The sequence below is a fragment of the Aptenodytes patagonicus genome, chromosome 14 (genome assembly GCF_965638725.1).
Source record: "Aptenodytes patagonicus chromosome 14, bAptPat1.pri.cur, whole genome shotgun sequence".
In the NCBI taxonomy this organism is placed as follows: Eukaryota; Metazoa; Chordata; class Aves; order Sphenisciformes; family Spheniscidae; genus Aptenodytes; species Aptenodytes patagonicus.
Genome location: NC_134962.1, coordinates 17,278,771 through 17,393,895, shown reverse-complemented (window position 1 = coordinate 17,393,895; position 115,125 = coordinate 17,278,771). Strand labels below are relative to the sequence as shown.

At 47.7% G+C, this 115,125-nt stretch overlaps 3 protein-coding genes across 5 annotated transcripts; 2 read left to right on the top strand and 1 right to left on the bottom strand.

The window, feature by feature from the left end:
- Positions 1-41,356: 41,356 nt before the first annotated feature.
- On the top strand, positions 41,357-69,206 carry LOC143167057 (uncharacterized). The gene is made up of 26 exons (XM_076352090.1): positions 41,357-41,488; positions 42,350-42,406; positions 43,260-43,342; positions 43,920-44,085; positions 44,809-44,915; positions 46,201-46,428; positions 47,011-47,107; positions 47,601-47,699; positions 48,683-48,844; positions 49,151-49,329; positions 49,770-49,952; positions 50,901-51,045; positions 51,329-51,475; positions 51,662-51,892; positions 54,143-54,336; positions 56,627-56,754; positions 56,961-57,130; positions 57,939-58,118; positions 59,279-59,413; positions 59,754-59,897; positions 60,349-60,480; positions 61,963-64,482; positions 66,017-66,172; positions 66,599-66,712; positions 66,882-66,929; positions 68,828-69,206. Exons 1-26 carry the CDS (start codon positions 41,390-41,392, stop codon positions 69,032-69,034), a joined length of 6,111 nt encoding a protein of 2,036 aa, XP_076208205.1. The 5' UTR covers positions 41,357-41,389; the 3' UTR covers positions 69,035-69,206.
- A 633-nt stretch (positions 69,207-69,839) lies between these two features.
- LOC143167053 (endoplasmic reticulum-Golgi intermediate compartment protein 3-like) lies at positions 69,840-82,706 on the top strand. 3 transcript variants are annotated; one of them, XM_076352083.1, is made up of 7 exons: positions 69,840-69,982; positions 70,890-70,977; positions 72,289-72,408; positions 73,708-73,804; positions 74,994-75,159; positions 78,906-78,993; positions 82,627-82,706. In XM_076352083.1, exons 1-6 carry the CDS (start codon positions 69,920-69,922, stop codon positions 78,930-78,932), a joined length of 561 nt encoding a protein of 186 aa, XP_076208198.1. In that variant the 5' UTR covers positions 69,840-69,919; the 3' UTR covers positions 78,933-78,993; positions 82,627-82,706. The 3 variants fall into 3 exon arrangements, with proteins under 3 accessions (XP_076208198.1, XP_076208199.1, XP_076208201.1); XM_076352084.1 differs by having other exon boundaries at positions 69,912-70,007; XM_076352086.1 differs by lacking the exon at positions 69,840-69,982 and adding an exon at positions 70,183-70,290.
- Positions 80,042-111,336, bottom strand: LOC143167055 (uncharacterized). The gene is made up of 27 exons (XM_076352088.1): positions 111,205-111,336; positions 110,287-110,343; positions 109,351-109,433; positions 108,608-108,773; positions 107,778-107,884; positions 106,265-106,492; positions 105,586-105,682; positions 104,994-105,092; positions 103,844-104,005; positions 103,359-103,537; positions 102,736-102,918; positions 101,643-101,787; positions 101,213-101,359; positions 100,796-101,026; positions 98,353-98,546; positions 95,935-96,062; positions 95,559-95,728; positions 94,571-94,750; positions 93,276-93,410; positions 92,792-92,935; positions 92,209-92,340; positions 88,207-90,726; positions 86,517-86,672; positions 85,977-86,090; positions 85,760-85,807; positions 82,051-83,861; positions 80,042-81,215 (listed from the first exon to the last, which is right to left on the bottom strand). Exons 1-26 carry the CDS (start codon positions 111,301-111,303, stop codon positions 83,574-83,576), a joined length of 6,192 nt encoding a protein of 2,063 aa, XP_076208203.1. The 5' UTR covers positions 111,304-111,336; the 3' UTR covers positions 80,042-81,215; positions 82,051-83,573.
- Positions 111,337-115,125: the final 3,789 nt, after the last annotated feature.

Genomic DNA, 115,125 nt, shown 5'->3' with positions numbered 1-115,125 from the left:
GTATCACTCTGGGAAGCACGAAAGCGTCAGCAGTCCAGCTGCTGTTGGATCCGCTTCAAAGGCTTTTTGGGTAAGCTGATGTTTTAAACCCTCCAGCTAGGAAGCTTGGTCTCTCCCATTTCCAAACGGCAGCAGATTCTGACAGAATGTCATACCAGTGATGTCCAACAGTTTGTTCAATTTCGGTTGTGATTCTGACAATCCAGTCAGTATCGTGTTTGATAACAATAGTCACTTGGTTTCGGTATGTAATAGCTGTTTCACAGCTGGTGATTGAGGATTCCAGTTCTTCAATTTGAGAGTATACGGTGTCCCGTATTGGTCCTAAGGGTACGGACCACGTTGTAGGCAAGAATTCCACCAGCGTTGATACGAGGTTTGCTTTATGGTTTCTATAAAGTTGTCCACAAGTTTTAGTGCTGTGACGTTTCAGAGAGGGACAAGGACCGGTTTCGTCTTCAGATAGGCACGATGATTGATCATCAGTCAACTAAAATTTCTATAAAGGATTCTAATGATGTTTCCCATAAAGATACGCAAATATATATATTCCCATAAATATATGTATGACCTGTTTGGCCAAAGAAACCATGATTGCGGCTGCCATAAGGAGCAAGTGGTGGGTTCTCGGCAGATTAATTCACTTGGTATTCTGTAGGAAGCCATAATCAAAGTAAAGGTAGTTATAGAATTTTGGTTTCCTAGGGGATCCTGATTGGTTTGAGTCATCTAACTTGGGTCCAAGCCTTCCTGGTTTACCTAAACAACCAGATCCAGCACATACCAACCCTTTTACAGGAAATAATTACATGATTAAGATTTATTTGTAGATTATACTGCCCTATTGACACAACTACCTGGGTAATACTGGATATGCGGAGAAAGGGCATTCAAGTATTTACCCGCAACCTGAGCTGAAAAGTGTATGCTAGGTGCATTAATACCATCCGCACAGGTTAGAACCAGTATCTATTCTGCCTCTGTAGCTCTTAGCTACCGGTATATATGAGAAAAAGCGTTACAACCCTCTGATAGAGTGTGGCACTGAGTTCCACCTGCCTGTAAGAGCTTTTATCCCATGGTTAGGAGTTGTTGAACTACAAAGAGCTATTGCAAATGTGTCAATAGAATTAGAAAAAAGCCACTAATGAAACTGCGGATAGTATTATAATGCTAAAGGAAAAAATCAAATTATTATCACAAATGGTTAATACAGAATCGATTAGCCATAGACTACCTATTAGCAGCACAGGACGGAGTATGTGCATTATTGAATAACGGCTGCTGGGTTTATGTAAATCCAGACCAGAAAAATGAAACTGATAAAAACAAGATAAAGACACATTTAAAAGTATTACATGAATTAAGACAGGCATCTCCCCTAAATCTATTTGGGTGGTTAACCTCTTGGCCCCCAGACTTGGGTATAGGACTATGAGCTAAAAGGTTTTTGGTTATTGTATTTGCTTTGTGATTATGTATGTGTCTTTGCAGTGTTGTATCTACCTTATGCGCTCAACTTAGTACTAAAATAATGGATAATATAATGTGACACTGACGGTTAGAAGACAAGGAGGGACTGTTAAGAAAATCCCCTTTCCTACCTATTATAACAATCAGTCTTTATAGTATGAAAGTGTTCATATGTATTAGTTGTCAATATGCATTATGTTGTATTATATACATATTAATATGTATTACGTTGTTAATATATATTCACCTTACACACTGTAATGCAATGAGGTAGTGGAGTTTTACTGGAGACTTTGGTCATGCTTAAGTAAAACAAACTAAAGGGCAGCCCGGCCCTGGAAGGAAGGACTTTGCTTCTTGGAAGCTTAGAGCTGTCCGTGAAGGATAAAGGATACCCCTGGACAACCAAGGTAGCACCCCAACCCCTGTGAAACATCTTTGAAACCCTCCAAGCATCATCTGGCATCATAGATCAGTAACTCCAGAAAGACTGACTCCATGGATGTCTGGATCAATAGACAAGCAGCAAGAATGCTGCAAAACTGGAGTTGCTTTGCCAAGTTTTACGATGATTACTAATCGGTAGCGCGGGTGTTAGTGATTAGTCAAGTTGTCTTGTACCTGAACATTTGAAGGGTGTAAGAACCCTGTATAAAACCACATTCAGGGTCCCCCAGTTTGGCTGGGACACAGGAATAAATATTTACCCTTGTAATTCTATACTTTGTGTCCTCGCCTCTCTCCTCAGTCAGCATGGGCCAGTTGTGAATTTTCATGACAGTAGGCACTGCTCAGCAATAACTAAAACATAGGTGTGTTATCAATACTGTTGTCATTACCAATCCAAAACATAGCACCATACAAGCTACCATGAAGAAAATTAATTCTATGCCAGCCAAAACCAGCACACACAGGCACCGTTATAATTAAAGGCACGTACACACGTTCAATTGCAGATACAGGCATAAAATATATATAATTACAGATACAATTAGAGTCACAGACACCATAACATGCACAATTATAGATGCAAGAAAAGTCACACAAATGATTACACATACAATTGCAGATACAATTACAGATAAAGATACAATTACACGTACAATTGCAGATACAAGCATACATTCCATTACACCTACAACTACAGCTACTGCTCGTGATACCGTTACCAACAGAGGTGCCATTAAACAAGTGCTGATCCAAATGCAATTGAAGATACACATACAGGTACCAGTACAGACGCAGATACAGGTACAATTAGACATGCAGGTACCCATGTAGATACCACTACAGATACTGATACCAACATAGGCAGGGACACTGATACTGGAACCATTAGAGATGCTATTGCAGATGCAGATGCCGTTGTAGATGCCACAGCAGACGCAGATACCACCGCAGATACCCCTGCAGAAACACATACAATTTCAGATGCAATTGCAGATGGAGGTGCCATTGGAGATCCAGGTGCCACTCCAGATCATAGAATCATAAAATCATAGAATGGTTTGGGTTGGAAGGGACCTTTAAAGGTCACCTAGTCCAACCCCCACCCTGCAATGAGCAGGGACATCTTCAACTAGATCAGGTTGCTCAGAGCCCCGTCCAACCTGACCTTGAATGTTTCCAGGGATGGGGCATCTACCACTTCTCCGAGCAACCCGTTCCGGTGTTTCACCACCCTCATCATAAAAAGATTTCTTCCTTATACCTAGTCTAAATCTACCCTCTTTTAGTTTAAAACCATTACCCCTTGTCCTATCACTGCAGGCCCTACCAAAAAGTCTGTCCCCATCTTTCTTATGAGTCCCCTTTAAGTACTGAAAGGCCGCAATAAGGTCTCCCCGGAGCCTTCTCTTCTCGAGGCTGAACAACCCCAACTCTCTCAGCCTTTCCTCATAGGAGAGGTGTTCCATTCTTCTGACCATGTTTGTGGCCTTCCTCTGGACCTGCTCCAACAGGTCCATGTCTTTCCTGTACTGAGATACCCTGCATGTGCCATTGCAGATGTAGACAAAATTGGAGATGCAGATACCCTTGCAGGTAGAGACAGAATTGTTGATGCAGATACCATTTCAGAGGAAGGTTATCTTTGTAGACGCCGTTGCAGCTGCAGATAAAATTCAAGATGCAAATGCAGATGGAGATACCTTTGCAGATGCAGATAGCATGGCAGATGAAGACACCGGTGCAGCTATGCTTGCAGATGCACAGAAAATTGCAGATGCCCGTACAGGTGCAGATACCATTGCAGATGGAGATATCATTGCAGATACTGATACAGGTACACTTACAGAAACCATTACAAGTACATGTGCAGATACAGATACCATTACTGATATACAGTTACAGGTACAGTTATGGATACATACAGAATACGAGACATAGATGCTGGTACCGTCAGAAATACAGGTACTTGGTACCATCACAGACACCATCACAGATACTGATATAATTACAGACACAGATATCAATTAAGTATGCAGATACAACTGCAGTTACAGGAAAGAAGTATAAAGAATTGACGATACCATTACAGACTCCATTGCTGATGCTGTAGCAGATACACACACCATTGCGGATGTCGATGCCACAGCAGGTGCAGATACCATTGCAAAGACCATTCCGGATCACATTGCAGATGCAGATGAAATTTCAGGTGGAACTATAGATGGAGATGCCATTGAAGATGCTGGTGCCACTGCAGATGCGATTGCCAATGAAGATACCTTTGAAGATGCTGATGCCATTGCAGACACCATTGCAGAAGCAGATGCCACTGCAGATGCCACTGCAGATACAGAGGGCCTTGCAGGTGCAGATACCCGTGCAAATGCAGAAGTAGTTGCTAATGACATTGCGCATGCAGACAGCATTGCAGACGTAGGTATCATGCAAATGCCATTGCAGTTGTAGGACATGCTCAATACCGTTGAAGGTGCCCTTGAAGATACCGCAGCAAATGCCATTGAAGATACCACGCCAGATGCAGATACCGCTGCAGATGCCACTGCAGATGGAGATACCATTGCAGATACTATTGTAGATGCGGAGGCCATTCCAGATGGAGGTACTGCTGCAGATGCAGATACCATTGGAGGTGGTGTTGCAGATGCAGAGACAGTAGAAGAAGAACATTCGATTGGAGATAGATACCACTAAAGATACCTTTGCAGATGCCATTCCAGCTGCAGATGCCATTCCAGATGCCATTCAAGATGCAAATACTATTCCAGATGGCATTACAGAATGAGTTCACATTGCGGAAACCATTGCAGATACATTATCAATGCAGATACAGTTGCAGGTACCATTAGAGACACAGATACTGGCACCATCAGAAATACAGGTACTGGTACCATCAGAGAGACCACTATAATTACAGACATGGACTCACATGGAATTGCAGATACAATTGCAGATGCAGGCACAAAATAAATACAACTCCAGATACAGACACAATTGCACATACAATTCATGATACAAGTACAGTCACAGATAGAAGGACGCATTCAATTGCACAAACGGCAGCAGATACAGCAAGTGATACCATTACTGACTGAGGTACCATGACAGACAGAGGAACCATACACATAAAGGCATTGATACAAACACAGCTACCATTACACAGAGGTGTGCTGTTACAGGTAGAGGTACAGATAAATTTACAGATAACTACACAGCCAGTCACAGATAGGGATATGGATGAGGATACAGAGATGAATACCATCACAGATACCTTTGCAGATGCACAATCCATTTCTCATAGCACTGCAGATGCAGAAACCAATGCTAGTAGCATTGCAGATGCAGATGCCGCTGCAGATTGAGATACCATTACAGATGCCAAAACAACCGCAGATACCTTTGAAGAAGCCAATTCAAGTGCAGGTGCAGATACCGGTGCAGATGCCATTGCAGATGCCATTCCAGGTGCAAGTACCAACAGAGATAGCGTTGCAGGTGAACATACTATTGCAGATGGAGATACCATTGGAGGTGCAGATACCATTGCTGATACCACTACAGATGCCACTGCAGATGCAGGCACCCTTGCAGACGCAGACACCGTTGCAGATGTCATTGCAGATGCAGATATCATGGCAGATACCACTGCGGATGAAGATACCATTGCGGATACCACTTTACACTCAAAGACCGTTGCATGCACCACTGCAGATAGCATTACTGGCACCATTTCAGATGCAGACACCGTCGCAGATGGAGGTACCGTTACCGATGCAGATGCCGTGGCAGATAGCATTACAGATGCAGGGACCATAGCAGATGCAGAGGATATTGCAGATGCTATTGCATTTCACGTACCTGTGCAGATACTTTTGAAGATGCGTCTACTGTTGCAGATGCCATTCCAGGTGGAAATGCAATTGCAGGCAACATTGCAGGTGAACATATGATTGCAGATGGAGGTGCCGTTGGAGAGCCCCGTCCAACCTGACCTTGAATGTTTCCAGGGATGGGGCATCCACCACCTCTCTGGGCAACCTGTTCCAGTGTTTCACCACCCTCAGCGTAAAAAATGTCTTCCTTATCTCTAGTCTAAATCTACCCCCCTTTAGTTTAAAGCCATTCCCCCTTGTCCTGTCGCAACAGGCCCTGCTAAAAAGTTTGCCCCCATCTTTTTTATAAGCCCCCTTTAAGTACTGACAGGCTGCAATAAGGTCTCCCCAGAGCCTTCTCTTCTCGAGGCTGAACAACCCCAACTCTCTCAGCCTTTCTTCATAGGAGAGGTGTTCCGTCCCCCTGATCATTTTCGTGGCCCTCTTCTGGACCCGCTCCAACAGGTCTTTCTTATGCTGAGGGCTCCAGAGCTGGACACAGTACTCCAGGTGGGGTCTCACCAGAGCACAGCAGAGGGGCAGAACCACCTCCCTAGACCTCCTGGCCACGCTGCTTTTGATGCAGCCCAGGATACGATCGGCCTTCTGGGCTGCGAGCGCACATTGCTGGCTCACGTCCAGCTTTTCATCCACCAGTACCCGCAAGTCCTTCTCGGCAGGGCTGCTCTCAATCCCTTCATCCCCCAGCCTGTATTGATACCGGGGGTTGCCCCGACCCAGGTGCAGGACCTTGCACTTGGCCTTGTTAAACCTCATGGGGTTCACATGGGCCCACTTCTTGAGCTTGTCCAGGTCCCGCTGGATGGCATCCCGCCCCTCAGGCGTGTCGACCGCACCACTCAGCTTGGTGTCATCTGCAAACTTGCTGAGGGTACACTCGATCCCACTGTCTATGTCCCTGACGAAGCTATTAAATAGTACTGGTCCCAGGATGGACCCCTGTGGGACACCACTCGTCACCAATCTCCATCTGGACATTGAGCCGTTGACCACTACCCTCTGGACGCGACCATCTAACCAATTCCTCACCCACCGGCCAGTCCACCCATCAAATCCATACCTCTCCAGTTTAGAGAGAAGGATGTTGTGGGGGACCGTGTCAAAGGCCTTACAGAGGTCCAGATGGACGACATCTGTAGCCCTTCCCGTGTCCACTGATGTGGTCGCTCCATCATAGAAGGCCACTAGGTTAGTCAGGCAGGCCTTGCCCTTGGTGAAGCCATGCTGGCTGTCTCAAATCACCTCCCTGTCCTCCATGTGCCTTAGCATAGCTTCCAGGAGGATCTGTTCCATGATCTTCCCAGGCACAGACGTGAGACTGACAGGCCTGTAGTTCCCCGGGTCTTCCTTTTTTCCCTTTTTAAAAGTGGGGGTTACTTTTCCAGTCAGTTGGAACTTCACCGGACTGCCATGACTTCTCAACTGTGATGGACAGTGGCTTAGCAACTTCATCCGCCGGTTCCTTCAGGACCCGTGGATGGATCTCATCGGGTCCCATGGACTTGTGCACCTTCAGGTGCCTTAGATGGTCTCGAACCTGATGTTCTCCCACAGTTGGCGGCTCTTCATTCTCCCAGTCCCCGCCTTTGTCTTCTGCTTTGTCTCTCTTGGCTTGGGCGGTGAGGCTCAAGCACTTGCCGGTAAAGACCGAGGCAAAAAAGTCATTGAGCACCTCTACCTTCTCCATGTCCCGGGTAACCAGGTCTCCCATTTCATTCCGGAGAGGGTCCACATTTTCCCTTGTCTTCCTTTTATCCCCGACGTACCTATAGAATCTTTTCTTGTTGCCCTTGATGTCCCTGGCCAGATTTAATTCCATCAGGGCTTTAGCTTTCCTAACCTGATCCCTGGCTGCTCAGACAATTTCTCTGTATTCCTCCCAGGCTACCTGTCCTTGCTCCCACCCTCTGTAGGCTTCCTTTTTGTGTTTGAGTTTGTCCAGGAGCTCCTTGTTCATCCACGCAGGCCTCCTGGCGTTTTTGCCTGACTTCCTCTTTGTTGGGATGCATCGCTCCTGAGCTTGAAGGAGGTGATCCTTGAACATTAACAAGCTTTCTTGGGCCCCTCTTCCCTCCAAGGCTTTGTCCCATGGCACTCTACCAAGCAGACCCCTGAAGAGGCCAAAGTCTGCTCTCCTGAAGTCCAGGGTAGTGAGCTTGCTGTGCACCCTCCTCGGTGCCCTCAGTATCTTGAACTCCACCATTTCATGGTCACTGCAGCCCAGGCTGCCCTTGAGCTTCCCCACCAGCCCCTCCTTGTTGGTGAGAACAAGGTCCAGCATAGCACCTCTCCTCGTTGGCTCCTCTACCACTTGGAGAAGGAAGTTATCATCGACGCATTCCAGGAGCCTCCCGGATTGCTTATGCCCTGCCGTGTTGTCCCTCCAACAGATATCGGGGTGGTTGAAGTCCCCCATGCGGAGCAGGGCTTGTGAGCGTGAGGCTGCTCCTATCTGTCTATAGAGGGCCTCATCCGCTCGGTCTGCCTGGTCAGGTGGCCTGTAGCAGGCCCCCGCTGTAACGTCACTTGTCCCTCCCTTCCCTTTAATTCTGACCCATAAATATACCCTTGGATGATGATACCCTTGAGATGCCACTGCAGATGTAGACCAAATTGGAGATGCAGACACCATTGCAGATACAATTGCAGACGCAGGCAGCAATGCTGCTGCAGATACAATTGCAGCAGAATTTCTCATTGCAGAGGCTATTGATGATGCAGATAATGTTGCTGATGCCATAGCGGATGCAGATACCATTGTGGATGCTAGACACCATTTCAGATGCAGATACCACTGCAAATGGCACTGCAGATTCAAATACCGTTGCAAAAACCATTGCATAGACCTTTGCAGATGCATATACCTTTCCTTATAATGTCACACATGCCATATGACACATAATGTCACCAAAGCCAATACCATTGCAGGTGCAGATGCCATTTCAGATGCAGATACCATTGTAGAACCCACTGTAGACGCCACTGCTGATGCAAAGTCAGATGCACGTAACAACAGGAGATGCAGAGGCCACTGCAGGTGCTCATAGCATTACAAACGCCTTGCCGATGCAGAGGTCACTGCAGATATCAATAATGTTACACATACCAATGCTGATACAATTATCGTTACAGATGTAATTACCAGTACTCTTACAGATCCTGATACAGTACAGATAGCGACAGCAATAGTGTTACGCACATTCCAAGACCAATAATGCTACAGATACCATTAGAGATACCGTTGCAGGTAGAGCTAGAATTACTCGTACGCATCCAGAAACCAAACACACGTACACATACAAAAAACATTGCGAGTACCTGTGCAGATACAGATACCATTACTGATACAGTGACAGGTACAATTACAGATACAGATACCGTTAGATACCATTAGAGACACAGACAGCGGTACCATCACAGCTACAGGTACAAGTACCGTCACCCATACCATCACAGAAACCCTTAGAATTACATTCTCCCACTGACTTGTAGATACAGTTGCAGGTACAGGCACAAAATCTGCAAAGTTCCAGATACAATGACAGATGAAGATACAATTAACCGTACTTTCACAGGTACGAGTACGATCGCAGACACCATTACACCTACAATTGCAGATACAGTTGCGAGTACAGATTTAATTACACATGCAGCTACAGATACAAGTAGAGTCCATTGGAGGTACCATTAGAGATCGAGGTACCATCACACATAAAGCTATTGATACAAATACAGTTGTGGCTGCAGGTACCGGTACCAGGACAGATGCAGATATAAATACTGGTACAGATGCAGGCACTCATATAGATAGGGTTACAGACACCAACACCAAAACAGACAGAGACACCAATACTGAGACCTGCAGCTGCATCTGAAATTGTATCTGCATCTGCCATTGTATCTTCAATGGTAGCTGCATCTCCTATGGCATCTGTAATGGCATCTGCACTTGTCCCTGCATCTGCAATGATTCCTGCAATGGTACCAGCCTCTGCATCTGCAGTGGCATCTGCAAGGTCATCTGCATCTGCAATGGTGTCTGACATGGCACCTGCAGCTCCAGTGGTGTCTGTAACGGTATCTACATCGGCAATGGTATCCTCATCTGTAATAGCATCTGCTATGCATCCTGGTAGGTGGCAGGAGGAGGAGACACCACGGGCCACAGGGGAGAGGAGAGACCTGGCAATGCCCCTCCAGCCTGCTGCTGGCCTAGCAGCAGCTCCAGCTGAAGGGACCTCACCAGCCCCCGCCCCAGCCATGACCTCACTGCTGGCCCCCAGCCTGCCCTCCAACCTACCTCTCCTCTCCCCCACCCCAGCCCCAGCTCTCTGCTCTCTACACTGTCACTGGCAGTGAGGGGCTCAGTGCCACACGTCTTAATGTGCACCTCCTGTCTTAATCCACAACAACTCTGTCAATGTTTGCTTTGTTCCGATGGGGTGGAATAAAAAAAGAAAAATAAAATAAAAAGAAGGCAAGAATATTATGCAGAACACCTTATATTCCAAGTTTTTGTAAGCAAGTTGTAGACAGGTGCAGATGCCACTGCAGATGCAGATACCATTGCAGCTGCCATTGCAGATACAATTTCAGATGCAGATACCATTACAGATTAAGATACCGTGGCAGAGGCAAATGCCACTGCAGATGAAGAATACCATTGCAGAGGCAGATGCCACTATAGATTAAGATACCATTGGAGGTATTGTAGCACTTACCATTATGACAAACGTTTTCTATTCCAAGATTTTTTTAACTTGCATCCAAGCTCTGTCCTCCCCTGAAGCTTTTTCTCCATCTTCTACACCATCTCCTTCTGCCATCAGCCACAGAAGGAAGTCTGTCTCAGTAGGTTGAGTAACTGGACCAGAAGAAAGCAAGACAATGTGTTCTTGTATTAAGGATGAAGGGATTCATTTTCATTTTGTTACAATTATTAGGGATGACCATCCTTGCTAATAGAAATTCCCTTTGCAACAACCAAATGACATCTCTCAGGAGAAGTTAGCTGTTTTAACTCTTGACTGTTTTCTGACTTCCCCCACCTTTATGGAGCTGGACTAGAGCCCCCTCAGCCTCAGCAATTGTTCTGGAGTTAAGCAACAGTAACATCGAGTTTATAATGTTGTCTCGTTTCTGCCTTGCTCTGTTATAGCTTAAGAAAGATGCAGAAAGACTCAAAACCGTGACCTCTTTGGCCAGCCAAAATACATTTGTTACAATACAGATTTCTCCTCCATGGCCTACTTGTGCTGACCAGCAACTTAGTTCACAGGAATATGAAAGCAGCTCTTCTCAGGAAAAAAAACAACCACCACACAACAACCCCCCCCCTCCCCCCATGGAATCATAAAATCATTAAGGTTGGAAAAGACCTCTAAGATCATCGAGTCCAACCGTCGGCCCAACACCACCCTGCCCACTAAACCATGTCCCTAAGCGTCGCATCTACACGTCTTCTAAATACCTCCAGGGATGGGGACTCAACCACTTCCCTGGGCAGCCTGTTCCAATGTTTCACCACTCTTTCAGTAAAGAAATTTTTCCTCACGTCCAGTCTAAACCTCCCCTGGCGCAACTTGAGGCCATTGCCTCTCGTCCTGTCGCTTGTTACTTGGGAGAAGAGACCGACCCCCACCTCGCTACAACCTCCTTTGTAGAGAGCGATGAGGTCTCCCCTGAGCCTCCTTTTCTCCAGGCTGAACAACCCCAGTGCCCTCAGCCGCTCCTCAGAAGACTTGTTCTCCAGACCCTTCACCAGCTTCGTCGCCCTTCTCTGGACACGCTCCAGCACCTCGACGTCCTTCTTGTAGTGAGGGGCCCAAAACTGAACACAGTATTCGAGGGGCGAAAAAACCCAATAAGAAAAAACCCCAAAACCCAATAAGAAAACTACAGATTACCAGAAATGTTAGTTTTCAAACTGGCATTGTTTGAAAACAAAAACACTCTGTCTAGCAACAAATGTAAAGGAATAAGTAAATTAAGTTTCCTTTTAGTACATAAAATTAAAAAAAACCAAGCCCGTCAACTGCGTTTTATGGCTATTGTGCATGTTACATTGCTATGTTCACATATAAAAAGAGGGGTAGAAACCTCTATTAACTGGGTCAGAGGGATAGTCATTCTCACAAAGATGGTTCCAGATTGACTTAACAATATCAGCCACGAGATGCTGAGCAAATGCCCCAGCTGCAGTTTTCTTGGGGGGGGGCCTCCTGTTTCTGCAGCGCTTGCATCTACACATTCAGCCTCTTGCTGGTACATCTTTGACCTGGATTTGGAAGAGTGATCCACATAAAATCAAGACCCCTCCAGCCTCTGTTTATGTAAAAAACCAAAACGTTCCTATGAGGAAGGGTTTGAAAGCAGGCTCATATTCCACCTATAGAGTAGCAAAATCCCAGTGGGCTAGAGGGAAACTTCTTCCTTGGCGTACCGGTTTTCTTTTTGGTAAGTAAGTCTGTAAGGCAAGTCTTATGATGGGCCAAACTAACCCTCTCTTGCTGCCTCAGCATGCACTAATCTAATGACACATTGCTTTACTGGGCTTGCAGATAAAGCTGACGGTTAGCCTTGGGCCAAGCTGACAGTTTTCCTGGATTTTCTGCACTTTTCAGCATTCATGTTTTATATCCTGTTTGTTTTAAGTGAAGACTGAAAAAAGAAATGGGTAAGATTGATGAATGGTGAATAATTATTGTTCTAAAAGTGGATACTTATTATTATAATGGTGACATTTTTTTATTATGAATAAGATTATATTATTATAAAGAAATACCATTTTAAAGAAAAAGGCTTGCCTTTTCTGTTGACTACTGATTGGGTGGAATTCCCAGTCTTGAGGGATGTGGTCCAGGTGAAGAGTCGAGTCAGGGACCCTGAATTTTAGGAGAGCAAGCTTTCAGTTGTTTGAGGACTTAGTGGCTGGGATCCCCAGGACACCGCCCTCAGAGGAATGGAGCTGAACAGAGCTGGCAGCTCTTTAAGGACATCTTTCTTAGAGCACAAAAGCTCTTGATTCCCATTTGTAAAAAATCAGGCAAGAAAGGCAGGAGACCGGCGTGGCTCAGTGTCGTGGTTTAACCCCAGCCAGCAACTAAGCACCACACAGCCGCTCACTCACCCCCCCGCCCCAGTGGAATGAGGGAGAGAATCGGAAGAGCAAAAGTGAGAAAACTCGTGGGTTGAGATAAAGACAGTTGAATAGGTAAAGCAAAAGCCACACGTGCAAGCAAAGCAAAATAATGAACTCATTCACTACTTCCCATCAGCAGGCAGGTGTTCAGCCATCTCCAGGAAAGCAAGGCTCCATCACGCATAGCAGTTACTTGGGAAGACCTCCCAGTCAAACTAAAGTGTACGAAGGAAAAACACAGGCAGTGGAACCAGGGATGCTGCCCACATGTGTAGGGATGGGATCAGGGAAGCTAGGGCACAGTTGGAGCTGAATTTGACAAGGGATGTGAAGAATTATAAGGGCTTCTACAGATGCGTTGGCCAGAAAAGGAAGATTAAAGAAAATGTATCCCCTGCCACCACCCCAATAAATAAGACTAGTGACAACCAACAAGGTGAGGGCTGCGGTAGAATTTCTTTTGCCTCAGTTTTCACTGGCAGTCACTACTCCCACCTCTGTCAACTCCCCAAACCTCAAGGCAGGGACTGGGGGAACAAAGTCCCTCCCATTGTAAGAGAAGATCAGAAAACCACCTGAGGAACCTGAACCTACTTAACTCCATGGGATCCAATGAGATGCATCCCAGGGTCCTGAAGGAATTGGCTGATATAGTTGCCAAGTCACTCTCCCTCGTATTTGAAAAGTTGTGGCAGTCAGGCAAAGTCCCCAGTCACTGGAGAAAAGGGACGCCCATTTTTAAAAGTGGTAATAAGGAGGACCCTGGGAACTACCGACCAGTCAGCCTCACCTCCGTGCCCAGTGGGATCATGGAACAGATCCTCCTGGAAGATATGTCAGAACATATGGAGGGGAGGGAGGTGATTAGAGAAAGCCAGCATGGCTTCGCCAAGGGCAAATTGTGCCCGACTAATCTAGTGGCCTTCTACAATGGTGTGACTGCGTCAGTGTACGAGGGAAGAGGTACGGATGTCATCTACCTAGACTTCATTAAGGCCTTTGATACAGCGCCCCCCCCTCCCCGCCCCCAACTGTATTGCCGCTAAATTGGAGAGATATGGGATTGATGCATGGACTGCTGGATGGATCAGGAATTGGCTGGATGGCTGAATCCAAAGAGTTACAGTCAGCGGCTCAATGTTGTCATGCCCCTCCTGCGGGAAGGGGAGAGTGACTAAGATCCGCAAATCCCCTCGGTGTGGATTAAGGTGAAATAACACCCAAGGTCCAAAAACAAACTCCAACTTTAATGGCACAAACACTTCTATAAGCATCAACCCTCTATGTCTTAATATACAACACAAGCTAAGCGGCTTTGTGGTGAGTTGAGGTAGGCCTTGTATTACTTAACAACATCAAGAACAGAGAGCAAGAAGGAGAAGGAGGAGAGAGAAAGAGAAAGAGAGAGCTGAGCAGCAGGAGAGAGGTAGAGGGAGAGAGACAAAGAACTCACCAGTCCTGGATCCAGCGTCAGACCTGCCAACGGGGGGCGGGGGGCGGTGCGGAGAGTGCCCCAAGGGGGCCCACGTGCGCCCCTATTTGTTGGCTCCAGCCCAAGGTTTCTAGAGTCTTCTCTCACCCCAGCTCCAGGAGTGGTTGAGACATTAGTCAGTCAAGGAGAGTGACACCGGGCCCCTCCCCGTGGCTGGCTTCTGGAGCTTTCTCTTGGGGCATTGTCTGTGCTTACAGCACAGTCATGTGAGCCTCGTCCCTTACACCACCCCGTGGCTCAACCACTCCGAGGTCCTCTTTGATGGTGGTGATCTGAACATAGCGCAGAGAGGAAGAGATAGAAGAGAAGGAGCGGCGAATCAGGCACCTCATTACAGCAAAGCCGATAGCTAGACCGATTAATATTGACAAAAACATTACTAAGGCTTCTACTATCCAATCCCACCATCCCGTAAGTCCGAGGCTTTTGAGCAAAGTTGAAATCCATGAGGCTGGGTTCCAATTCCCCGTCCAATCACTCGGCAACATTGATTGGAACAAGTCTCCTGTCTTGGCTGTGATTTCCTGCATCCTCTGACGGGCTTCCTCGATCGTGGTCGTAGCATTGTGTATGGTAACGCAGCATTCTCCAGCCGTATGGTTTAGTACTCCACACACACCTTGTTCTTTAACTAGCAGCATGTCCAAGGCTAAGCGGTTTTGCAAGGCCATCTTCGACACCTGCTGAACCTGTAAGTTCAATTCTCCAAAAGCGTGTGAGGTCCAATTACTTAAAACATGCATTTGCCAGGTTAAATTTGCTAACACAAACTGGTGTCTTTTAGGAGTTACATATGGGGTAAATATATTTTCTAACATCAGAGATGTTGTCATGCCCCAAGTATAATAGTCAGGTATTGGGACCCCATGCACTGCCCACTCAGGTGCAGATTGGGGTTTTTGAGTATCTCGTTTCTTTCGGTTGTACCCAGAATTAATAAAATCAAATGTTTTGGAAGGGCACATTGATGGAATCCCGATGGCACAGCGTAAACCTGCCATTTCATGTACATGTAGGTGTGAGTACGTCTTCCCATTTGAACATGCCCAAAAGGTACCTTGAGGGGCTGGATATTTAGCAGTGGAGCATGTTGATGGGTCGTGAGGTTCGGCTAGTTTGGCTTCCCCTTCCCATGCAAGATTCCACTTCGTTTCGTGGGTGAGTGTAACTCCACATTTTAACGCAGTTTCTTGATTGATAATGTTTCCATAACACGTGGGATCTCCAGGCTTAAATCCTGGTACTGAGAAACCCCAACAAATGCACATATCTCGGATAAAGGTTCGTAGTTCTGGTACATACCAGGTTTCTATTGGATCTCATGATAACGAATCACAGCTAATTGTTCGTGAGCAGTTCATTAGAGGAGTATCCTCATAGGGTAGGGGATCTACTTCTCGCGTATCAACTATACTATCTGGGCTGGATAGGAAATGCTTAAAGGACCAAGCATATTCATAACGAGAACGATCATGGTGGGCGTAGCCACCCCATTTGGTAGGAATTTGAATACACCAACCAGGGGAAAACCGGACATTATATTCGTGGTCTAGGGGTTCACTGTGAGGCGGGGAGTCCCACCACCGTACCAAATTACAGGGGATCTCCACCTCTCGGGGACACCATGTCCATTCCAGTACACGATTGCAAGGGATCTTCACTTCCTGGGGACATAATGTCCAGTTCTTTCGGGCTGCGAAGGCAGCGCTTGTAGTTCCCTTACAAAGTTGTTGCTTCCAACAGGTAGCATTCCACATGTCTCTCCAGGTCCTGTTAATTGGAAATAGGTAGGCCACTGGAGAGGGTGTATACCACGTTGTCCCGCTATATTCTTGGAATGGGAATGGATCTGCTCCCCACAAACATTTTCCTTTCCCATGTGGATTTTGGATGCACTTTTGGTTTAGTATCTCTAGCTTTGAATTTAGAATTCGTGAAAAATTTAACCAGATAATGGCAAATTTAAATCCCGCTGACGCGGATGTGGGGAGGTCCACACAAAGACCTTGGTCTGTTCGATTCCAGATTCGGGTAAAGCCAGTAATCAACTCCCATGCCAAGTTAGGTTGGTTATTCAAACTCCCAGCTGGTTGAAACAAGATTGTACATTCACAAAGTAAGAATATAAACTTCTCCCACACCATCTCTCTCTAGTAAAGAAACAGAGCAAGCTTAGTAAAATCAGACAAACAATGCAAAGAATGACCCACTCAACAACCGAAAGCTTAAGTCCCACGGTGGGCTTCTGACAACCTGCAAAATATATTCATAAAGATGAACAATGATTAATAGGATGGAACAATCCATCGGGTATGGATTCGGTGACCCTTCCCATGTGCGTCGGTGGCCACCCAGGTATAGAGATTTAGCGGCTTTTTTAAAGTTAAAGGCACCGCTCCCACCGTCGGTAGGTCCACCAGGACGGGTTGTCCTGGATAATGGAGCAGATTCACCGGGTCTTTAGCCTCCCTTTTTCCAGGGAGTATGGACGGAGGCTTGGGGCAGAATGCGGTGAGTCGTGGGCACCCGTTAATTCCCCAGCGGCTATTAACTTTATATACTGCATCTGATAGTCGCTGTGCCCACCCAGGTTCATGCGGTTTCAGAGCTCGCTTTAAGAGTCCGTTGGTGCGCTCGACAATGCCGTTTGCCTGGGGGTAGTATGGGGTGTGGAAGATCCACTGTATTCCTTCGCTTCGTGCCCACTCTTGAACCACCCCGGCAGTAAAGTGGCTTCCATTATCCGATTGGATCGATTGGGGTTTAGGTAGATAACTGAACCATAACTTTAAACCTTTTACAGTATTATCTCCCGTCGCTCATCGTACTGCTTCTGCTTGGGTCAATCCCGACACCACTTCAACTCCTACTAGTACATACGGTTTTCCTTCAGAGATCCGAAATGGACCAATGTAGTCCACCTGCCAAGTGTCCCACAACCCTTTATTATCTCTTATGTGCAGAGGTGGGTCCTTAAGGGGGTTGTGCTCCCCTAATCGGGTGCGACATAAGCTGCACACGGAAATAATAGTGTTACACAGCTCTCTGGTTACAGACCACCCTCTGCTAATTGCTTCCCTAAATAGGTCTTTACTTCCCGAATGGCCTCGTTTTACATGTAACCATTCCAACAGGTGTTCCCATTTTTCCCCCTCACCTTCTATGGCCATTCCTGCTAAACGGGTTAATGAGTCCACCTGATTATTCAGAAGGTGAGCTGGGTGATTCCCAGCTTGGTGTGCGGCAACCCACCCTACTAGAAAGGGTTTCTGCTTGGCGATATTTAGGATTTCTTCCCATTTTTCTCGTTGCCACACTGGTACCCGATTGACCTCCCACTGATTCTGTTCCCAAAACGGGAGCCATTTGGTGCATCCCTTGAATACAGCATATGAGTCTCTGTAAATAAACACCGGGCCCCTCCCCGTGGCTGGCTTCTGGAGCTTTCTCTTGGGGCATTGTCTGTGCTTACAGCACAGTCATGTGAGCCTCGTCCCTTACAAATGTCCAAATGGAAACCCGTAACTTCTGGTGTCCCTCAGGGGTCTGTACTGCGACCAACATTATTTAGTATCTTCATCAGTGACATAGACTTCAGTGCACCCTCAGCAAGTTTGCAGCTGACACCAAGCTGAGTAGTGCAGTTGATATGCTTGAGGGAAGGGATACCATCCAGAGGGACCTTGACAGGCTGGAGGAGTGGGTTCATGCAAAGCTCATGAAGTTCAACGAGGCCAAAAGTGCAAGGTCCTGCGCCTTGGTCGGAGCAATCCCCACTGTCAGTAGAGACGGGGGGATAAATGGATTGAGAGCAGCCCTGTGGAGAAGGGCTTGAGGATACTGGTGGACAAAATTTGAACATGAGACTGCACTGCGCGCTTGCAGCCCAGAAAGCCAGTCATATCCTGGGCTGCATCAAAAGAAGCGTGACCAGCAGGTCGAGGGAGGTGATTGTCTCCCTCTGCTCCACCCTCGTGAGACCCCACCTGGAGTACTGCATCCAGCTCTGGGGTCTCCAGCACAAGACAGACATGGACCTGTTAGAGTGGGTCCAGAGAAGGGCCACAAAAATGACGGAGGGCTGGAACACATCTACTATGAAGAAAGGCTGAGAGAGTGTTGTTTTTTATCCGAGAGAAGAGAAGGCTGCAGGGACACTGTACTGTGGCCTTTCAGTATATAAGGGGGCTTATAAAGAAACATGCAGAGAGACTTTTTACCAGGGCCTGTAGTGACAGAGCAAGGGCCAATGGTTTTAAACTGAAAGAGGTTAGGGTTAGATTGGACATAAGGAAGAAATGTTTTACAATGATGGTGGTGAGGCACCGGAACAGGTTGCCCAGAGAAGCTGTGGACGCCCCATCACTGGAAGTGTTCAAAGTCAGGTTGGAAAGGTCTTTGAGCAACCTGATCTAGTGAAAGATATCCCTGCCCAGGATTCGGGGGGAGGGGACGACACACAGACGGAGTAGACTAGAAGACCTTTCCAGCCCAAACCGTTCTATGTTTGTATCATTTTTGCTCCCTACTGAGGGAGGACAAAACACTCCGGGAGATGCCTGGGAGGAGTTCCAGGGAGCTACCGGGTATGGACCTGCCTCAAATGTACACAGAACTGCTCAGGTAGCTTCCTTGGAGAAGTCTGGGGCTGCTAGGTTTTCTCCCTTCTGAAGCAAACACAAGGCAATAGTTTTATGTTCCCGAGTTCGTCCACGAATGTGGACTGCTGTCAGGACATGCTGTGCGGAACAGCCAACAGCTCTGGACTCATGACAGTACTGCAGCTGCGAGAGCTGGTTGTGTTAAGACTGCTGTAAGCAGGAGTCTGGACCTAGCCGTGTGGTGCCTGGTGATGGGTGCTGAATTGGGATGTCCCTTTGGCAGTGACAGGCTGGAAAGCTCTTGGAAAGGGAACATATTTTAAGGAGCAGAAATCAAGGGCCAAACTCCCCCAAAACCCTGCCAAAACCCTGCCAAAACCCAAAACCAGGGCAGGAGGGCAGGGACCAGTCGCCTCGGAAAGCTCATACACAGACATGGGAGCAGGGTTGGACCATTGGTGCAAGGGCAGCACAGGGTTATCGACTGCCAATTCGTCCAGGATGCTGATATTTCACTGCTTCTTCCTTAACTACACAAGGTCCCTTGATTTGAATCCCCCTTCATAACCTTGCTGAAGAGGGGACAGTTAAATGGTCCTGACCACACGGCTTCCTTGGTGAGGCCTTGTAATTTCCCTTGGACCCCAGGGCCAGAGCTTTTTTTAAGCTTAGCGGCTGAGAGGATATAACCTCTGCAAAAGCCCCTCCTGGTGCTCAGAGGGGAGGCCGTCCTGCATCCTCGGCTCTCCCCACATTTCCTGGGGCATGTGCTGGGTCAGCTGATCTGCGATGGAGCAAAAGTTCCTGGGGAAATCTCTGCTATCTCTAAAGTCATTAGACTGTGATTTTTTTGCATGCTCTCCACTTTGGCTGAAAACTGGAACTAAGTCTAGGTCTTAATTTGCCCTCCCCAAGTGACACAGGCAGGTGGTCTGGAAAAACACAACCCCTTTCCGGCTGGCACAGCAACTCCCCGATAACGAGACACATGCAGACACGGAGCTGAAACCTCCCCTTTGTCTGGGAGCTCTGGAAGCACGAGGATTTTCCTGCTTCAAGTAAATTTGCAGGCAGCAAGTCCTGGGCACGGTCAGCAATGCTCTGAGAGCTGCATCTTCCAGGCAGGTGCTAGTGGATCTCCACTCCTCACACGGGAGGATTTGTTATTGGGGGAATGAGCTCCCGCGATGGCCAGGAGGGCCGTGCTGTCCCTGGGCAGAGAAGCAGCTGCACAAAGTGCTGGAATGTAACCATCCCAGCTTACATTGGGAGCACAAGCGAAATTATTTCCAAGAGTCTCTAATTCCAGCTTTATATTCAACTGCATGAGGCAGAAATGCCTACGCTGAAAGTGCTTGTGCAGTCACCTGCCTGCCCTCACCACTCTCCATGCTCTGTGACTGAGCGCAACCGCAGCAGACAAGGTCATCCTCATCCTATTTGACTGCCGCAGCTGAGACAGGTGAAGCACTAAGACTCATACTGTGGGAGGTTTCAGATCTTCCTTGCCATAGTTTAGCATCAATGATGAGCTCCATTGGGTGTGATGGGAATGTCATCCCTAGGCTTGAAGTACTTTCTACAGCAGGAGAAATTATGTCAGGCTGCTCTTTATTAAGAGCCAGAACCTATGTGGTGGCATTCCTCCTCCCATTTCACTCACTTACAGGAAAAGCAGCATGCCGGGTGCATAGAGCAAATGACCCAACCAGATCTGAGGCAAGCACAAGCCAGTTAGCTTTTAGATGCTCTTCCCGATGCATTGGCAAGAAAAAAAGAGGACAGAAATACTGTAGCTTATGAAAAACGAGACACCTTTCCTTTCTGACCCTCTTCACTCAAATGAATTGGGGCTAGGAAGCAAAGGTTCAAGGCATCAGACTTTTTCCCGCACAAATAATGCTTCGTACATGAACAGTCGTCTTCATTTGAAAGTATTTACAGGACCATGCTTTTTTTTTTAATTTCGTATTCAAATTTCTGTAACTTGGTGAAAGAAGAAACAGTAGTTTTATTTCCTGTGATTGCTTAATAGCAAGGCCTAGAGGTGACAGCTTTTGAAGTGCTGCGCTTTAGTCCTGCTCATGCTAACTTGCACAACTCCAAGGCACGTGCATGTGCTCAGCAGTCGGCCAAGAGCAGAAAAATTGGTTTGAGAATCAGGACAAGCAGTATGACAGTTAGGACAAAAGCCTAGAGTTAGCCTGGAGCTGTAGGCTCGGCAGGGGAAAGACAGGGGTTTCCTGGCTGTGCGAGGATGCTGACTCACAGCTGATGCTTCAGAAAAAAGGTTCTGAGGAGGAGGAGGAGGAAAAAGAGGAGGAGTACGAAGCAGGAAGAGGAGGAGGAAAAGGAACTGGAGGAGGAGGACAATGAAAAGGAGTAACAGGAGGAGAAGAAGGAGGTACCAGGAGGAGAAGAAGAATGAGAAAAAAGAAGGAACAGGAGAAGGAGGAACAGGGAACGGAAGGACAGGAACAGAAAGAGGATAAAGAGGACAAACAGGAGGAATATGAAAAGAAAGAGGAGGAGGAGGAGGAGGAGAAAGAGGAGGAGGACAAGTAGGAGGTAGAACAGGAGGAAAACATGGAATAGGAGTAGGAAGAGCAAGAGAAGGAAGAGGAGGAGGAGGCAGTTGAATAGGAGGAGGTGGAAGAGGAGAAGGAAGAGAATGGAGGAACAGGAATGTTAGGAGGGAAGAGGAGGAAAAGTAGAAAGAAGACAAGAAAAAGGAGAAGGAGGTGGTAGAGGAGAAGAATGAACAGGAGAAGAAGAAGAAGAAGGAGGAGGAAAACAAGAAATGGAGTATGAAGAGGAGGAGAAACAGGAAGAGGAGAAACAGGAGGAATAGGAACAGGAGAAGGAGTAACAAGAGGAGGAGGAACGAGAGCAGGAAAAGGAGAAGCAAGGAAGAAGGTGAGGATGTACAAGGAAAAGGAACAAGAGGGGAAGTAGGACGTGGAGGAGGAGGAGGAAAAGAATTAAAAGGAGAAAGAAGAAAAGGAGGAACAGGAAGATGAATAGGAGAAGCAGGAGGAAAATGAAGAGGAGAAGGACAAGGAAGACAAGGAGTAGGAGGGCAACCATGAACAAGAGGAGGAACAAGAGGACTAGGAGAAACAAGAGGAGGAGGAGCAAGAGGAAAAGGAGGAACAGGAGGAGGAACAGAGGAACAAGAGGAGAAGGAGGATGAAGACAAGGAGGAGGAACAGGAAGAGGAGCAGCAGAGGGAGGAGGAGGAACAGGAGGAGAACAAGGAAAACAGGAGGACGGGGAACATGAGCAGAAACAGGAACTGGAACAGAAAAAGGAGGACTAGCAGGGCAAGAGAAGGATGGAAAGGAGGATGAAGAAGAGGATGGGGTGGAAGAGGAAGAAGAGCAAGTGGAGGAGGAGAACAACAAAAAGAACTTGACTACTGGGGGTCGGTAGTCAAGGGCATAAGGGCCCAGGTGGTGTTCTCAGCCCTTCTGGTGAGGGGAAAGGTTGTGAGGAGCAGGGCAGTAATAGGACAAGCCAGTAATTGGCTGCAGAACTGTTGTCAGTGACAGGGGTTTGGGTTCTGTGACCATGGGACCCATTTGCAGGTCAGCATCTGCTGGGGCGAGATGGGATCCACCTCACTAAGCAGAGCAAAGCTGTTTTTGCCAACATGATGACTGACCTCATCAGGAGGGCTTTAAACTGAGAACGAGGGGAGGCAGAGAGCAACCAGCAGTCCTGTGAAGGAGTGACAGAGAGGATCACTGAGCAAAGGGCAGGGGGTGATGTGATTGGATCATGAAATCTACAAATGGGGCTTAAGTGGGTCACTCCAGCACTTGCTCGTAAGCAAGAAAGTGCCTACAAGGCACCACAATGGAGCAATCCCCCATACCTTCTCCAGGAACTCAACATGCTGGGGTGCCTTTCTAAAGCACCTGTACATTAATGCACACAGTATGGGGAATGAACATGAGGAATTAGAGATCTGTGTGCACTTGCAGGATAGTGGAGACACGGTTGGATGGCTCCCATGACTGGAGTGTTGCAATGGAGGCATATAAGGCTCTTTAGGAAGGACATACTCGAAAGACGAGGAGAGGGAGTTTCCCTTCATGTGAGAGAGCAGCTGGAGTGCATGGAGCTCTCCCTGGGGATGCATGAGGAGCCAGCTGAGAGCTTATGGGTTAGGATTAAAGAGAGGACAGGTAAAGCTGACATTATAGTGTGTGTCTGACCTGACTGGGAAGAACAAGTGGATCACGTCCTCCGTAAACACATAGGAGCAGCTTGAAATTTGCAGGCCCTGGTCCTCATGGGGGACTTCAACCACCCCAGTACTTGCTGGAGGGAAAACAATGCAGGATATAAGCAATCCAGGAGGTTCCTGGAGTGCACTGATGATAAAGTCCTCCTCCAAGTGACAGAGGAGCCAAAAAGGAGAGGTGCTTTGCTGGATCTCATCTTCACCAACAAGGAGAGGCTAGCTGGGGATGTGAAGGTCAATGGAAGCCTTGGTTGCAGTGACCATGAGATGGTGGAGTTGAGGATCCTGAGGGCAGGGAGGAGAGTGAAAAGCAAGCTCACAACCCTGGACTTCAGGAGAGCAGACTTTGGACTCTTCAAAGATCTGCTTGGAAGAGTCCCATAGGATAAGGCCCTGGAGGGAAGGGGAGGTCCAGGAAAGCTGGCCAATATTCAAGGATCACCTAGTCCAAGCTCAAGAGAGCTGCATCCCAACAACTATGAAGTCAGGCAAAAATGCCAGGAGGCCTGCATGGGTGAACAAGGACCTGCTGGGAAAACTGAAACACAAAAAAGGAAGTGTTAAGAGGGTTGAAGCAAGGACAGGTAACCTGGGAGGAATACAGAAACATTGTCTGAGCATCCAGAGACAAAAGTAGGAAAGCTAAAGCCCAAATGGAATTGAATCTGGCCAGGGATGACAAAGGCAGCAAGAAGCACATGGGAGACAAAAGGCAGACAAGGGAGAATGTGGGCCCCTTGCTCAACAAGCCAGGGGGCCTGCTTACACAGGACATGGAAAAAGCTGAGGTACTGAATGCCTTCTTTGCCTCAGGCTTTACTAGCAAGGTTGGCCTTCAGGAATCCCAGGTCCCAGAGACAAGGGGAGAAGTCAGGAGAAAGGAAGGCGTAGCCTTGGTGCAATAATGGGAATACTTGGGAATACTTAAGCAAACTAGACATACATAAGTCCATGGGCCATGGTGGGACATACCCATGTACCCATGAGCTGATGTCATTGCAAGGCCACACTCTCTACAACCTAACCCTTACCTACCCCTCTCCTCGTCGGAATCCAGCTCCAAAATGGTCACCCACCACCTAGGGCTCCCACACAGAAGTTCCCAAAATGGAAAGATATCGTTGGCCCTAGACTTCCCTTTTCAGCCCCTTCATAGTCCCACCAACACCAGGGCTCTGCACTTGCACTGGCACATAACCCTAACCCTCACCTACCTGCCCACTGCAGCTGGAGCCCAGCTCCAAACTGAAAGCCAGCACCAAGGCTCCCAAAGAAAAGTTGCCAGGATGGCAAGCTGTGGGTGGCCCTCACCTTTCTTGCCATACAGTTTCTAGGCCATAAAGCTTCAGACACTACCTCAGTAGATGTCTGAATCGTTTCCTTTTTTTGGGACACAGCTGCATGCCTGGTAGCTTCTTGGGAATCCTCCCAGGCATCTCGAACTGTTTTAGGTATATTTGGAGACAGCCCTGGTTCGCAGACCCTGACTACTCCTTTGCTGGCATTTCAAGACGTTTATTTCTGATGGAAGCAGAGGCATACTCTGCAGCTTTCTGGCACTCGTCCCATGCACCGCTGGAGTACATGTCCTTCCCTGGAGACAGCTAAAGTTCTTTGGAAGAAGCCGTATACGATGCCTAAACAGTTAACTGAAGAGTTTTCTTCATGTTAGAGGCAGGTCCATGCCTGGTAACAACCTAGGACTCCTCCCAGGCATCTCCAGGTTCATTTGGGTTTCTTCTGGAGAGAGGTGAATTCCCAGGGAGCAGTCCCCGACTCTTTTAAGGCAGCTAGCTACCTGAAGACCGTCTTGTATGTTGGGGGAGGTCCATGCCATCCGTTACTCTGGAAATTCTCACAGGCAGCTCCACGAGTGTTACTTTCCTCTGCAGACAGCTGAATTTCGTAGATAGCAGCACCAGACTCCTACAGAGAAAACACCTGAGGAGTTTTGTCGATGTTACAGGAAGGTTGATGACGGGTAGACCTTCTGGTCCTCTTGCAGGCAGCTTGGGAATGTTTTAGCCTCCCCTGGACACAGCTGAATTCTACAGGGAGCAGCCCCAGACTCCTCCAGGGAAGACACCTGAGGAGTTTTATGTATCTTCAGACAAGTGAATTCCCAGGTAGCAGCCCCCCACATCTTCCAAGGTACCTTCACAAAGAGCATTGAGTATGTTGGGGAAAGGTCTCTTCCTGGTACGACAATGAACTTACACAGGAATCTACAGGAGTGCATTGGCATTCTATTGTGACAGAAGAATTCCCAGAGACTAGATTCTGAATCTTCTAATGGGCTATAAAAGCGCTGCCAAGGGAAAGTGAGGGCCAGCAACAGCTTTCAATCCCAGCACCATTCATGTGGGAGCACTAGCTACACATTTTCAATTTCGCAGCAGGGCTCTGGCAAACGTGACAGGGAACGTCCGCACAGCGACATGGCTACAAACCGCAGAGCGCCAGCGCTTGTGGGGCTGTGGAAGGCTGCCAAGGGAAGGTGATGGCCAGCAAGAGCTTTCCGTGCTGGCCCCTTTCGTGTGGGAGCAGTCCCTGGACGACTGCATTCTTTTGATGCAGCCCAGGATATGACTGGCTTTCTGGGCTGCAAGCGCACAGTGCAGTCTCATGTTCAAATTTTGTCCACCAGTATCCTCAAGCCCTTCTCCACAGGGCTGCTCTCAATCCATTTATCCCCCCGTCTCTACTGACAGTGGGGATTGCTCCGACCAAGGCGCAGGACCTTGCACTTTTGGCCTCGTTGAACTTCATGAGCTTTGCATGAACCCACTCCTCCAGCCTGTCAAGGTCCCTCTGGATATCAAGCATATCAACTGCACTACTCAGCTTGGTGTCAGCTGCAAACTTGCTGAGGGTGCACTGAAGTCTATGTCACTGATGAAGATACTAAATAAAGTTGGTCGCAGTACAGACCCCTGAGGGACACCAGAAGTTACGAGTTTCCATTTGGACATTGAGCCGCTGACTGTAACTCTTTGGATTCAGCCATCCAGCCAATTCCTGATCCATCTAGCAGTCCATGCATCAATCCCGTATCTCTCCAATTTAGCGGCAATACAGTTGGGGGCGGGGGGGGGGCGCTGTATCAAAGGCCTTAATGAAGTCTAGGTAGATGACATCCGTAGCTCTTCCCTCGTACACTGACGCAGTCACACCATTGTAGAAGGCCACTAGATTAGTCGGGCACAATTTGCCCTTGGCGAAGCCATGCTGGCTTTCTCTAATCACCTCCCTCCCCTCCATATGTTCTGACATATCTTCCAGGAGGATCTGTTCCATGATCCCACTGGGCACGGAGGTGAGGCTGACTGGTCGGTAGTTCCCAGGGTCCTCCTTATTACCACTTTTAAAAATGGGCGTCCCTTTTCTCCAGTGACTGGGGACTTTGCCTGACTGCCACAACTTTTCAAATACGAGGGAGAGTGACTTGGCAACTATATCAGCCAATTCCTTCAGGACCCTGGGATGCATCTCATTGGATCCCATGGAGTTAAGTAGGTTCAGGTTCCTCAGGTGGTTTTCTGATCTTCTCTTACAATGGGAGGGACTTTGTTCCCCCAGTCCCTGCCTTGAGGTTTGGGGAGTTGACAGAGGTGGGAGTAGTGACTGCCAGTGAAAACTGAGGCAAAAGAAATTCTACCGCAGCCCTCACCTTGTTGGTTGTCACTAGTCTTATTTATTGGGGTGGTGGCAGGGGATACATTTTCTTTAATCTTCCTTTTCTGGCCAACGCATCTGTAGAAGCCCTTATAATTCTTCACATCCCTTGTCAAATTCAGCTCCAACTGTGCCCTAGCTTCCCTGATCCCATCCCTACACATGTGGGCAGCATCCCTGGTTCCACTGCCTGTGTTTTTCCTTCGTACACTTTAGTTTGACTGGGAGGTCTTCCCAAGTAACTGCTATGCGTGATGGAGCCTTGCTTTCCTGGAGATGGCTGAACACCTGCCTGCTGATGGGAAGTAGTGAATGAGTTCATTATTTTGCTTTGCTTGCACGTGTGGCTTTTGCTTTACCTATTCAACTGTCTTTATCTCAACCCACGAGTTTTCTCACTTTTGCTCTTCCGATTCTCTCCCTCATTCCACTGGGGCGGGGGGGTGAGTGAGCGGCTGTGTGGTGCTTAGTTGCTGGCTGGGGTTAAACCACGACACTGAGCCACGCCGGTCTCCTGCCTTTCTTGCCTGATTTTTTACAAATGGGAATCAAGAGCTTTTGTGCTCTAAGAAAGATGTCCTTAAAGAGCTGCCAGCTCTGTTCAGCTCCATTCCTCTGAGGGCGGTGTCCTGGGGATCCCAGCCACTAAGTCCTCAAACAACTGAAAGCTTGCTCTCCTAAAATTCAGGGTCCCTGACTCGACTCTTCACCTGGACCACATCCCTCAAGACTGGGAATTCCACCCAATCAGTAGTCAACAGAAAAGGCAAGCCTTTTTCTTTAAAATGGTATTTCTTTATAATAATATAATCTTATTCATAATAAAAAAATGTCACCATTATAATAATAAGTATCCACTTTTAGAACAATAATTATTCACCATTCATCAATCTTACCCATTTCTTTTTTCAGTCTTCACTTAAAACAAACAGGATATAAAACATGAATGCTGAAAAGTGCAGAAAATCCAGGAAAACTGTCAGCTTGGCCCAAGGCTAACCGTCAGCTTTATCTGCAAGCCCAGTAAAGCAATGTGTCATTAGATTAGTGCATGCTGAGGCAGCAAGAGAGGGTTAGTTTGGCCCATCATAAGACTTGCCTTACAGACTTACTTACCAAAAAGAAAACCGGTACGCCAAGGAAGAAGTTTCCCTCTAGCCCACTGGGATTTTGCTACTCTATAGGTGGAATATGAGCCTGCTTTCAAACCCTTCCTCATAGGAACGTTTTGGTTTTTTACATAAACAGAGACTGGAGGGGTCTTGATTTTATGTGGATCACTCTTCCAAATCCAGGTCAAAGATGTACCAGCAAGAGGCTGAATGTGTAGATGCAAGCGCTGCAGAAACAGGAGGGCCCCCCCCAAGAAAACTGCAGCTGGGGCATTTGCTCAGCATCTCGTGGCTGATATTGTTAAGTCAATCTGGAACCATCTTTGTGAGAATGACTATCCCTCTGACCCAGTTAATAGAGGTTTCTACCCCTCTTTTTATATGTGAACATAGCAATGTAACATGCACAATAGCCATAAAACGCAGTTGACGGGCTTGGTTTTTTTTAATTTTATGTACTAAAAGGAAACTTAATTTACTTATTCCTTTACATTTGTTGCTAGACAGAGTGTTTTTGTTTTCAAACAATGCCAGTTTGAAAACTAACATTTCTGGTAATCTGTAGTTTTCTTATTGGGTTTTGGGGTTTTTTCTTATTGGGTTTTTTCGCCCCTCGAATACTGTGTTCAGTTTTGGGCCCCTCACTACAAGAAGGACGTCGAGGTGCTGGAGCGTGTCCAGAGAAGGGCGACGAAGCTGGTGAAGGGTCTGGAGAACAAGTCTTCTGAGGAGCGGCTGAGGGCACTGGGGTTGTTCAGCCTGGAGAAAAGGAGGCTCAGGGGAGACCTCATCGCTCTCTACAAAGGAGGTTGTAGCGAGGTGGGGGTCGGTCTCTTCTCCCAAGTAACAAGCGACAGGACGAGAGGCAATGGCCTCAAGTTGCGCCAGGGGAGGTTTAGACTGGACGTGAGGAAAAATTTCTTTACTGAAAGAGTGGTGAAACATTGGAACAGGCTGCCCAGGGAAGTGGTTGAGTCCCCATCCCTGGAGGTATTTAGAAGACGTGTAGATGCGACGCTTAGGGACATGGTTTAGTGGGCAGGGTGGTGTTGGGCCGACGGTTGGACTCGATGATCTTAGAGGTCTTTTCCAACCTTAATGATTTTATGATTCCATGGGGGGAGGGGGGGGGTTGTTGTGTGGTGGTTGTTTTTTTTCCTGAGAAGAGCTGCTTTCATATTCCTGTGAACTAAGTTGCTGGTCAGCACAAGTAGGCCATGGAGGAGAAATCTGTATTGTAACAAATGTATTTTGGCTGGCCAAAGAGGTCACGGTTTTGAGTCTTTCTGCATCTTTCTTAAGCTATAACAGAGCAAGGCAGAAACGAGACAACATTATAAACTCGATGTTACTGTTGCTTAACTCCAGAACAATTGCTGAGGCTGAGGGGGCTCTAGTCCAGCTCCATAAAGGTGGGGGAAGTCAGAAAACAGTCAAGAGTTAAAACAGCTAACTTCTCCTGAGAGATGTCATTTGGTTGTTGCAAAGGGAATTTCTATTAGCAAGGATGGTCATCCCTAATAATTGTAACAAAATGAAAATGAATCCCTTCATCCTTAATACAAGAACACATTGTCTTGCTTTCTTCTGGTCCAGTTACTCAACCTACTGAGACAGACTTCCTTCTGTGGCTGATGGCAGAAGGAGATGGTGTAGAAGATGGAGAAAAAGCTTCAGGGGAGGACAGAGCTTGGATGCAAGTTAAAAAAATCTTGGAATAGAAAACGTTTGTCATAATGGTAAGTGCTACAATACCTCCAATGGTATCTTAATCTATAGTGGCATCTGCCTCTGCAATGGTATTCTTCATCTGCAGTGGCATTTGCCTCTGCCACGGTATCTTAATCTGTAATGGTATCTGCATCTGAAATTGTATCTGCAACGGCAGCTGCAATGGTATCTGCATCTGCAGTGGCATCTGCACCTGTCTACAACTTGCTTACAAAAACTTGGAATATAAGGTGTTCTGCATAATATTCTTGCCTTCTTTTTATTTTATTTTTCTTTTTTTATTCCACCCCATCGGAACAAAGCAAACATTGACAGAGTCGTTGTGGATTAAGACAGGAGGTGCACATTAAGACGTGTGGCACTGAGCCCCTCACTGCCAGTGACAGTGTAGAGAGCAGAGAGCTGGGGCTGGGGTGGGGGAGAGGAGAGGTAGGTTGGAGGGCAGGCTGGGGGCCAGCAGTGAGGTCATGGCTGGGGCGGGGGCTGGTGAGGTCCCTTCAGCTGGAGCTGCTGCTAGGCCAGCAGCAGGCTGGAGGGGCATTGCCAGGTCTCTCCTCTCCCCTGTGGCCCGTGGTGTCTCCTCCTCCTGCCACCTACCAGGATGAATAGCAGATGCTATTACAGATGAGGATACCATTGCCGATGTAGATACCGTTACAGACACCACTGGAGCTGCAGGTGCCATGTCAGACACCATTGCAGATGCAGATGACCTTGCAGATGCAGATGACCTTGCAGATGCCACTGCAGATGCAGAGGCTGGTACCATTGCAGGAATCATTGCAGATGCAGGGACAAGTGCAGATGCCATTACAGATGCCATAGGAGATGCAGCTACCATTGAAGATACAATGGCAGATGCAGATACAATTTCAGATGCAGCTGCAGGTCTCAGTATTGGTGTCTCTGTCTGTTTTGGTGTTGGTGTCTGTAACCCTATCTATATGAGTGCCTGCATCTGTACCAGTATTTATATCCGCATCTGTCCTGGTACCGGTACCTGCAGCCACAACTGTATTTGTATCAATAGCTTTATGTGTGATGGTACCTCGATCTCTAATGGTACCTCCAATGGACTCTACTTGTATCTGTAGCTGCATGTGTAATTAAATCTGTACTCGCAACTGTATCTGCAATTGTAGGTGTAATGGTGTCTGCGATCGTACTCGTACCTGTGAAAGTACGGTTAATTGTATCTTCATCTGTCATTGTATCTGGAACTTTGCAGATTTTGTGCCTGTACCTGCAACTGTATCTACAAGTCAGTGGGAGAATGTAATTCTAAGGGTTTCTGTGATGGTATGGGTGACGGTACTTGTACCTGTAGCTGTGATGGTACCGCTGTCTGTGTCTCTAATGGTATCTAACGGTATCTGTATCTGTAATTGTACCTGTCACTGTATCAGTAATGGTATCTGTATCTGCACAGGTACTCGCAATGTTTTTTGTATGTGTACGTGTGTTTGGTTTCTGGATGCGTACGAGTAATTCTAGCTCTACCTGCAACGGTATCTCTAATGGTATCTGTAGCATTATTGGTCTTGGAATGTGCGTAACACTATTGCTGTCGCTATCTGTACTGTATCAGGATCTGTAAGAGTACTGGTAATTACATCTGTAACGATAATTGTATCAGCATTGGTATGTGTAACATTATTGATATCTGCAGTGACCTCTGCATCGGCAAGGCGTTTGTAATGCTATGAGCACCTGCAGTGGCCTCTGCATCTCCTGTTGTTACGTGCATCTGACTTTGCATCAGCAGTGGCGTCTACAGTGGGTTCTACAATGGTATCTGCATCTGAAATGGCATCTGCACCTGCAATGGTATTGGCTTTGGTGACATTATGTGTCATATGGCATGTGTGACATTATAAGGAAAGGTATATGCATCTGCAAAGGTCTATGCAATGGTTTTTGCAACGGTATTTGAATCTGCAGTGCCATTTGCAGTGGTATCTGCATCTGAAATGGTGTCTAGCATCCACAATGGTATCTGCATCCGCTATGGCATCAGCAACATTATCTGCATCATCAATAGCCTCTGCAATGAGAAATTCTGCTGCAATTGTATCTGCAGCAGCATTGCTGCCTGCGTCTGCAATTGTATCTGCAATGGTGTCTGCATCTCCAATTTGGTCTACATCTGCAGTGGCATCTCAAGGGTATCATCATCCAAGGGTATATTTATGGGTCAGAATTAAAGGGAAGGGAGGGACAAGTGACGTTACAGCGGGGGCCTGCTACAGGCCACCTGACCAGGCAGACCGAGCGGATGAGGCCCTCTATAGACAGATAGGAGCAGCCTCACGCTCACAAGCCCTGCTCCGCATGGGGGACTTCAACCACCCCGATATCTGTTGGAGGGACAACACGGCAGGGCATAAGCAATCCGGGAGGCTCCTGGAATGCGTCGATGATAACTTCCTTCTCCAAGTGGTAGAGGAGCCAACGAGGAGAGGTGCTATGCTGGACCTTGTTCTCACCAACAAGGAGGGGCTGGTGGGGAAGCTCAAGGGCAGCCTGGGCTGCAGTGACCATGAAATGGTGGAGTTCAAGATACTGAGGGCACCGAGGAGGGTGCACAGCAAGCTCACTACCCTGGACTTCAGGAGAGCAGACTTTGGCCTCTTCAGGGGTCTGCTTGGTAGAGTGCCATGGGACAAAGCCTTGGAGGGAAGAGGGGCCCAAGAAAGCTTGTTAATGTTCAAGGATCACCTCCTTCAAGCTCAGGAGCGATGCATCCCAACAAAGAGGAAGTCAGGCAAAAACGCCAGGAGGCCTGCGTGGATGAACAAGGAGCTCCTGGACAAACTCAAACACAAAAAGGAAGCCTACAGAGGGTGGAAGCAAGGACAGGTAGCCTGGGAGGAATACAGAGAAATTGTCTGAGCAGCCAGGGATCAGGTTAGGAAAGCTAAAGCCCTGATGGAATTAAATCTGGCCAGGGACATCAAGGGCAACAAGAAAAGATTCTATAGGTACGTCGGGGATAAAAGGAAGACAAGGGAAAATGTGGACCCTCTCCGGAATGAAATGGGAGACCTGGTTACCCGGGACATGGAGAAGGTAGAGGTGCTCAATGACTTTTTTGCCTCGGTCTTTACCGGCAAGTGCTTGAGCCTCACCGCCCAAGCCAAGAGAGACAAAGCAGAAGACAAAGGCGGGGACTGGGAGAATGAAGAGCCGCCAACTGTGGGAGAACATCAGGTTCGAGACCATCTAAGGCACCTGAAGGTGCACAAGTCCATGGGACCCGATGAGATCCATCCACGGGTCCTGAAGGAACCGGCGGATGAAGTTGCTAAGCCACTGTCCATCACAGTTGAGAAGTCATGGCAGTCCGGTGAAGTTCCAACTGACTGGAAAAGTAACCCCCACTTTTAAAAAGGGAAAAAAGGAAGACCCGGGGAACTACAGGCCTGTCAGTCTCACGTCTGTGCCTGGGAAGATCATGGAACAGATCCTCCTGGAAGCTATGCTAAGGCACATGGAGGACAGGGAGGTGATTTGAGACAGCCAGCATGGCTTCACCAAGGGCAAGGCCTGCCTGACTAACCTAGTGGCCTTCTATGATGGAGCGACCACATCAGTGGACACGGGAAGGGCTACAGATGTCGTCCATCTGGACCTCTGTAAGGCCTTTGACACGGTCCCCCACAACATCCTTCTCTCTAAACTGGAGAGGTATGGATTTGATGGGTGGACTGGCCGGTGGGTGAGGAATTGGTTAGATGGTCGCGTCCAGAGGGTAGTGGTCAACGGCTCAATGTCCAGATGGAGATTGGTGACGAGTGGTGTCCCACAGGGGTCCATCCTGGGACCAGTACTATTTAATAGCTTCGTCAGGGACATAGACAGTGGGATCGAGTGTACCCTCAGCAAGTTTGCAGATGACACCAAGCTGAGTGGTGCGGTCGACACGCCTGAGGGGCGGGATGCCATCCAGCGGGACCTGGACAAGCTCAAGAAGTGGGCCCATGTGAACCCCATGAGGTTTAACAAGGCCAAGTGCAAGGTCCTGCACCTGGGTCGGGGCAACCCCCGGTATCAACACAGGCTGGGGGATGAAGGGATTGAGAGCAGCCCTGCCGAGAAGGACTTGCGGGTACTGGTGGATGAAAAGCTGGACATGAGCCAGCAATGTGCGCTCGCAGCCCAGAAGGCCAATCGTATCCTGGGCTGCATCAAAAGCAGCGTGGCCAGGAGGTCTAGGGAGGTGGTTCTGCCCCTCTGCTGTGCTCTGGTGAGACCCCACCTGGAGTACTGTGTCCAGCTCTGGAGCCCTCAGCATAAGAAAGACCTGTTGGAGCGGGTCCAGAAGAGGGCCACGAAAATGATCAGGGGGACGGAACACCTCTCCTATGAAGAAAGGCTGAGAGAGTTGGGGTTGTTCAGCCTCGAGAAGAGAAGGCTCTGGGGAGACCTTATTGCAGCCTGTCAGTACTTAAAGGGGGCTTATAAAAAAGATGGGGGCAAACTTTTTAGCAGGGCCTGTTGCGACAGGACAAGGGGGAATGGCTTTAAACTAAAGGGGGGTAGATTTAGACTAGAGATAAGGAAGACATTTTTTACGCTGAGGGTGGTGAAACACTGGAACAGGTTGCCCAGAGAGGTGGTGGATGCCCCATCCCTGGAAACATTCAAGGTCAGGTTGGACGGGGCTCTCCAACGGCACCTCCATCTGCAATCATATGTTCACCTGCAATGTTGCCTGCAATTGCATTTCCACCTGGAATGGCATCTGCAACAGTAGACGCATCTTCAAAAGTATCTGCACAGGTACGTGAAATGCAATAGCATCTGCAATATCCTCTGCATCTGCTATGGTCCCTGCATCTGTAATGCTATCTGCCACGGCATCTGCATCGGTAACGGTACCTCCATCTGCGACGGTGTCTGCATCTGAAATGGTGCCAGTAATGCTATCTGCAGTGGTGCATGCAACGGTCTTTGAGTGTAAAGTGGTATCCGCAATGGTATCTTCATCCGCAGTGGTATCTGCCATGATATCTGCATCTGCAATGACATCTGCAACGGTGTCTGCGTCTGCAAGGGTGCCTGCATCTGCAGTGGCATCTGTAGTGGTATCAGCAATGGTATCTGCACCTCCAATGGTATCTCCATCTGCAATAGTATGTTCACCTGCAACGCTATCTCTGTTGGTACTTGCACCTGGAATGGCATCTGCAATGGCATCTGCACCGGTATCTGCACCTGCACTTGAATTGGCTTCTTCAAAGGTATCTGCGGTTGTTTTGGCATCTGTAATGGTATCTCAATCTGCAGCGGCATCTGCATCTGCAATGCTACTAGCATTGGTTTCTGCATCTGCAGTGCTATGAGAAATGGATTGTGCATCTGCAAAGGTATCTGTGATGGTATTCACCTCTGTATCCTCATCCATATCCCTATCTGTGACTGGCTGTGTAGTTATCTGTAAATTTATCTGTACCTCTACCTGTAACAGCACACCTCTGTGTAATGGTAGCTGTGTTTGTATCAATGCCTTTATGTGTATGGTTCCTCTGTCTGTCATGGTACCTCAGTCAGTAATGGTATCACTTGCTGTATCTGCTGCCGTTTGTGCAATTGAATGCGTCCTTCTATCTGTGACTGTACTTGTATCATGAATTGTATGTGCAATTGTGTCTGTATCTGGAGTTGTATTTATTTTGTGCCTGCATCTGCAATTGTATCTGCAATTCCATGTGAGTCCATGTCTGTAATTATAGCGGTCTCTCTGATGGTACCAGTACCTGTATTTCTGATGGTGCCAGTATCTGTGTCTCTAATGGTACCTGCAACTGTATCTGCATTGATAATGTATCTGCAATGGTTTCCGCAATGTGAACTCATTCTGTAATGCCATCTGGAATAGTATTTGCATCTTGAATGGCATCTGGAATGGCATCTGCAGCTGGAATGGCATCTGCAAAGGTATCTTTAGTGGTATCTATCTCCAATCGAATGTTCTTCTTCTACTGTCTCTGCATCTGCAACACCACCTCCAATGGTATCTGCATCTGCAGCAGTACCTCCATCTGGAATGGCCTCCGCATCTACAATAGTATCTGCAATGGTATCTCCATCTGCAGTGGCATCTGCAGCGGTATCTGCATCTGGCGTGGTATCTTCAATGGCATTTGCTGCGGTATCTTCAAGGGCACCTTCAACGGTATTGAGCATGTCCTACAACTGCAATGGCATTTGCATGATACCTACGTCTGCAATGCTGTCTGCATGCGCAATGTCATTAGCAACTACTTCTGCATTTGCACGGGTATCTGCACCTGCAAGGCCCTCTGTATCTGCAGTGGCATCTGCAGTGGCATCTGCTTCTGCAACGGTGTCTGCAATGGCATCAGCATCTTCAAAGGTATCTTCATTGGCAATCGCATCTGCAGTGGCACCAGCATCTTCAATGGCATCTCCATCTATAGTTCCACCTGAAATTTCATCTGCATCTGCAATGTGATCCGGAATGGTCTTTGCAATGGTATCTGCACCTGCTGTGGCATCGACATCCGCAATGGTGTGTGTATCTGCTACAGCATCAGCAATGGAGTCTGTAATGGTATCGTCAATTCTTTATACTTCTTTCCTGTAACTGCAGTTGTATCTGCATACTTAATTGATATCTGTGTCTGTAATTATATCAGTATCTGTGATGGTGTCTGTGATGGTACCAAGTACCTGTATTTCTGACGGTACCAGCATCTATGTCTCGTATTCTGTATGTATCCATAACTGTACCTGTAACTGTATATCAGTAATGGTATCTGTATCTGCACATGTACTTGTAATGGTTTCTGTAAGTGTACCTGTATCAGTATCTGCAATGATATCTCCATCTGCAATGGTATCTGCACCTGTACGGGCATCTGCAATTTTCTGTGCATCTGCAAGCATAGCTGCACCGGTGTCTTCATCTGCCATGCTATCTGCATCTGCAAAGGTATCTCCATCTGCATTTGCATCTTGAATTTTATCTGCAGCTGCAACGGCGTCTACAAAGATAACCTTCCTCTGAAATGGTATCTGCATCAACAATTCTGTCTCTACCTGCAAGGGTATCTGCATCTCCAATTTTGTCTACATCTGCAATGGCACATGCAGGGTATCTCAGTACAGGAAAGACATGGACCTGTTGGAGCAGGTCCAGAGGAAGGCCACAAACATGGTCAGAAGAATGGAACACCTCTCCTATGAGGAAAGGCTGAGAGAGTTGGGGTTGTTCAGCCTCGAGAAGAGAAGGCTCCGGGGAGACCTTATTGCGGCCTTTCAGTACTTAAAGGGGACTCATAAGAAAGATGGGGACAGACTTTTTGGTAGGGCCTGCAGTGATAGGACAAGGGGTAATGGTTTTAAACTAAAAGAGGGTAGATTTAGACTAGGTATAAGGAAGAAATCTTTTTATGATGAGGGTGGTGAAACACCGGAACGGGTTGCTCGGAGAAGTGGTAGATGCCCCATCCCTGGAAACATTCAAGGTCAGGTTGGACGGGGCTCTGAGCAACCTGATCTAGTTGAAGATGTCCCTGCTCATTGCAGGGTGGGGGTTGGACTAGGTGACCTTTAAAGGTCCCTTCCAACCCAAACCATTCTATGATTTTATGATTCTATGATCTGGAGTGGCACCTGGATCTCCAATGGCACCTCCATCTGCAATTGCATCTGAAATTGTATGTGTTTCTGCAGGGGTATCTGCGGTGGTATCTGCGTCTGCTGTGGCATCTACAACGGCATCTGCATCTGCAATAGCATCTCTAATGGTTCCAGTATCAGTGTCCCTGCCTATGTTGGTATCAGTATCTGTAGTGGTATCTACATGGGTACCTGCATGTCTAATTGTACCTGTATCTGCGTCTGTACTGGTACCTGTATGTGTATCTTCAATTGCATTTGGATCAGCACCTGTTTAATGGCACCTCTGTTGGTAACGGTATCACGAGCAGTAGCTGTAGTTGTAGGTGTAATGGAATGTATGCTTGTATCTGCAATTGTACGTGTAATTGTATCTTTATCTGTAATTGTATCTGCAATTGTATGTGTAATCATTTGTGTGACTTTTCTTGCATCTATAATTGTGCGTGTTATGGTGTCTGTGACTCTAATTGTATCTGTAATTATATATATTTTATGCCTGTATCTGCAATTGAACGTGTGTACGTGCCTTTAATTATAACGGTGCCTGTGTGTGCTGGTTTTGGCTGGCATAGAATTAATTTTCTTCATGGTAGCTTGTATGGTGCTATGTTTTGGATTGGTAATGACAACAGTATTGATAACACACCTATGTTTTAGTTATTGCTGAGCAGTGCCTACTGTCATGAAAATTCACAACTGGCCCATGCTGACTGAGGAGAGAGGCGAGGACACAAAGTATAGAATTACAAGGGTAAATATTTATTCCTGTGTCCCAGCCAAACTGGGGGACCCTGAAGGTGGTTTTATACAGGGTTCTTACACCCTTCAAATGTTCAGGTACAAGACAACTTGACTAATCACTAACACCCGCGCTACCGATTAGTAATCATCGTAAAACTTGGCAAAGCAACTCCAGTTTTGCAGCATTCTTGCTGCTTGTCTATTGATCCAGACATCCATGGAGTCAGTCTTTCTGGAGTTACTGATCTATGATGCCAGATGATGCTTGGAGGGTTTCAAAGATGTTTCACAGGGGTTGGGGTGCTACCTTGGTTGTCCAGGGGTATCCTTTATCCTTCACGGACAGCTCTAAGCTTCCAAGAAGCAAAGTCCTTCCTTCCAGGGCCGGGCTGCCCTTTAGTTTGTTTTACTTAAGCATGACCAAAGTCTCCAGTAAAACTCCACTACCTCATTGCATTACAGTGTGTAAGGTGAATATATATTAACAACGTAATACATATTAATATGTATATAATACAACATAATGCATACTGACAACTAATACATATGAACACTTTCATACTATAAAGACTGATTGTTATAATAGGTAGGAAAGGGGATTTTCTTAACAGTCCCTCCTTGTCTTCTAACCGTCAGTGTCACATTATATTATCCATTATTTTAGTACTAAGTTGAGCGCATAAGGTAGATACAACACTGCAAAGACACATACATAATCACAAAGCAAATACAATAACCAAAAACCTTTTAGCTCATAGTCCTATACCCAAGTCTGGGGGCCAAGAGGTTAACCACCCAAATAGATTTAGGGGAGATGCCTGTCTTAATTCATGTAATACTTTTAAATGTGTCTTTATCTTGTTTTTATCAGTTTCATTTTTCTGGTCTGGATTTACATAAACCCAGCAGCCGTTATTCAATAATGCACATACTCCGTCCTGTGCTGCTAATAGGTAGTCTATGGCTAATCGATTCTGTATTAACCATTTGTGATAATAATTTGATTTTTTCCTTTAGCATTATAATACTATCCGCAGTTTCATTAGTGGCTTTTTTCTAATTCTATTGACACATTTGCAATAGCTCTTTGTAGTTCAACAACTCCTAACCATGGGATAAAAGCTCTTACAGGCAGGTGGAACTCAGTGCCACACTCTATCAGAGGGTTGTAACGCTTTTTCTCATATATACCGGTAGCTAAGAGCTACAGAGGCAGAATAGATACTGCTTCTAACCTGTGCGGATGGTATTAATGCACCTAGCATACACTTTTCAGCTCAGGTTGCGGGTAAATACTTGAATGCCCTTTCTCCGCATATCCAGTATTACCCAGGTAGTTGTGTCAATAGGGCAGTATAATCTACAAATAAATCTTAATCATGTAATTATTTCCTGTAAAAGGGTTGGTATGTGCTGGATCTGGTTGTTTAGGTAAACCAGGAAGGCTTGGACCCAAGTTAGATGACTCAAACCAATCAGGATCCCCTAGGAAACCAAAATTCTATAACTACCTTTACTTTGATTATGGCTTCCTACAGAATACCAAGTGAATTAATCTGCCGAGAACCCACCACTTGCTCCTTATGGCAGCCGCAATCATGGTTTCTTTGGCCAAACAGGTCATACATATATTTATGGGAATATATATATTTGCGTATCTTTATGGGAAACATCATTAGAATCCTTTATAGAAATTTTAGTTGACTGATGATCAATCATCGTGCCTATCTGAAGACGAAACCGGTCCTTGTCCCTCTCTGAAACGTCACAGCACTAAAACTTGTGGACAACTTTATAGAAACCATAAAGCAAACCTCGTATCAACGCTGGTGGAATTCTTGCCTACAACGTGGTCCGTACCCTTAGGACCAATACGGGACACTGTATACTCTCAAATTGAAGAACTGGAATCCTCAATCACCAGCTGTGAAACAGCTATTACATACCGAAACCAAGTGACTATTGTTATCAAACACGATACTGACTGGATTGTCAGAATCACAACCGAAATTGAACAAACTGTTGGACATCACTGGTATGACATTCTGTCAGAATCTGCTGCCGTTTGGAAATGGGAGAGACCAAGCTTCCTAGCTGGAGGGTTTAAAACATCAGCTTACCCAAAAAGCCTTTGAAGCGGATCCAACAGCAGCTGGACTGCTGACGCTTTCGTGCTTCCCAGAGTGATACGGGGGATGCCCGCACCGTGACGGAGGAGGAAGGATGAGCAGTCTCACCGTCGGCTAGGGAATGAATTCTTTTTTGTTTGCTTGTAAGTGCACGAATTAAGAGTCGCGGGTTGTAAGTTATGAAACCTCAAGGCTTGAGTGGTGAATAAGTGAATTCACGTAATAGACTAGTCCGGGCAAAGGGGACTGAGCCCTGTTTGTCGTGTGTGTTTGTTGTGTTTCTTCATGAGCTCATGAAATAAAGTTCCATTCACAGAGTATGCCGTCCTGTAAACGGGACGTTTTCTCTCCCATGCCAGTTTTTCTTCAACTGCTTGCAAGTCTGTCCCGTTCATGCTGCAAAACAGGGAGAAAAAGAGCCCACAATTCCATCTCTGTATGCTTGGTTTTCGTACTAGCTTTGAACTCCTGCTCCAGTGGCAGTCAAGGGCTGACGTTTGAGCTTTTAGCAGGAAGTTCTAGCTGTTCAGTTGGTTTCCCCGTGCGACGGACCTTTCCTACTGTCGCTGCCGTCCCACCCTTCTTGCCCCAGCGTCCCCATACCCCCCCCACGCGAGGCTCCGTTTCCTCCCGCGCCTTCTCTCCCAGACGCTACAGGGAGCGCTTTTTGCCCCCAACGTTCTCCCGGGCCGTTAACAGTCCCTGAGCAGAACTCGCTGGAGCAAAGCGCTGCCGGGGCGGCCTCTCCCCCGCGGCAGCACCGCAGCCCGGCGCGGCACCGTCAGCGAGGAGCGAGAAGGGAACCGCTGCCCCAGAGCGGCCCGAGCGAGCCCGGCTCTCCCGCCCCGCGGCCCGGCTCCCGGCCGCGCCCGGCGGGCAGGGTGAGCCGCTGCGCCCGCCCCGGCAGGCGCCAGGCCGCGGCCCGGGGCCGCCTGAGCGCGGTCCGCCGGGGCAGGCCGCGGAGCAGCCCCCGACGCGGGGCCCGTCAGGCGGCGGAGCCCCGCGGGCGGCGGGCCCGGCTGGAGAGCGGGGGCATGGCGGCGCGGAGCCAGGCCTCCCTGCGGCGCCGGCTGCAGAGCTCGCAGGAGGCGCAGCACCGCCAAGCGGTGCTGGTGCGGAAGCTGCAGGCGAAGGTGAGGAGCGGGGGCGCCTGCCCGGGGGGAGCTGCCCGGGGCCGGGCCGCGGTGGCGGGGCCGGGCCGCCCGCGCCGCGCGGAGAGGGGACTCGGCGGCGGAGATCTCGGGGGGCGAACGCGCGGCCCCAACGGGGCCCTCCCCGGAGCTGCTGCGGGCGGGACGGCGCCGAGCCCGGAGCTCGGGGGAGGCGCCGGGGGCCGCCCGGCTCCGCCCGGCGCGGCCCGGCCCGGCCCGGCCCGGCGTGCTGGGCGCCTCGCCCTGCCGCTGTCACCCCCCCGAGCCTCTCGTTGGGTCTTTTTCGCACTTGGGTAAAGATGCCTGGCTTGCAAACGCCTTTGTTTGGCCCCGTTAGCAGGGGGCTGTCCCAGAGGTAGGGCTCGAGCCGGCGGGGGTGGTTTTGGGCGGCCCCGGGCAGAGGCAGGCAGCTCTGAGCAGTGGCTGAGCAGGACTGTGGTCAGAACTAACTTCACCTGCTCAATATTGAAAAGCGATTTTGAAAAGTCATTTCTCTAGCTGCAGGGACCCACTGGGCTTTTAGCCCGTTGGAAATACTCATTTGGGGTACGTGGTGGCCATAGGCCGGGCATGGCTGGCTAAGTCTGTCTCATCATTCTGCTTGCCATCGCTGTCTTAGGATGAGCAGATAGTACTATGTGTGAAAGAAACCCTGTCTCACTTTCTTTAATACTAGGGAAAGTGAAGCTTCCCTATACCGTAAGGACTTCTTGTGGACTGTATCAGCAGCACTGTGAAATGTACTGTGCTTGGGCTGTAAAGACTTAGAGAAAAGCTAATGCAGGAGGAGCCGAGCCTCTTACAAGCTGCATTGGCTCCTCTTCATTCTGTCTGTCCATCTAGGTGCTGCAGTACCGGACTTGGTGTCGAGAGTTGGAGCAGCAAGTGGAAGCAGGAGGGGTGAGTGTGTGCGGGTTGCTACCTAAAGACAGTGTATGTAGCATTCGTTAACGCAGACAAAGAAAAGCTCCCCAAAGCAATGACAGAGGAAGACAAGATTTTGCTACCTGAGGGTAGCATATATCTTTATGGGAAAGGTGGTACGACACTGCAAAGACACCACTGCAAGGACACATATATATAATCACAAAGCAAATACAATAACCAACAACCTTTCAGCTCACAGTCCTATACTCAGTCCTACATACCACCTTTAAAGAAGCGCTGTAAGTTTGCCCGTCCGTGGTTTGTCCGGTTGCCATTCTTAGAGCAGCCAGGAGTCCCAGAAATGCCAGTCCAGACAACGCTATCAAGAAGGATTTCAGTTTTGTGAAAGAGTGCTTTATTGCTGGAGTAACATTTTGTCCTAGGTCTCAGGAGAGGGCTGTACTGCCTGTTACATTATATGGCTGTCTCCGAAAAAGAATCGGTTGAAACGTAGCATTTTGGAAGGCAAGAATGCTGGCGTTCAACATACAGAGCTGGCTCTGTGCTTTTCTTTCTGCTTCGCGGCTAAAGTAGACCTAGGAAACGAAGGGTAGGAGAGCATTCCCAGGCTCCAAGTCGAAGTGAGCGCTTGCGGTCATGAGCCTAGGATACCTAGGTGTGAGAGTGCAACAGTGGGAGACTGAGGAGAGCTGCTCACATTGAGTAACACCCTTCCCCTCCCTTCCTCTCCCTAGTCACGACACTGTTGTGCCTGGAAGAAGCCACGAGCTCCTGAGATACCCAACAAATGGAGGGGAAAGCGATGGATGCTAACAGTAGTGAAGGGAACACAAGAATTTGACTAAACATTTCCTTTCTTCTTAAGGGATCCCTTCCAGGCAGGTGGGAAGCCACAGAAGACCACAGCCTGGAGAAAGCACTGCTTCAGGTGGAAGAGGAGCAGCAAAGGTACCCGGAAGAAGCGTTCCCTCGTACTTGGTATCCTGGATGCTCATGGAAGTGAGGGAGAACCTGTCAGTGCTACCTAGCCTCCCCGAGGGAAGCGGCTGGCCAAGCTGCTTTGAAAGGAGAGAGGTCCACAATCTGTTTTCTGTGGTGCAGTAATAGTGTTGTGTGCTGAATGGCTCTGTTTTGAGCGGGGGGTTATTCCGGGTGACCTCCAACGGTCCCTTTCCAGCCTAAATTATTCCGTGGCTCAGTAGGTGAGCGACTCAGGACAATGCTAGAGAAAGGTGACGCATCCGGAGATCAGCAGCAGGAAGGGGAGGCAAGACGTTCACTGTGGGCATCATCAGCGTTGACGAGGAAGGGGAAACCAAAATTGTAGATGGAAGTTGAAGGCTTAAAGCAAAGAGAAGCAAATGAGTTTGCCATGACAGAGAGATCTTAGTTAATCCTAGAAAGCACTTCTACTGCCTCTCAGTTTGACAACAAAGTCAGTGTTGAGGGAGCTGGAAAATCACGGGGATGCTGCTTGTGGATAGCAGTTGTTCAGTGACCTGATTGCTGTTTCTCCCTTTCCAAGGTGTGAGAATCTGGCAGAAGTGAACGCTCTCCTGCGGGAGCACCTCGATAGAGCGAATGAGGTTAATTCAGCTCTTAAAGAAGATGTTGGAAAGCTGACGGCGGACTGGATGAGGGCCCGTCAGGAGCTGGAATTGAAGGAGAGTGAATGGCGCAACGAACGTGAGGTAGGGATAGGCTACAGGAACGTCAGATGTGCTGCCAGGGTGGAGTGAGAATGCATTTTATTTCTGGCACAGAGAACTTGCTGTGTGAAGTTGTGGCTCTGTTGAGGATGTATTGGTGTTGACGGGCAGAAGGCAGGGGTGTGAGATGGAGGAGTGTCAGCAAATTGTGGTGATGGAAGATGCCCACCTGCTGTGACCATACTGCTCGGTCTTAAAGGCAAACGCTTGCTGTTGCTGGGCACTGCAGGGCAGTCACACAGGACCGCTCATCTTTTTAATAGTTCTTAAATCTCCGTCTAGAGCAGTGGAGACCGGAGAGGTCTGTGTGTTTTCGGATTCAGAGTAGCCAACCGAAGAACAAGACAGGCCTCCCTTACCAGCGGCCTGCTGTAAGCAAATCTGACACTGGTCTTGGAGGGGCTTGTTTTTGTCTTCCTCCACCAAGACTGTTAGACACCTCTGCAAGGCGAGGTGATGAATCATGATCAGTTTGCTCTGCTGATATCCACTCCTGCAGGAGAAGCGTGGATGTTCCCTTCTTCGAAGTCAGGTGGCGGGTCTACTGAGGATGCTTCTGTGGTGCCTCTTCAGCCCTTGATGCCCCTGTTGCAATAGTTATTAAAGGAGACCTGGTGACGGTGGTTGTACTCTCTCCTATCTGAAAGACTTGTACAGTGACAGTGAAGGCTCAGTTGGCATTTCTTTCTGTCTTTGCATGTTTAGCTTTATGACAACTGCTTGAGGGGTGAACATAACCGTCTACTCAGCCTGTGGCGTCAGGTGGTAACCTTCCGCCATCATTTCCTGGGAATGAAGACTGCCACTGACCGGTGAGTAGAAGTTAAGGCTAGATGTCTTGCAGACAAAAGTGTAGCTTCCCTTCACACCCGCTTTTTGAGCCTCGATGTTACGTTAGTTGCGGCTAACGGTATGATTTCTCCTTTGACAGTCTGAAGCAATGCCGTTAAGCATGCTTTAGGCTATTTTCAGAATCATTTTGTTTGATGCTGGTTTTCAGATAAAACTGTGGGGCTTGGGCTATAATCAATGCAGGGGCCCTAAACAGATGAACTTGACTATGGTGATGTTTGGGCGTATTGACACAGACACGGGCATATATGGAGACATTGGAAGCGACTCACCAAAGCTATGCGTGCAGCGTGTAGAGCAGTCCATTTAAAAGAATGACTAAAATCTGCCTTAAGTCTCACGGAGTTTCTTTTCCCACTGCTCCTGATGGGAAGATCACTCCTGAATATATCTATTATTTTTCTTCTCATTTCCAGCTTACATTTATTCTGGTCAGTTTGTATCCGCTTATTCCTGTACCAGCATCGTTGAGAGAAAGAATAGCTCCTCCACCCTGTTACTGCGTTTATCCAATTTATTTTGCTTCGTTTGATACCTCTTTTTGTGATTGTTTTCTTGTTCTTGGGCTCTCTGAGGTTCCTTTCTCACAGTTGCCTTCTACACAAGCAAAAATAGTGTAGCCTTAATAGTACCTTCTTCTGGTGCCAGCTTGCAATTTCAAACTCTGGGTTACTGTCAGCCGTTTACCTTATTTGATTATAAGCTTTCCTTAATGTGAGAGTGTGCCTGACCTACTATTTAATTCTTGTATTGTTTGTGGGTTTTGTTACAACATTCTAGGCTTATTCTTACACCACCTTCCTGAAACGTTTATTATGTAGCTATTGTCACGAGCCTCTTAGCAGTGCAAGTGCTGATAATAATGGGTCGCTTAGGGCTGATCCCTTAGGTGTAAAAGCCGGGGACCTTGGTAAAATTCCTTACATCTGTTAATGATAATTAGAGTATGTTGATAAGAGAGAGCAGGAGCAACAATTAGTAAGAGTAATTAGAGGACCTTGAAGCCTTCTGGCTGTGCCATACATGTCTTCTTATCTCTGAGGAGAAAACAGGCTCATTCCTCAGCTACCCAGTAGACTCATTGCTCAACTGTCAAGATGAGTCCTGATCCCAAAGTGTCAGATGAATGACAAAGATGTCATCTTTCCTGCCAGCTTTTACTGTTGCGCAATTACGTGCTTCAGAAGTGAGTCAGCTGATAAAGATGGTGGTGTGAAGATTAGCTCTCTCTTTATTCTTCTTCAGAGATTTGTCAGAGCTGAAGGCAGAGCAAATGAGGCTTTCTGGAGCTATACTTGTAAACTGCTCCCGTCTAAACTCTGGCATACACCTCTGGGAGTCCATCGCTCTGGGCAGACCTGTCCTGAAGGATCAGGCACAGCAGCAAGCGGAACAGGAAATAAGCCAGAAGACTCAGGAAGTGATGTGCTTACAAGTCAGGGGGGACCTGGAGAAGAAGGAGCTTCAGGACAGGTAAAGGTGTTTTAAACTTTGCTGTTACCAACAACGTCTTTTGTGGCTGCTTCCTGGATTCTTAGATGGGCTGTGTTCACATTTAAAGCACACCCATTCTGCACAGCCCTGTTTCTGTCCCCAGTCAAACCACTGCCTTCAACAGAAAGGGTAGAAAAAACCGTCTGACTGACTGAGTAAGACAAGACTGGAAAAGAGATTGCATATTACAATGTTTTTGCTGTTAACTGGTTCTCGGTGAGAAATTAAGACCAGTATAAAGGGAGCTCTGTCTCTTGTACAGCCCTTTTGCTATCCAGAACTGTGCATAAGGGAGTTGGGAGGAATTTGCCCAGGGCCATCATAAGCAATGTAGCACCTCTGTACTGACAAGTCCTCCTTGCAAGACTGAGTGCGGAAGGCCTTTGGGGCAAGAAGTGCCATTTTGCAGCATCAGGCTTTTTAACCTGTAGAGATGAACGCTGCCTTTGCTGTATTTTCTGGGTTGAACTTTCTCTGCTATGCTTCTGGGAGCTGCGTAGCTCTTTAACAGGTGATGGTGTGCAATGCTTTTGGAATGGCACGTGGACCTTCTCTTCTCAGGGTGATGGAGCTCTCGGCCTTGCTTGTACAGCCTCAGAAGCAGAACGAGGAGAAGGAGAAGACCGTGAAAACGCTTAACGACACTGTCGAGATTCTAGTATGTTTTACCTTTACCTGGGAGATAGCCCAGTGTTTGCTCTCCAGCCTTAGCACAAAGAGGTGTGGCTTGCTCAAGAGAAGGAGCGGTAAAGATGCTAGCTGTATGGGAACATCGGGCGCACTGCCAAAATATTCCCTGTGTGTTTGGCACACGTGGAGTCAGTCCAGGTGCAGGCAGTGGCAGGGGAGCTGCAGACAATTCAGGTGTCTTCCTCAGGGGGGTTGCACCAATGCAACCAATTCTGCCTGTGACTTTAAGTCTCTCGGGATCAAGGTTCCTTGGAATGGACGGCTTCATAGCAGCCTATAAAAACTAGCTGTTGGTCTTTCTCTTCTTAGTTTTAGCAAAGAAGAAATTGAATAGATATGGGAAGGAATACACTGGAATCACCAGGGCTGAGGCTTATCGGCGTGACAATGCTACTGAGGATGGGAATGCTACAGAGGGGAGCAGCTCTTCCCTGCCCACCCTTTCCTTATTCTGTTCTCAGGAAGCAAGTTGGTTAGAGAAAGAATATGAAGCTGCATTGACTACGAGAGCCAAAGAAGAGAATCTTTCCCTCCAGAAGCTGATAAAAGACATAACTGAGGTGAGTACAGAGTTGGGACCACATCCCCGTAAATTTGACTTAAAAGTACTTGAGGAAGGCAACAGACTAACCCAGGGAACAGATAGAGATGTTGATTACTGTCTATGTTAACTGCTACTGGCTGTCTAATTTTTATACCACTTTTCTGACATAAAACCTGTTATAACTTCCGAGTTGGCTGTCCTGTGACACTTCAGCTGAGTCGCTAGAACTTTCAGTGCCTTTGCCTTCGGCGTCCCGCTAAGGTCTCTCTTGGACTGTGCTTTCTGAGTTGGCTACGTGACATTTGTATTCCAGTGTTGCTTGGAGGCTTCCCGCACCCTCCTTGAGCAATGACGCTGTTGTTCTTCAGATTTTTATAAAAGGTCACTGACTCAATCGATGCACTTGCCAGCTCTGCTCCTTCACTCTACATTCACTGACCCCAGAATCGCAACTGGTCTAAGTGTTTAGGGGTAGCTTTAACTTAGTCCTAAACTTCGCTCTGTGGAGGGGGGCTTAGTCGTCAGATCTTTTACGCAGCCTCTCACAAAGTCAGTTCTTTCCCCTTAGTTAGTCATTTTTATCCTCTTGTGCTACTGCTCAGAGTAATTATAAACATTAGCTTTTTCACTGCTGTTTTCCAGTAGTCATCAGCTTCCTTCTTCCCTGGGCAGCGTTACTGTTTCCTTTCATTGCTGTTTCCCGTGTTGATCTGGTGCTTGTGTATGTGGCTCTAAGAAGCTGACGGAGACCAAAATCATTCCTGAGAGCTTCAAGAAACTGAGCGTTCAGGCAGCCTCCAGCCACTTCACACTTGTTTCTTCGTGTTTATAGTAGCTGTATTCAGAAACCCCTGGAGTACTTGTGGCCACGGGGACAAAACTTCTTTGTTGACTGAAGAAATGAGAGAATTGAGTTTTTAACGACTCCAGGGTGAAGTGGGGGGAAAAGGAGAAATAGATAAAGAAAACCAAGAGTAACAGCTTGATGTGGGCTTTCAGGTGGTGTTAGATGACAGTGACAGCACGGTCAGCATTATCTGCACTGACAGTTCCCAGCATGCAGAGTCCAGCAACGTCCTCCCTTGTCTGAGCTCCGTTGATGCAGAGCATGCCTTTGTATTGGTTCAGGAAGCACTGGCAAGGAGGCGAGGAGCAAGGCAGGTGAGAATTTCTGCTTGTCTTCACCACTGGCCACAGGCTCAGCTGCTAATGCCTCACTTAGCTTGAAACCTTTCCGTTTCCTTAGCCAGTTTCTTTCTAGCCTTCCCACTCTTGGTACCGTATTGCCTTGCCAGTCTCGCCAGCTCTGTGTCCTAGTGCTTTTCTCTCCTTGATCCCCACCCCCTCATCACAGCTTTTGCCTTCAGGTGAGCTGTCTCTCTGCTTGCTTCTTCTCCCAGCTACCTGGAGCCATCTGCCCTGCTTCTTATTGCTTGTTTGTGCTCTTTCCCTGCCCATTCCTTGCAGGCCCTAAAAGAAGAGCTTTCGGCCAGGCAGGACTCTATCAATTTCCTGCAGCACCAGCACAGGCAGCAGGAAGAGCAGTGCAGGAAGCTGCAGCAAAGGCTTGAGCAACTGGAGGAGGAATGCAAGACGTCCAGCAGCCACCGGCAGCACCTCCACTCTCTGGTAGAAGCACTCAGAAGGTGAGTGTTTCCTCCTTCTCCTGCGTTCTAGAGGCAATCTGCTTCCAGTTCTGGGAGTTCAGCGGCGTTATGGGCAAAGAACTCGCCTGCCCTACCACGTGTATGCCTCTGTTGGGCACTTTAGCATCCTCCTGTCGCTGCTTTTCATGCTCTGTTGTGAATCCTAAGGCTGTCTTGGCGATACAGAGCGGTGTTGGAATACAGGACGCCTCCCTCTCAACATGCTGCATCTGTGAATTCCGTTCTTTCCTAGCCGCCGCTTCTCACTGAACGAAGGCAAAAGCCTGCTTTCCTTTCTCTTTCCCTCTTCAGTTGCCTTGTGAGGGGAAGAGCAAGTTCTTCTTTACCGTGCTCCCCACAACTCCATCCTGGAATGACGAAAATGGGGCCCGTGACTCTTCAGGCCTCTTCATTCTTCTAACTGAGCCTTGTCTCTGCAGTGACTGTGCAAACCTCGAGAAAACCAGGGAAGAGCTACAGCACCAGCTTGAAGTAACGGAGCAAGAAGCCTCGCGTCTGCGTCAAAGTAACACTGAACTGCAGCTGAAGGAAGATTCGGCGCAGGGGGAGAAGGTGGAGCAGCAACGGACGATGGAGAGAGCGCGTCGTGACCAGGAGCTCCTGTGAGCGTTAAAGCTTTCTCTGGGCAGGGGTGGGCGTTGCTGGACTTTAGGAGGCCCACTGTAAAAGAATGAATTCTGCATGCTCATCATTTGTAGCATAGAAAGGTGAAGGGAGCACGTGGGCAGGTCTGGCTACCTACTGACCTACAGCATAGCTGCCTCCTTGTACTTTCTTTATGACCCTTTAAAAAAAGCATTCCAAACCCGACCAGAGTAGTTGATGACAGGCATAAGCGGAAACAAGAGAGGTTTGGACTGGATTTCAGGAGAACAAAAAATTGAACCATGAAGGCAATCATGCAGCAGAACAGGTTGCTCAGAGAGGTTGTGCAGATTCCATCCCTGGAAATTTGGAAGACCCAACTGGATAGAGCCTTGAGCAACCTGGACTGATCCCACAGCCGACCCCAGCTGCTTTGAGCTGAAGACTGGGCTAGAGGCGTCCTGGGGTCCCTGCCAGCCTGAATCATCCTGTGATCCTATGGTTATTGCATTGGAAATTCACGCACATCTCCTCCCCCAGTAGATTGCAGGCTCTGTCATTGTTTCGCTGCTGAAGGCAAGAGCAATTGTGGGAATATTAATCTGGACTTAAAAAGTCTGTCTTACCCAAAGAACAACTTTGGAAAGTCTTGTATCCGATGTACCAAAAAGGAGAGAGAGAACCATCAGGCAGGAAGCCGTTCAGTTGAGAGTACCTGAACTTTTTGGAAACGTTCTGTGATTTCTGGAAGCTTGTTTCACTTTCTCAATGACGAATGTTTCACCTGCATCAATGACAGAGAGTGATGCAGCTCTAGTCAGGAAATTGCAGCATTCTTTAGGTGTAAATAGAAAGCTGTTGGAAATCATTCTAACTGTCATATCTGGGACATAGTATGTGCTCTTGGTTTTGGAAATGAGAATGTTTTTACATTAAAAGCTTGTTTGTCTTTCCCCTTCTCATAGACTGAAGGACTTGGCTGCACTTGAAGGAAAACATTCACTATTACAGAGTGAGTTGGTAGCCGCGAGAGAGACACTGGAGGAATCGCACCTTCAGAGGGATCTGCTGAAGCAAGAGAAACATGAGCTTGCCATGGCACTGGAGAAGGTGTGGTCACCTTATTCCTAGGTAGCACCTGTGGGAGAGGGAGTTGTGATAGCAGGACCACCACAGATGCTGTTTCTGGCAGTAGAAGACAGGGAAAATGTTGTCCTCCTTCTTGGAAAATGGTGATCAGACCACACAGGCTCTTTGGGGTAGTTAGTCCCCACGTGCTTACTGGGAGCGCGGAACTGGGAGTATGTCAGAGACACACAGGGGATGTGGAGTTGCTGCTTGAAGTCAGGGGTTTTCCTGCCTTTGTTGTCATGCTGTTCTTTTGTCTCTCCAGGCAGAGCGGTCGGTAGCAGAGTTGACAGGGGCTCAGAATAAGCTGAGTGCTGAAATAGCTGAACTACGTGTTGCAACAGCGAACACGAGCGGTATCAATGAAGCTCTTGCACTGGATAAAGCGCAACTGAACAAACTTGTGCTGCAGGTGAGCAGAGTTGCCAAAGATCTTGCCAGGTGTTCGTCTCCAGCTGCTGCTTCTGCTCAGGCTTCTTGCCTTCCGACAGTATGACTGACTGAGTATGGAAATGTTGGTCTTTTTCCTGTCCGAGCCAAACCTTCTTCATAGTAACTCTTACTGTATTTTATTTCCTCTGTGCCTCTGTGATTGTAGCTGGAGCAAGAGAATGAAGTTCTGTCAGGAAAAGTGGACGGGATGGAGAGAGCAAAGATCTCTGACCAGGAGAAGCTGAACTTGTGTAGAAGAACAAATGAAGAGCTCTGTGCCGAGAAAGCCCACCTGGAGCAGCTGCTGAAGAAAGCAGAGGAGCAACAGGAGGGGCTGCGGGTACAGCTGACGGTACTGGCAGAGGAGAAGGAAGAAACCCAAGAGAAACTCAGTCAGGTGAGACCAAAACCGTGGTGCTTCTGGGTGGGCATTTGGCTGCTTGGCTCAGTGAAGCTGTTATCTGTTGGATTCTGCAGTGTTTTTGTCAAGGAGACGCTTGGTAGTGCTGGAGGTCAGAAGGCTTTGTTTGCTTCTTTTTGGAAACGTGTTGATGGCCTTCAGAGCTGTTCTGCAATTCTCCGAGCTGTCCTCTGCTTCTACAGATTCTTTTGATCCACCTGTCTGTGTTGGTCTCTTTTTTGGCTTTTGATAAGCTGCAGAGAGATGATTGTGTTGCCCGTGAATCTGAGCGGGGCTACTGCTCTCACATGTGGCAAAAGAAACAAACTGTGTAGCTCTGAATCCTTTTTCTGAGGCAAGAACAGGGCTGCATGTTTCTATTTATGCTTTTTGTTGTGAAGTCTGCAACTTTCAAAACTCCCATTTGTTTGAGCCTAGAGAGCGGGACAAAGCTGCAAGTCAGTGTCTGCTGTCTTGTATTGCTAAGAATGGGAATGACATCTTGAAATTGTTGAAATTGTATTTTAAGACATACATGCAACTTTGTGGCTGGAAAGCTGCCTGGGGGAAAAGACCTGGGGGTGTTGGTCAACAGCCGGCTGACTATGAGCCGGTAGTGTGCCCAGGTGGCCAAGAAGGCCAATGGCATCCTGGCTTGTATCAGAAATAGCGTGGCCAGCAGGACTAGGGAAGTGATCGTCCCCGTGTACGCGGGGCGCTGGTGAGGCCGCACCTCGAATACTGTGTTCAGTTTTGGGTCCCTCACTGCAAGAAAGACATTGAGGTCTGGAGCGTGTCCAGAGAAGGGCAACGAAGCTGGTGAAGGGTCTAGAGCACAAGTCTTCTGAGGAGCGGCTGAGGGCACTGGGGTTGTTTAGCCTGCAGAAAAGGAGGCTCAGGGGAGACCTTATCGCTCTCTACAACTACCTGAAAGGAGGTTGTAGCGAGGTGGGGGTCGGTCCCTTTTCCCAAGTAACAAGCGATAGGACGAGAGACAATGGCCTCAAGTTGCGCCAGGGGAGGTTTAGACTGGATATTCGGAAATATTTCTTCACCGAAAGGCTTATCAAGCGTTGGAACAGGCTGCCCAGGGAAGTGGTTGAGTCCCCATCCCTGGAGGTATTTAAAAGACATGTAGATGTGGCGCTTAGGGACATGGTTTAGTGGTGGACTTGGCAGTGTTAGGTTTACGGTTGGACTCGATGATCTTAAAGGTCTTTTCCAACCTAGACGATTCTATGATTCTGTGAATTGTTAGAGCCTCTTTAGGCTTTGAGGAAGAAGATGAGAAATAGGTGATCGCGCAAGACTCTTCACGCTGGACTAACTGATTTCGGTACCCTGGCAAAAGAGCTGGGGAGGATCATGTCACTGTAGGAGACTAGGGAGTTTGTCATCATTTAAATGTCAGTTTCATAATGTACAATCTTGGGTATTATGGGATAACTTTGAGAGAATTGTTTGTTTCTGATGGTCTGTTCTCTGTTAGATAGTCTTAGTTTTGGAGTACGTGGTATGTTTGGCAAATGCACAGCAGAGGTGTTATACTGAAGAAAGGAGCTAAAAAATCATGGTTAATCTTCAAGCTTGAATACCAGCAAGGTATATTAGACACCTTCTTTGTGTTAAGACAAGTAAACAGTATTGTTGACATGAACTACTGTACAAACAGAGTCTACCATCTCTCTGGCCACGTCAGCCAGACTTTCATAAATCACTAAATGACACTGCTGACCGCAAGGGCTGTTTCCCTGCCAAGCGTCACCTCATTGCATCCAACTGCTTTACACGCTGCAGTAGGTGACACTTTGATCTTTTTTTTTCTAGAAGGAGAAACCATGTGTGTTTTCACTTTCTTCAGCGAGCAAAGTTGCTTTTGCTCAGCCTTTCCTGAAAATTTCCAGCACTGGAATAGATTCTAATAGAGTTTTAGTTTGCAAGGTTCTGGAGTTCTGGAAAAGGCAGTATTTTTGCATGAAAACACGTAGTTCGGGGTATGTACGTTTGTCGTGAAGGAGCTGTCTGGTCCCAGGCAACCCAGTATGGCCTTACTCATCACTGTCAAGTTAACAGTGCCAGTGCCTTTTGGCAGCCCAGGGTATTAGTGCGGTATACAGCAGGTGCTCTTAAGCTTTCAGCCCACAGTACAGGAGCTCTTTCTCCTCGAGCTGATTCAGAAGTGGCACTGGCTGGCTCTGCAGAGAACTCCAGAGAAAGGCCTCTAACTGTATTTTGTCCCGCTTTCAGGTTTACCGCCAGCAAGAGTTGGCTAGCAGTGGTCTGGAGCAGTTGCGCCAGGAGTCCTCTCACCAAGGGCATGCACTGGCCAAGGTGTCCAAAGAGAAGGAATTGCTGGTGCGCGAGAAGGCTGCCCTAGAGGTGCGACTGGCAGCCATGGAGCAGGACAGACGAGGCCTTTCAGAGCAGCTGGCAGAGGCCAGGTAAAGGCAGGGAGGACACCCTAGGCAGGACCTTATTCAATGTCTGTAGTTATAAAGGTGGTAATCGTTGCATGAGGATTTATTGCATCCTGTGTGCTTTTCAGATGTTTTCACCTTCCATGGACAGAAAATGGAAGAATCTCGAGGGGGAAAAAAAAAAGTATACCTTGATTTGAATGTTATTTTTCTGACAGGTAAAGCTAGCAAAGCTCTCCTGAGCCTTGCGCTCATGTTTATGCCCCGTTGCACATTCCTGTGTGAAGTCCAAAGCCAGCCAACTTGGCTCTGAATTGAGTAATCGTTAAACCATGCAGATGTTTCCTGAAACCTGAAGTTTCTCCCTGGTTTTGGTTTCTTGTTCTGCATTTGAACATAGATCTTTCCTTGTCAAGAGGTTTGACATGGGATCGTCAGAATTCAAGGCTATTACATACGGACGTTGTGAGGAGGACACTGCCATTTAGGGTGAAGCTCGAGGCTCACGCTGAAAATCTCGAGGGCCTTCTGTTTCTAAGCTAACTCTTGTTAAGTGTGGTGCAGGACCTCGAGTTGGTTACACCAGCAGCAGGGAAACCTCTTGTGAATTCTCGACAGTCTTCGGGGATTCTTGCCCATCACTGATGTCTGGGTCCTGTACTCCTCACCACGTGTCGTTTAGAGACAGATGCCATGGCGAAGTTATACAGGGAAGGAACAAGATTCTCTGCTTCTGCTGTATCAGGTTTCTAAGACCAAATGTGACAAGTTCTGCTTTTCCAAAAAGAAGAAAAAAAGCATCGAGACGTTTGTCCTCCTCTTAGGTGTTTTTTAGAAGACTCCTGAACTTGCAGAGCTGTACAAATGATGTTTCACAGATTGTTTGGCATGCTTCTTGACTTTTACACTTTACCACTCCAGAGTATGTTGTTAGCGAGGCTGATAAACACCATTTTGACTCAGTGTGTTTCCTGAGAGCTGCTGCTTCTTCTGAGCTCCAGCTTCTCTTATTTGATCCAGCTGAATTATGTTTGGTCAATTACTGGGCTGTTATTAAGTGATTAGATGTTCAGTTCCTTTTTTTTTTAGAAAAAAGAGGGATCAATTATTTTGTTAGAAAGAGATAAACTAGTTATGAAGAACCTTTGGCAATAGATAACGAAAAAATCAGCAACTATTCTTGCCAGATGTTGTTCTCAAGAGCCTTTTGTTGTCACGGTTTTGGACTCTACCTTTTCTGTTCTGTTTTAGAGACTGACTTCTATTTGTCCTTAAAACGGGGCACATTTACCTTGGACTGCCAGAGATGGGCGTAATCAGAAATAGTGCTTGTTCTCCTTCTTGCAGATAGAGCCTCCATTGTCCATCAAAGCAGGGAAATCCTTCTGTTGTGGGTTTTATTGTTGTACCACTCAGGTGCCCCTTTACCTTGAAGGATGTTATCCTGGTCGCATGCCTGTACTCGGGAGGCAGCGCTGTGTATTGTAGGAACGTGGCACACAGGACGCTGTGTTAGGTCAGGGAGGTAACTGCAGCTCCTGGTTCCAGAATCCTGTGTGTCATACGCACCAGTTGGTTGAAGTCTATGGATGTAACAATTTGCATCTGCAGTACTACAACTTCCCTTTTAAAGAGCGACAAGTCATTTGGGCTACTGCTTACTTAGTTAGCAACGCTTAAACAAAGGGAGCAAGTGTTTCTCTTGAACTTCCAGCAGTTTAAACTAAAGGATACCTGTCTCTCCCTTCATATAGTTCCTGTTCAGATAAAATCTCGTTCTGATTTCTTCCAAATGCTGCTACAAGCATGAGACTTTACCCTCTCATCTGATGTATTTCTGGAGTCCCTTTTAAATATAGGGAGTCTGGAAAATTACCTACCTATACCTACAGTATGAACAGCACTAAAAAGTCACGAGTCAGCCGGGGAAATACTCTTGTTCTGTCCCCCTGCAGAGCAACTTGGAAGGGCTGAGGAGATAAGGGCTGTGAGCAGAGGCTGGGCTTTTCCTTGCTGGCACAGACTTTGTGGGCACAGCTACCTGCGTGTCACAGCAATTTAAGATTTGGCTGTTGAGATCAAATTCGGCTGGGCTTTCTGTGTTATGCTAGGTCATGAAGAAAGCCTGGACATTCCCTCGGAGGGGCCCGCGTTGCTATTTTAAACGGTAGAAATATGTTTTCTGTATACAAGTTTCCGTGCAACCCATTTTCCGTACTCAGGTGTAGGGATCTTGAACGACTTCTTACTGGAATAACTCCCTGTGGGCGTCAGGAGCAAGCAACTCATTTCCCTCCGTATTCACAACTTGCAGGTCAGTGAAGGAGACCCTGGAATCCAGCCTGTTTGAGGCTCAGCAGCACTTATCGCAGCTGGAGATCGCCAGGAGTCAGCTTGAGATCCAACTTCACACAGTCACGCAGGCCAAGGAGGTGATACAAGGTGAGAGCCTCCTGCGCTTTGTTTCTGGTGATCCCCCTACCTAGGGAAGGTGGTATAAAAAATAGCTCTCTGTCCGCAGTGCTTCTGAGGAGTGAAGGAGATGGAGGCAGATCCCTCCTGCACTGAAATTCAAACGGCTTAAGGTCAGTAAAGTCAGAACCATTGTTTGTGTAGACTCTGAATCTTGCCATTTGTCGTGTTTGCAGGGGAAGTGAAGTGCCTTCAATGTGAGCTGGAAGCAGAGAGATCTCTCGTGAAGCAGGAACGGGAAAACATGGCGCAACAGCTCTTGCGGACAGAACAGCAGTATAACAGTACCCTCAAACTTTGCGAAACTGATCATGAAGTGGAAATAAACAAGCTCCTGCAAGACCTGGTAGGAAACAATATGCTTCTGAATTCTTCAAGCAAGCTTTGTGGGCTGACTTTAGAAGACGACTAGCCCGAGCGTGTGAAATGGCAGCAATCCTCTGTCATAGGCCACACGTTGGTAGGCCAGGCAGCAGAGCCAATGGCTCGTACTTGAAGGCACGTGAAGACCCACAGGACTATGCTGGGACAGTAAATGCAGCCACAGATGCAGTGTGGGCCTAAGACGAGTTCAACAGAAGGTTGGACGGTCCCCACCCAAAGCGTGGCAGCCAAGGGGTAGGATCTTACCAGACTCCCGTCTACCATGAAGTAGACTCCTAACATTGCTGCCAACTGCAGTCACGGAAACTTTGTTCCTTTCTTTCTGTCCTTTCACGGTTGACAGAGGTATTATCTTTGGGCTTGAAGCTTATGGAACAGGCCCCTTGTTCCTGGTACTTCAGTTCGTGGCCTGTCTTGTGACTAGGGCATCAGGGTACTGGTCTCTTCCTCACCCTGCAGTCCATCTGCACCTTTTCACTGATGAAAAGGGAGGTGAGCTTTGAAAATAGAGACTCTGAGAATAGATAGAAATCCTGAGGAGAGAGGTGCTAGGAAACAGGCAGCCATCAGAGAGGGGAAGGTAACATCTCCTTCTCTTCCACCTGCTGACCCTCCTTTTAAGTTCCTTGACAGGACACGATATATGGAGGGCACAAAGCCGCCACTGTGCACTGTTCAGGTCGGGGGTTGTGGGGGAGGGATGAAGCTTCACATTTTTTTGAGGAGCTTGGCTGGGACTTCATCTTGAAGTCTTTTCCTCCACTCATCAGGCAAGCGAGCGGGAAGGGCACCATTCAGAGCTGCAGGAGATGCTGGAGCAATGGGAAAAGGAGAAGGCAGAGACAGGAAGGGAGCACGAGAAGAAGCTGTTTGATATGAAGCAGAAAGTTGCTATCGTGCACGCTCAACAAGAAGAGGAACGAACCAGAGTCGAAAACGCCAAGCAAGAGGTAAAGGCTGTGAAAGGAGAATTTGTGTGGTTCTTTGCAAAGCTAGAGCTGTGGGAGATGACTGGATATCGGGCTGTGTGGAGCATGCCCTACATGTTTTCTACATTGAATTTGGTGAGGTGAAAGGCGTGCAGGGCTACCTTTGGGACTAGGAATGAGACCTCTCATAGGAAGCCAGGCAGAAATGTCACCTTTCATTTTAGATTTTTGTGCTGCTATTGTATTCTGGTTTTTCTAAGAGTTACCTCAGAGTATCTTCACTGTTCTCTTAACGGTCTTCTTTTGACGTTTACTGATACGTGTTTATAGCCTTAACTCCATTAAAGACCAAACTGAGTTTGTAGGACTGAATCCCCATGAGGATGGGCTTTTTGTTTGGGGAGGACGGGGAGGGGCGCAGCAGGATTGTTGACAAAAGAAAAATCTTTTTAAAGACTCCTCTGAAATATTTCTGAGCTGTAAAACAGAGGTGTCTTCCGGGCTGTGTTTTAAGTCACTTGCTGGTAAGCTATTTTGTGCCCAGGTCTCCTGTGCCAGAGCAACCCTGCGATACGCTGAGAGTCCTCCTTGTGTCCTACCCAAAGTCCTCTTTATGGAGGCTGCCTAGGGACAGCAGTACCCCCAGCTGTGTCTACAGGTATTGAAATGACAGGGCGGCGCTCAGAGATGACAGTGTGTCCCTGTACTGTCAGTACTTCTTTGGTAAAGTCTACTGAATACCTTAAAACCGAAGTAATTTTCACCAAACCTCACTCAGAGTACATGAGTTTTCTGAAAGAGCTGCTAGCTTCAGCCCTCTGGCAGCCTTGTGTTTTCTCTACCGCTAAGTAGGTGCAGAAGTCGCTACTGAAAGACAAACAGGACACAGCGCAAGACGAGGGATACCCTCACCAGCAAGGCGAGACACTTGAGAACTGCCACACATTCTCCTGTTAGATGACTAAGAGTTTGTTGGAGATTCAGTCGCAGATGGACCGTGGATGGACCATGTTTATACTGCCAATCTCACTTAGGAAGCTGTGTCTCCAAGTGGGCAGATAACGACCTAGGAGACCAGCAGCACAGTGCTTTGAGACCGTGTGAGCCCATGGGTCTTTGAGTCTTGCCACACAAATTTTGTATGGGAAGTTTAAACCCGTCTTCTCTTTGTTTCTGTGCAGGTCCTGCTAGAAAAGGAGCGTGAGAAGAATGCTTTATTAGAGACGCTACTCCAAACGCAGGGAGAGCTAACAGAAGCCTGCCAGCAGCTAGAGCAGCTCAGGCAGGACCTGAAAAAGCAGCAAGAGAATGGGCAGGTAAGTCGTTGACTAGTAGGGTAGGTTGAAAGAACAGGCAGTTGGCAATTGGACGTAAGCTGAGAGAGAGGCTGAGGGCCAGGTAACAGAGTGAGGGCAGTAACAAGGAAATAAAACCTAAGTCCTGGGACTGAGGAGGCAAGGACTACTGCAGGCACTGAAAGCACAGAGCCTGGTAAGCTCCAGAGATCAGCAACAGGAAGGGTGGGTTACAGTGGAACCAGAGCTGGGTAGAAAAGCAGAAAGAAGTGGCTGAATGAATGTGATTTTGAGACAGAAAGAGGAAAAAGCTGAACCCGATGGCAGGTCCCAGTAACTTGCTCTCCATTTGTGTTTACAGAACATCACAGAAAAGCTGCAAGCAGAGCTGCAGCAAACTCGGAGTAAGATCAAGGCAGTGGAGAAGAGGCACAAGGAAGAAATCAAAACCATCAAAGAGGAAAAGAATGTTCTTCTTCAGCAGAGGGATGCTCTGCAAAAACAGGTGACTGAGACAGCAGTAGATACTCTGGTCATCAAACAGGTGGTCTCTCCCCTTCTTGCCTTTCCATTGCAGAGCAGGCTGATGGGGTAGTCCCTCTGACTGCCATCATACTGTGGTCTCCAGCTCAGCTGGTCTGAAGGAGGCTTACTGGTCAGCTGAATCTCAGCTGCTGCCCTGGCCAGATGGGCTGCTCCTTTTGCCTGTTTGCCAGCAATCATCAGAGTGGATTTCTGCTGGCCTGTTACTGCTAGCCTTGTTTTTTAAGGTGGTTTTTCAGATGAACATGGTGACGCACTTAGATTGTTAAACAAGCTGGCTGTATCCATTGTGAATCTGGTACTCTCACGATAGGGTGAAATTTAAAGTTGTCCTTTCCCTTTCCTCACAGTATATGATATGGCTGACGGCGACAAGCTGTAGTCTTTGACTGCTTTGTTATGTTTTACTTGAGGTGGAAGAGTTGACGTCTCAGCTAGCAGCCTCCGAAGGGTCTCTAAAGGAGGAGGCTATGACTCTACATCAAGAGGTGGCGTCTTTGGAAAGGAAACTCGAGAGCACCGAGAAGCAAAGAAAGGATGTCCTGGTGAGGCTGGCAGATGCTGTGAAGGGCCATTTCTTACATATTTTTTGGCCTTCTGTTAGTCATTCTAAGGAGCAACTTTTTTTTGTGCTTTAACTTTTCCAATTGCATTCTCCTGAATAAGTAGGAAAAGATGCCGTAGTCATATACGACTCAGTTACGAATCAGGGTGCTTATTTTCCTCAATTCTGAAGGTTTCTGCCCTTGAAGCTTTAGTCAAAGTAATTTTCAAACTTGTCTCTATTTACATTGCATGGTTTGGGCAATTATTTGTGTCCAAAATTTCTAAACATCTGGATCTGGAAAAAGGGGTGAGAAGACAAAGTTTGCTAATAATAGAAAGCTGTTCAACATTGCCCGTCTGAGAGCAGACAGCGGGGGGAAAAATGAGACATTTGAGAAACAAAAGTGCTGATCCAGCTAAATATGTATGTCTGCAAGGGGAAAACTAGTCCTGATTTGAAACACGGAATGACAGACTGTGACCTGACCATTACTCCTTCGAGAGGGGGACAGTGGCCTTCTAGAGGATGGCACCACGAAAATTCTACGCAGTAGAGGTCCAGGGGGGGAAGTAAATGAAACGTTGGGGTTGTTCTCAAAGAAAAAAAAGGGAAATCACATGTTGGGGTTGTTCTCTCTTCCCTTCCTAATAGAGAGAACATCATCGTGCCACTGCCTAAATCATGCTTAGTCTGGACTTGAAATCCTGGCTGCAGTTCTGGCAGCTCCTCCCCAAAAGAACACCCTAGAGCCAGCAGAGGTTCAGCGAAGGGCAAAAGGGAAGATGGGACCGGCTGAGTAAGCTGGGAAAGACGCAGCCTAAAGAGTGGCGCAGGAAAGGTCTACAACATCCTGAGAGGCAGGGAGAGAGGGGGCAGCGGTCGTTCACTCTCTTGTCCAAGAGATGAACGAGAGCCATCTGATGAAGGTAGTGAGAGCCACGCTGCAAGCAAATGACAGGAGGTGGTATATTTACAGCAGAGCAGACCTGTTGAACTCCTTGACGAAGGGTGTTGTAAATACAGCAGGTCTATATGGGGTCAGGAGGAGACTGAGAAAGTTCTCACAAGCTGGAACAGTGCTGGGGTTGGGGAGGGGAGGTATCATGTAAGTCCACCCGACTCTTAGGCTTTCTTCCCTGGGTGTGCACTTACAGGCACCGTTACATACGGGAGACTAGCCTAGACAGTTGAGCCAGTGCAGCTGTTCCTACATGGTCGGTATTTTCCCACTCCTCCATTTACAATGACTCCAAAAATCAGTTATGGACAGAGTTTGATAGATACAGTACAGTTCTCAAATCTTTTTTGAGTGACAGTAGAAAATTTACATCGAACAGGGAAACCAACTGAAGAGCTCGAATTTTCTACTAAAAGCTCCAACTTCAGCCCTTGACTGCCACTGGAGCAGGAGTTCCAATCTAGTATGACAACCAAACATATATAGATGGAATTATTGAACCTCTTCCTCCCTGTTCTGCAGCATGACCGGGACAGACTGCAAGCACTTAAAGAAAAACTGGTATGGGAGAGAAGACTCCTTCAGGAATCAGTCACAGCCTCCGAGACCCGAGCAAATACAGCAACAGATATGAATCACTGCCTTGAACAAGAACTCCAAACTACACTGTCTATCTTAAAAATTAAAAATGAGGAAGTGGAAACGCAGTGGGAGAAAATCCAGACGCTACAGAAAGAGGCAGCAGAGGTAAAAGCTTTGCAGGAGAATCTCACTCGTATGACTGCCATCCTGTCAGAGAGGGAGGGAGAAATGAAGTTATACCAGGAACAGATGAGAATGCTGGAAAAGCAGAAAGAAATGCATAAAACTACTCTCGATCAGGTTATTAAGGACATAACAGAGAAAGAACAGAAGACAGGATCCCAGCAAGAACAGATACAGGAGCTGGAGAAGCAGCAAGAAAAACAAAGGATTGCTGTAAGCAAAATGAACAAAGACCTGGAAGAGAGAGACCGGGAGATCAGATCCCAGCGAGAACAGATACGGGAGCTGGAGAAGCAGCGAGAAATGCAGAGGACTGCTGTCAGCAAGATGAGCAAGGCGCTGGAGGAGAGGGACCAGGAGATCAAATTCCAGGAGGGGAAGATAACGATTCTGGAACAACACGGTACCTCACAAGTGAGAAATCTGCTCGTGGATCTTGATCATATGAAAGGGAACTTGAAGGAGAAAAACATAGAGCTTATGTCTCTGACCCAGCAGATCCAAGAACTGGAAAAGGAGAGAGAACAGGTGAAATCTCTGCACGCAAGCCTTGAACACCTGAGGGCAGTTCTTAAGGACAGAGAGAGTGAGTGTGCTTCTCAAAGGGAGCAGTTCAGGCTCTTCCAGCAGTACAAGGATCAGCGAGAGGGGCACCTGCAAGAGCTTCATGGTAAAGTAGAAAAGATGACACTTGCTTTATCTAAAAAAGATCAAGAGCTTGAGTCACAACAAAAGCAAATCCAGGAAGCTGAAGAAGTCATGGAAGTGCAGTTAAGAACTGTCCGTGACCAACTGGAGCAGACCTTAGAAACCTTGAAAGAAAAGGACAGGCTCATAGACATCCAAAAGCAACAAACACGGAACTATGAGGAAAAAACAGAAGAACGGATGAATGTCTTACAGAGAGACTTAGAACACGCTAAGGCAATACTGAAAGAAAAGGATTTCATGATTGAATCTCAGAAGGAAGTGATTGAGACCTTCCAAAACCAAGAACAGGACTCTGCACAGCAGAAGGAAATTCTGCATCATCTTCAAGTGGCACTAAAGGAACAAGAGCAAGAAATTTTATCCCTTAGAAAACAATGTGAGGCATGCAAGGAAAAGGAGGAGAAGCGTGAAGCTGAGCAAACAAATCTTCAAGCAACAAAACTGACTCTGAAAGAAAGAGAAGAAAAGATAGAGGCTCTGGAGGAGGCTATCTCTAAGCTTCAAGAGCAAAAGGAGGAGGCAGCGATGCAGACTAAAGCCATACTGCAAAAACTAGAATATGCTGAACCTTCTCGAGAAGCTAGAGATCAAGAGAGGGTGTCTTTGCAAGAGCATGCCCAGGACCTTCGAGAGCAGAAGGAGTTAGAAGGCAAGCAGGCCAAGAGCCTACAGCAGGATCTAGACGAAATGAGCCACGCAGTGAAGAACCACCGCTTGGAGTGCCTCAGGCAGACAGAGCAAATGAACACGTTCCAGCCTGGTGAAGAAAGCATGAAAGTAGCACTAACATCATGCCAGAAGCAAGTGAATCTGCTTGAGGAAGCGGTGAGGAAGAGAGATGAAGACAATGAAACTCTTCTGCAAAAACTCCAGCGCCAAGAAGAAGAACTGAAGACCTTGCAGAATCTCCAGCTTAGGCTAACCAAGAAGAATGAAGAGGTTAGACACCACAGAGAGCAAGAGAAGCTCCTGGAAGCAGCCTTGCCTGAGAGGGAACGAGAGACCAAGGCTCAAGGTGGGCAAGAAGAGTTAGAAGAGGAAATAAGAGGTCTTCGGGAAGATCTCCAGCACGTTCGGCAGACTCTGACAAAGAAGGATGCAGAGATCAAGTACCAGAGAGGCAGAGTCAGGTATTTAGAGGAGACTCTGACAGGCAGAGAACAGGAGCTTAGGAGGCAGAGTGAACTCCTGAAACAACTAACATCAGCTTTGCGATGGGAAGATGAAGGCGAGACCCTAAAGAAACAAATCCAGAAACTCCAGAACTGGGAGGCAGAGGAAGCAGAGAAGAGGAAAGTTCTCCAGGAGAGAGACCGTCTCTTGAAAAGGCAGGAGGAGCTAACCCAGCAGCTGGAAGATGAGAGGAAAGCAAAGGGGGAAGAATTGGAGCGTGTGGTGGCTATTTTGAAGCGGAATGAAAGTGGAGAAATCGAATGGAAAGAGAAGGCACAAGCACTGACTCTTGCCCTTACCAGGAGTGAAATGGCCAATGGGACTCCGAGGGAAGAAATAGCCATCCTGCAGAGTATGGTTTCAGAGAGGGACAAGGACCGGTTTCATCTTCAGGTAGGCACTGTGGCTGATCATCAGTCAACTAAAATGTCTGTGAAGGATTCTAAAGACGTTTTCCATAAAGATATGGGAATATATATTCCCATACATATATGACCTGCTTGGCCAAAGAAACCACGATTGCGGCCAGCAGGCTTGCCTGTCTTTCTAGCTCCGTCCAGAGCCCATTCACCTGCCAGAATGATTTCTGTCAAGCCCAGAACTACTGGAAGAGCTACAGAGCTTGCCGTTAAAATTAAAGCAAGTCCAAAGGTTGGGGGTGGGTAATTGGTTCTCTCCTATCTAGGCAAGCTTAGCCAACGTCTCGCGGTTAGGATTTGGCATGGAAAGGAAAGGGCACAGTTGACCAGACTAATGCACTAAACTTAGTAGAATTTTGTAACGATGGCTGAACAGCAGCTGCACTGATGGCGCTTAGAGGATGCTTTCAGAGACGTCGATTTCTGAGGTACAGCTTTTCCGGTGTATTGAAAAGAATGGAATTCGTACCGTTGCCTGATGAGGTTAAAGGCTTCACTGCACATGCAGGATGTACTTGTGCCGCAGTCCAAAAAGCACGAAGGCAAAGTTGTGTGGATTTCTCCAAGGTGATCTGACTCGGGTACTGCTAGTGGAACAGCTGCAACAGCCTGTGCTGCAAACTTGCCTGGGACTCTGCCAATACTTTTAGCATTACGTTAGTCCACAGGCATGTAGAAACTGCTACTAATAAAATACTGTATTTATGCACTATACAGTTGTACATGACTTGAGAAATATTACTGCCAGCCTGATCAGGATGATGACGGGTATTGTGATCTGTTGATGGGAAGCAGACAAGGGCAGGGAGCATGAAAACAATGGGAGGTTGCAGTTGCATCCGTATAGATCAGGTATGCAACAGCATTAGATCAGGTAATGCGCTTGCATCCGTATAGATCGGTATAGTGCTGATATCAAGACTACATTTATAGATGCTGTCAGAGAGCGCTTCAAGGAGCACTTGATGAACTCATCAAGAAACCCACGAGGGGGGAGGTGGCTCTTGACTAGGTTCAGAGCAGTGCACAGGGCTTGGTTGATAATGGGATTTTTTCGAAGAGCAGTTCTGTAATGATGATGTAACAGGTAAAGGGAATAGAGAACAAAACCTTGGCATTTTATCACTGCAGAAACGCATGCTTCACCCACATGTTGTTTGGTTGTCCGAGGACAGAGCGTAGAACTACAGATAGGAGGATATACAGTGAAGGTCAAAGAGGATGACCAAAGATGTTAGATAGCTTCCCTAAGAGCAACATGTCGATGTGGAAGTCTTCATGACGGACAAGAAATGGCTGAGAGAGAGGGAGCTGGAAATACTACAGACCTTTGTGAAAGCATGAAGTGGCTGAATAGGAAACGAATGTTTCCAGTCTCTCTCGGGAGGAGAAGAAGGGACTTGGCACTGTCCATTCCTGAGTCCGGTCACTCTCCCCGACGTGTTGGTTCTGGCCCTCCTAACCTTTATGTGGCACCAGCTCACGTAATCTCCTCTCTGAACACCCAGCAGGCTATCGCAGAAGGGGAGCAGCTATCGTGGCTCTCGGAGAAGAGACTCCTGTCGCAGCGGCTGGAATGTCTGCAGCGAGCAGTTGCAAGGCTGGAACATGAGAAGACGGAGCTGAAGCAACTCAACGCTGAGCTCAGGAGGACTCTTGAGCAGGTAAAACAGGCTCTCATTGCCTCTGCAAAGCCTCACGGTCCTCTGGAACACAACACATTTCCACAGGCAGCACTTTGGGGTCCTCTGTTTGTCTCCTTCCCTCTCCCACTTTCCCCTGTGGACACACACTTTTGTATTCTCTCTCTCTTCTGGCACCCCGCTGCCTTCACAAAGGCACATTCACTCCGGAACCACCCTTCTTGCCCCAGCGTCCCCATACACACCCATTTGACTCTCTTGTGTCAGGAACTGTTTCCTCTTGCGCTTTCTCTTCCATAGTCTACATCGAGTGCTTTTTGCCGCCAACGTTCTCTGGTGCAATTAACGGTCTCTGAGCAGACATCTCCTTGCCATGACGTCCAGAGGTCCTTTTGCTCCTTGTTTGGTGGCAGGTTTCTGTGACCCTTTCTCCTGTCCAACGTGCAGGTGGAACGCGAACGGAGGAGACTGAAGAGAGATCACGGTGGTCGGTCACTGCCAGATGCATGCGGCTTTTCTCTCTCTGAGTCTGACCAGCACAAGATGCCTGCTTCTAGACAGGTGAGAACAGAATCTTACTTGGTGGGAGGAGGCTCTGGCCATACGGAGCAACGATGGCAAATCCCAGTGGCAGCAGCCCCCCAGTATAGACCTAATAGAAGTCAAATATAGACCATGGCCCTGACCAAACTGGAGGCAAAAAAAAGAAATCCTTGCATTTTCTTCACAGGAGGAGTCTCACGCTCGCTGCAGTCGATTAGCTGAGTTACAGAACCAGGTGAGGAGTAGGAAAGCTCTCATCAAAAGCCACTGTGGCTGTACTGATGGGCACAACTTTGCATGATGCCACAGCCCAAGTTTTGTTTGGCTGTCAGGAAGTGAGTACACCAGGCAGTGTCTACACCAGGTAGTACCAGTTAGACACACCTCTTGGCCACGGCCAAACAACATCATTCACCTAGGTCTAGTCTCTGACTTGCCTAAAGGGCAAGTGGGAGAAGGATTGGAGGAAATTCAGAAAACTGGCACTCGCCTGAAAGTAGAGACTATTCTAAGGATGTTCCCCTTGAGCTTACTCATCTTGTTGACTGTTTCCATTTTCCCTTGACTCCGTTAACAGTGGAGCTTGCATCATATCAGAGCTCCGGGGATCTGAGGCAGTGCCAGAGCTTATAGCCTTCAGGCAATCGTTAGTGTCATACTGCTATGCTGTGCTAATCGTGATCCCAGTATCGGACCGAGTCAGAGACCTAAGCACTGTATGGACATGGGTTTTGTCAGTGCAAGAACGTACATTCCAGCTACTGAAGCCTATTGCATCCTTTGACAGTGGTCTTGGCAGTAGCAGCAGTCGCCAGACGTCTCTTCCGTGTACTTTTATGGGTCTGGTACACCCTGGTCTCCCTGAGGAGGCGAATCTTCACAGGCGCTCAGGGCGAAATGCATATAATATTTGTATCGGTAGACTACATGATGCTTAGCTCCGGCAAGTGAGCTGAGAATACTGCTGAAGCCATCAAGGTATATCTTAAGGATGTTTTCACCAGGAAGCCTCAGTGTCCGAAGTTCTGTTGCTACAGATAACTAACTGAACCCCCTTCCCCTTGTGACTGACTGTTGCGTCTGCCTGCACCGTGGACCCACTTCAGCAGTTCAGCAGGAAAACGGAGGTGCTCTGCTCAAAGAATAGTCCTCACCTGGCTGGTTAGGGCACTCCTCTGGGCCTGGGAAACAGCAGAACTGGAACTTGATCTCCCACTTCCTGGGAGATGCTCGTAGCAGCAGCTGGCCACTTCTCCCACTCATACCTCTGGGTTACCTACCAGAGCGTGGGAGGGTTTTTCAGGCTTGCAAGCCCAGTTTCACAAAGGTGCCCTTATTATTTCAGACAGAAGGTCAGATCTGTCCCTCTCTTCAGTGGTGGTGGTCCCCAGCCTATGCACAGAGTTTGTTGTGAAGTCCCTTTGATGTCTTACTTTCCATGTGCATCTCCTCCACTCCAGAGCAGGCAGAGGGCAACATGCCAGAGCTGCTGTGGCTGCACTGCACTGCAAACCTAACAGGAGGTGAGAGCAGCTGGGTCTCTCCCACCAAAAAGCCCAGCAGGCAGAGCTCCGTGTTGTCAGGAAAGAATAGAATCTGAGGCGTTTCAAGGCCTCAGCAGTCCTGTAAGGCTCATTTCCCCCCTGGGCTTTGTTCATCAGGTTATGCTCTGCTCCTCTGTGAAATGCTCTGAAGTTAGGAAAAATGAGAGTTTGCTCCCTTTTCATGTGCTAGCTGTCACGTTTTTAAGCTGGATCGCAACAGAACAGTTCTTCAGTACCTTGTGTAACCAGTAGCCCTCCTGCTGAGGAAAAAGCACGTGGAACTAAGGTGTCGGTAGCCCGAATCTCTCTTTTGAGAAAAAGAGTTGGGTTACTAAACCCTGTAGGAACCTCTCTCCTTAATATACATGTAATGTCTCGGTGTTGTACACGTGAATGGTATGCCAGAAAGAAACTCGGAACTGTTGATAATCTGAGTTTGGTTCAGGGTGACTCTGGGAACCTGTTACTTCCCATTCCACAATGACAAAGTGTTTGTCAGGGCTGGAGTTAGCGGGTGCGTCTTCCCCGACGTCCGCAGATGGTCCTAACAGCGTGGGCTTGCCTGAGCTCGGCCTTTTGCCTCTTTCAGGTGTCCCTTCTGCAGACGCAGCTGGCACAGGAGCGAAAATACAAGCAGGACTATATTGAGTGCTGCGCCAAGACCAGCCAGGAGCTGTCAGACCTTCACCAAGAGCTGTCTTACTCCTTAGCAGCTGTGGTCAGGGAGCCCAGAGCTGCTGTTCTGGAAGCAGAGACTCGGAAGATGGATCGGTCTCTGAACCTTCATTTCCTGTAGAGGAACAGCTGCAGCATCACGGGGCTCCTGTCTTGTGCCCTTCCCGGAAATGTATTTTGTTTTGCTGTGGGAAATGGGGGCGCATTTGTTCTGTTTGCATTTGGAAGCATTTCCTAGCGGCAGTGATTTTTAAGATTTTTTTAAATAAAAGCAGTTTTGCAGGATCGCACTATTTCAGTAAGAAAAAGCAAGTGGTAGGTATGTGGCTTAGGAAAAGATTATACTAGTTGTTTACGTGCGCAAGTAAGCTATTACGAGCTGTTGTCTGATTTAACCTCTCGAGTTCATAGCCGGTCCCTGTGATGACAGAGGGAAAAGGAGGTGTTAACAAAATGAAGGGGTGAAGAGTACACGCCAGGGATCGAAGGTGGGGCAAGAGAGTGGGTTTTCCTTCCTTCCTTCCTTCCCTCCTTCCTTCTTTCCTTCTTTCCTTCCTTCCCTTCTTCCCTCCTTCCTTCCTCACAGAAAGCGCCGGTACTCTCCCGAGATGATTTGCTTTCCGCTTTGTTGCTGCAACAGCCAGCCTGAGGGAGAGCTCGGTGGTTCTCAAAAGGACATTAGTAACAAACTCCAGACCTTCCAAAGACGGAGGCAATGGATGGGGCGGGGAGGATGTCAAACCGAGTGAAAAGTGCTCTCTGCCCGCAGCTTCGCCTGGGTGTCAAGCCCTTTCCAGCTAACCGATGTCGGCACAGTCAGCGTCTCTCGGGTGTCCTTCAGAGGCCTGGGGGCCGTTGCCAGGGAGGGTCAGAAGAGGGCGGGGCGGCAGCGAGGACCTTCCCGCCCCGGAGGAGACCGGGAGCCCCAGCCCCTTGGCCGGCTTCGGGCGGGGGCGGTGCCGGCCCGGCGCCTGAAGGCGGGTTTGGTTCCGGGCCGCACGGCACCATGGACTCGCTGTGGCGGTTGAAGCGGTTCGATGCCTTCCCCAAGGCCCTGGAAGACTTTTGGGTCAGGACGTGCGGGGGCGCGCTGGGTGAGCGGGCGCGCTGAGGGCGGCCGGGGGCCGGCGGGCGGGCCCGGGCCTTGCTGTGGGGCGGTGGCCGGCCAGGGGACCTTGTGGGCCGGCGCTCGGCGGCGGGGGGCAGCGGCTCGGGGTGGCGGCGGGCGGGCTGAGGCGGGGCTGAGGCGAGACGGGCGGGCGGCCGCGACCGGCGGGGCTGACGGCGGTTCTCGCCTCCCCGGCAGTGAGGGTTGTCAGCGGGCTCATCATGGTGGTGCCTTTGTTCTCGGACCTGCAGTACTACCTCACCAAAGAGGCGAGTAGCGGCGGCGGGGTGGGCCCGGTCCACTGGTGCTGCCTCCTGCCCGCGGTGCCCCAGTGGAGAGGCGGCCCTGCGGCCCGGGGCGGCCTGCCGTGCCTCCGCACCCCCGCCGAGCTCCCGCCTCCTCCTCCGGGCTGGCCACGCAGCAGCTTCACCGGCTGCGGATCTGTTGGGGTTTTTTTGTTTGCCCCGGCTGGTCGCCTTGACGATGGGAGCGGGCTGCCCTCCCCCGAAAGCCGCTTGGCGCAAAGGTTGGCTTGCGGCCTCCTGTAGCGCTGTCGCAGGAGAGCGTCTCAAGATCTCTTCTTGCTGTCTCCGCCGTCTACAAGCAGGCAATACGAAGAAAAGAAAGCAACCGCAGGAACCCCCGTCCCCACCCCAAATTTTAAGATTCCCAAATTACTCTCTTTTTTTGAAGTCTTACAAATGGCAAGTGCTTAGCTACCATGGAAGGTGTGGGAGGCAGCAGCAGCTCAGGTGTCTCGCAAATCCCACCTCTTAAAAGTCAGCTCGTGAGGCAGAGCAGTCGAGGGAAAGAGGCCCTTTGATTTCCTTCCAAGTGAAACAGGAGACTGTTTTTTCTTTGTTCCTAGGTTCATCCGGAATTGTACGTTGGCAAATCAAGGGGAGAGAAACTGAAGGTCGACCTAGATGTTATTTTTCCACGTACGCCTTGTGCTTGTGAGTCAGACTTCTGAATATTTGGGATAATTTTCATCCTTGCCGAGGGCCCGAGAGGCTCAGCGTGCCTGGTGCTTCCGAGTGCTGCACTGCTGCTTGGGCCACGGACAGGGAGGCATTGGTGATCCCTTGAGGTTAGGCAGTGATTCCAGCCAGGCCCGCTGGGCACTTAAACCAGCGCTTCCAGTCAGGCAGTAGTATTTTTCTAGATTATAAATGAGGATAAGCTATAAACCCACTTACACTTCTGTATGGTGTTGTACTTTGTCAGAGGGCGCAGTAATACTGAAAAAGCTGACACGGAGTTCACTTGGGACTCAAGATTTGACTGTATTGTTGTTGGAAAGCTTTAGTCTCCTTTGGAAGTTACTGGACAAGGGATAGCTCTTCTGTGATTTTTGTGCTTAAATTCTGACTGTAATGCCAATGGCACGTGGTAACCTTTCTCCAAAATTTTTAAAATCAGAATGAGCGTTAATAATCTGATTAGCTTTTAACTAAATTCAAAATAAAGTTGCAGGATGAAGCGATTGAAAATTGTGCAAATCTTACTGTGTATTACTGCTGTGCACGTTGTCCGACTGTCCACCAATCTGCCCTCCCTCTTGTTCTGTTGTAGTAATTCCTTTGGGTAATGCATTGGGCTCTAAATGTAGTGAGTCTGACTTCCTTCTGACCACCCAAGAGATTGCTGGTCTTTGCCTTCTTCGCATTTAAAAGGGCGTGGGAAGGCCGGAGAGACTGGAAGCCTCTGCTGTTTTGTGCAGAGAAGCTGTGAGTCTTACAAGAGAGCGTGTAGCCAGCAAGTGCATCGTGGCGCTTCGACGCCAGGCCGAGACCACAGACCTTCTCAATCTTCTTTGTGAAAAGGGATCACGAGGAAATGTGCTGATGTTGAAGGGGGAAGGGTGAGGGGGTAGAGGTGGGAGGCAGCTTTCAACCAATTTTAAGCTTAACTCCTGAAGCGGTGTTTGTGAAAATGGTTATGGGCTTTGAGGGGTTGGGTTTTGGTTTTTTGCCTTACGTGTATTTACCTTTCAGGGTAATGATTTCTGTGGCAGCTGGAAACAGTCCTTCCTGTACACCAAACCAAACCCCGTATTTGGAGGGATCATTTAGGGTGCTGCAATGTGCATCTTACTCCCCATACGTCACTTGGCCCCAGCCATACACACTCTTCCAGTTTGGCACGTTCTTATCTCCCCTGGCTGAAAAGATTCTGTATTTTCACTGGTTGAAGGCTTCCTCAGCCTGCCTCGGGCCATAACAAATGTGCGTTTATAGACCACTTCCCTTGCTCGTGGGTTTCAGATTTGAGCATCGATGCCACGGACGTAGCAGGGGAGCAGCAGCTGGATGTGGAGCACAATCTGTTTAAGCAACGTTTGGATAAAGCTGGCAATCGTGCGACTCCAGAGGCCGAGAGACACAGTAAGACGCTATTCTGCCTTTCTTGGATGGATGCTCTGGTAGTCTTCCCATCACTGTATGCCCGTTCTGACTTTCACGGGAACGAGTGACAGCTGAAAAGCATTTAAACACCATAAACTCTTGAAGAGTTTATAGCACCCAGATCTTTTAAGCTGGCGGATCAGACAAACTCCTATTAACGCTTGCTACTTTTGCGAGGCAAATCTTTGCCTAGTCCCTCTGAAATTATGACAGGGACTCATGGGTGCGTTTCAGGAGTAAAGCTGCTGAGTTATTAGCGGTCTTTTATGACTAGAAATCAAGCAGCTGTTCTGGCAAAACTTGGCTTTGGTTGTATCTTTAAATCACAGTGGGCTGACAAACGGGACGACGTGGTTAGAGGAAAGAGCCTCTCTCCAGGGAAGGCTCCAGTGACTCGACCCTTAAGCCTAAACTTGCACCTTACTGCATTTACTTTGTGTGTGGTAATGCATACCTGATAAATACATTTTAGTGGATTTATCGGTTGCGAGTTGTAGTAAGTGGTCCTTGGCTACATAAACCTCTCCTCTACATTATTTGCGTATTATGACTCATTGTTGTACTTCGATACAAACGATTCTGGCAAAGTGTTGCAGTCTAACAGTAATACTGTCCTGACTTTTCCTTTCCAAAACATGAGCTCCTTATTACCTTTTCTGGGAGAGAGTGTAGTTCTGTGTATCAGCATAAACTAAATGTTTTGATTTGTATCACTCGGATTTAACTTTTCTGTTGTTGAAGTTGAAAGGCTAAACTAAGCCAAGAGCTGAACAATACCCGTAGGTACGCGGGTTTCTCCAGTTGTCATGGGAATGTGGTGATAGTGTTCTTACTGCTGTGTCACTTGGCAGCCTTTCTGTATTCACAGGTTGTGGCATTACAGATTTAATGTCTGGGCACAAAAACTATCTAAAATTTTGTGTAACAGGTCCTGTATCAGTCGCGATGTGCTGATTGGGTCTACTTTAGACAATGTTTTAACAAAGCCTTTATGCAAGTAACATCTGGTCGATGCTCCAGGAAGGCTTACAGATAGCCAGTTCTTTCTGTGGAGGGTGTTCTTGAGATGACAAACGCTACTCTGTTAATTGGTCTTATTTGACACCTCAGCAGGCTCTATGCCTACCATTTCAGGTGGGCTTTGGGTGCGGGATGCACAGCTTCAACACAAAATCGTTGCATTCATGTGTAGAACAGTTATTGTGCGTAGAACAAAACAAGAGTACAAGACAGCATTTCTAGACATGCCTCATCACTTTGAATCCTCTTTTGTCTTAGAGCTGGGGAAAGAAGAAGGAGAAGAAGTGTTTGATCCAAATTCTTGGGATGCTGATTGTTGCGAGGGCTGTTATGGGGCAGAGTCAGAGGACATTCGGTAACCTTTACACCTTTTCATATCTTCTTAGCACTTGAATTTGCACTGTTATGTTGCATGCACCTTTTTCTTTTTTTTTTCAAATGTCTGCGAAGGTCTGTGCAACGAAATCCTCCCGGGCACGTGTTCAGAGAATGATGAGAACTGTTGTGGTTTCGGTATGTCTTTGGAAGCTGCACTCGTGATTGTTAAGAACGTGCAGTGCAGAGTTAGGTTGTCTACATTGTCTACGTGCCTGTTTAATAAGGGCAGTGCAAATTGCACTGCCTTTGCAGTAGCACAAAGATTGTATCTCAGGACACTGTATCTTTTCTGGGATTATATGGTGTCCAGAGGGGAGCTGTGTAAATTATTTCACTGTTACGTGAGCTGTCTTGGAATAAAACCCGGTTATGGCCTTGCCTTCTCACTCCTGCTGCAGGCTCTGCATCCTTACAGGAGCAAAGACCAGACATTCATCGCTCACACAAACAACGGGTGTCGCTTGGTGTTTCTCATTTGTCCTACCTGCAAATTCCTCTAAGAATGGATCTGTGATAGTCCATAGGTTCTGGACTATCCTTCGCTGCTATTGTCTCTTTAGTAACTTGGTCTATCCTGTCTGTCCAGTTGGGTCCTTCCCCAGAGGTGTTTCCATCTTGAGGGATTCATGATTCCAGCCTCCAACTTCTTGTTTGGCCCAGCAAAACACGGAACCAAGAAAGAAAACTGGTTTTTCCAGTGACCAAGGTGTTATCCAGAGGTAGAAAAGTAAGGAAGAAAGTTTGCCATTAGCCCTCCCTCCCATTTTGACGGTCTTGGCCTAAAAACAGAGAAAAGGAGGAACAGAAACAGGCAGATGCTTTGTTCACACGGGGAGTTCCAAACTACTCGGAACTGTGGGACACTGATGTCGTTTTTGGAGCAAATTTCTTTGCCAAGGAGTGATGTGACTGTCTAAATGGACAGGCAGAGCCCTTTTCAGACTCAAGAACTGCATTCAAACAGCTTGCATCCTCATGCCAAACTCTCGAAAAGTACATCAAGAAGCTTGAGCTCCTTCAGGAGCATTAGACCAGCTTTCAAGGTCCAGTCCCTGATGTTTGCTTTATTGCTTTGTTGAAGAAGAATCCGCCAAGGATTCAAGTCCTGAGCTGGAGCATCTCTTTCTAGCGATAGAGATGGTAAGATGGTGCTTGTGCTTTTGCAGGTGTTGTAATACTTGTGACGACGTCAGAGAAGCATACAGGCGGCGAGGCTGGGCCTTCAAGAAGCCGGATACCATAGAGCAGTGCAAGAGGGAAGGGTTTAGCCAGCAAATGCAAGAGCAGAAGAACGAGGGCTGCCAGGTGTATGGTTTCCTAGAGGTCAACAAGGTGAGAGATGGGTTTTGCTGTAAACGTGCTGCATGATGGTGAGGACTGTGAAAAGGCAGAGTTCCTCTCCTTTTCCAGCTTTAGGTGTTCACGGCACTGTAATATGATAACCCCTGGCCTCAGCAGGGTACTTGTGCCTGTAAGGGGGTTCAATAGGAGAGTCAGGAAAAGCAGCGGGAAGGGGATAATCCTGTGTTTCGTTGTGCGGGCTGGTAGGAAGCACGCTGGCTGGAGAAGCTTAGTTTTTCCTGCCGTCCAGCTAGCGAGTCTTTTTGCCAAGGTTTCTGGAGGAGGAGAGGCAGCTTCTTTGAGGTTAGATTGTCCCACCTGCCCGTCTAGTCTTAAAACAGAGGCCACCAGTGGATGCTGGAGATAACAGTAGTCAACAGCTTGCCAGCAGAGGTGCTGGAGGGAGTGAAATGTTATCTTCTTTAGAAAAACAGTGGAAGCAAGACTATTTGAGTTGGTTGTCAAAGCTGGAAATGCTCAGAGGAGTGTTTTTTTTGCAACTGGTGTATGGAACAGTAGTAGGAGGTATACCAAATAACTATGTAACTACCCTGTCATTTGAAGGGTTACCAAACCCAGAACACTTGGACGTGCAAATTACGTACCCAGGTACCTTCTAGAAGTCAGGCCCAGGCTAATTTTTTTTTTTTAATTCAAGCTCTGGTTTTTTTACATATTTGTGTACTCTTCCTGGAGACTACAGTCTTTATTTCTGGAAAGTCAACCTTTTACTCACGAAGCCAGACACTGTGATTTGAGCATTATCATGGGTACCAAACCGTTATGGGACCCTCTGTCACAAAGCGTGATGAGCACGAAAGATTCCAAGGGGAATGCTGGAGGTAGCAAGGGTCCAAGGGTGGGTGTCACTGGGGAAATTTTTGGGGACCATGGTTATGCACTCGGAATTCTGCACATCTCCATTCTCATCAGGTCTGCAGTTAACACAAGCAATAGGTTTGCACGGACATTGAATGCCTCACGTAGCACGTGAGTTTGGGCCATTCAGATCTTCCAGGGGAGAGCGTGTATGATTGCTAGTAGGCGTCAGTGAGGATTGGCACCTAATATCCGTATCCCTTTCAAATTCCAGGATGAAGTTTGAACAACCTTTTTCTTTTTGGGTTTGGTTTGGTTTTGTTGGCTTAGTGCTTTATTTTTGCATGCAGCTTATTTTCACGGATGTATACACTGGATCACGGTTGTGTATTGTATTAAGGGTTTTTTTTTACCCTGCTCACTCTCCCCCTCAATTACTTTCTCCACTCCTTTTCCGTGATACTGTTTTGTATTTCCTGCAGCAACAGTCAGTTCCCTCCCAGTAGAGTTAATTCCTCCTTCTTCCCATTTTTATGTCCACTAAAATAATTTGCATAAAACAGTTATTATCAACATCAGTATGTAGTTATGGCTTTCCACATGACTGCCTGTGAGGAACAGGGGAAATTCATACCTCTTTTAGGACAACATCTGCTGATATTGTCACCTATGAAAATGAGTTGCTTGGTGTCTGTCTTGTTTAAACAAAAATCTAAAAATCCAAGCACCAGCACGACTGCTTTAGTTATATAGATTGAGACCTTTTAATGAAGGACTACTATCTCCTGCAGGTAGCTGGAAATTTCCACTTTGCACCGGGAAAAAGTTTCCAACGGTCTCATGTACATGGTATTTTCTTTTCCTTTTTATTGTGGCCTTTAGCTTCCAAGCGTATCTGACCGTTTTCTTTGAATATCTTTGCATTGCTATCCATAACAGTAGCAGGACTGCTTCAGTGGGGAGGACGTTGTTGAAGTTTTGTTACAGAGGTTTAGAACCATCGTGAACAAATAGGAAACCGGTTTCTGGAGGTGCCGCCGCGCGGGTGTGGGAGAACTTGGAGGAGAATGAGAGACTGCCCAGAAACGGTCTCACTTGTTCCATAAAACTTTGCTGCTCTGTTGTAAAACGACCTCGAGTAAGGTGTTCAGTCCAGGACCTGAATATCAGTATCTCTGGAAGGGATATTTTGGAGAGTATCTCAGGAGAATTTTAAAGCAGTTCAGAACTTCTCAGAGTAACGTGTAAGTTGTAAGGGACTTCCGCAAGCATCTATATAAATGCACAGTGGCCAGAGTAATAGTGGTAGTTTATGCCTTGTATCTTTAACGGGAACTTGATTAAAAAGACTTGTGGTTTAATGGAATGTTTGCAGTTCCCTTGATCAAGTCTTTGAAGCGTGAAGTTTGTAGTAAAGGCTTCAGAAAGAGCTTTAGTTTCAGCCTGATTTTTTTCCCCTTCCTCTCACTCACTCCAGTTTAACGTGTACCACTGAGGCAAAGGTCGGGAGGAGAACGTGAATGTGCTTTGTGAGAGTAGCTGGTGTATTTGGAGAAAAACTAGCAAGCTTTTGAGCAGTTTCTAAAGATGAAATGAAGAAGCACTGTTGTGCAAAAACCTTGCCTGCTTTTCCCCACAGTATTAGTTGTCCTAATGAAATATTTCACTCCTTCCCGCAGAACTTGCTTTATGTGCTTAAACTAGCATGACAACAGCAACCTTACTACAGCCAGGATTTACAACTTCACAGCATGTATCTACGTTAACGAGAAGCATCTCTGCATTGCACCTGTTCTCTGCAATAGGCGTGAATGCAAGCTGGCCGTCCTGAGAGCAAGTACTTTGTGTACATGGAGGAGGGGGTGAGGTCAGGATAGCTCTCTAATTGCGTGTGCCCCGGAAGTCTTGCACAACTGAATTGAAAAATGAAGGGCTTACACTGGGGAAAATACAGGTAAAAACCAGAAGGGACTATATAGTAACTGCAGACCTTTTGGAGGCAGAGTTAGGAATATTAGTGTTTTGAGGACAGTGAAAAGGAGCAGGAGGAGGGATGATGGGCAGACAAACTTTCCGCTTTCTGGGAATTCTGTCACGTTAAATAGTGAGGAATAAAGGCTCCTAATACTTTTCTCCATGTGCAACTGTTTTCGGCTCTCGGGATCTCCGGCATCTGTTACGGTCTATTGAGAGTCCTCAGTGGCTCTCTTTTCAGGTACTTTTCCCATCTCGCCATGAACCCATGTAAACAGTTTGCATTTACAACACCCTGTTGCAAGGCGTTCAGCAGGCCTGCTCTGCTGTAAGAAAAAACACCTCCCCTCCCTTGCTTGCTCCCACTAGCTGTATCTGATGGCCCTTGTTCCTCTGTTGGAAAAGAGTGAATGGTCGCTGCCCGGGCTCTCTCCCTGCCTCTCAGGATGTCGTAGACGTTTCCTGGGCCAGCCTACAGGCCATGCCTTTCCCCCGCTGAAGAGTCCCAGCTTACGCAGATGGTCCTTTGTGGAAGCCATTTGACCCCTGAGCTTCCTTGCTAGATTTCTCTGAACCTCTTTCAGTTCAGCTCTGTCTGGAGGTACAAGACTGCACCCAGGATTAAGATCCAGGCTAAGCATGACGTAGGCAGTGGCATAATGATTTTCTTCCTTTTGTTCTCTCTTGCTTTCCTAGTTATTTGTAACATTTGATCCCCCTCCCCCCTCCCCCCCCCCCCCCCCCCCCCGCTTTTTTTGTTTTGTCCAACCTTTTCCTGGGCAATGTTTTCATGGCACCAACCAACAACCGAGGAGTCTTCCCTGACCCCCGAGGGAAATGGACAGCTCAGAGCCTGGTCTTTTTTTTGTACGTGAAGCTGAGACTGTTTTCTGCCTCAGTATAACCTTTCCTCGTAATCTTTTTTTTTTTTTTTTAATTTACAGAAAGAAGGCCTGAGAAAGGGAAGGTGAAGGAGCAGGGGAAAGTGTCCGCCCCCATCTCCCCCATAGATTGGTTCCCCGAGGAGAAAAGGTAAAAGGTGTAATTATTAATAGTTTCCGAAAAGTGGCTCCTGAGGTACGGAGATGACGGCAATGCCGAGTCCAAGTGTATGAAAGTACAAATACAAAAATCAGTCTCACGACCAAAAATCTTATCACATCATAAACCAGTAGTGTTACGCAGTGCAGCAAAATGATATCCTTGACCCAGCTCCCAGAGGTGATAAACAGCCCAACAGGGAACATATACAGCAAGTAAGGTGTTACATAACACAACTTGGAGAGCAAGCACGACAACTTTGAGAGTAAATCAATCAACATTGTGACCAATGGCGACCGTTAAACCAAGGTAATGAATGCTTATAACAAGTTTGCCTTAACACGCTCTGGTCTGTCATTATTTCAGTCCTTCGTGCCCCACGTTGGGCGCCAAAAGGACTGTTGTGGTTTAACCCGGCAGGCAGCTAAACACCACACAGCCGTTCGCTCACTGCCCCCCACCCAGTGGCATCAGGGAGAGAATCGGGAATAAGAAGTAAAATTCACGGGTTGAGATAAAGACGTTTGACAGGACAGAAAAGGAAGGGAAAATAATGATAATGATAATAATGATAAAAGAGTATACAAAATAAGTGATGCATAATGCAGTTGCTCACCACCCGCCGACCGATGCCCAGCCAGTTCCCGAGCAGCAGTCGCCGCCCCCCGGCTAACTCCCCCCAGTTTATATACATCACATGGTATGGAATATCCCTTTGGCCAGTTTGGGTCAGCTGTCCTGGCTGTGCCCCCTCCCAGCTTCTCACTGGCAGGGCATGAGAAGCTGAAAAGTCCTTGACTAGTGTAAGCACTACTTAGCAACAACTAAAACATCGGCGTGTTATCAACATTATTCTCATCCTAAATCCAAAACGCAGCACTGTACCAGCCACTAGGAAGAAAATTAACTCTATCGCAGCTGAAACCAGGACACCCCTTTAGTTACAGATAAAGATCTTGACCAGTATTGGTCAAAGCTCTGTGAGCTCCCCTGGAAGTATCCCGTTTGGATGATAATTCCACATAAGAACGTCTGTGCATGTGATTTTTGATCCCTTTAATAAGGTCTACGTTAATGCTCAGTCCTATTAATACGCTTAACAGAATGTCACGCAGGATAAAGTTGAAAGTCTAAGAGAAGACTGAATATTCCAAACTGTTATCATCATAAACCACATTAACGTTCCAATAAAAATAATAATTTCACTAGACCTATTTGGCACAAAGCTGTGATGACTCACAGTATTTTTGCTCCTGCCTTCTATTCCCTACTGACTTGAATCGGTAGAGAATGGGGGGGTGAGCAAGAATGTCAGTACTACGGAAAGTTCCCTTGCACCCCTCTCCTTGCCTCATGTTGGAGTAGCTGTACCACGTTTGTACAACTGATGGTTAGTCGCGAGTCCGTACTTATGGTGCTATTCAAATACTGAAGCTAGCACACCAGCCTTTCAGTTTCTTGCGCTGTTACTCTCTCCTTATCCTGAGGGTTACTGTTGTTTAATAGATCTCCAGCTAGGGAATCTGCACAGGCGTCTTTGTGACAGTGCGAAGGGTCCTATTCAGAAGCACTTTGTAAATGTGACCGTAAATGTAACTCTGATCTGAGCTTCTGAACTTTTGCCGTGTGCTTGGTGTTAACATCTTCAAAACTGTAACTTCTCTCCTGGGTAGAAGCAAGTTGAAATTGCTTTTTTCAGAAAGTAGAATAAGAAGTAAGAGGAGACACGGGGCTAACACACATGCAAACCAGAACCAGCACTGCATAAGGTGCAATTATATTTCTGTTTAGTTATGTTAGCTTTAGTTGCGTGTAGCTCAGTCTTCGTGTCCTTTTTATTTTGTTTGAGTAGCTGCCCTAGGATAGATGTGTCCCGGAGGAAGTCTTATTTTTCAGGGATTATTCATTTCTTGTTGGGGCTTCCTTTTCCATACACAGTTCTCTCTCCTTGCCTATGCTTGTGTTCTTGCATACTCATATTTTGTCCCCAGAAATCATTTGCCTGAAATAATGCTTTATAGATTCTAATACTCATCATAAGGTGAGGTTTGACAGCACCAGCTGAATGTGAGAGGAATACAGGTAAAAGGCAGGGAGCAGCCTCGCCCAGAGGAGTTCATCCCATTTCTCACATCCATGAGCCTTGATTCTTTGTCTTTGGCTTGGCAGAAGTCCTTCCATTAAGACAGAGAAGACCAGAGGTCCTGTTTAGACTAGGAAAAAAAAGATGGAAGTTACATACAAGTTTGCTAACATTAACTAAATTCAGTTACCTTCCTAATCAGGAGAATGCTAATGGGTAGCCACCGAAATCAGATTATCAGCAATTGCTCTCCAATTTTTTTCACTTTTAAATACTGTGCGAGTGGGTAAGCCTCGTGAAGGTCCTTCTTAAGAGTTACTGAACGTCAGGTTTTCTTAGTTACCAACCACGTTTGGATATTCTGAGTTATTTATTGGCAATATGGTACGTATATGTGTTTTAAGGCAGACCCGTATATTGACTAATGGGAATCAAAGTTTTGAAACAGGTAGCCTATGAATCTCATGCTCGTAAGAGATGCAAGTGTGTTATCTCATTGTAGGGTAACATCTGCTGAAGTAAGATTCAAACCGCATTTCATTTGTGTTTGGCATTCTAAATGTCCTCAGGGTTTTTCATAGAAAATCAAGCCCCTAAGATCTCAGGCTTTCTCAGAAAAAAATGCATTACCCAAATCTTATGTGACCCCAGAATTATTTCTTAAATATCCTTATACCATGGTAATCTTTACGCCCAAAGGACCTCTGATGGTCTCCTGATAATCTTTTTTTTGCAAAGTGTCGGACATTTCACTTGTTTTAACACACGTTCTCCTCCCTGTCTTTATGCAATATTCATGTGTCTGAAGGAACAAGAAACACTGGAAATGCTGAAAAACTGAAACTGTGTTTAAAAAAAAAAAAAGTTTGTCCACTTGTAAGAAAAAAGTTATTTTGTCCTTTCTACTTTTTGTTTCTGCCTGCATGAATGTTAAATCCCCGTGAGATTTATTTCGCTTCACTTACTGTTGTTTGCGTGGATGTTTTTCTATGCTTTTATGTAACCTTTGGTCTCATGTTCTTTTGATGTTGGTTCTGTATTTATACATATGTACCCATCCTAGATGAAAGTTGTTGTGCACAGTCATTAAATACGAATTTGCTTTCCTTTTGGTTTGTCATAATCCCCAGGCCCGGAAGGAAACGTAATTTGGAAACTGAGGGAGGGTGTTTTTCTGTCTTTAGATAACTGAAGAGAAAGGTCAGGCTCTGCTGGGTTAATTCAATTTTTATCCATCCATATTGACAGTTCCAGTATACCTAACTGGAAGACTCAAGAATTGATAATGTTTGACTCCTGTTGTGTCTATAAAAGACAGACTTCTACTGTGCTTTCCCTCTTGGCTGGTTCCTGAGTAAGGAGATGCTGTGTTCTTCTCAGCTGACCATTGGAGGCTGAGCACTTTATTACTAGAGGTATTTCTGCAGCACAGACTTTGCTCATATTTTATCTCAGTTCTCGTCATTATTAGATGTTTTAGAATGTGTTGCTATTCATTCCTCATCTCAGGTCACAGAAATTGTTCTCTTTTGTCTCTCCAGGCAGAGCGGTCGGTAGCAGAGTTGACAGGGGCTCAGCTTATTAGCTGAGTGCTGAAATAGCTGAACTACGTGTTGCAACAGCGAACACGAGCGGTATCAGTGAAGCTCTTGCACTGGATAAAGCGCAACTGAACAAACTTGTGCTGCAGGTGAGCAGAGTTGCCAAAGATCTTGCCAGGTGTTCGTCTCCAGCTGCTGCTTCTGCTCAGGCTTCTTGCCTTCCGACAGTATGACTGACTGAGTATGGAAATGTTGGTCTTTTTCCTGTCCAAGCCAAACCTTCTTCATAGTAACTCTTACTGTATTTTATTTCCTCTGTGCCTCTGTGATTGTAGCTGGAGCAAGAGAATGAAGTTCTGTCAGGAAAAGTGGACGGGATGGAGAGAGCAAAGATCTCTGACCAGGAGAAGCTGAACTTGTGTAGAAGAACAAATGAAGAGCTCTGTGCCGAGAAAGCCCACCTGGAGCAGCTGCTGAAGAAAGCAGAGGAGCAACAGGACATCATTGCAAGGAGATTTCTGCTCAGAGCCTGAGCAGTGTTTTGGAGAAATAAGTGTATTGAAGAAATAAAACCAGACAACAAGTCTTTGTATACAGTACAGAAACTGACAGGAACAACCTAATGTGGAGGGCTGTGTGGAGACTGACGAGGCATGCTGTGATGGAGTGCTTTGGAAAAGGAAGACATTTTACCTGCTCCTCAGGTTCACCTCAGGTTCACCGTAGGCTTTTCCAGGCCTACGACTCACCCCATCCACACAAGCCAGCACCGGTTTTGTCCCACCTTCTGCTGCTTCTGCTGGGGAACCTGCTGGTGAACGCTGTCCTCTGCACTTTTATCTTACTTCAGGACTCGTGCTTGAAGCAAGCCCCCTGCCACAGTTCACCTGGTACAGCAGGTCCCCGACTTGGCTCCTGCTGAGGCCTTTTGTTGTACGCTGGTCCTGTTACCTCAGGTCATCGCTTCTGGGGGATCTGGCAGTTGAATGCAACGGCTGTCTCTCAGGAGACTGATGGTCCAGAGATATTAGTGCCAAGTTAACGTTCAGAGACCGATCCAGCTTCCGAGTCTCTGCTTCCAGAACAGCAGCTCTGGGCTCCCTGACCACAGCTGCTAAGGAGTAAGACAGCTCTTGGTGAAGGTCTGACAGCTCCTGGCTGGTCTTGGCGCAGCACTCAATATAGTCCTGCTTGTATTTTCGCTCCTGTGCCAGCTGCGTCTGCAGAAGGGACACCTGAAAGAGGCGAAAGGCCGAGCTCAGGCAAGCCCACGCTGTTAGGACCATCTGCGGACGTCGGGGAAGACGCACCCGCTAACTCCAGCCCTGACAAACACTTTGTCGTTGTGGAATGGGAAGTAACAGGTTCCCAGAGTCACCCTGAACCAAACTCAGATTATCAACAGCTCCGAGTTTCTTTCTGGCATACCATTCACGTGTACAACACCGAGACATTACATGTATATTAAGGAGAGAGGTTCCTACAGGGTTTAGTAACCCAACTCTTTTTCTCAAAAGAGAGATTCGGGCTACCGACACCTTAGTTCCACGTGCTTTTTCCTCAGCAGGAGGGCTACTGGTTACACAAGGTACTGAAGAACTGTTCTGTTGCGATCCAGCTTAAAAACGTGACAGCTAGCACATGAAAAGGGAGCAAACTCTCATTTTTCCTAACTTCAGAGCATTTCACAGAGGAGCAGAGCATAACCTGATGAACAAAGCCCAGGGGGGAAAAGAGCCTTACAGGACTGCTGAGGCCTTGAAACGCCTCAGATTCTATTCTTTCCTGACAACACGGAGCTCTGCCTGCTGGGCTTTTTGGTGGGAGAGACCCAGCTGCTCTCACCTCCTGTTAGGTTTGCAGTGCAGTGCAGCCACAGCAGCTCTGGCATGTTGCCCTCTGCCTGCTCTGGAGTGGAGGAGATGCACATGGAAAGTAAGACATCAAAGGGACTTCACAACAAACTCTGTGCATAGGCTGGGGACCACCACCACTGAAGAGAGGGACAGATCTGACCTTCTGTCTGAAATAATAAGGGCACCTTTGTGAAACTGGGCTTGCAAGCCTGAAAAACCCTCCCACGCTCTGGTAGGTAACCCAGAGGTATGAGTGGGAGAAGTGGCCAGCTGCTGCTACGAGCATCTCCCAGGAAGTGGGAGATCAAGTTCCAGTTCTGCTGTTTCCCAGGCCCAGAGGAGTGCCCTAACCAGCCAGGTGAGGACTATTCTTTGAGCAGAGCACCTCCGTTTTCCTGCTGAACTGCTGAAGTGGGTCCACGGTGCAGGCAGACGCAACAGTCAGTCACAAGGGGAAGGGGGTTCAGTTAGTTATCTGTAGCAACAGAACTTCGGACACTGAGGCTTCCTGGTGAAAACATCCTTAAGATATACCTTGATGGCTTCAGCAGTATTCTCAGCTCACTTGCCGGAGCTAAGCATCATGTAGTCTACCGATACAAATATTATATGCATTTCGCCCTGAGCGCCTGTGAAGATTCGCCTCCTCAGGGAGACCAGGGTGTACCAGACCCATAAAAGTACACGGAAGAGACGTCTGGCGACTGCTGCTACTGCCAAGACCACTGTCAAAGGATGCAATAGGCTTCAGTAGCTGGAATGTACGTTCTTGCACTGACAAAACCCATGTCCATACAGTGCTTAGGTCTCTGACTCGGTCCGATACTGGGATCACGATTAGCACAGCATAGCAGTATGACACTAACGATTGCCTGAAGGCTATAAGCTCTGGCACTGCCTCAGATCCCCGGAGCTCTGATATGATGCAAGCTCCACTGTTAACAGAGTCAAGGGAAAATGGAAACAGTCAACAAGATGAGTAAGCTCAAGGGGAACATCCTTAGAATAGTCTCTACTTTCAGGCGAGTGCCAGTTTTCTGAATTTCCTCCAATCCTTCTCCCACTTGCCCTTTAGGCAAGTCAGAGACTAGACCTAGGTGAATGATGTTGTTTGGCCGTGGCCAAGAGGTGTGTCTAACTGGTACTACCTGGTGTAGACACTGCCTGATGTACTCACTTCCTGACAGCCAAACAAAACTTGGGCTGTGGCATCATGCAAAGTTGTGCCCATCAGTACAGCCACAGTGGCTTTTGATGAGAGCTTTCCTACTCCTCACCTGGTTCTGTAACTCAGCTAATCGACTGCAGCGAGCGTGAGACTCCTCCTGTGAAGAAAATGCAAGGATTTCTTTTTTTTGCCTCCAGTTTGGTCAGGGCCATGGTCTATATTTGACTTCTATTAGGTCTATACTGGGGGGCTGCTGCCACTGGGATTTGCCATCGTTGCTCCGTATGGCCAGAGCCTCCTCCCACCAAGTAAGATTCTGTTCTCACCTGTCTAGAAGCAGGCATCTTGTGCTGGTCAGACTCAGAGAGAGAAAAGCCGCATGCATCTGGCAGTGACCGACCACCGTGATCTCTCTTCAGTCTCCTCCGTTCACGTTCCACCTGCACGTTGGACAGGAGAAAGGGTCACAGAAACCTGCCACCAAACAAGGAGCAAAAGGACCTCTGGACGTCATGGCAAGGAGATGTCTGCTCAGAGACCGTTAATTGCACCAGAGAACGTTGGCGGCAAAAAGCACTCGATGTAGACTATGGAAGAGAAAGCGCAAGAGGAAACAGTTCCTGACACAAGAGAGTCAAATGGGTGTGTACGGGGACGCTGGGGCAAGAAGGGTGGTTCCGGAGTGAATGTGCCTTTGTGAAGGCAGCGGGGTGCCAGAAGAGAGAGAGAATACAAAAGTGTGTGTCCACAGGGGAAAGTGGGAGAGGGAAGGAGACAAACAGAGGACCCCAAAGTGCTGCCTGTGGAAACGTGTTGTGTTCCAGAGGACCGTGAGGCTTTGCAGAGGCAATGAGAGCCTGTTTTACCTGCTCAAGAGTCCTCCTGAGCTCAGCGTTGAGTTGCTTCAGCTCCGTCTTCTCATGTTCCAGCCTTGCAACTGCTCGCTGCAGACATTCCAGCCGCTGCGACAGGAGTCTCTTCTCCGAGAGCCACGATAGCTGCTCCCCTTCTGCGATAGCCTGCTGGGTGTTCAGAGAGGAGATTACGTGAGCTGGTGCCACATAAAGGTTAGGAGGGCCAGAACCAACACGTCGGGGAGAGTGACCGGACTCAGGAATGGACAGTGCCAAGTCCCTTCTTCTCCTCCCGAGAGAGACTGGAAACATTCGTTTCCTATTCAGCCACTTCATGCTTTCACAAAGGTCTGTAGTATTTCCAGCTCCCTCTCTCTCAGCCATTTCTTGTCCGTCATGAAGACTTCCACATCGACATGTTGCTCTTAGGGAAGCTATCTAACATCTTTGGTCATCCTCTTTGACCTTCACTGTATATCCTCCTATCTGTAGTTCTACGCTCTGTCCTCGGACAACCAAACAACATGTGGGTGAAGCATGCGTTTCTGCAGTGATAAAATGCCAAGGTTTTGTTCTCTATTCCCTTTACCTGTTACATCATCATTACAGAACTGCTCTTTGAAAAAATCCCATTATCAACCAAGCCCTGTGCACTGCTCTGAACCTAGTCAAGAGCCACCTCCCCCCTCGTGGGTTTCTTGATGAGTTCATCAAGTGCTCCTTGAAGCGCTCTCTGACAGCATCTATAAATGTAGTCTTGATATCAGCACTATACCGATCTATACGGATGCAAGCGCATTACCTGATCTAATGCTGTTGCATACCTGATCTATACGGATGCAACTGCAATCTCCCATTGTTTTCATGCTCCCTGCCCTTGTCTGCTTCCCATCAACAGATCACAATACCCGTCATCATCCTGATCAGGCTGGCAGTAATATTTCTCAAGTCATGTACAACTGTATAGTGCATAAATACAGTATTTTATTAGTAGCAGTTTCTACATGCCTGTGGACTAACGTAATGCTAAAAGTATTGGCAGAGTCCCAGGCAAGTTTGCAGCACAGGCTGTTGCAGCTGTTCCACTAGCAGTACCCGAGTCAGATCACCTTGGAGAAATCCACACAACTTTGCCTTCGTGCTTTTTGGACTGCGGCACAAGTACATCCTGCATGTGCAGTGAAGCCTTTAACCTCATCAGGCAACGGTACGAATTCCATTCTTTTCAATACACCGGAAAAGCTGTACCTCAGAAATCGATGTCTCTGAAAGCATCCTCTAAGCGCCATCAGTGCAGCTGCTGTTCAGCCATCGTTACAAAATTCTACTAAGTTTAGTGCATTAGTCTGGTCAACTGTGCCCTTTCCTTTCCATGCCAAATCCTAACCGCGAGACGTTGGCTAAGCTTGCCTAGATAGGAGAGAACCAATTACCCACCCCCAACCTTTGGACTTGCTTTAATTTTAACGGCAAGCTCTGTAGCTCTTCCAGTAGTTCTGGGCTTGACAGAAAACATTCTGGCAGGTGAATGGGCTCTGGACGGAGCTAGAAAGACAGGCAAGCCTGCTGGCCGCAATCGTGGTTTCTTTGGCCAAGCAGGTCATATATGTATGGGAATATATATTCCCATATCTTTATGGAAAACGTCTTTAGAATCCTTCACAGACATTTTAGTTGACTGATGATCAGCCACAGTGCCTACCTGAAGATGAAACCGGTCCTTGTCCCTCTCTGAAACCATACTCTGCAGGATGGCTATTTCTTCCCTCGGAGTCCCATTGGCCATTTCACTCCTGGTAAGGGCAAGAGTCAGTGCTTGTGCCTTCTCTTTCCATTCGATTTCTCTGCTTTCATTCCGCTTCAAAATAGCCACCACACGCTCCAATTCTTCCCCCTTTGCTTTCCTCTCATCTTCCAGCTGCTGGGTTAGCTCCTCCTGCCTTTTCAAGAGACGGTCTCTCTCCTGGAGAACTTTCCTCTTCTCTGCTTCCTCTGCCTCCCAGTTCTGGAGTTTCTGGATTTGTTTCTTTAGGGTCTCGCCTTCATCTTCCCATCGCAAAGCTGATGTTAGTTGTTTCAGGAGTTCACTCTGCCTCCTAAGCTCCTGTTCTCTGCCTGTCAGAGTCTCCTCTAAATACCTGACTCTGCCTCTCTGGTACTTGATCTCTGCATCCTTCTTTGTCAGAGTCTGCCGAACGTGCTGGAGATCTTCCCGAAGACCTCTTATTTCCTCTTCTAACTCTTCTTGCCCACCTTGAGCCTTGGTCTCTCGTTCCCTCTCAGGCAAGGCTGCTTCCAGGAGCTTCTCTTGCTCTCTGTGGTGTCTAACCTCTTCATTCTTCTTGGTTAGCCTAAGCTGGAGATTCTGCAAGGTCTTCAGTTCTTCTTCTTGGCGCTGGAGTTTTTGCAGAAGAGTTTCATTGTCTTCATCTCTCTTCCTCACCGCTTCCTCAAGCAGATTCACTTGCTTCTGGCATGATGTTAGTGCTACTTTCATGCTTTCTTCACCAGGCTGGAACGTGTTCATTTGCTCTGTCTGCCTGAGGCACTCCAAGCGGTGGTTCTTCACTGCGTGGCTCATTTCGTCTAGATCCTGCTGTAGGCTCTTGGCCTGCTTGCCTTCTAACTCCTTCTGCTCTCGAAGGTCCTGGGCATGCTCTTGCAAAGACACCCTCTCTTGATCTCTAGCTTCTCGAGAAGGTTCAGCATATTCTAGTTTTTGCAGTATGGCTTTAGTCTGCATCGCTGCCTCCTCCTTTTGCTCTTGAAGCTTAGAGATAGCCTCCTCCAGAGCCTCTATCTTTTCTTCTCTTTCTTTCAGAGTCAGTTTTGTTGCTTGAAGATTTGTTTGCTCAGCTTCACGCTTCTCCTCCTTTTCCTTGCATGCCTCACATTGTTTTCTAAGGGATAAAATTTCTTGCTCTTGTTCCTTTAGTGCCACTTGAAGATGATGCAGAATTTCCTTCTGCTGTGCAGAGTCCTGTTCTTGGTTTTGGAAGGTCTCAATCACTTCCTTCTGAGATTCAATCATGAAATCCTTTTCTTTCAGTATTGCCTTAGCGTGTTCTAAGTCTCTCTGTAAGACATTCATCCGTTCTTCTGTTTTTTCCTCATAGTTCCGTGTTTGTTGCTTTTGGATGTCTATGAGCCTGTCCTTTTCTTTCAAGGTTTCTAAGGTCTGCTCCAGTTGGTCACGGACAGTTCTTAACTGCATTTCCATGACTTCTTCAGCTTCCTGGATTTGCTTTTGTTGTGACTCAAGCTCTTGATCTTTTTTAGATAAAGCAAGTGTCATCTTTTCTACTTTACCATGAAGCTCTTGCAGGTGCCCCTCTCGCTGATCCTTGTACTGCTGGAAGAGCCTGAACTGCTCCCTTTGAGAAGCACACTCACTCTCTCTGTCCTTAAGAACTGCCCTCAGGTGTTCAAGGCTTGCGTGCAGAGATTTCACCTGTTCTCTCTCCTTTTCCAGTTCTTGGATCTGCTGGGTCAGAGACATAAGCTCTATGTTTTTCTCCTTCAAGTTCCCTTTCATATGATCAAGATCCACGAGCAGATTTCTCACTTGTGAGGTACCGTGTTGTTCCAGAATCGTTATCTTCCCCTCCTGGAATTTGATCTCCTGGTCCCTCTCCTCCAGCGCCTTGCTCATCTTGCTGACAGCAGTCCTCTGCATTTCTCGCTGCTTCTCCAGCTCCCGTATCTGTTCTCGCTGGGATCTGATCTCCCGGTCTCTCTCTTCCAGGTCTTTGTTCATTTTGCTTACAGCAATCCTTTGTTTTTCTTGCTGCTTCTCCAGCTCCTGTATCTGTTCTTGCTGGGATCCTGTCTTCTGTTCTTTCTCTGTTATGTCCTTAATAACCTGATCGAGAGTAGTTTTATGCATTTCTTTCTGCTTTTCCAGCATTCTCATCTGTTCCTGGTATAACTTCATTTCTCCCTCCCTCTCTGACAGGATGGCAGTCATACGAGTGAGATTCTCCTGCAAAGCTTTTACCTCTGCTGCCTCTTTCTGTAGCGTCTGGATTTTCTCCCACTGCGTTTCCACTTCCTCATTTTTAATTTTTAAGATAGACAGTGTAGTTTGGAGTTCTTGTTCAAGGCAGTGATTCATATCTGTTGCTGTATTTGCTCGGGTCTCGGAGGCTGTGACTGATTCCTGAAGGAGTCTTCTCTCCCATACCAGTTTTTCTTTAAGTGCTTGCAGTCTGTCCCGGTCATGCTGCAGAACAGGGAGGAAGAGGTTCAATAATTCCATCTATATATGTTTGGTTGTCATACTAGATTGGAACTCCTGCTCCAGTGGCAGTCAAGGGCTGAAGTTGGAGCTTTTAGTAGAAAATTCGAGCTCTTCAGTTGGTTTCCCTGTTCGATGTAAATTTTCTACTGTCACTCAAAAAAGATTTGAGAACTGTACTGTATCTATCAAACTCTGTCCATAACTGATTTTTGGAGTCATTGTAAATGGAGGAGTGGGAAAATACCGACCATGTAGGAACAGCTGCACTGGCTCAACTGTCTAGGCTAGTCTCCCGTATGTAACGGTGCCTGTAAGTGCACACCCAGGGAAGAAAGCCTAAGAGTCGGGTGGACTTACATGATACCTCCCCTCCCCAACCCCAGCACTGTTCCAGCTTGTGAGAACTTTCTCAGTCTCCTCCTGACCCCATATAGACCTGCTGTATTTACAACACCCTTCGTCAAGGAGTTCAACAGGTCTGCTCTGCTGTAAATATACCACCTCCTGTCATTTGCTTGCAGCGTGGCTCTCACTACCTTCATCAGATGGCTCTCGTTCATCTCTTGGACAAGAGAGTGAACGACCGCTGCCCCCTCTCTCCCTGCCTCTCAGGATGTTGTAGACCTTTCCTGCGCCACTCTTTAGGCTGCGTCTTTCCCAGCTTACTCAGCCGGTCCCATCTTCCCTTTTGCCCTTCGCTGAACCTCTGCTGGCTCTAGGGTGTTCTTTTGGGGAGGAGCTGCCAGAACTGCAGCCAGGATTTCAAGTCCAGACTAAGCATGATTTAGGCAGTGGCACGATGATGTTCTCTCTATTAGGAAGGGAAGAGAGAACAACCCCAACATGTGATTTCCCTTTTTTTTCTTTGAGAACAACCCCAACGTTTCATTTACTTCCCCCCCTGGACCTCTACTGCGTAGAATTTTCGTGGTGCCATCCTCTAGAAGGCCACTGTCCCCCTCTCGAAGGAGTAATGGTCAGGTCACAGTCTGTCATTCCGTGTTTCAAATCGGGACTAGTTTTCCCCTTGCAGACATACATATTTAGCTGGATCAGCACTTTTGTTTCTCAAATGTCTCATTTTTCCCCCCGCTGTCTGCTCTCAGACGGGCAATGTTGAACAGCTTTCTATTATTAGCAAACTTTGTCTTCTCACCCCTTTTTCCAGATCCAGGTGTTTAGAAATTTTGGACACAAATAATTGCCCAAACCATGCAATGTAAATAGAGACAAGTTTGAAAATTACTTTGACTAAAGCTTCAAGGGCAGAAACCTTCAGAATTGAGGAAAATAAGCACCCTGATTCGTAACTGAGTCGTATATGACTACGGCATCTTTTCCTACTTATTCAGGAGAATGCAATTGGAAAAGTTAAACCACAAAAAAAAGTTGCTCCTTAGAATGACTAACAGAAGGCCAAAAAATATGTAAGAAATGGCCCTTCACAGCATCTGCCAGCCTCACCAGGACATCCTTTCTTTGCTTCTCGGTGCTCTCGAGTTTCCTTTCCAAAGACGCCACCTCTTGATGTAGAGTCATAGCCTCCTCCTTTAGAGACCCTTCGGAGGCTGCTAGCTGAGACGTCAACTCTTCCACCTCAAGTAAAACATAACAAAGCAGTCAAAGACTACAGCTTGTCGCCGTCAGCCATATCATATACTGTGAGGAAAGGGAAAGGACAACTTTAAATTTCACCCTATCGTGAGAGTACCAGATTCACAATGGATACAGCCAGCTTGTTTAACAATCTAAGTGCGTCACCATGTTCATCTGAAAAACCACCTTAAAAAACAAGGCTAGCAGTAACAGGCCAGCAGAAATCCACTCTGATGATTGCTGGCAAACAGGCAAAAGGAGCAGCCCATCTGGCCAGGGCAGCAGCTGAGATTCAGCTGACCAGTAAGCCTCCTTCAGACCAGCTGAGCTGGAGACCACAGTATGATGGCAGTCAGAGGGACTACCCCATCAGCCTGCTCTGCAATGGAAAGGCAAGAAGGGGAGAGACCACCTGTTTGATGACCAGAGTATCTACTGCTGTCTCAGTCACCTGTTTTTGCAGAGCATCCCTCTGCTGAAGAAGAACATTCTTTTCCTCTTTGATGGTTTTGATTTCTTCCTTGTGCCTCTTCTCCACTGCCTTGATCTTACTCCGAGTTTGCTGCAGCTCTGCTTGCAGCTTTTCTGTGATGTTCTGTAAACACAAACGGAGAGCAAGTTACTGGGACCTGCCATCGGGTTCAGCTTTTTCCTCTTTCTGTCTCAAAATCACATTCATTCAGCCACTTCTTTCTGCTTTTCTACCCAGCTCTGGTTCCACTGTAACCCACCCTTCCTGTTGCTGATCTCTGGAGCTTACCAGGCTCTGTGCTTTCAGTGCCTGCAGTAGTCCTTGCCTCCTCAGTCCCAGGACTTAGGTTTTATTTCCTTGTTACTGCCCTCACTCTGTTACCTGGCCCTCAGCCTCTCTCTCAGCTTACGTCCAATTGCCAACTGCCTGTTCTTTCAACCTACCCTACTAGTCAACGACTTACCTGCCCATTCTCTTGCTGCTTTTTCAGGTCCTGCCTGAGCTGCTCTAGCTGCTGGCAGGCTTCTGTTAGCTCTCCCTGCGTTTGGAGTAGCGTCTCTAATAAAGCATTCTTCTCACGCTCCTTTTCTAGCAGGACCTGCACAGAAACAAAGAGAAGACGGGTTTAAACTTCCCATACAAAATTTGTGTGGCAAGACTCAAAGACCCATGGGCTCACACGGTCTCAAAGCACTGTGCTGCTGGTCTCCTAGGTCATTATCTGCCCACTTGGAGACGCAGCTTCCTAAGTGAGATTGGCAGTATAAACATGGTCCATCCACGGTCCATCTGCGACTGAATCTCCAACAAACTCTTAGTCATCTAACAGGAGAATGTGTGGCAGTTCTCAAGTGTCTCGCCTTGCTGGTGAGGGTATCCCTCGTCTTGCGCTGTGTCCTGTTTGTCTTTCAGTAGCGACTTCTGCACCTACTTAGCGGTAGAGAAAACACAAGGCTGCCAGAGGGCTGAAGCTAGCAGCTCTTTCAGAAAACTCATGTACTCTGAGTGAGGTTTGGTGAAAATTACTTCGGTTTTAAGGTATTCAGTAGACTTTACCAAAGAAGTACTGACAGTACAGGGACACACTGTCATCTCTGAGCGCCGCCCTGTCATTTCAATACCTGTAGACACAGCTGGGGGTACTGCTGTCCCTAGGCAGCCTCCATAAAGAGGACTTTGGGTAGGACACAAGGAGGACTCTCAGCGTATCGCAGGGTTGCTCTGGCACAGGAGACCTGGGCACAAAATAGCTTACCAGCAAGTGACTTAAAACACAGCCCGGAAGACACCTCTGTTTTACTGCCCAGAAATATTTCAGAGGAGTCTTTAAAAAGATTTTTCTTTTGTCAACAATCCTGCTGCGCCCCTCCACATCCTCCCCAAACAAAAAGCCCATCTTCATGGGGATTCAGTCCTACAAACTCAGTTTGGTCTTTAATGGAGTTAAGGCTATAAACACGTATCAGTAAACGTCAAAAGAAGACCGTTAAGAGAACAGTGAAGATACTCTGAGGTAACTCTTAGAAAAACCAGAATACAATAGCAGCACAAAAATCTAAAATGAAAGGTGACATTTCTGCCTGGCTTCCTATGAGAGGTCTCATTCCTAGTCCCAAAGGTAGCCCTGCACGCCTTTCACCTCACCAAATTCAATGTAGAAAACATGTAGGGCATGCTCCACACAGCCCGATATCCAGTCATCTCCCACAGCTCTAGCTTTGCAAAGAACCACACAAATTCTCCTTTCACAGCCTTTACCTCTTGCTTGGCGTTTTCGACTCTGGTTCGTTCCTCTTCTTGTTGAGCGTGCACGATAGCAACTTTCTGCTTCATATCAAACAGCTTCTTCTCGTGCTCCCTTCCTGTCTCTGCCTTCTCCTTTTCCCATTGCTCCAGCATCTCCTGCAGCTCTGAATGGTGCCCTTCCCGCTCGCTTGCCTGATGAGTGGAGGAAAAGACTTCAAGATGAAGTCCCAGCCAAGCTCCTCAAAAAAATGTGAAGCTTCATCCCTCCCCCACAACCCCCGACCTGAACAGTGCACAGTGGCGGCTTTGTGCCCTCCATATATCGTGTCCTGTCAAGGAACTTAAAAGGAGGGTCAGCAGGTGGAAGAGAAGGAGATGTTACCTTCCCCTCTCTGATGGCTGCCTGTTTCCTAGCACCTCTCTCCTCAGGATTTCTATCTATTCTCAGAGTCTCTATTTTCAAAGCTCACCTCCCTTTTCATCAGTGAAAAGGTGCAGATGGACTGCAGGGTGAGGAAGAGACCAGTACCCTGATGCCCTAGTCACAAGACAGGCCACGAACTGAAGTACCAGGAACAAGGGGCCTGTTCCATAAGCTTCAAGCCCAAAGATAATACCTCTGTCAACCGTGAAAGGACAGAAAGAAAGGAACAAAGTTTCCGTGACTGCAGTTGGCAGCAATGTTAGGAGTCTACTTCATGGTAGACGGGAGTCTGGTAAGATCCTACCCCTTGGCTGCCACGCTTTGGGTGGGGACCGTCCAACCTTCTGTTGAACTCGTCTTAGGCCCACACTGCATCTGTGGCTGCATTTACTGTCCCAGCATAGTCCTGTGGGTCTTCACGTGCCTTCAAGTACGAGCCATTGGCTCTGCTGCCTGGCCTACCAACGTGTGGCCTATGACAGGGGATTGCTGCCATTTCACACGCTCGGGCTAGTCGTCTTCTAAAGTCAGCCCACAAAGCTTGCTTGAAGAATTCAGAAGCATATTGTTTCCTACCAGGTCTTGCAGGAGCTTGTTTATTTCCACTTCATGATCAGTTTCGCAAAGTTTGAGGGTACTGTTATACTGCTGTTCTGTCCGCAAGAGCTGTTGCGCCATGTTTTCCCGTTCCTGCTTCACGAGAGATCTCTCTGCTTCCAGCTCACATTGAAGGCACTTCACTTCCCCTGCAAACACGACAAATGGCAAGATTCAGAGTCTACACAAACAATGGTTCTGACTTTACTGACCTTAAGCCGTTTGAATTTCAGTGCAGGAGGGATCTGCCTCCATCTCCTTCACTCCTCAGAAGCACTGCGGACAGAGAGCTATTTTTTATACCACCTTCCCTAGGTAGGGGGATCACCAGAAACAAAGCGCAGGAGGCTCTCACCTTGTATCACCTCCTTGGCCTGCGTGACTGTGTGAAGTTGGATCTCAAGCTGACTCCTGGCGATCTCCAGCTGCGATAAGTGCTGCTGAGCCTCAAACAGGCTGGATTCCAGGGTCTCCTTCACTGACCTGCAAGTTGTGAATACGGAGGGAAATGAGTTTCTTGCTCCTGACGCCCACAGGGAGTTATTCCAGTAAGAAGTCGTTCAAGATCCCTACACCTGAGTACGGAAAATGGGTTGCACGGAAACTTGTATACAGAAAACATATTTCTACCGTTTAAAATAGCAACGCGGGCCCCTCCGAGGGAATGTTCAGGCTTTCTTCATGACCTAGCATAACACAGAAAGCCCAGCCGAATTTGATCTCAACAGCCAAATCTTAAATTGCTGTGACACGCAGGTAGCTGTGCCCACAAAGTCTGTGCCAGCAAGGAAAAGCCCAGCCTCTGCTCACAGCCCTTATCTCCTCAGCCCTTCCAAGTTGCTCTGCAGGGGGACAGAACAAGAGTATTTCCCCGGCTGACTCGTGACTTTTTAGTGCTGTTCATACTGTAGGTATAGGTAGGTAATTTTCCAGACTCCCTATATTTAAAAGGGACTCCAAAAATACATCAGATGAGAGGGTAAAGTCTCATGCTTGTAGCAGCATTTGGAAGAAATCAGAACGAGATTTTATCTGAACAGGAACTATATGAAGGGAGAGACAGGTATCCTTTAGTTTAAACTGCTGGAAGTTCAAGAGAAACACTTGCTCCCTTTGTTTAAGCGTTGCTAACTAAGTAAGCAGTAGCCCAAATGACTTGTCGCTCTTTAAAAGGGAAGTTGTAGTACTGCAGATGCAAATTGTTACATCCATAGACTTCAACCAACTGGTGCGTATGACACACAGGATTCTGGAACCAGGAGCTGCAGTTACCTCCCTGACCTAACACAGCGTCCTGTGTGCCACGTTCCTACAATACACAGCGCTGCCTCCCGAGTACAGGCATGCGACCAGGATAACATCCTTCAAGGTAAAGGGGCACCTGAGTGGTACAACAATAAAACCCACAACAGAAGGATTTCCCTGCTTTGATGGACAATGGAGGCTCTATCTGCAAGAAGGAGAACAAGCACTATTTCTGATTACGCCCATCTCTGGCAGTCCAAGGTAAATGTGCCCCGTTTTAAGGACAAATAGAAGTCAGTCTCTAAAACAGAACAGAAAAGGTAGAGTCCAAAACCGTGACAACAAAAGGCTCTTGAGAACAACATCTGGCAAGAATAGTTGCTGATTTTTTCGTTATCTATTGCCAAAGGTTCTTCATAACTAGTTTATCTCTTTCTAACAAAATAATTGATCCCTCTTTTTTCTAAAAAAAAAAGGAACTGAACATCTAATCACTTAATAACAGCCCAGTAATTGACCAAACATAATTCAGCTGGATCAAATAAGAGAAGCTGGAGCTCAGAAGAAGCAGCAGCTCTCAGGAAACACACTGAGTCAAAATGGTGTTTATCAGCCTCGCTAACAACATACTCTGGAGTGGTAAAGTGTAAAAGTCAAGAAGCATGCCAAACAATCTGTGAAACATCATTTGTACAGCTCTGCAAGTTCAGGAGTCTTCTAAAAAACACCTAAGAGGAGGACAAACGTCTCGATGCTTTTTTTCTTCTTTTTGGAAAAGCAGAACTTGTCACATTTGGTCTTAGAAACCTGATACAGCAGAAGCAGAGAATCTTGTTCCTTCCCTGTATAACTTCGCCATGGCATCTGTCTCTAAACGACACGTGGTGAGGAGTACAGGACCCAGACATCAGTGATGGGCAAGAATCCCCGAAGACTGTCGAGAATTCACAAGAGGTTTCCCTGCTGCTGGTGTAACCAACTCGAGGTCCTGCACCACACTTAACAAGAGTTAGCTTAGAAACAGAAGGCCCTCGAGATTTTCAGCGTGAGCCTCGAGCTTCACCCTAAATGGCAGTGTCCTCCTCACAACGTCCGTATGTAATAGCCTTGAATTCTGACGATCCCATGTCAAACCTCTTGACAAGGAAAGATCTATGTTCAAATGCAGAACAAGAAACCAAAACCAGGGAGAAACTTCAGGTTTCAGGAAACATCTGCATGGTTTAACGATTACTCAATTCAGAGCCAAGTTGGCTGGCTTTGGACTTCACACAGGAATGTGCAACGGGGCATAAACATGAGCGCAAGGCTCAGGAGAGCTTTGCTAGCTTTACCTGTCAGAAAAATAACATTCAAATCAAGGTATACTTTTTTTTTTCCCCCTCGAGATTCTTCCATTTTCTGTCCATGGAAGGTGAAAACATCTGAAAAGCACACAGGATGCAATAAATCCTCATGCAACGATTACCACCTTTATAACTACAGACATTGAATAAGGTCCTGCCTAGGGTGTCCTCCCTGCCTTTACCTGGCCTCTGCCAGCTGCTCTGAAAGGCCTCGTCTGTCCTGCTCCATGGCTGCCAGTCGCACCTCTAGGGCAGCCTTCTCACGCACCAGCAATTCCTTCTCTTTGGACACCTTGGCCAGTGCATGCCCTTGGCGAGAGGACTCCTGGCGCAACTGCTCCAGACCACTGCTAGCCGACTCTTGCTGGCGGTAAACCTGAAAGCGGGACAAAATACAGTTAGAGGCCTTTCTCTGGAGTTCTCTGCAGAGCCAGCCAGTGCCACTTCTGAATCAGCTCGAGGAGAAAGAGCTCCTGTACTGTGGGCTGAAAGCTTAAGAGCACCTGCTGTATACCGCGCTAATACCCTGGGCTGCCAAAAGGCACTGGCACTGTTAACTTGACAGTGATGAGTAAGGCCATACTGGGTTGCCTGGGACCAGACAGCTCCTTCACGACAAACGTACATACCCCGGACTACGTGTTTTCATGCAAAAATACTGCCTTTTCCAGAACTCCAGAACCTTGCAAACTAAAACTCTATTAGAATCTATTCCAGTGCTGGAAATTTTCAGGAAAGGCTGAGCAAAAGCAACTTTGCTCGCTGAAGAAAGTGAAAACACACATGGTTTCTCCTTCTAGAAAAAAAAAGATCAAAGTGTCACCTACTGCAGCGTGTAAAGCAGTTGGATGCAATGAGGTGACGCTTGGCAGGGAAACAGCCCTTGCGGTCAGCAGTGTCATTTAGTGATTTATGAAAGTCTGGCTGACGTGGCCAGAGAGATGGTAGACTCTGTTTGTACAGTAGTTCATGTCAACAATACTGTTTACTTGTCTTACACAAAGAAGGTGTCTAATATACCTTGCTGGTATTCAAGCTTGAAGATTAACCATGATTTTTTAGCTCCTTTCTTCAGTATAACACCTCTGCTGTGCATTTGCCAAACATACCACGTACTCCAAAACTAAGACTATCTAACAGAGAACAGACCATCAGAAACAAACAATTCTCTCAAAGTTATCCCATAATACCCAAGATTGTACATTATGAAACTGACATTTAAATGATGACAAACTCCCTAGTCTCCTACAGTGACATGATCCTCCCCAGCTCTTTTGCCAGGGTACCGAAATCAGTTAGTCCAGCGTGAAGAGTCTTGCGCGATCACCTATTTCTCATCTTCTTCCTCAAAGCCTAAAGAGGCTCTAACAATTCATAGAATCATAGAATCGTCTAGGTTGGAAAAGACCTTTAAGATCATCGAGTCCAACCGTAAACCTAACACTGCCAAGTCCACCACTAAACCATGTCCCTAAGCGCCACATCTACATGTCTTTTAAATACCTCCAGGGATGGGGACTCAACCACTTCCCTGGGCAGCCTGTTCCAATGCTTGATAAGCCTTTCGGTGAAGAAATATTTCCGAATATCCAGTCTAAACCTCCCCTGGCGCAACTTGAGGCCATTGTCTCTCGTCCTATCGCTTGTTACTTGGGAAAAGGGACCGACCCCCACCTCGCTACAACCTCCTTTCAGGTAGTTGTAGAGAGCGATAAGGTCTCCCCTGAGCCTCCTTTTCTCCAGGCTAAACAACCCCAGTGCCCTCAGCCGCTCCTCAGAAGACTTGTGCTCTAGACCCTTCACCAGCTTCGTTGCCCTTCTCTGGACACGCTCCAGACCTCAATGTCTTTCTTGCAGTGAGGGACCCAAAACTGAACACAGTATTCGAGGTGCGGCCTCACCAGCGCCCCGCGTACACGGGGACGATCACTTCCCTAGTCCTGCTGGCCACGCTATTTCTGATACAAGCCAGGATGCCATTGGCCTTCTTGGCCACCTGGGCACACTACCGGCTCATAGTCAGCCGGCTGTTGACCAACACCCCCAGGTCTTTTCCCCCAGGCAGCTTTCCAGCCACAAAGTTGCATGTATGTCTTAAAATACAATTTCAACAATTTCAAGATGTCATTCCCATTCTTAGCAATACAAGACAGCAGACACTGACTTGCAGCTTTGTCCCGCTCTCTAGGCTCAAACAAATGGGAGTTTTGAAAGTTGCAGACTTCACAACAAAAAGCATAAATAGAAACATGCAGCCCTGTTCTTGCCTCAGAAAAAGGATTCAGAGCTACACAGTTTGTTTCTTTTGCCACATGTGAGAGCAGTAGCCCCGCTCAGATTCACGGGCAACACAATCATCTCTCTGCAGCTTATCAAAAGCCAAAAAAGAGACCAACACAGACAGGTGGATCAAAAGAATCTGTAGAAGCAGAGGACAGCTCGGAGAATTGCAGAACAGCTCTGAAGGCCATCAACACGTTTCCAAAAAGAAGCAAACAAAGCCTTCTGACCTCCAGCACTACCAAGCGTCTCCTTGACAAAAACACTGCAGAATCCAACAGATAACAGCTTCACTGAGCCAAGCAGCCAAATGCCCACCCAGAAGCACCACGGTTTTGGTCTCACCTGACTGAGTTTCTCTTGGGTTTCTTCCTTCTCCTCTGCCAGTACCGTCAGCTGTACCCGCAGCCCCTCCTGTTGCTCCTCTGCTTTCTTCAGCAGCTGCTCCAGGTGGGCTTTCTCGGCACAGAGCTCTTCATTTGTTCTTCTACACAAGTTCAGCTTCTCCTGGTCAGAGATCTTTGCTCTCTCCATCCCGTCCACTTTTCCTGACAGAACTTCATTCTCTTGCTCCAGCTACAATCACAGAGGCACAGAGGAAATAAAATACAGTAAGAGTTACTATGAAGAAGGTTTGGCTTGGACAGGAAAAAGACCAACATTTCCATACTCAGTCAGTCATACTGTCGGAAGGCAAGAAGCCTGAGCAGAAGCAGCAGCTGGAGACGAACACCTGGCAAGATCTTTGGCAACTCTGCTCACCTGCAGCACAAGTTCGTTCAGTTGCGCTTTATCCAGTGCAAGAGCTTCATTGATACCGCCCGTGTTCGCTGTTGCAACACGTAGTTCAGCTATTTCAGCACTCAGCTTATTCTGAGCCCCTGTCAACTCTGCTACCGACCGCTCTGCCTGGAGAGACAAAAGAACAGCATGACAACAAAGGCAGGAAAACCCCTGACTTCAAGCAGCAACTCCACATCCCCTGTGTGTCTCTGACATACTCCCAGTTCCGCGCTCCCAGTAAGCACGTGGGGACTAACTACCCCAAAGAGCCTGTGTGGTCTGATCACCATTTTCCAAGAAGGAGGACAACATTTTCCCTGTCTTCTACTGCCAGAAACAGCATCTGTGGTGGTCCTGCTATCACAACTCCCTCTCCCACAGGTGCTACCTAGGAATAAGGTGACCACACCTTCTCCAGTGCCATGGCAAGCTCATGTTTCTCTTGCTTCAGCAGATCCCTCTGAAGGTGCGATTCCTCCAGTGTCTCTCTCGCGGCTACCAACTCACTCTGTAATAGTGAATGTTTTCCTTCAAGTGCAGCCAAGTCCTTCAGTCTATGAGAAGGGGAAAGACAAACAAGCTTTTAATGTAAAAACATTCTCATTTCCAAAACCAAGAGCACATACTATGTCCCAGATATGACAGTTAGAATGATTTCCAACAGCTTTCTATTTACACCTAAAGAATGCTGCAATTTCCTGACTAGAGCTGCATCACTCTCTGTCATTGATGCAGGTGAAACATTCGTCATTGAGAAAGTGAAACAAGCTTCCAGAAATCACAGAACGTTTCCAAAAAGTTCAGGTACTCTCAACTGAACGGCTTCCTGCCTGATGGTTCTCTCTCTCCTTTTTGGTACATCGGATACAAGACTTTCCAAAGTTGTTCTTTGGGTAAGACAGACTTTTTAAGTCCAGATTAATATTCCCACAATTGCTCTTGCCTTCAGCAGCGAAACAATGACAGAGCCTGCAATCTACTGGGGGAGGAGATGTGCGTGAATTTCCAATGCAATAACCATAGGATCACAGGATGATTCAGGCTGGCAGGGACCCCAGGACGCCTCTAGCCCAGTCTTCAGCTCAAAGCAGCTGGGGTCGGCTGTGGGATCAGTCCAGGTTGCTCAAGGCTCTATCCAGTTGGGTCTTCCAAATTTCCAGGGATGGAATCTGCACAACCTCTCTGAGCAACCTGTTCTGCTGCATGATTGCCTTCATGGTTCAATTTTTTGTTCTCCTGAAATCCAGTCCAAACCTCTCTTGTTTCCGCTTATGCCTGTCATCAACTACTCCGGTCGGGTTTGGAATGCTTTTTTTAAAGGGTCATAAAGAAAGTACAAGGAGGCAGCTATGCTGTAGGTCAGTAGGTAGCCAGACCTGCCCACGTGCTCCCTTCACCTTTCTATGCTACAAATGATGAGCATGCAGAATTCATTCTTTTACAGTGGGCCTCCTAAAGTCCAGCAACGCCCACCCCTGCCCAGAGAAAGCTTTAACGCTCACAGGAGCTCCTGGTCACGACGCGCTCTCTCCATCGTCCGTTGCTGCTCCACCTTCTCCCCCTGCGCCGAATCTTCCTTCAGCTGCAGTTCAGTGTTACTTTGACGCAGACGCGAGGCTTCTTGCTCCGTTACTTCAAGCTGGTGCTGTAGCTCTTCCCTGGTTTTCTCGAGGTTTGCACAGTCACTGCAGAGACAAGGCTCAGTTAGAAGAATGAAGAGGCCTGAAGAGTCACGGGCCCCATTTTCGTCATTCCAGGATGGAGTTGTGGGGAGCACGGTAAAGAAGAACTTGCTCTTCCCCTCACAAGGCAACTGAAGAGGGAAAGAGAAAGGAAAGCAGGCTTTTGCCTTCGTTCAGTGAGAAGCGGCGGCTAGGAAAGAACGGAATTCACAGATGCAGCATGTTGAGAGGGAGGCGTCCTGTATTCCAACACCGCTCTGTATCGCCAAGACAGCCTTAGGATTCACAACAGAGCATGAAAAGCAGCGACAGGAGGATGCTAAAGTGCCCAACAGAGGCATACACGTGGTAGGGCAGGCGAGTTCTTTGCCCATAACGCCGCTGAACTCCCAGAACTGGAAGCAGATTGCCTCTAGAACGCAGGAGAAGGAGGAAACACTCACCTTCTGAGTGCTTCTACCAGAGAGTGGAGGTGCTGCCGGTGGCTGCTGGACGTCTTGCATTCCTCCTCCAGTTGCTCAAGCCTTTGCTGCAGCTTCCTGCACTGCTCTTCCTGCTGCCTGTGCTGGTGCTGCAGGAAATTGATAGAGTCCTGCCTGGCCGAAAGCTCTTCTTTTAGGGCCTGCAAGGAATGGGCAGGGAAAGAGCACAAACAAGCAATAAGAAGCAGGGAAGATGGCTCCAGGTAGCTGGGAGAAGAAGCAAGCAGAGAGACAGCTCACCTGAAGGCAAAAGCTGTGATGAGGGGGTGGGGATCAAGGAGAGAAAAGCACTAGGACACAGAGCTGGCGAGACTGGCAAGGCAATACGGTACCAAGAGTGGGAAGGCTAGAAAGAAACTGGCTAAGGAAACGGAAAGGTTTCAAGCTAAGTGAGGCATTAGCAGCTGAGCCTGTGGCCAGTGGTGAAGACAAGCAGAAATTCTCACCTGCCTTGCTCCTCGCCTCCTTGCCAGTGCTTCCTGAACCAATACAAAGGCATGCTCTGCATCAACGGAGCTCAGACAAGGGAGGACGTTGCTGGACTCTGCATGCTGGGAACTGTCAGTGCAGATAATGCTGACCGTGCTGTCACTGTCATCTAACACCACCTGAAAGCCCACATCAAGCTGTTACTCTTGGTTTTCTTTATCTATTTCTCCTTTTCCCCCCACTTCACCCTGGAGTCGTTAAAAACTCAATTCTCTCATTTCTTCAGTCAACAAAGAAGTTTTGTCCCCGTGGCCACAAGTACTCCAGGGGTTGGGTTTCTGAATACAGCTACTATAAACACGAAGAAACAAGTGTGAAGTGGCTGGAGGCTGCCTGAACGCTCAGTTTCTTGAAGCTCTCAGGAATGATTTTGGTCTCCGTCAGCTTCTTAGAGCCACATACACAAGCACCAGATCAACACGGGAAACAGCAATGAAAGGAAACAGTAACGCTGCCCAGGGAAGAAGGAAGCTGATGACTACTGGAAAACAGCAGTGAAAAAGCTAATGTTTATAATTACTCTGAGCAGTAGCACAAGAGGATAAAAATGACTAACTAAGGGGAAAGAACTGACTTTGTGAGAGGCTGCGTAAAAGATCTGACGACTAAGCCCCCCTCCACAGAGCGAAGTTTAGGACTAAGTTAAAGCTACCCCTAAACACTTAGACCAGTTGCGATTCTGGGGTCAGTGAATGTAGAGTGAAGGAGCAGAGCTGGCAAGTGCATCGATTGAGTCAGTGACCTTTTATAAAAATCTGAAGAACAACAGCGTCATTGCTCAAGGAGGGTGCGGGAAGCCTCCAAGCAACACTGGAATACAAATGTCACGTAGCCAACTCAGAAAGCACAGTCCAAGAGAGACCTTAGCGGGACGCCGAAGGCAAAGGCACTGAAAGTTCTAGCGACTCAGCTGAAGTGTCACAGGACAGCCAACTCGGAAGTTATAACAGGTTTTATGTCAGAAAAGTGGTATAAAAATTAGACAGCCAGTAGCAGTTAACATAGACAGTAATCAACATCTCTATCTGTTCCCTGGGTTAGTCTGTTGCCTTCCTCAAGTACTTTTAAGTCAAATTTACAGGGATGTGGTCCCAACTCTGTACTCACCTCAGTTATGTCTTTTATCAGCTTCTGGAGGGAAAGATTCTCTTCTTTGGCTCTCGTAGTCAATGCAGCTTCATATTCTTTCTCTAACCAACTTGCTTCCTGAGAACAGAATAAGGAAAGGGTGGGCAGGGAAGAGCTGCTCCCCTCTGTAGCATTCCCATCCTCAGTAGCATTGTCACGCCGATAAGCCTCAGCCCTGGTGATTCCAGTGTATTCCTTCCCATATCTATTCAATTTCTTCTTTGCTAAAACTAAGAAGAGAAAGACCAACAGCTAGTTTTTATAGGCTGCTATGAAGCCGTCCATTCCAAGGAACCTTGATCCCGAGAGACTTAAAGTCACAGGCAGAATTGGTTGCATTGGTGCAACCCCCCTGAGGAAGACACCTGAATTGTCTGCAGCTCCCCTGCCACTGCCTGCACCTGGACTGACTCCACGTGTGCCAAACACACAAGGAATATTTTGGCAGTGCGCCCGATGTTCCCATACAGCTAGCATCTTTACCGCTCCTTCTCTTGAGCAAGCCACACCTCTTTGTGCTAAGGCTGGAGAGCAAACACTGGGCTATCTCCCAGGTAAAGGTAAAACATACTAGAATCTCGACAGTGTCGTTAAGCGTTTTCACGGTCTTCTCCTTCTCCTCGTTCTGCTTCTGAGGCTGTACAAGCAAGGCCGAGAGCTCCATCACCCTGAGAAGAGAAGGTCCACGTGCCATTCCAAAAGCATTGCACACCATCACCTGTTAAAGAGCTACGCAGCTCCCAGAAGCATAGCAGAGAAAGTTCAACCCAGAAAATACAGCAAAGGCAGCGTTCATCTCTACAGGTTAAAAAGCCTGATGCTGCAAAATGGCACTTCTTGCCCCAAAGGCCTTCCGCACTCAGTCTTGCAAGGAGGACTTGTCAGTACAGAGGTGCTACATTGCTTATGATGGCCCTGGGCAAATTCCTCCCAACTCCCTTTAGCACAGTTCTGGATAGCAAAAGGGCTGTACAAGAGACAGAGCTCCCTTTATACTGGTCTTAACTTCTCACCGAGAACCAGTTAACAGCAAAAACATTGTAATATGCAATCTCTTTTCCAGTCTTGTCTTACTCAGTCAGTCAGACGGTTTTTTCTACCCTTTCTGTTGAAGGCAGTGGTTTGACTGGGGACAGAAACAGGGCTGTGCAGAATGGGTGTGCTTTAAATGTGAACACAGCCCATCTAAGAATCCAGGAAGCAGCCACAAAAGACGTTGTTGGTAACAGCAAAGTTTAAAACACCTTTACCTGTCCTGAAGCTCCTTCTTCTCCAGGTCCCCCCTGACTTGTAAGCACATCACTTCCTGAGTCTTCTGGCTTATTTCCTGTTCCGCTTGCTGCTGTGCCTGATCCTTCAGGACAGGTCTGCCCAGAGCGATGGACTCCCAGAGGTGTATGCCAGAGTTTAGACGGGAGCAGTTTACAAGTATAGCTCCAGAAAGCCTCATTTGCTCTGCCTTCAGCTCTGACAAATCTCTGAAGAAGAATAAAGAGAGAGCTAATCTTCACACCACCATCTTTATCAGCTGACTCACTTCTGAAGCACGTAATTGCGCAACAGTAAAAGCTGGCAGGAAAGATGACATCTTTGTCATTCATCTGACACTTTGGGATCAGGACTCATCTTGACAGTTGAGCAATGAGTCTACTGGGTAGCTGAGGAATGAGCCTGTTTTCTCCTCAGAGATAAGAAGACATGTATGGCACAGCCAGAAGGCTTCAAGGTCCTCTAATTACTCTTACTAATTGTTGCTCCTGCTCTCTCTTATCAACATACTCTAATTATCATTAACAGATGTAAGGAATTTTACCAAGGTCCCCGGCTTTTACACCTAAGGGATCAGCCCTAAGCGACCCATTATTATCAGCACTTGCACTGCTAAGAGGCTCATGACAATAGCTACATAATAAACGTTTCAGGAAGGTGGTGTAAGAATAAGCCTAGAATGTTGTAACAAAACCCACAAACAATACAAGAATTAAATAGTAGGTCAGGCACACTCTCACATTAAGGAAAGCTTATAATCAAATAAGGTAAACGGCTGACAGTAACCCAGAGTTTGAAATTGCAAGCTGACACCAGAAGAAGGTACTATTAAGGCTACACTATTTTTGCTTGTGTAGAAGGCAACTGTGAGAAAGGAACCTCAGAGAGCCCAAGAACAAGAAAACAATCACAAAAAGAGGTATCAAACGAAGCAAAATAAATTGGATAAACGCAGTAACAGGGTGGAGGAGCGATTCTTTCTCTCAACGATGCTGGTACAGGAATAAGCGGATACAAACTGACCAGAATAAATGTAAGCTGGAAATGAGAAGAAAAATAATAGATATATTCAGGAGTGATCTTCCCATCAGGAGCAGTGGGAAAAGAAACTCCGTGAGACTTAAGGCAGATTTTAGTCATTCTTTTAAATGGACTGCTCTACACGCTGCACGCATAGCTTTGGTGAGTCGCTTCCAATGTCTCCATATATGCCCGTGTCTGTGTCAATACGCCCAAACATCACCATAGTCAAGTTCATCTGTTTAGGGCCCCTGCATTGATTATAGCCCAAGCCCCACAGTTTTATCTGAAAACCAGCATCAAACAAAATGATTCTGAAAATAGCCTAAAGCATGCTTAACGGCATTGCTTCAGACTGTCAAAGGAGAAATCATACCGTTAGCCGCAACTAACGTAACATCGAGGCTCAAAAAGCGGGTGTGAAGGGAAGCTACACTTTTGTCTGCAAGACATCTAGCCTTAACTTCTACTCACCGGTCAGTGGCAGTCTTCATTCCCAGGAAATGATGGCGGAAGGTTACCACCTGACGCCACAGGCTGAGTAGACGGTTATGTTCACCCCTCAAGCAGTTGTCATAAAGCTAAACATGCAAAGACAGAAAGAAATGCCAACTGAGCCTTCACTGTCACTGTACAAGTCTTTCAGATAGGAGAGAGTACAACCACCGTCACCAGGTCTCCTTTAATAACTATTGCAACAGGGGCATCAAGGGCTGAAGAGGCACCACAGAAGCATCCTCAGTAGACCCGCCACCTGACTTCGAAGAAGGGAACATCCACGCTTCTCCTGCAGGAGTGGATATCAGCAGAGCAAACTGATCATGATTCATCACCTCGCCTTGCAGAGGTGTCTAACAGTCTTGGTGGAGGAAGACAAAAACAAGCCCCTCCAAGACCAGTGTCAGATTTGCTTACAGCAGGCCGCTGGTAAGGGAGGCCTGTCTTGTTCTTCGGTTGGCTACTCTGAATCCGAAAACACACAGACCTCTCCGGTCTCCACTGCTCTAGACGGAGATTTAAGAACTATTAAAAAGATGAGCGGTCCTGTGTGACTGCCCTGCAGTGCCCAGCAACAGCAAGCGTTTGCCTTTAAGACCGAGCAGTATGGTCACAGCAGGTGGGCATCTTCCATCACCACAATTTGCTGACACTCCTCCATCTCACACCCCTGCCTTCTGCCCGTCAACACCAATACATCCTCAACAGAGCCACAACTTCACACAGCAAGTTCTCTGTGCCAGAAATAAAATGCATTCTCACTCCACCCTGGCAGCACATCTGACGTTCCTGTAGCCTATCCCTACCTCACGTTCGTTGCGCCATTCACTCTCCTTCAATTCCAGCTCCTGACGGGCCCTCATCCAGTCCGCCGTCAGCTTTCCAACATCTTCTTTAAGAGCTGAATTAACCTCATTCGCTCTATCGAGGTGCTCCCGCAGGAGAGCGTTCACTTCTGCCAGATTCTCACACCTTGGAAAGGGAGAAACAGCAATCAGGTCACTGAACAACTGCTATCCACAAGCAGCATCCCCGTGATTTTCCAGCTCCCTCAACACTGACTTTGTTGTCAAACTGAGAGGCAGTAGAAGTGCTTTCTAGGATTAACTAAGATCTCTCTGTCATGGCAAACTCATTTGCTTCTCTTTGCTTTAAGCCTTCAACTTCCATCTACAATTTTGGTTTCCCCTTCCTCGTCAACGCTGATGATGCCCACAGTGAACGTCTTGCCTCCCCTTCCTGCTGCTGATCTCCGGATGCGTCACCTTTCTCTAGCATTGTCCTGAGTCGCTCACCTACTGAGCCACGGAATAATTTAGGCTGGAAAGGGACCGTTGGAGGTCACCCGGAATAACCCCCCACTCAAAACAGAGCCATTCAGCACACAACACTATTACTGCACCACAGAAAACAGATTGTGGACCTCTCTCCTTTCAAAGCAGCTTGGCCAGCCGCTTCCCTCGGGGAGGCTAGGTAGCACTGACAGGTTCTCCCTCACTTCCATGAGCATCCAGGATACCAAGTACGAGGGAACGCTTCTTCCGGGTACCTTTGCTGCTCCTCTTCCACCTGAAGCAGTGCTTTCTCCAGGCTGTGGTCTTCTGTGGCTTCCCACCTGCCTGGAAGGGATCCCTTAAGAAGAAAGGAAATGTTTAGTCAAATTCTTGTGTTCCCTTCACTACTGTTAGCATCCATCGCTTTCCCCTCCATTTGTTGGGTATCTCAGGAGCTCGTGGCTTCTTCCAGGCACAACAGTGTCGTGACTAGGGAGAGGAAGGGAGGGGAAGGGTGTTACTCAATGTGAGCAGCTCTCCTCAGTCTCCCACTGTTGCACTCTCACACCTAGGTATCCTAGGCTCATGACCGCAAGCGCTCACTTCGACTTGGAGCCTGGGAATGCTCTCCTGCCCTTCGTTTCCTAGGTCTACTTTAGCCGTGAAGCAGAAAGAAAAGCACAGAGCCAGCTCTGTATGTTGAACGCCAGCATTCTTGCCTTCCAAAATGCTACGTTTCAACCGATTCTTTTTCGGAGACAGCCATATAATGTAACAGGCAGTACAGCCCTCTCCTGAGACCTAGGACAAAATGTTACTCCAGCAATAAAGCACTCTTTCACAAAACTGAAATCCTTCTTGATAGCGTTGTCTGGACTGGCATTTCTGGGACTCCTGGCTGCTCTAAGAATGGCAACCGGACAAAACACGGACGGGCAAACTTACAGCGCTTCTTTAAAGGTGGTATGTAGGACTGAGTATAGGACTGTGAGCTGAAAGGTTGTTGGTTATTGTATTTGCTTTGTGATTATATATATGTGTCCTTGCAGTGGTGTCTTTGCAGTGTCGTACCACCTTTCCCATAAAGATATATGCTACCCTCAGGTAGCAAAATCTTGTCTTCCTCTGTCATTGCTTTGGGGAGCTTTTCTTTGTCTGCGTTAACGAATGCTACATACACTGTCTTTAGGTAGCAACCCGCACACACTCACCCCTCCTGCTTCCACTTGCTGCTCCAACTCTCGACACCAAGTCCGGTACTGCAGCACCTAGATGGACAGACAGAATGAAGAGGAGCCAATGCAGCTTGTAAGAGGCTCGGCTCCTCCTGCATTAGCTTTTCTCTAAGTCTTTACAGCCCAAGCACAGTACATTTCACAGTGCTGCTGATACAGTCCACAAGAAGTCCTTACGGTATAGGGAAGCTTCACTTTCCCTAGTATTAAAGAAAGTGAGACAGGGTTTCTTTCACACATAGTACTATCTGCTCATCCTAAGACAGCGATGGCAAGCAGAATGATGAGACAGACTTAGCCAGCCATGCCCGGCCTATGGCCACCACGTACCCCAAATGAGTATTTCCAACGGGCTAAAAGCCCAGTGGGTCCCTGCAGCTAGAGAAATGACTTTTCAAAATCGCTTTTCAATATTGAGCAGGTGAAGTTAGTTCTGACCACAGTCCTGCTCAGCCACTGCTCAGAGCTGCCTGCCTCTGCCCGGGGCCGCCCAAAACCACCCCCGCCGGCTCGAGCCCTACCTCTGGGACAGCCCCCTGCTAACGGGGCCAAACAAAGGCGTTTGCAAGCCAGGCATCTTTACCCAAGTGCGAAAAAGACCCAACGAGAGGCTCGGGGGGGTGACAGCGGCAGGGCGAGGCGCCCAGCACGCCGGGCCGGGCCGGGCCGGGCCGCGCCGGGCGGAGCCGGGCGGCCCCCGGCGCCTCCCCCGAGCTCCGGGCTCGGCGCCGTCCCGCCCGCAGCAGCTCCGGGGAGGGCCCCGTTGGGGCCGCGCGTTCGCCCCCCGAGATCTCCGCCGCCGAGTCCCCTCTCCGCGCGGCGCGGGCGGCCCGGCCCCGCCACCGCGGCCCGGCCCCGGGCAGCTCCCCCCGGGCAGGCGCCCCCGCTCCTCACCTTCGCCTGCAGCTTCCGCACCAGCACCGCTTGGCGGTGCTGCGCCTCCTGCGAGCTCTGCAGCCGGCGCCGCAGGGAGGCCTGGCTCCGCGCCGCCATGCCCCCGCTCTCCAGCCGGGCCCGCCGCCCGCGGGGCTCCGCCGCCTGACGGGCCCCGCGTCGGGGGCTGCTCCGCGGCCTGCCCCGGCGGACCGCGCTCAGGCGGCCCCGGGCCGCGGCCTGGCGCCTGCCGGGGCGGGCGCAGCGGCTCACCCTGCCCGCCGGGCGCGGCCGGGAGCCGGGCCGCGGGGCGGGAGAGCCGGGCTCGCTCGGGCCGCTCTGGGGCAGCGGTTCCCTTCTCGCTCCTCGCTGACGGTGCCGCGCCGGGCTGCGGTGCTGCCGCGGGGGAGAGGCCGCCCCGGCAGCGCTTTGCTCCAGCGAGTTCTGCTCAGGGACTGTTAACGGCCCGGGAGAACGTTGGGGGCAAAAAGCGCTCCCTGTAGCGTCTGGGAGAGAAGGCGCGGGAGGAAACGGAGCCTCGCGTGGGGGGGGTATGGGGACGCTGGGGCAAGAAGGGTGGGACGGCAGCGACAGTAGGAAAGGTCCGTCGCACGGGGAAACCAACTGAACAGCTAGAACTTCCTGCTAAAAGCTCAAACGTCAGCCCTTGACTGCCACTGGAGCAGGAGTTCAAAGCTAGTACGAAAACCAAGCATACAGAGATGGAATTGTGGGCTCTTTTTCTCCCTGTTTTGCAGCATGAACGGGACAGACTTGCAAGCAGTTGAAGAAAAACTGGCATGGGAGAGAAAACGTCCCGTTTACAGGACGGCATACTCTGTGAATGGAACTTTATTTCATGAGCTCATGAAGAAACACAACAAACACACACGACAAACAGGGCTCAGTCCCCTTTGCCCGGACTAGTCTATTACGTGAATTCACTTATTCACCACTCAAGCCTTGAGGTTTCATAACTTACAACCCGCGACTCTTAATTCGTGCACTTACAAGCAAACAAAAAAGAATTCATTCCCTAGCCGACGGTGAGACTGCTCATCCTTCCTCCTCCGTCACGGTGCGGGCATCCCCCGTATCACTCTGGGAAGCACGAAAGCGTCAGCAGTCCAGCTGCTGTTGGATCCGCTTCAAAGGCTTTTTGGGTAAGCTGATGTTTTAAACCCTCCAGCTAGGAAGCTTGGTCTCTCCCATTTCCAAACGGCAGCAGATTCTGACAGAATGTCATACCAGTGATGTCCAACAGTTTGTTCAATTTCGGTTGTGATTCTGACAATCCAGTCAGTATCGTGTTTGATAACAATAGTCACTTGGTTTCGGTATGTAATAGCTGTTTCACAGCTGGTGATTGAGGATTCCAGTTCTTCAATTTGAGAGTATACAGTGTCCCGTATTGGTCCTAAGGGTACGGACCACGTTGTAGGCAAGAATTCCACCAGCGTTGATACGAGGTTTGCTTTATGGTTTCTATAAAGTTGTCCACAAGTTTTAGTGCTGTGACGTTTCAGAGAGGGACAAGGACCGGTTTCGTCTTCAGATAGGCACGATGATTGATCATCAGTCAACTAAAATTTCTATAAAGGATTCTAATGATGTTTCCCATAAAGATACGCAAATATATATATTCCCATAAATATATGTATGACCTGTTTGGCCAAAGAAACCATGATTGCGGCTGCCATAAGGAGCAAGTGGTGGGTTCTCGGCAGATTAATTCACTTGGTATTCTGTAGGAAGCCATAATCAAAGTAAAGGTAGTTATAGAATTTTGGTTTCCTAGGGGATCCTGATTGGTTTGAGTCATCTAACTTGGGTCCAAGCCTTCCTGGTTTACCTAAACAACCAGATCCAGCACATACCAACCCTTTTACAGGAAATAATTACATGATTAAGATTTATTTGTAGATTATACTGCCCTATTGACACAACTACCTGGGTAATACTGGATATGCGGAGAAAGGGCATTCAAGTATTTACCCGCAACCTGAGCTGAAAAGTGTATGCTAGGTGCATTAATACCATCCGCACAGGTTAGAACCAGTATCTATTCTGCCTCTGTAGCTCTTAGCTACCGGTATATATGAGAAAAAGCGTTACAACCCTCTGATAGAGTGTGGCACTGAGTTCCACCTGCCTGTAAGAGCTTTTATCCCATGGTTAGGAGTTGTTGAACTACAAAGAGCTATTGCAAATGTGTCAATAGAATTAGAAAAAAGCCACTAATGAAACTGCGGATAGTATTATAATGCTAAAGGAAAAAATCAAATTATTATCACAAATGGTTAATACAGAATCGATTAGCCATAGACTACCTATTAGCAGCACAGGACGGAGTATGTGCATTATTGAATAACGGCTGCTGGGTTTATGTAAATCCAGACCAGAAAAATGAAACTGATAAAAACAAGATAAAGACACATTTAAAAGTATTACATGAATTAAGACAGGCATCTCCCCTAAATCTATTTGGGTGGTTAACCTCTTGGCCCCCAGACTTGGGTATAGGACTATGAGCTAAAAGGTTTTTGGTTATTGTATTTGCTTTGTGATTATGTATGTGTCTTTGCAGTGTTGTATCTACCTTATGCGCTCAACTTAGTACTAAAATAATGGATAATATAATGTGACACTGACGGTTAGAAGACAAGGAGGGACTGTTAAGAAAATCCCCTTTCCTACCTATTATAACAATCAGTCTTTATAGTATGAAAGTGTTCATATGTATTAGTTGTCAGTATGCATTATGTTGTATTATATACATATTAATATGTATTACGTTGTTAATATATATTCACCTTACACACTGTAATGCAATGAGGTAGTGGAGTTTTACTGGAGACTTTGGTCATGCTTAAGTAAAACAAACTAAAGGGCAGCCCGGCCCTGGAAGGAAGGACTTTGCTTCTTGGAAGCTTAGAGCTGTCCGTGAAGGATAAAGGATACCCCTGGACAACCAAGGTAGCACCCCAACCCCTGTGAAACATCTTTGAAACCCTCCAAGCATCATCTGGCATCATAGATCAGTAACTCCAGAAAGACTGACTCCATGGATGTCTGGATCAATAGACAAGCAGCAAGAATGCTGCAAAACTGGAGTTGCTTTGCCAAGTTTTACGATGATTACTAATCGGTAGCGCGGGTGTTAGTGATTAGTCAAGTTGTCTTGTACCTGAACATTTGAAGGGTGTAAGAACCCTGTATAAAACCACCTTCAGGGTCCCCCAGTTTGGCTGGGACACAGGAATAAATATTTACCCTTGTAATTCTATACTTTGTGTCCTCGCCTCTCTCCTCAGTCAGCATGGGCCAGTTGTGAATTTTCATGACAGTAGGCACTGCTCAGCAATAACTAAAACATAGGTGTGTTATCAATACTGTTGTCATTACCAATCCAAAACATAGCACCATACAAGCTACCATGAAGAAAATTAATTCTATGCCAGCCAAAACCAGCACACACAGGCACCGTTATAATTAAAGGCACGTACACACGTTCAATTGCAGATACAGGCATAAAATATATATAATTACAGATACAATTAGAGTCACAGACACCATAACACGCACAATTATAGATGCAAGAAAAGTCACACAAATGATTACACATACAATTGCAGATACAATTACAGATAAAGATACAATTACACGTACAATTGCAGATACAAGCATACATTCCATTACACCTACAACTACAGCTACTGCTCGTGATACCGTTACCAACAGAGGTGCCATTAAACAGGTGCTGATCCAAATGCAATTGAAGATACACATACAGGTACCAGTACAGACGCAGATACAGGTACAATTAGACATGCAGGTACCCATGTAGATACCACTACAGATACTGATACCAACATAGGCAGGGACACTGATACTGGAACCATTAGAGATGCTATTGCAGATGCAGATGCCGTTGTAGATGCC

Excerpts from the sequence above, each read along its gene's own strand:
- LOC143167057 (XM_076352090.1), top strand. The coding sequence starts at position 41,390 with ATGGCGGCGCGGAGCCAGGCCTCCCTGCGGCGCCGGCTGCAGAGCTCG. Across the intron at positions 58,119-59,278 it reads TCGAAAACGCCAAGCAAGAG|GTCCTGCTAGAAAAGGAGCG; the intron begins GTAAAGGCTGTG and ends GTTTCTGTGCAG. Across the intron at positions 66,713-66,881 it reads AGATGCCTGCTTCTAGACAG|GAGGAGTCTCACGCTCGCTG; the intron begins GTGAGAACAGAA and ends TTTTCTTCACAG.
- LOC143167053 (XM_076352083.1), top strand. The coding sequence starts at position 69,920 with ATGGACTCGCTGTGGCGGTTGAAGCGGTTCGATGCCTTCCCCAAGGCC. Across the intron at positions 69,983-70,889 it reads AGGCCCTGGAAGACTTTTGG|GTTCATCCGGAATTGTACGT; the intron begins GTCAGGACGTGC and ends CTTTGTTCCTAG. Across the intron at positions 73,805-74,993 it reads GCAGAGTCAGAGGACATTCG|GTGTTGTAATACTTGTGACG; the intron begins GTAACCTTTACA and ends GTGCTTTTGCAG.
- LOC143167055 (XM_076352088.1), bottom strand. The coding sequence starts at position 111,303 with ATGGCGGCGCGGAGCCAGGCCTCCCTGCGGCGCCGGCTGCAGAGCTCG. Across the intron at positions 107,885-108,607 it reads AATGGCGCAACGAACGTGAG|CTTTATGACAACTGCTTGAG; the intron begins GTAGGGATAGGC and ends TTGCATGTTTAG. Across the intron at positions 83,862-85,759 it reads TAGCTGAGTTACAGAACCAG|GTGTCCCTTCTGCAGACGCA; the intron begins GTGAGGAGTAGG and ends CGCCTCTTTCAG.